This window comes from Dasypus novemcinctus, chromosome 15 (genome assembly GCF_030445035.2).
Source record: "Dasypus novemcinctus isolate mDasNov1 chromosome 15, mDasNov1.1.hap2, whole genome shotgun sequence".
Classification (NCBI taxonomy): Eukaryota; Metazoa; Chordata; class Mammalia; order Cingulata; family Dasypodidae; genus Dasypus; species Dasypus novemcinctus.
The window spans coordinates 92,764,329-92,889,515 of record NC_080687.1 but is presented as its reverse complement, the minus strand read 5'-3'; the positions used below and the strand labels follow the sequence as shown (position 1 = coordinate 92,889,515).

At 50.0% G+C, this 125,187-nt stretch overlaps 1 protein-coding gene across 1 annotated transcript; it reads left to right on the top strand.

Annotated features, from left to right (window-relative positions):
- The first annotated feature begins 7,154 nt into the window (after positions 1–7,154).
- SIAH3 (siah E3 ubiquitin protein ligase family member 3) lies at positions 7,155–83,044 on the top strand. The gene is made up of 2 exons (XM_058276657.1): positions 7,155–7,394; positions 77,173–83,044. The coding sequence occupies exons 1-2, from the start codon at positions 7,260–7,262 to the stop codon at positions 77,833–77,835; spliced, it is 798 nt and encodes a 265-aa protein (XP_058132640.1). The 5' UTR covers positions 7,155–7,259; the 3' UTR covers positions 77,836–83,044.
- Positions 83,045–125,187: the final 42,143 nt, after the last annotated feature.

Here is a 125,187-nt window from a genome sequence, read left to right as displayed (position 1 = left end):
CGGCTCTCCTTATGGGGTGCACTCCTTGCACGTGGGGGCTCCCCTGCGCGGGGGACACCCCTGCGTGGCAGGGCACTCCTTGCGCGCATCAGCACTGCGCATGGGCCAGCTCCACACGGGTCGAGGAGGCCCGGGGTTTGAACCGCAGACCTCCCATGTGGTAGACGGATGCCCTAACCACTGGGCCAAGTCTGCCACCTAGACCATATATTTTTTAACCCACTCTGACAATCTTTGTCTTTTAGTTGAATTTTTCAGGTTATTTATGTTTAGTGCAATTATTTATACATGTTTAGGTGCTGTCTATTGTCACATTTTTTCCATTTCAAAGTTCTTTTTTTCCCCTTTATTAGAGAAGTTGTGGGTTTACAGAACAATCAGGCATGAAATGCAGGATTCCTGTACATCATACCACCACCTTATATTACTGTTACAATTGATGGTAGCACATTTTTATAAATATACTATTAATTAAAGTCCATGGTTCAAGTTAGGTTTCATTGTTTGTGTTGTGTAGTTCCATGGGATGCTATCTTGTTTTAATTTGTAGTTCTTTGATTTCTAGTTCTGTCAAACAATTTTTACTTACATATCAGTCTTTTCATTTCTTTTTCTGCATACTATGTTTATAGTCTTTGTTTATTTTTTCTATACAAGTTTACTTCTTTAAAATGCATAAGCAAGAATTATTCATTAGGAATATTAATCTTTTGTAATAATGGTTGCAAATATTGCCCTTAATATTTTGCTTTCTTTTAAATTTCATTTATTTTGGACAATTATTTTGACATACAGGAGTTTAACATTTTATGTAGTCAACTATTTTCCTTTGTTATTACTTAGTAGGTTATTGTTTGTTTGTTTTAGGAGGTACCAGGGATTGAACCCAGGACCTTGTATATGAGAAGCAGTCACTCAACGACTTGAGCTACATCTGCTCCCAAGTAGTTTTTTTGCTGTATATTTGTAAAGTGCTTCATTATTCCAGAATTCAATGATGTGTTCATTCACATGTTATTTTAGTATTATTTGGGGGCATATATCTCACATACAGAAAAGGGCACATATCGTAAGTTCTGATGAATTTTTATGAAGTGGACCCTGGTTAACTGAGTCTTGTCTCCCAAGGAAAACATTCCTTAACCCCTGTCCTGTGGGTATGAACCTATAGTGTAATGAAAAACGTGGCTGGTCTTTGAACTCAGTTCTGGGGGAAACAACCTTTGAAGTTTGGGGACAGGAGTGTCTCTAGTTCTTCCTGGTTGTCCCAGGACCATGCCTGATAGCTCATATGTTAACAAAACGACAGGGTAGGACTAACCAAGCATGCCTGAAGGGTGGGGCCGGCCCACCCCAGAAAGACCAACCAGGAGACTAGGGGGGGCGGAGCTTTGAGTCACAGCATATCAGCGCCCCCTGCAGCAGCAAGGCTGCAGATGGGGCTAACTATGTGGACATCTCTTCTACCAATCATGTCTCATAATGAGGCCCCCTATAAACTCGGGATGGTGGAAGCCCTGGAAGCTGCCACATCGCTGCTGTGGTGGGAGTGTGGTGCGTTCTGACCACCTGGAAAGGACATGGGAGCTTGCGTTTGAGGTCCTCCCAGATCTCACTTTATGCATCTCTTATTTTGGCTTCTTTTTTTGTAGGCTATTGTGCCTTATTTACTATAATAAAACTATAATCATAAGTTTAGTGCTGTCAGTGAATTCTGTGCCATTCTAGCAAATTATTGAGCTCACGGGCGGGGTGGGAACCCCCAAATTTGTAGCCAATTGGTCATAAGTCCTGGGCCCCCAAACTTGAAACTGGTAACTGAAGGACAGAAGGTTGCCCTTGACCTCTGGAGTCTGGCCTAACTCTGGGTAGTGAGAGTCAGAATTGGATTGACTGAGGGACTGGGCAGTTTGCTAATTAAACTTTTTGTAGTTTTACTATCCCTTGTAGAACCCACTTGCAAATAATATCTTTTGAAGATACTATTATCAGCTAAGGTGTGGCCAAACTGAATCTGGGAGGTTCTTCATCTGCATTACTGGAAACTTTATGAAGAGATGCCAGAAGTCTTATAAAAGATTCAGGAGGATACCAGGGAAGGGCATTGTCATGGGACAGGAGGCAGAGATACAAAAGAAGTACCCCAAGAATTGTGGCAATCCAGCACCAAAATGTTACAGATTTCAGGGAAGAAGCACAGCTTGGCTGGTGCCTTGATTTTGGCATTCTAGACTCCCAAACTGTGAGCCAATAAATGTCTGTTTAAGTCAACACATTGTGTGATATTTGTCATAGCAGCATTGGCAAACTAAGACAGACACCCTCATAAAACTAGAGCACACATCAAGACACAGAACATTACCAGCTTTTTGGAAGGCCACCTTTTGTCACTTCTACCACAAACCCTTGCCAAGGTTACCCTCTTCGGATTTCCCACACCACATATTTGCTTTTCTACATTTTTGTAGAAAAATGGAATCATGCAATATGTAGTCTCTAACTCAAAATTTTATCTGTGAGATTTATCCATGTTGTTGCTTTGTAACTTGTAGCAACACTTTGTTCTCTTTTACTGCTACATGGTATTCAACAAAGGGAGAAACAATAACATAATTTATCCATTTTATTGCTGAGAGATGTTTAGGTTGTTTCCAGTTTTTAATTAAATGAATATGCTGCTAAGAACATTCTAGTGCATGTCTTTTGGTGAGTTTGTGCTCACATTGGGTACCTGAGTGCAATTAGTGAGTCATAGTATATATTTAGCTTTAGTAACAGTTTTCCAAAGTAGTTTCCAGCAGTGTCTGAGGGTTTTGGTTGTTCCACATCTTCACCAGCACTTCATATTGACTCAGACATATATTCATATATATATATATATATATATATATATATATATATATATAATGTTTTATATAGGGTTCCCATATACTCTATTATTAACACCTTGCCTTGGAGCATTTGTTACAATTAATGAATGCACATTTTTATAATTGTACTTTTAACTATAGTCATGGTTTACCTTAGAGTTCACTGTGTTGTACTGTCCCATGGATTTTTTAACAAAATTTTATTTTAATAACACGTACATTCACAACATTGTGCTACCATCACCACCATCCGTTACCAAAACTTTTTCATCATTCCAAATAGGAACTCTGCACAATTTAAGCATTAATGCCTTATTCCCTATACCCATTCCATCCCCTGGTAACCTATATTCTAGATTCTGACTCTATGAATTTGCTTATTCTTATTATTTCATCTCAGTGCAAGAATACAATATTTATCCTTTTTTATCTGGCTTATTTCACTCAACAGGATGTCTTCAAGGTTCATCCATGTTGTCACATGTATCAGAACTTCATTCCTTTTTAGGGCCAAATAATACTTCATTGTGTATATATCTACATTGTGCTCATATATTCACTGGTTGATGGACACTTGGGTTGCTTCCACCTTTGGCTATTGTGAATAATGCCATTATAATATTAGTGTGAAAATATCTGTCCAAATTCCTACTTTCAAAACCTTTCAGTATATATCTACAAGGGGGATTGCCAAGTCGCATGGTAATTCTATACTTAACTTTCTGAGGAACTAACGGTCTTGCACAGTGACTGCACCGTTCTACATTCCCACCAACAATGCACCAGGGTTCCTACTTCCCCATGTCTTTTTCAACATTTAAAATTTTCCATTGGGAAACGGACTTTGGCCCAGTGGTTAGGGCGTCCGTCTACCATATGGGAGGTCCGAGGTTCAAACCCCGGGCCTCCTCGACCCGTGTGGAGCTGGCCATGCGCAGCGCTGATGCGCGCAAGGAGTGCCGTGCCACGCAAGGGTGTCCCCCGCGTGGGGGAGCCCCACGCGCAAGGAGTGCGCCCGTGAGGAGAGCCGCCCAGCATGAAAAGAAAGTGCAGCCTGCCCAGGAATGGCGCCGCCCACACTTCCCGTGCCGCTGACTACAACAGAAGCGGACAAAGAAACAAGACGCAGCAAATAGACACCAAGAACAGACAACCAGGGGAGGGGGGGAAATTAAATAAATAAATAAATCTTTAAAAAAAAAAAAATTTTCCATTTTTTAATAGTAGCCATTGGTATGAAATGGTGTCACATTGTGGTTTTTGATTTGCATTTCCCTAACTGCTAATGACCTTGAGCAATGACATATGTTTTTGATAAGATGGTAATGATGATAATAATAATGACTTCTCTTCCCTACAGTTATTATAATAACCAGTCATTGGGCTGATCATTTTACCTACATTGCTTATTTAAACTTTAAATTACCTTTTAAGACAGTTATTGTCTTCATTTTACAGATAACCAACATAAACATCAGTGAGGTTAAGTAAATTGCCAAAGTAACTGTAAGCAGCAGTGTAGGTTTGAACTCAGATTTGTCTAATTCTGAATCCCAGGCCCTTTCTAGTACAGATTAACACAGATAAACGCTTCTGCAGAGCTGAAGTGGAAGCCCTAAGCCCCAGGGTACATTTTACCATTGCAGAGGGGCCAGCTTAGTAGTAAGAGGAGGACATGGCTCTAAAGCTCTCCCTGAAGGCTAGCTTGCGTCACCCTACTTAGGGACATTGAGCATGATTATGTTATTCAGGCCAGTTCCAAATATGATTTGGATGATTTTCCAAGGACTGACTCTGATCACAGATGGGAGTGCTTCATGTTTGAAAATAGAGTGACATAAACCAGTTTTTGGATAGAAAGTTAGAGCAACGAGCCAAGCCTGGGGCCAGAGGAAAGCATGCAAAGAGCAGGTCTGGGCCACTGTTCTCAGGGCTGGCGAGGGCTGCTCTCCATCACCCCCAGCCCTCACCTGCCCAGGTCCAGTCGCTAGATAATACTGCCCACACCTCATTTTTTAGGACCAGAGCTGAGTCAAACCCCCTCTGACCATGCCTTGCCTGCTTGCCCCAGGAGGTAGAGTGGTATCACGGGTGGGGGGAGCACAAATATTTCATGGTGCAGGAAGGAGATTCATACTGCCAAATCATGCCCATTCCACCAAAGATAGTCAGTATAGAAATCAAGGACTGATAGACTACTTGGAATCACACTCTAGGCTGGGAACTTTCCATTATGTCACCTCAATCTTTACAATGGCCCTGAGAGATAAATATTTCTATTATCCCCATGTTACAGGTGTGGAAACTGAGCGTCAGTGGGGTTAGGAAACTTGAGATAACACAGAGGGAGGAAAAATCCCTCCATAATAGTTTTATTGTAACAAAGAATGGGGAAGTTTGAATCTTCCTGAATTCTGGATTGTATCTTTAAGGAATCTATGGGAATATATGCTCACTTTTGTTAGAAAAAAAAGTAAGGCACACAAAAGAAGACTGAACGTTTTTCTGTTGTCGAACTGTTGAAAGCATATTCTGGAAAATGAAAACTTTAGGAAGCAGATTCCAGTATTCTAGGCCAGCAGCCCTTATTTATAAACCGTGTAATGAGTGGATTCAAGGACTCAAATCCTATAAATACACCATCTTGATGAGGTTCTAAGCAGCTCAAATGCTGTCATATTCCAGATTTTTTGTTTTATTTCTGTTTTTGCCAGTGCAATCATTTTAGAAAACACAATTTCCTGGCTTATTTGTCCCTTAAAACACAGGTTTGGTTTTAAATTCCAGTTAAAATGAACACCTGCTCTCTGTTCTGGCTTCAGTAAACCTGTGTGTTTTTCTGTGTGTTATTTGGTTTACTAGGACTCAGGTGTGCCGGGGGTGTGTTTGCACACGTTACAATTGAGAACCTTCAGGAAGGAGCAATGGGCTCACTCAGTGCAGTTAATGCACAGGCTGACCCAAACCTGTGGCTACCAATGAACCAAGAAACTTGGGACTTCCTGAAATAACTGCCCTGGCCTGACACTGCAGCATGACAGCACTTGACCTGGCCAGGCTTTGGATCTGCGCTGAGTTCTAAACAGAGAAACAACCAAAAACAGAGGGGGACACACAACACATTCCTGCTCCCCTGCTTTCATCACAAAACGAAACTGAGCTATCAGAGCTCATCTCCAGAAACCCGAACCCTTCCCTGTCCCCGCCTGGGAGTGTTTCTTCAAGGTCCGGCCGGGGGTCTCAGTGCCCCAGCCAACTCCGTTTGGGGTCCGGGGGCTGAGTGTGAGGATGCCCTGTGCCTGGGAGAGCCCCCAAAATGTGCTGCTAGCAATCGCAGAGGCAAGTGAGTGATGTGGCATGCGCGCTCTTAATCTGTTTTACTGTCGCCAGAGATCTGGGTGGTTAATTAGCAATTTGCTGCCCACCAATATGCAAATGAGTGACAAGCTAAGGCCCTCTGCACCTGTAATTATTTTGCTGATTTACAAGCCACTTTCCTGTCTGTGTAGGTTTTTCTGTGTGTGCACAGCATGCATCAGGGATTTCATTATTTTTAGAAGCATTCTCTGTGCATTTTTATGCTTTGATACTTTCAGGCTTAATAATTATAGTATGTTGTATATGTGTGTGTATATATATATATAATTTTCCCCCCCTTAACTCCAAACGCATCTGTCAGGGTTTCTTTTCTTTTATAAAGAGTGGAGAGTAAAGATGTATCAAGGGGATGCAATCCAAATTGCAGAGAGAATCAAGCGCAAGATTGAAAGATACACATTGCTGCCGCCGCCAAATTAGTCTTTGGAATCAGAGAGTCTCGCGATCTTTGATTTTCTCCCAAGCCGCCCTGGCGAGCTGAGCCACGGTCTGCGTTATCCATCTGCCTACTTAGGGGCAGGGTGTTTTACTATTGGGCGGTTTAAACGCTTTACTTTTTTTTTTTTTTTTTGTGCCAGGGCTTCAAGAAAGGCTCTCCTGTGAAATTAAGTCAATTAATAAATGGAGACACATTAAGCAATCCATTTTGTCAGCCTCTCTGCCCGGCATTATGTATGGTCGGCTGTAATCACAAGATAAATGCAATGTGCTGATCCGGGGTAATGTTCAATAATACATTCTCCGCCAGGCTCAATTCATCAGGGAGTTTCGGGAGGGGAGGCGTTTGTTATTGGCTGTCTCTGCACCTCAAGGATAACATTTCTGTCCTTTCGATTGGCCGCCTCACTGCTGCAAGATTCCAACCGTCTTATTTGGATGATGACTGTGAAGGCACGCTAAGCCGGGCTGGAGAGGAGAGTGTCAGCGGCTGCGCGCCTTCCGGAGCCCGAGCACCTGCAGCCCCCCCCCCCGGCGGCGTTCCTGGGCCAACCACCCTCCCCGAAAGTTGGGATGCTTTTCTTCACCCAGTGCTTTGGGGCTGTGTTAGATCTCATTCACCTCCGGTTTCAGCACTACAAGGCTAGACGGGTTTTCTCTGCGGCCGGGCAACTTGTCTGCGTCGTAAACCCCACGCACAACCTGAAGGTGAGCTGCTCCCATTCATCTCAGCCCGGCGCGGCCGGGGGGCCAGCGCGCGCGCCGCGGGCGACCGGGACCCCCGGGGGCGCGGGGGCGCCTTGCCAGGACCTCGGCGCTCTCTCCCCGCCTCGGGGGCTTGCTGCTGATGGTGGCAGGGTTTTGTTTCCCTGGCCGCCAGGAAACCCCGGCGTGAGGGTCTCGTTTCTCTCCCCCAAGCTTTCGGCCGTGGAGTGGGAGGGGGTCGCGCGCGTCCCCCTCGCCCTTTTCCAAAGATTTGCGGACAAGTATTCCGGAGGCGGATTTGAAAAGTTACCGAAATCGCAGTCTGGAGAGGCAGGCAGCCGCGTGGATTCGGGAAGCGGCTTCTGGCTCGTCTCAAGTTGCTGCAGAGGGCTGAGGGCCAGACCTGAGCCGGGACGCGGCTGGGACGGGCGCGCGTCCTTGTCCCCGGAGTTGGCGCCTGTGTGTGCGGGAGTTTGTCGCGCCTCCTCGCGGCCGGCCAGGCGCGAGGTGCGCCCCCTGCGCGGAGGAAAGGGGAGGACGGATTGGCTTGAATCGTGCAGGCACGAAGCCACCTCCTGGCGCCGGGCTGCCCGCGGGCCGCGGCGCTCGGCGTCTGGCGCCCTCCGCATTGTGCCTTCGGGCCAAGCCCTTTACGGGCACGGCCCAAACAGGGGGTCCCGGCGCACGGCTGCACACCACAGCCCAGGCGATGAGGGAAAAGAAACGAGGGGCCGCCGGCTGGGGCGCGGGGAGCGGGGGCGGTCAGAGGGGCGCAGCTGAACTCCCCAAACGTGCAGCTCGGCCGCTTGGGCCGGCCCTGAAAGGAAGGTGGGCTCCTCGGGAGCTGTGCTTTGGGGGTTGTGTTTCTGTCTTCACTCCAGCAGAGGGCGGAGTGGGGGGTGCGGGCGCCTGCAGGGTGAGTGCGGGACCCATCCCGGAGGGGGGCGCCGTCTGCTGGGCAGGGGGAGCGCGGAGCTCCCTGCTGTCGCCACTTCATAAAGTCTTGGGAGCCAGGCTCTCCTGGGCTGGAGCCCTGCAGGTCAGTGGTGATGGGTGCCCCCCCCCCACCCCCAGGATTTCCTGGAAGGCCCCGGGGCTGGATGCCAAGGCCAGTCCTGGGGGAAGGGGCAGTGGAAAGCTCTGGGGATGCTCGGAAGCTCCAGCCCTGGAAACCGACGTCCGGGGGTACCCAACCTCTGACGGAGGCCATCTCACCCGAGCGCTCTCATGCTCCCCCACCCCCGCCCCCGCCCGTTCATTCCACTGTTTCTTTTTTCCTTCATGGCTTAGTTTTTTAAAAATGAGAACTCTCGACCCGTCGTCCTCAGCAAAGCGAAGTGAACGGTATACATATTAAAATACGATTCTAATTCCATCGTATGGTCACTTTTCAGACCTCATTCAGACTCCCATTATTTTGTCACTTTATATTAGCGGCAAGAAATTTTGTTTACTCCCGTTTTGCATTTTTAATACTTTAAAAATGGCTTAAGAGACTTGGCGTTTCCGAAGTTTGAGTCTGTACTGTTCATGGACTGAAGCTGACGGCGGGGGAGATGGGTTTGCTGAGGGGTGGAAAAGGGTCTGTGCGTCTTGTCCAGGGCCGCCTGCCTGGACAGGGACCTGGCGTCCTGACCCTGGAGCTCAGAGTCACGGCCGGAAGCCCTGACGCCCCCTCTGGTTTGTGTGACCTTGACTCTGAGCCTTCCCTTCCTCCCCTTCAAAACGGACATGGGAATGTCTGTCCTGCCGCCTCCATGGCTCTGTGAGAATGAAAAGAGGTCCCCGAGGAGATGTGATTTAGAGTGCTTGCCTCCAAAATACTGCCCGTGACTGCAGGCGCCTGTGCTGGAGGATTCTGCACGGAACTTCTGAAGTTGTCACTTCAAGCCTTCAGCCCCATAGAAATCAGGTATCAGGAGCACAGAAGCGGGCAGTGTGTGCGTTGACAGGTGCTTCAACGGGGCCCACCTTGTCACAGGCGCGCTCCTTTGGCTTTTCACTTCCCACAAAACACCCCTTGGGGATTCGGTTTAGACGAGCACCACTGCAGGTATACAAAGCAAACTGGGGGCACGAAAGCTGGCAGGACGTGCAGCAGGGCGGATCCTCACGGAGCATGTTAAAGGAAGTCCAGGCTGGAGACCCCCGCAGCCCAGCTGCCTCTGGGGAGGTCTCTGCCTGCAGCAAGCCCTCACCCAGAGGCCATGGCCCCCCAGGTAAGTGTTACCTGCTTCTCACACCTGAGGGTGAACAGCCCGTGGGGGGGCATTGGATGGAACAATTCTGTAGAAGCACCACTGCTCCGCTGCTGAGAGGCGCACAAAGCCTCAGAAGAAAAGTGCCCCTTCCCTCCATAAACAGACCACAGAAATATGCCCGTGATGCGCCCAGGGGTGACAAGCCTTCTCTTCTGTTAAAGGACAGGAAATAAACCTGTGGAAATGTTAACCCAGAGAGCTATGGATCTGTGGCGTGTCCCCACACTTTGAGTGACGGGCTGGTACATGAAATGGTGACCAAGGACACAGGGACATCAACCTGGCTTTCCATTTTCCAGGTTGTACGTAGCTACAGAGAGGGCTGGGAAGCCCGTGTGCTCCTGTGTGGAAGCGTTTTTGCACGTTGTCCTTTCCTTGAGAAAGCGAACAGCCTTTTAGGACCTGGGACAAGTGCTGAGTTATCATTAAAATTCACTTCCTGGGCAGAGAAAATCGTGCATTTACCATGCTTCTATAGGTCACCCACCTTCCTTCTCAATTTCGTCACGGCGATCACTCAGGAACCCGGGATCCCCTTTAAGCAAGTGGGTGCCTTTCTTTCTAAATGAGAGGCAAAAGCAGACCTGGGCTGCTTAAAACCATGACACCTTTTTTTTCAGGAAGGTACCAGGGGGTTGAACTCAGGACCTCGTACATGGGAAGCAGGCATTCAACCACCGAGCTACATCCGCTCCTACCAGTACACTTCTTCAGAGGGGCATTTAGAGTAGCTGGGCCTTTCAGGGAGCACCAGGCAGAAGGGTCCACAGTGGAGCCCTCTCCCTGGAGTGCAAAAGAGACTGTATTTCCATGTCCCTCTGGCTGTCCGCTCCCTGCGGAGAGGTCTGCTTTGCACAGCCAAAAAAAAAAAATGAGCTTTATTTTTTGAATGGTACCGCCGGTCGCTTCTCCTTCCCACCCGTGAAAAAGGGCGCCACCCGGGAGTCAGCTCTGGGCTCCTTCATTCCCAGGGGTTACTGCAAGGTGGCCGAGCCACCTGCGGGCTGGCAGGGGGAGCTCCAGTCCTGGGTCCCTGCGCCCAAGCCTCTCCTAGGGCAGGGTCTGCAGCCTGCGCCGGAGCCCCTCGAAGAGCAGCGCCAGTGCCTGCCAAGCGGGTGGTGGCTGAGCCGAGGCAGGGGGACGGCTTCCTGCTGCAGACCGCGGCCCTTTTAAACAAGGCTCTGAAACAAGATAGCAAAATGCTTCCTGGCCATCTGCCCGCAAGGGAAAGTCCCCCACTGTCACCTCCAGCCGGGGCTCTCCTTGGCTTCCAGGCCTGGAGGGGTCCACTGGGATCCTCCAGCTCTTCTTTATTGTAACACATTAACCTTGGGTTCACACATACACGAGATGGGGGGTGTGTACTGGGTGATGTGGCAAAGAGGGGTGCGGATGGAGGAGAGGAAGAGGGATCACCAAGGGGAGGAGGGGGTGGGGGAGGAGAGGTGCTCAGCAAGCAAGGGCAAGCAGCATCTTTTTCCATTGACGGGCTGAGCTTTGGAGACCCGGGCCACCCCAGGGCTTCCTCCGTCCCCCTGGGCTAGTGCTGCTCAAGAGTCTGGTTTGAGAGAGATTTAGAGATGGCCTTTGGAGCATCCCACGCCCCATATCCCTCTTAAAGAGGTTGAAGGCTTCCGACAGGGCGGTTCCAAAGCTAGCGCGCGGGCTACTCAGCCCTGAGTTCTTTGGAGGGGTCCAGTCCTCCCTCCGGAAAAGCCCCCTTCAGCTGCCCAGCCTGTGCGCCTCTGCACTGCTCCCCAGCATCTTCGAGTGTGCTTGGGAAGGAGAGAAGGGCGGGGGACCCCGGGCTGGCGAGGCGGCCCCCAAGAGCTGCCCTCTGAAGTCCTCCCGGCCCTGCCGTCTCTGGACTGTCCCCGTGCCCCAGAGCCCCAGGCAGCCATGAGGCTTTTTCTGAGTGAACGGTGATTGCAAATGCGGCTCGGGAGCCACGTCTCCGTCACCGGGAGGCCCGCTGCCCCGGCAGTCATTTGGTTAGCTGTGTGCTGCGGCCCACTGAGCGGGGAGAGGGCCGAGCTGGCGGCGGCGAGGACCTAAGCCGATTACCTCCCTCCTCATTTATCCCGCGGCCCCTCCAAAGCACGTTTTGCAGAATTCCCTTCACCCTGGTCCCTCAAGCTGCAGGGACTCTTTTTTGTCCTTCTGGAGGGTAGAGGTGGGGATTTAGAAAATAGACCCTGGAAGCTTTTTTGAAATCCACAGAGAGGTCAGTGTTTATTTGGATGGCTTCCCTAGGGAGAGATGGATATTTTCCCCCTAGCAATCAACCCTAAGAAAAAAAAGAATGACTGACTACTGTGAAGGTATTCTTTACCCTCAGCAAAGTCATCTTGACCAGACTGCTCTGCTCCCCAAAGGAGGGAGAGTGACCTGCTTAGACGTGAATGGCACATGGGGTGGACCCAGAGAGTGGAGGGCCCGGGGCTCCGTGGCTCGGGGTCCGCCGGGGGGAAGTCAGGAACGGGGAGTTAAACCTTCTTGATTTACAGATGAGGAAACAGGGGCCCGAGAGGCTAAGGGACTTTTTCAAAGTTGACGGAGGAGTGGAATTGGGGCCCGAAGTTTGGACTCCTCAAGGCCACACGGTGTCCCCTCCATTGCCCCCAGACCGCCTCTGGAATTAGCCCAAGCGAAATGGCCCTTGTTCGGGTACCTGCTGCGGGACTAGAATGTGCAGGGGCCACCCTGTCCCCCAGGGCCCCCCACCCGCCGGGCCAGCAGCACGGCCCCAGAGGGCGACGCCATACACCCTAACATCCCCTCCACTTCCCCAGGCCCACGCTTTCTCTACACATCACAGAATCTGATCAACTCCCTTTATTCTCCCACCCCCTCTTTCCTTTTCAAAATCCCCCCCTTTTAAAAAAAGAAGTGCAATCACTATGAACGCACGCACATGGTGTTTTAAAAATCAAGTGATGAAGAGCCATTGAACGATAAACACGTGCAGTCAAAAGCACCAGGCCTTATCATTTGCCCTGGCTGCATATTTTATCAACCTCAGAGAGCCATAGAGGGCGAAGGGCAGCGGGGGGCCAGGGAGAAAAGCAGGAGCTTCGGGGGAGACAGCCCTGGGTTCGAATCCAGGCTGTGCCGCCCCACCGGTGCGCTGACTTTCAGCAAATGGCTCTTACCCTCTTTCAGGCCCCATTTCTTCCTCAATAAAAGAAGTGAAACGAACGTCCACCTCGGAGGGTGTCTGTAGGGGTTAGAGGAGCTCGTGTCAGTCCACAGCAGCGGCTGCGAATCCCCACTCCACCGCGTGGAAGCAGCGCTCGGAAGCGCTTCGTGACCCACCTCCCGCCAACCCACCCCAGGCTCCCGCGCCTGGGTCTCCCTCCCGCAAGCCTCAGCGCCTGCTGCTCCCTGGTATGGGCGAATGGCCCTTGGCCTGGAAGAGAATTGCGAGTAGAACAATTTCTTGCCTATGTCAAAGTCAGATTGTATCCATCAAGTCTCGCTTCCAAGGAGGCACATGGAGATGCAAGGGGAGACGGGCAGGGTCTTGGGAATGCCCTTATGGGGGGGCGTGGGCCGTAGGGCGGGGGTCGCCTGCCATTCACAGACCTCGTCGTGCAGATAAACCTTTCTCCACCCTCATGACTTATGCGCAGCTTCTCTCCATTAGCAGCCGCTGAGTAAGGGGTGCGGGGCGTCGGGTTCACAGCCTGGTGGCAGGAGGGTCCGCGACACCCCTGAGAGATTCGCCAGGCGGGCAGAGGGAGGGAGGCACGGACTGCGACTGGACGTTTTCTCTCCGTCCTCCAGTTCTTTCCACCCCGAGGAAGCAGCTTCCCTCTGAGCAAGGCCGGGTGAGGTGGGGCTGGGGTTCCCTGGAGGCTGCAGCCCCCGGGAGGACAAGAGCACCAGGGCTCTGACCTTGCCAAGCCCAGAGGGACTTCAGAGAAGTGAAAAGGCCCTGAGCTGGGCCCGCGGCTGGGGCTCCCCGCATGCCAGCCCGAGGCCCTAGACACGGTGGTGATGCTCAGGTGCCTCCTGTTTGATCCCGAGGAGTCTCTGACCCGCAGGGACAGGCTGCAAAGACTTGTGATGGCCCCTAATGGCCCCACACTGGGAGGAAAAATGGGGGTGGACCAGACCCCCTCTCCCCAACCCGGTGTTTGACCAACCATGCCTGCCCCAGGAAGGGGAAAGCGAGGAGGAGCAGCCCAGGGGAGACAGACAGATGTGAATTTGAACCCGGTGTTGTCGCTTGGGCAATGGCTTTGACTCCCCGAGCCTCGTTTCTTCTCTTAAACAATGGCTGTTCTGAACTTCCATGATAGCATAATAATAATGTATAATAATAGGATGCATATAAAGTGCTTAGCAGAGTGCCTGGCGCCTTGGAAACCCTCCGTAAATGGACACTACTGTTCTTATTATCAAGGTGGGTCTCTTACAGGTGTTACCTGGCAGGCTCTGACCCAGACCTTTTGCCCAATTTTATGGGTAACCAAACTTCTGTGTAAACCGGATGTTGGGGTAGAGAGGGAAGGTGAAGAAGTAAAAGGACCTACCCAAAGAAGGGCCAAGATTAGGAACCACTGTGTTTCAAACTTAGAGAACCAGAGCGATGTTCTAGTGCAAGGTGCAGGGCTGACAATGGGGCATGAATGGAGCAGGCTACTTGCCCAAGGTCACGGCTAATGGGGCAGAGTTGAGTCTAGCACTAGCACTCCTGGCTCTGCATTCCAGCTCAAGGTAACGGCTAATGGGGCGGAGTTGAGTCTAGCACCCCTGGTTCTGCATTCCAGGCCAAGGTCGCAGCTAATGGGGGAGAGTTGAGTCCAGCACTATCACTCCTGGTCTGCATTCCAGCTCAAGGTCACAGCTAATGGGGTGGAGTTGAGTCTAGCACCCTGTCTCTGCATGCCACTCTACTCTACCTTCTGGTCTACCACACTGCCTGGGATGTGGCTTTGGTGAAGGACGCTGCCTCTCTAATTTGCAGTTCTGGATGTCTTCCCAGAGGCCTTTGTCCTCAGAACCTTGCCAAAGTATAAATCAGCCGAGCGGCAGTAGGGCGTTCAAAGGCACACGCTCCTTGGTTGTCTAGTGCTGGCACAAATGTATCATGAGGGATGGGGTTTAGCTCAAATGAAGTCGCCAAGCCGTGCAGCCATCCCCCCAGGCTTTCCACTACCAGGGTGGGTCTTGTTCTACTCCATAAGGCTACATTTTCACCTTGACCGTGGGCCCGGGATGAAAGCACCATTAGAAAACAGATCTGAGACCCGCCTCGTTTTCAGCAAGGGAGCGGGATCCTTGTGGATAAGTTCAAATTGTGGTCTAAGTGGAAATGTCAATTTTCCATGCAAGATGCTGTCTCTCTTACTTTCTTGTTCCTTTCATGTATATTTAATCACGGGTGGTGACTAGGAGGGAGCTCCTAGCTGCTGGGCTGTCTCCAGCCACGGCACCCGGAACTCACAGGGTGAGCAGTGGCCTGTGGAAGGGGCAGGGTTGGCCCCACCCCCCACCAGGAGGACCGGCGGGGGGGTGGGGGGGGTGGATCCTCTATGGAAGGAAGGTCCACGATGTGGACCCTGCGTGGAGAGGGGCAAGCTTGGCGTTGGGAAGGTACCCGAGAGCTGGGACCAGCGCCAGATCAATAATGCAGATCTTACAAAAGAGTGGCGGTGAGTCCAGCCACCTGCCAGGCTTTGTAGCCAGACACTGGGGCACCTCAGCTCTTACTCCCACCACTGCGCCAAGGATTGCTGAGAAGTCTGAGGCGAGGGGCCGCTGGCAACCTCAGCTTCCTGTTCCGTAAATCGGCGGTGTATTGCGATGTTATTATATTAGGTCCAACCAGGTCCCCTGCCCTGAAACTCCAAGACAATAGTTTTTGCTCTGGTTGGTTATGCAGGCAATAATAATAAAATGATGGCAGCAACTACAGAATGGTTAACATTTGTTGAGGGCACGCTACGTCCAGGCACTGTGTGTTTAATTCTCCCTGGGAAGCGGAGTGTTATCCCATTATCGCGGTGTCGTGGGCATGATTAACAGCACTGAATCCTACATTTGAAGGTGGTTAAAAGGGGAACTTTTTTAGGTTGTATATGCATTACTAGAATAAAATTTTAAAAAAGAAAGCATAGGGCTATAGAGCATCAACGGTGAGCTCTAACGTAAACCACACACTGTAGTTAAGAGCACGATTCTAATGATATTCTCTCATCAATTGTAACAAATGTACCACAATAATGTCAGGTGTTAATAACAGGGGAGTATGCAGGGGAAAAAAATCCTGGGCTTTTCGACTCTTCTTGATATATAAACTCTTAGAGTTCTCCTTTCACAACAAACAACTGAGACTATTTGCTTGGCCACAGGACTAATACTGGGCATATCAGATTTCACTGGAAACATCCCTGTGGGAGCCTGTCTTATTCAGTCCTGTGTGCGTCTACGTCACACGTGCACAGACACTCCCGCCTTTGCTGTGCAATTCTGGGAGGCGTACTCCATGTTTCCGGGTGGAATTGAGCGCCTGCGGACCTTATCAGTGACTTGGTCCTCTTTTTTCTACTTCCTGGAATCACCTTCCAAATAAACGACTGCACCCAAGCCCTGGCCTCAGATTTTGCTACGGGAGAACTCAAATTAAGACACTGTATGTGTGTGTGTAATTTTGTATTAGCTAACGTCTATTGAGCACTTATCCAGTGCAAGCTCAGTGCTAAGTAATTTATCTGAATTACCTCCATCCCCCCAGTTTACAAAGCAGGAAGCTGAGGCACAGAGAGCTAAAGTAACTTGTCCAAGGACACTTGGTCACGGAATTGGTTCTGCAGAAGCTTCTCCAAAAGACCAAAAAGTCTGACCCTCTAAATCCAGGCTCGATAAAATCATGATCTGCATACAATATTTCATGATATACTGACAACTTTACCCTACTTTCCCACTCAAAAATTATCCTGCAGAAAAGGCAGTTTATGCACCATGACCGTCTTTTAAAAATGGGTGACCTGGTTTAACAAATGGGCAAGATGTCTAAAATTAGGACTGACCTCCAAATGTGGGAGGCAGGATTATCTCCTCAATATCCGACTCGCTTCTCGGTGACGGTGGGTGCTAGGCGACCACATCAGAAATGCAAAATACTCTCTAAGCACTAGGACAGCCATAAATGGGCCGCCTTTTCCCTGAAAACAAGAAATTTTAAAAGATAGAAGTCTTTTAGTAGAAAGCAAAATATCCTGGAAGGGAACGGGACTCTGTAAGAGACTCGCAGGCCTTTGAAATTTCCTTCCTCATTAGGAGCCATCCCAGATCCCTAAATTTTTTTTTTTTAAATCTTGGAGGGAAGAAACGTCAGTGATCGTTTTCTACCTGATTTAACTCAGCCTCTACCTTGACTGTTGGCAAACTTTCCCTAACACCCTTTTAGACATGCTCTGTTATGAAAACTAGTGTGGGAAGGCCTCAGGGAGGTGAACTTCTCCAGGAGGAAAGGAGAGGGACGTGTGAGCGGGGGTCCAGGGCGGAAGCCGGGGGGGGGGGGGGGCGAGGGGCTGCCCTAAGACCGAGCAGCGGGCCAGCAACCCAGCCCGGCGCTGTGCCGGGGAGGCCCGCGCTAAACCTCCTCCCCAAGCTTCTCGGGGAAAGGAGGCGGAAGGGGAGAAGGGCACAGGCTCCACGTGCGCGGCTCGGGGCCGGGGTGCCTGCGGCGCGGGCGGCGGCGTGGGCGGGGCGCGGCGCTGAGTCGGCGCTGTCCGTGCGTCCGTCCGCCCGCTGCCCCCGCGCCTGCGCCCCCCCGCGGGCGGGCGGCCGAGGAGCACGCCCGGAAGCCGCCTGCTGGCCCCCGAAGCGGCGCATTGTTCCGGGTCATTAAGTACTCGCCAGCCGGCCGTCCCGGGAGCAGGCGTCACCCGCGCATCCGCTCTCCAAGGAGAGAGAGAAACCGAGGCAGAGGCACCTCCAGCCGCTCGCCGCGGCTCCAGAGCCCGAGCTCTCCTCGGCACTCCGGGCTCGGCTCACTTCGCGCCCTCGAGGCAGTTAGCCTCGGCTTCTCCCCCCGCCGAGGGGAAGGGGGCGCTTGCCGTCTGCCTCCCGCCGCCGGGGGGCAGGGGTGGGTTTTGACCAGGAGCTCAGCTGCGTACGTGCTGCCTCTTCTCGGAAGGGGTTCCAGGCAATCTACCCCGAAGGACGGACGGAGGAGGCGAATAAAATGGAAACAAAGCGGAGAATGCACGTGGATTGATTGTAAGAGCTTAACCCGTTATTGTGGGCGACGGGCATTTGGTAGAAAAGTGAGTCCACAGGTGTGTTTTAAGCACCTCTAAATGTACTAGAAAGATCATGGAGTCTGGACTCAGATGTGGCTTCAAATTTAGTTCTGATACTCAAATCTGTGTGTCCCTCGCAAGTTACTTCACCATCCTGAGCTGCATTTTCCTCGTCTGTGGAATGGGTATAATAAGACATATACAGTTAGGGAAAGTTTAATTGTGACAGATAGATGTGAAAATATCCAGGGTGAGGCACATATGAACATTGAGTTCTTTTTGCCTCCCCTCCCCTCTCCCTGCTCTCTCTTCCTTCCTCTTCCTTCCATTTTTTTTTTTTTAAAGATTTATTTATTTTTATTTATTTAATTCCCCTCCCCTCCCCCGGTTGTCTGTTTTCTGTGTCTATTTGCTGCGTCTTGTTTCTTTGTCCGCTTCTGTTGTCGTCAGCGGCACGGGAAGTGTGGGCGGCACCATTCCTCGGCAGGCTGCTCCCTCCTTCGCGCTGGGTGGCTCTCCTTATGGGTGCACTCCTTGCGCGTGGGGCTCTCCTACGCGGGGGACACCCCTGCGTGGCAGGGCACTCCTTGCACGCATCAGCACCGCACATGGGCCAGCTCCACACGGGTCAAGGAGGCCCGGGGCTTGAACCGCGGACCTCCCATGTGGTAGACGGACGCCCTAACCACTGGGCCAAAGTCCGTTTCCCCCATTTTTTAAAATAAGGAAGTCTCCAGGAAACATCGGAATAGTGTGTTAGATGGTAATCTGTACAAATGAGACAGAATTTGCAATGATGAAAGGAAGAGTCGTGTCCTGCAGGGAGGGGCCACATTTTCAAGATGGGGAACGACTCAGTTAACTTATCCAAAGTCACCCGGGGAGTCTTGTAAATTCTCTGGGCCCTGTTTTCATTATCTGTGGGTGGAATTAATAAGACTGGTCCCCTCAGAAGCCCCAGGACTTGGGAACAGAAAAGAGCATGCTGAGAGGAGGCTTTTCCCCGGGAAGCCCAGAAGCCCAGAAGCCCGAGGCCTGGGCCACTACCCGGCGGGCCAGGGCAGCACAAGTCCACGGGCAGGATGGGTGGGCAGTCCAGAAGGCTCAGAACGGGGAACCCGCCGCCCACCTGCCTGGGGCAGGCTGGGGCAGCAGAGGGCTGCCCGCTCACCATGGACCCAGCAGGAAATCCAACTGGCCGATGCGATTCTCTTGACTCTCAGAGGCCGCTTGGGTTTGTCCAGGCAGGATGTGGTGTCCGGAAAGCGGCCGCCAGGAAGGATCCCAGGCCACCGGCGGACATCAGCTACCGCTGGCAGCACGGCGGGGGACAGGCCGTGGCCACCAGTGCCTGCCGTCCCCTGGGAAGATTTCCGGAGAAGGCCTTTAGGCAGAGCGGCCTCCCTTCTGCCTCCGTGGTCCGGGCCGATGCCCACCGCCGCCCCCCCCCACCCCTCCACCGCCCGTGTCCCGTGTGTGTCTGCGGCCGTCAGCCCCACGGTGCTCCAGGGCTCCAGCTCCCCAGCCTAGCGCAAGGGCCGGGGCACAGCAGGGGCTTGGGACAGGAAGAGCAAGGCAAGGCCCTCGTCCTGGAGGCAGTGCTGTCAAGACAGGGAAAGGGTCGGGCCACCCCTCGGGCCCAGGTAGAAACGTGGAATTGGGATGGGGGACAGTCAGGAGCCCAGGCCAGGGCCAGCGGGCAGCCCGTCCTGGGGAGAAGGCCCAATGGCGCCTTGATGTGGACATTTTTCTCAGCTGCATAACCATGAGCTTGTTAGCCAGTCAGTCCCCATTGTAAGCGCCAACCCATTGCTTTTTTTTTTTTTAAAGATTTATTTATTTATTTATTTCCCCCCCTCCCCCGGTTGTCTGTTCTCTGTGTCTTTTTGCTGCATCTTGTTTCTTTGTCCGCTTCTGTTGTCGTCAGCGGCACGGGAAGTGTGGGCAGCGCCATTCCTGGGCAGGCTGCTCTTTCTTTTCGCGCTGGGCGGCTTTCCTCACGGGCGCACTCTTTGCGCGTGGGGCTCCCCTACGCGGGGGACACCCCTGCGTGGCACGGCACTCCTTGCGCGCATCAGCGCTGCGCATGGGCCAGCTCCACACGGGTCAAGGAGGCCCGGGGTTTGAACCGCGGACCTCCCATGCAGTAGACGGACGCCCTAACCACTGGGCCAAAGTCTGTTTCCCCTGCTTTTTTTTTTTTTAAGATTTATTTTTTATTTATTTCCCTCCCCTTCCTCACCTCTCCCAGTTGTCTGCTCTCTGTGTCCACTTGTATTCTTGTCAGTGGCACCAGGAATCTTGTCTCGTTTTCATTGCGTCATCTTGTTGTGTCAGCTCTCTGTGAGGGCGGCGCCATTCCTGGGCAGGCTGCACTTTCTTTTCACGCTGGGCGGCTCTCCTTACGGGGTGCACTCCTGGAGCATGGGGCTCCCCTATGTGGGGGACACCCTTGCATGGCACTCCTTGCGCGCATCAGCACTGCGCATGGCCAGCTCCACACGGGTCAAGGAGGCCCGGGGTTTGAACCGCGGACCTCCCATGTGGCAGGTGGATGCCCTAACCACTGGGCCAAGTCCACTTCCCTACCCATTTCTGGTAGATTGCTTTCGGCAGCCTAGCAGACGAAAACACCTGCTTTCCAACAAACACTCATAAAGCCCTCACTATGTGCCAGGCACACTGTTCCAATGACCAATGTTAACTCCTTTAAGTCTGAAGATAATCCTTTGAAGTAGAGTTATTATTAGGGCTAATTTACACATGTGAGAAACAGAGAGGGTAAGCCAAGTGCCCAAGGCCTCACAGCAGTGAGGGGTTGGTGGTCGCAAAGACTCTTGTGCAGCCACTACCACATGATCTCTCCTAAGAGAAGGTCTGTATTTAGGTAAATGCACAAGAAGCTAAGGGGGATCCCACAGACACCCCCAGGATTCCCTGGGCTTGGGGTGACAGCCATCGCAAGGACATGTCTGCCCACGGGGGGCCCTGGCCTCCAGGGAGAACCGCCCTGCAGCCCGGGGTGCACCACTGCCTCTTCCCACTGTTTTTCTTGTACGTCTTCTGTCTCAGAGCGTGGGGACTTCTGATTTTCAGGGGGGTTGGACCCGGGGGATGTTCTCTTCTCTGAAAAAGCAGAGGGGGCCCCAGGGAGCCCTGCCGGGGCCGGTAAACAGGCCGGTGTAATCACGTGGCCTTCACAATTGGACAGTCTTCTCTTCCCCCTGATAGAGATAAATGTTGATAACTCAATGATGATGAAAACATTGTAAAGTGCCAAGCCCAGCATGTTTAGTGACAAAAGCCAGGAATAATTGCGGCAGCCTTGCTGCTAAGAAAACCCGTCGTTGCGGCCAAAATGATCCTAGTAAGAAATTGGCATTTGGGGATTAATTGTTTAGAATGTAATGACTGCTACAACCCAAACTAATGAGAACAGAAGGCGGCTTCCCATTTGAATTTCGGGAGTGAAATGAAACAGGCTTTGCCAGACCGGCTGGTACAGAAAAAAGAGAATGGAAAGGATTTTTTCTTTCTTCTTTTTTCTTTTGACCTCAGTATGGGTTGGGTGAAAAAAATAAGAAAGCATTTTGCAAGAAACGCTTCCGAAAAGACAAGCCAAAAATCTGTGCAGATGCCTCCGGAAAACTCTTGACTGATGGTGAGGAGCCCGGCGGAGCACTTTGGTGAGCCTGTGAGCAGGTTTGGGGGCAGCGAGGGCACGGCCGGGTTGTCACCGTGTTTGGAAAAGGGAGAGTGTGCCAGCTCTGGGCCTGGACTCGGGTCGGCCCTGCCGCCTACCGGCTGTGACCTTCAGCAGGTCATTCCCTGCTTCGGAGCCTGTCGCCTCCTGTACCACAGGAACGGAGAGCCGTGCTCCCCTCGCCAACTACCAGGGCTTATCGTGAGGTGCAAAATCTCTGGCCAAGTGCTCTGCCATCTCGACACCACAACGTGGGTGGAAAGTATTATTTGGAGTAATTACCTCCAGTCCCATCCTTTTATTCGTTTGCTTATTAGCCCTGCCTTGTTCTAAAAAGATCTGAAGGCAACTTGCCTGTTTTTGTGTCCTTTTTGGTGGTTGTTTTACGCAGCACCAAGTAGAACCGTCACGGCCAGGGGTGGCTCAGTACCAGGAAAAGGTTTGCTCTGTCCCACAGGACTGTCTCCTGGTGGCCTCAGGCAGGGAGCTTGAAGGGGGCCCGAGGGAGCCAAAGGGGTCCTGGCAAGTCACCCCTGAGCCATGCCCTTGCCGGACGCCGGCCGTCAAGACCTGCAGGTGCTGCGGGTGAGGGATAACGGCGGGGAGCGGGGAGAGCAGAAGGGGCGCTCGTTGTTCCGCCCGCTCAGGCGCCAGCTCGCACTTGCTTCCCGCGGGTCTGCGGTGGGCTGCGATGCCGTGCCCTGGGGGTTCGCGGGACCTCAGGAGATGCCAGCGTGGCCCGCACCTCGTCAAGAGGTTCCAAATGCCACCTCGGCTGCCCAGTTCTTCCCCTACCTGCGCCCTCGCCTTCTCGCTGGAGTTGGTGATGGGGTTCCAACAGGATCCCCTGAATTCCTGCTGCTGCCTGGAGAGCAGCCTCCCAGCCGTGCGCCCGGGAATCGAGGATGCCCGAGTGGCCGGCGTCGGGGGTCTGGGTTGGTTCTGGGGGTGGGGGTGGGGCTTAGAGGATGCTCTCAGGATAAAGGCCAGACCTGGAGCAGGGCTGCAGCGGGGCGCCCCAGGGGCTCCCCGAGCCAGCGTGCTCCCTCCCCACCCCTCCCCGCTCAGGCCCTGTCAGGGCCCCCCGTGGTGACCGCCCCATTCTCGGCTCTCAAAGACCAGGCACCTCTTCCTCTGCGCTGCACGATGGTCGGTCTTATGAAGGACGTCCCCATGAGGCATGATCGCCGTGGGGACAGGAACCGCTTCTGCTGGCTCTCTCCACGGCCCGGAGCAGACCCTCAAGAAATGGCAACCCATGAGTGAGGGAGCTGCACCACCCCCCTTCCCGGGCTCCCCGCCGCCGTCCCTGCCCCATCACCATCACGCGTAGCGCTCGGGACTGCGAGACACGCGCCCGGCTCATTAGCACGCAAGCCGCTCCAGAGGGGACATTTTCTGCCCTGCCCACTGCAGGAGACCCCAAAGAGAAGCGACTGGCAAGCAGTGGGGATGCAATAAATACTCATTCAACGACGAATAAACAGACCTTCATGAACTCCTGCCCGGATTATCTTCCACCCAATTTCACTGTCCCCAAATGGGGACAGAGTCAATATAAACAAAAGTCTCCATTTGTCCTCGTCCCACTTCTGCTTTGACCCTTCAGCTCCTCGCCCGATGCCGATGGTGAGTCGGTGCTTCGGGGGCGCCTGCGCCGGCCCCTCTCGTGCCTGCTCGGCGCTGGGCCGGCCTCCGTGCGGGCTCGCTCTGTCCCCAGCGGGCACCGTGACATCCGCACGGCCCAGCCGCCGCCTCCCAGGTCAAGACCGAGAGCGGTCTCTCCGTCCGGCGAGGACCGCCCCGTGCTCCAGGCCTGCTGAGCTGTCGCCCTGTCTCAGGAGCCCTCTGCCTGGGCACATTTATTTCTATCACGACACAAAACTCACAGCCAGCCTCACGCCCCCACGCGACCCGAGGCCGCGGCCCGTGGCCCGGCACGCGCGGGCGCTCAGGGAGGACGGCCTCACCACACCCGCCCTCGCCCCTGCAGACCCCCTCAGAGCCGGGCAAGGGGCCTCCCTCCCGGGCACGACCCGCGGCCCCCGGCGGCCCTCTTGGGGCCATGCCCCCTCCTGTGGGGTCAGGAATCCTTGATGCCCTGGAACGCCCCGTCTGGAGCGTGGACTTTTGCTTCTAGAAGGCTCTGCGGGTGCTGGTGCGTGTCTCCGGCAGGCTCCGGGGTAGCATACCCCAGGTGGAAGGGCCTTGGGGCCTCCTTCCGTGGGCAGGCTGGCACGGCCACGCACATTCACGCGGGGCCTTTCTGGCTGGGGATGGGGCCAGAGATGGGGAGACAGGGCGGTGGGCCACCGGTGGGGTTCTGGGGTTCCGAGGCATCGCAGAGCTCCAGGCGCAGCCCTGGCTCCCCTATCTGTGGAGACGTCCCCGTGTGGAGCTGGGAGGAGGACGTGGGATTTTATGTAACCGTCTCCTGGCTCCGTGGGCAAGTCCTCGTCTTCGTTTGCCTGAGCTGCGATCACACACGCCACAAAACAACTTTGACTTCATAACAGGAGTTTATTGCCTCGCGGTTTTGCGGCTCAAACAAGCCCATAGCCTACATGTTGGCAAGACTCATGCGGCCCTGCAGGCTGGCAGGCTCTTCCCGGCGCCCCTGGCTCTCCCGTCACACGCGCTGGCTGCTCCTTCCCCCTGCTCTTCCGATTTCCTCAACCCCGGGCCCCTGCCGTGCCCTCCCCTTTATGGGTGATCCCGAAGAGGCTCACCTGCTCCCACCCGCCACACTGTACCAAAGGGTCCTGCGGGCGCCAGGTGCGCCCACCCACAGGGCTGCGGGTGAGATTGGGAGCATGTGTTTGTGGGGGCGCCTCGTTCAACCCGCCACAGTCCTACACCCTGGACGGTGGTCCTTGCCCGCCCCCCCATTTGACTCTGGCCTGGGTCTCACAAATCTTAGGCAGGCAGGGACCTCACGGCCGTGGCACAGGGCTTGTGGGAGAGTGTCCCCCATCCTTGAGAGCAAACGCCTCTGGAAAGACAAGACAATCGCTACCCTAAGTAGAGACTCATCAGCAGGCCTGAGAGAGAAGCACCTCTTGATCTTCTCTGTGGAAGACATGCAGGAGGGGAAACCAGCAGATGCGAATGCCTGGAACTGGTGGAGGGAGCTGTCAGAAGGCTGGCTGCCTTGGGGTGGGGGATTGAGGGGATGGGCACTGACCAGGAAGGGGCATGAGAGAACCTTCTCGAAGAGTTCAATTTCTTGACCTGGGAGGTGGCCACTGAGTCCTGCGTAGGTTAAAACTCAGCAGGTCACACGCCTGAGATGAAAGGCAAGCAGGTTTTGGAGGAGGGCGGTTTGGGCTGGGCAGCTCTAAGCCCTTAGGCGAATTTCTTAGCCTCCCTCAACCTCAGTTTACTCTCCTGCAAAGTGGGAAAGAGAGAACACTTACCTGATAGCCTTTTGGTAAAGATGAGATGAGTAAGTATTCAGCTAGAGTACGCCTGAATTATTACGTCATGTTATTAGCTACATAAGCTATTGTTTATTAAGATGCTTTGAAAGTCCGAAAGGCATGGGGTTTTTTTAAGGTGCAGTTTTTCTTAATGCAAAAAATGAGTTGTTCTGTCCTAACTCCTCCTCCCTTCTCACTCATCTGTGAGTAACGCCATTTTCACTCACTGAATTGTTTTAAGCGGCACCTGGGTCTAGACAGCGACTTTCCTGCAGGGTCAGCAGATCCGCCTTCCCAGCCGCAGCACGAGGCAGCCGGAACGGGCCGGGAGGAGCACCGGAGCAGGCTGCTGAAAGCAGCTCGTTGAAAAAGCCTCCCTGGCCCGTGGTGGGCTTCACCCCCTGCCCCCGAAAGGGGCGTGGCCGGGGCTGCTCCCTTCCTGCTGCTAACGTCCCAGCCCTAGTCTAATCCACGTGGGAGCGCACGGGCCCGGCAGAGATTTTTGACTGTTCTTATATTCGGTAAGCTGGGACGGCAGTTTTGGGCTTCACAGAACATTCGATGGGCCCTCCTGGTTATACTGCTGTTTCGTAAGATAACTAATTCTCTTATTCCCCAAATGCAACTTCCAAAGGGAAGAGTCATGAGAGCTTTCAGAGGGGCCCTCGCTCATTCAGCAGACCTTTAGCTGGGGACCACAGCGGGCCCGTGGGAGGAAATAAAGTAGTCACGGCCCTCTTGGAGCTTACCTGGATGAGGTGTTCTGCTCAGCCACGGAGACGCCCGTGAGCCAGGTGCTGTGGCGTAGTCTGCTTCTTTTTAAAACAAGGACAGTTTTTTAAAAAGATATTTTAATTTTACTTTACCTCCCCCCCAGCCCCCCAAATGGTTCTCTCGTCTGTCTGCTCACTGTTTGCTCGCCTTCTCCAGGAGGCACCAGGAACCGAACCTGGGACTCCCACATGGGAGGTGAGGGCCCAACGGCCTGAGCCACAATGCTCCCTGTGGGCTGTAGTGTCTGCCGGCTTGTGGCATCTGCTCGTTTAGGCACCTGCTCATTGCTGCGGGGTGCGGTGCCTGCTTGTCTTCTTTAGGAGGCACCAGGACCCGAACCTGGGACCTCCCATGTGGTAGGCGGGCGCCCAGCAGCCTGAGCCACATCCACTTCCCCGTGCTCTGCTTTGGGTCCCTCCCCTGGTCCTCCCAGGACCAGCAGTCACTGGATCTTCTCATTTTATTGATGAGAACCTGAGGTAGAGAGAGACTAAGAAATGGCCCCAAATCACAAAGTCCACAGTGGAGGCAGGACAAGCCAGATGATTTGCAGGTCTTGGTGAGACAGGGAAATGTGGGGTACCTTGTTAAGATTCTAAGCGTTTCAAGGTAGTGACAGCAGAACATCAAATCCAGTGCTGTGTCTTCTTAAACACGGGACCTGGGCAGTCACGTGAAGCTGGCCTTGACCGGGGGACGGGGGGGAGGGGGGGTGCTACAGAGAACTAGAGAAGCAGGGAGAAGGCGGGACTAATTTTTGCTGGAAAGTCTGTTAAAATGAAAGCTTTATTGATAGAGGTGACGGTGGGATGGAATGGGAATTCTACTTTGGTTTCCTAGACATTGGGCACAAGGCTGCCCTGGTGACGGTTTGACCAAATGAACCAGAGCAAGATGTAGTCAGAAGCTTAAGTATCTCCTGAAATCTGTGGGGCACTGAGCCTCTCCTGAAAACAAGCTGCCACTACAGACGTTGGAGAGGAATCCAGACCCGGGGCTCATTCTCTGCTTTCCAGAACGTTTCCAACCAGCTGGTACCATCCCAATCCCTCTGAGAATCCTGTGACCTTGTGGGCCAGCTCCAGGCCTGACACGGACATGTGTGTATAGTTCCATATGAGTTAGAAATAAGTTCAGTTGCAAACAATGGAATAATCGAGGAGCAGTGGCTTAAATATATACACGTTTGTTTTTCACACAAAGCAAAGTCTAGCAATAGATAGTTTGTATCATTAGTTCAAGGGCTCACAATGTCAGCACTGGCATCTCTGCAATTCTCCTGACCTTTCCCTCAGGCTGCAAGATGCTTGCTGCAGCTCCAGCTATCCCGGCTACATCCAAGGCAAAAGAATATTGAAGGGGAAAGAGTGACACTGTTCTCTTTTATCAGAAGGGCAAAGCTTTCTCAGAAACCCCTCCGCACCCCCGAAAAAGGCAGCCCTTAAATTTCCCTGATGAGAACCGGGTCACACAGACACCCAGAACTTCCAAGAGGGGCTGGGAACGCAAGGAGCACTACTGTGATCCACTCAGACCTGGGCGTGGCCACAAAGCGGCCGTGAACCAAATCCAAGTACTATGAGCCAGGACAAAAGCAGGAACGGGTACCAGGGAGGCAAATAAGAGTGCCGGCTACTCTCACAGAATGAACTAGCCCCTGAGCTCACCCCAGGCCACATGTACGTCTTCCAGGGACAGTTCTAGGTGATCCTGAGGTCATGGTTGGCCCGGGGTATCTCGCATTCCAGGAATGCAGGGCGCTGCCGCCTCTGCACCCGCTGCTGCTGCCCACATCACCTCGTGCCTGGGCGTCAGGATACTTACAATTTACACAGCAGGTTTAGGTCTTTCTGGACTTGTCTTCCCTCTCCTGCTGGACTCCTGGAGGACAAATGCAGGTCTCAGCTGGGGGAATTGTCTTGAATGCTATCCACTCTGCTAGGACCTATAATCAAGCTACAATTCCATTAATGTGCGATAAGGACGTCACGCGCACATGAAAAGTGGGCGAATAGAAAGTATAGCATACCTGTGATAACTTAGCCTGGAGAGTCAAGGGGGGGAGGATTTGCAGAGAAGACAATTGATACGTTGATTCATTGATTTAAATATTTCTTGACTGCCTCCATATTGGTTTCCTAGGGTTACCAAAACAAATCACCACAAGTCTGGTGGATTAAACCAACAGACATTTACTGTGGCCCAGGTCTGTAGACCAGAGTCCAAAATCAAGGTGTTGGCCAGGCCATGCTCCCACCAAAGATCCAGGGAAGAATGCTTCCTGGCCTCTTCCAGCTGCCGGCAGGCCAGGTGCTTCTTGGCTTGTGGCTACGTCACTCCCACGTCTTTGTCTGTCGTCACATAGCCTTCTCTGCTGTGCGCCTGTGCCTTCTCCTCTTGTCCCCTCATAAGGACACTCGGCACAGAGCGTTCTGTTCGTGTAAATGTAGGGCTGTTTGTGTAAATGTAGCTGTTGTGACAAACAGAGAGCAAATTGAAATAGAAGGGAAACCCAGTGCCTGAAGGTAGGTCCTACCCGCCTGCGGTGGGAATGCTCAGTGCAATTTCTCTGCTCGCTTCATTGCAGCTCCCAGTGTGACCCATGCACAGCCAGGTCAGGGCACACAATCCATTTAAAGGTGGAGGATATCAGAGTCTTTAAAGTCCCTGGGCCAGGGGAAGCGGTTGTGGATCAAGTGATTGGGCTCCCGTCTACCATTTGGGAGGTCCAGGGTTCGATTCCCCAGGCCTCCTGGTGAGGGCAAGCTGGCCCACACAGTGAACTGGCCAGAGCGGAGAGCTGGCGCAGCAAGATGATGCAACAAAAAGTGACAGAAGAGAGACAATAAGGAAAGGTGCTGGCGTGACCTCGTTGAGTCAACCGCAGCGAATCTCACAGCCCGGAGTCGGGGCCCAGATATCCATCCTTCTCCACCTGACTCGCCCAAGCGGGTTTCTAGCAGTGCCCAGCCAGCTGGCATTAAGCCAATCCATATCATTTCTTCACACCCATGTCTGGTTACCATTTATTACAAACACACCGTTCTCTCCATTTGTTTCCATTCTATTCATGGTCATCTTGTTTATAACATTTGGGTTTTTTTCTCAATTCATTATCATTTTAATTATCATCCACATGGTTACAAGTTTTGGGGATTCAAGATCATTGATATTTCAATACAAAACAGGGCCCACCCCGATAATGCAGGAGGAGCCCCCTTCCCCACGATGCCCGAGGGGGTGTCTGGGGGTGGGGACGCTCACCATTCACCACCACAACCCGCCAAGCCCTGTCGCAGGCTCGCTCTGCGGCTGTAGCCGGGAGGCTCTAACAAGCCCCCTGATCTCCTGAGGCTCACGGGTAGTCCATCACGTCAATAACCCAACGATGCTAAGTGCTTCCCAGGGATGTCAAACAAGCTTGAAGGCTGGGATGGCGCAGCAACGCCTCCTCTAACCAAGTGCTCTGCGAGGTCAAGCGTGAGTGCAGAGAACCTTCTGGAACCATGCAAGGCTGGGGCCGGGGCAGGCCTTCCCGCAGAGGCGTGCCAGGAAACCAGGACGGGGGAGTGGGGTGGTGGGGGCCGCAGGGAGGGGGCGCCACCCCGCGCAGGTGGGGCCTTGGGGGCCAGGGTTTGGCCGGCACGCTTGGTGTGAGAGCCTTTCAGGGAAAGCGGAGTCTTAGGGGGCGAGTCCCCGGGCGTGAGCGGCCCCGCGGGGCGCGGCGTGGCGAGGCTGGCTGCGGGGGCGCGGGAAGGAGCCGTGCGCCCGGGGCGTGCGCGCTGCGGGGCTCTGGGCCTCCCGCGGGGCGCGCGGGCGCTGAGTGCGCGAATGACTGCGCCTCCGCCCCGAGCAGAGCGGCGAGGGGGAAACCCGGGGCGGCCCCGGGTGGGCTGCCTGCTCAGTGATCTCTTGCGCACCGAGATGTCTCGAGGAAGACCCTCGCTGACTTCTTCAATTTCCCCCTCCCCTTACCTTCAGCGGGAACGGGAGCAGGGAGAAGTGGGTAATCTGCAGGACTAATTGACAAAGGTGGGAAAAGGTAAATTAAGATTTAACACCTTGCGGGGAGCGGGGCCCTGGCTTTGATGAAATCCACGTCCCTTCCGGTATTTTATGGCGAGGGGAGCTCAAGTGCGGAAGCCGCAAGCTGAACCTCCACCCCCCTCCCCCACGCCTTTTCTCTATAATCTACATTCCCATTTATTAGTGTGATGCTCCCCAAGTGGAGATAATGATTTAAAAGCTCTAATTTTGTTACATTCTGAAGCCTGTCTGCCATCAAGGCTGATTGTAATGAGATTTGGGAAGGAGCTAGGCTCTTAGCCGAGGTCAATTCATCTTTGGGAGAAAGTGCTACCATCAAAACGCCCAGGAATTATTAGCACTTAGAGGAAAGCTGAAGAGACCTATTAATGCAAGGTGCCCAGGGAGTCCTGGAGCGTGAGGTGCAATTATATTTCTTATTTATTTCACCCCTGCTTCCTATTTGAGGGTGAAGAAAAGATGGGTAGGTAAGATCGCCTGCATATCAATAAATATTTATTAAGCGCCTATACCACTGTCATAGCCTTGCAGCTCGGCGTGCTGGGTCAGCCCACGTACCTTACTTCACTTCTCAGCACCGGCTGGGAGACGGTGGACGAGGGCCTGCCTGTTTGCTTTTGTTTTCTTCTTTTAGTAAACGACAGTTTGAGGCTCAGTGAGGTCAAGCGGTAGAACCAGGAGTTGAACTTGGATTTTCTATTTCCAGGTCCACTGTTCTGGCAAACAGGGCACGCTCCTTCTTTCTGGGCTAGGCTCCGTGAAACGTGGTTTGGGGTGGGGTGGGGGCGGCCAAAGGCATTTAGTCCAGGCCCCTTTTCTAACTGGTTCTCAACTCTGCCTGCAGGTTAGACTCTTGTAGAACGCTTTAAAAAAAGAATACTGAGGCTTGAGTCCCACCCCCCAGGACTGTTTCAATTGGACTGAGATTGGATACAAATCCTTGGCACTTGGAAAATTATGGGAGGGAAAGAGAAGAATATGGGAAGTGACAAATGGTGGTCTGGAAGGCCGTGGTTATTGTTTCATATTGGTATTAATAGCAAAGCTTCACCGATAGCGGCAATGTGCCAGCGGACGGCCTCCTCACACTTAATCCTAGCAACAGCCTTCGATCGCAGGGGACATCCCTGCTCCGTTTAGGGGACGTAATGGGGCATAGAGGGACAAATAGAGGGCTTGGAATGGAAGGGAACTGACCTCGAAACCAAGAAGCCTGGTTTCTGCTCATGTGATTTCACAGTTTCCTAGTTTGTAAAATGGGGATGTGATAATTGCCCTGCTGTGAAGATCAAATGGACTAAGGCACAGAGTTGAACTTTCTAGGGTCTACCGTGTAGGCTACTAAAACATCGTCCCAGTGGTACTACAGACGAGAGAATTAAGGCCACAGCCTTTAAGCTCTTTCCCTAAGGTCTCAGGTCACACAGCCAAGGCCTTTGGGGGGGACAGACGCTTCTTTTGATACAGTCAGCCTCACTTCCCGGAGGTGTGTGGGATGAAACCACCAGCGTAACACAGTGATGGTACCAGTTTGGCCCTGAAAGATATTCTGTGTCTGTTGACCCCTGCCTTCAATGCTGGATGGAGAGACGGGGGACAGGCTTGTGTGTGTGTGTTGGTGTCTATGCTTAGCAAAAGTTTTGAGACCAAGGTGTTTCAAGTGCTTGGTAGAATCCCAGAATAGAACCAGCTCTCTCTGGTGAGAGTTTACATTCAGATAATTAGAGAAATTTTAAAGCTGGAAGGCATGTCAGTTGTAGGTTTCACAAAAGAAAAGAATATTGGAGAAACTCCAGATGTGGAACGAGAGGTAAGGTTTCTGAAATCGTGACTATAACAAGATATGCCTGGGAAAGTAGGGCAGGCTCGCCTGGCCCAGAGCCGGTGTGAGCTTCAGCTGAAATAACAGACGGTGCTTTATGCACCCCCAACCAGCAGCGCTCAGCTCTGGCTGCGTATGAGAATCACCCGGGGACCTTTTCCAAACGGCCTGGCGCGGGCCTTCACCCCAGACCAAGTAAGTCCACACTCAGGGTGGGGCCGGCAGTGGGTTTTATACAAGTCCCCCAGGCGATTGGATGGGAGGAGGGAAACCATCCTGGAGCGCATGGTGGGGCGCATCCCAGCCGGACTTGGCCCAGTGGTTAGGGGCGTCCGCCTACCACATGGGAGGTCCATGGTTCAAACCCCGGGCCTCCCTGACCCGTGTGCAGCTGGCCCATGTGCAGTGCTGATGCGCACAAAGTGTGCTGTGCCACGCAGGGGTGTCCCCGCGTAGCGCAAGGAGTGCTCCCCGTAAGGAGAGCCGCCCAGCACGAAAGGAAGTGCAGCCTGCCCAGGAATAGCGCCACACACATGGAGAGCTGACACAAGAGACACAACAAAAAGAAACACAGATTCCTGGTGCCGCTGTTAAGGATGGAAGTGGTCACAGAAGAGCACACAGCGAATGGACACAGAGAGCAGACAGTTGGGGGAAAGGGGGGAAGGGGAGAGGGAAAAAAAAAAAGACCCAACAGCTGGCCTGTTCCCCAGTGAGGCTGCTCTTGATGCCCCAGAACCGGGGTGCTGGAGAGGAAAGGGAAGCTGGCGAGGGGGGGTGCAGTGGAGAGGGGAGGCACGTGGCGGCTCAAGCATCCCCTGGAATTACCTTGCACCATCACCTTGGGCTGGCCCCCCACTCCGTATGCTGAGGCCTGGGGCAAATGGAAGCCCCCAGACCCCAGGACTGCATGCTTCAAGTTATAAATTAAGTGCACAAATCCTTAAACCAAATAGGCTCTATTCTCCCACCTGGACCGGCATAGCCTTATCACAACCTGGCAGGCAGGCCAAGTTCAAATGTGCGGTTCCTGGATTTCTCCACCAGAATGTAGCAGTGTGGGCATAGTGGCGCTGGCCTGCATGGGGGGCAGGGAAATGTATTCTAGTTTCCTACATCACAACCCCTAGTCCAATCTGGGCTCTTTTGCTAAGGAAGTTGGGGAAGGTGGATGCTGAGTGGTCCCTGGTGGTCTCTGCTCTGCCAGGGTCCATCCCCCAGGGTTTAGTTAAAGGATCGCCTCCACCAAGAAGCCCTCTGTGCATGCACAGGCTCAGTTCTGTGCCTGCATCTTTGACCTTTCAGTGCCCTCTTCACCAGTGCCATGCAAAAGAGGGTTTTCTTGTTCATGTCAACATGAGAATATGAATCCTTAGGTGACAAGGGCTGTGCTTTATTCATTTCTGTATCCCTAGCACCTTAGCATAGTGCCTGGCACGTCACCAAAGGAAGTAAGCATTTTTTTGCAGGAAGGGCTGGCTTATTGTTGTAGGCTGTTGTAGGCTAATAACGGTTCCCAAAGGCATCACATCCTAATCCCTGGAGCCTATGCGTGTTACCTGCTGTTGTAGAGTCTTTGTGAGGATGATTAAATTAAGGGTCTTGATCCCTGGATCTTATAAGTGTTACTTGCTATTGCAGAGTCTTTGTGGGTGTGATTAAATTAAGGGTCTTGAGGGGGAGCAGATGTGGCTCAAGCAGTTGAGTTCCTGCCTCCCACATGGGAGGTTCTGGATTTGGTTTCTGGTGCCTCCTGAAGAAGACAGGCAAACAACGAGCAGACATCAAGCAAAAAAAAAAAAGCAGACACTGAGCAAAAACAATGAGCAGAGAACAGGAAAAAAAAAAACAGTGAAGAAGACAGTAAGCAAACAACGAGCAGACAGCAAGCAAAAACAAAAAATGGAGCAGGGAGTGGATGTGGGTCAAACAGTTGGGCCTCCCACGTGGGAGGTCCCAGGTTCAGTTCCCGGTGCCTCCTAAGAAGAAACAAGCAGACAATAAGGGAAAACAAACAAACAAAAACAGCAAGCAAACAGACAAGGGAGCCATCTGGAGAGGGGGAATTAAGGATCTTGAGATGGGGGAGATTATCCTAAATGCCACCACATATGTCCTTATAAGAAGGAGGCAGAGGGAGATTAGACGACACAGACTCTGAGAGGAGAAGGCAGTTGAAGATGAAGCAGAGATTTGAAGGTGCTGGTCTTGGGGATTGGAGTGAGACAGCCACAATCCAAGGGACACGTGGAGCCTCCAGATGCTGGAAGACGGAAGGAATGGCTTGCCCACTAAACCCCCAAGGGAGTGCCACCACGCAGATGCATCGATTTCAGCCCAGTGATAGTTATTTGGGATTTCTGGCCTACAGAATCAGGAGAAAATAAATTACTGTGCTTTCAAGCACCAAGTTTATGACGTTTATGTTGCAGCAGACTTTGGGAACTAATACACTTTACCTCTTAAAATGTCAGTATTTAAACAAATTATGTGTATAAACACAACAAATATGTTTAGGTGTCTTAGTTTGGGTTCTCCCAGAAGCAGATCCTGAGATAGGACATGAACACAAGTAATTTACTTGGAGGCGATCCCAGGAAACATTGGTAGGTGAGTGTATTAGTCAGCCAAAGTGGTGCTGAGGCAAAATACCAGAAATCTGCTGGGCATTATAAAGGGTATTTATTTGGGGTAGGAGCTTATAGTTATCAGGCCATAAAGTGTTAGTTACTTCCCTTACCAGTCTGTTTCCACATGTTGGAGCAAGATGGCTGCTGACGTCTGCAAGGGTTCAGGCTTTCTGGGTTCCTCTGGGCTCAGCTCCTTTGTTTCCTCCACAAGGTCTTCTGTATTCTGTAGACTATCAGGTGAACAGCTCTGTCTCTCTTTCCCTGGGACTCCAGCTTAAGACTTCAGCATCAAACTCCAACATCAGAAAAACTCTGGTTTTTTTTGTTCTTTGCTGTGCCTTTTATGCCCTAATAAATGCTGTGCCCTAATCATAACTCAATCATGCCCAAGTACAGATCAGATTGCAAGCATAATCCAATATTTCTTTTTGAAATTCATCAATAATATTAAACTGCTACAGTGAGTAAGGATGTGAGGCACGGAGGGACAGAAGCCCTACAAGGAACACATGTGAGCAAGTAAACATTGTAGGTGACTGGGGATCTGGGAGATGATGCAGATCACACCTCACAGTTGTCATGAATGAGGAATCTGGGTATTTTTACCTCCAAATTCTGCTCATCATTTGTTCAGAGTAGCTCTTGGAGCAGAGAGTTGTAGACACTTGCAGTAGCATGGGATCAGCACTCTGGGAATGGTGCGTGCCAAGGGAACACAAGTGGGGCACCTGCAGTACCTGCTTGAATAGGTATAGCAAACAGGTGTAGCACATTAACAGGTGGCACCATGGTTGAGTGTGTGGTCTGGGCAGTCTGGAATGAGTTGCTCCCTGGTACATCATGGGAACACAGGCTCAGGCACAACAGAGACAGTAAGTGACTGCCTTATTACTAACACAGCACAAAGGACCCAAAAGAGCAGGGGAAGAGATTCCCACCATGGCCAATCTCCCAAGAGGCCAACTGCTCAGGTCAGGGTCAGTGGATGGCAGCTCTGCATGCTCCACTTTGCATCACAGGTGAGGGATACTTGGGCTGCCCGAGCGTTGGGTGTTTATACACCCTTGGGGGTGGGGACCCTGCCAATGAGCAAAGAGCATGCATCAAGCAGCCTTTGCATCCTAGCAAGCATCCGGGGCGGTTGAGATTTAACATCTGCCACGAGCTGCTGGAGAAATGGAAACATACTGAACACCTGCACATAAGCCAGCAAGAGGGGAAAGGAAGGGGGTTGGCAAGGGTAGAAGACTGTCACTGAGTGTGTCTGTTACCTCCCCAGCAGGATCTGACGCACCTCAGATCATATTCTCATCTCTAAAATGGGATTGTTGGGAGGGTAAAAATATATATAAACATATATGTATGAAATTGTTTGCAATCTTCCAGACACTATTTTAAGTATTTTAAATAAATTAACTCATTTATTCTCTGCCTCAATACTAAAAGGCAGGTGGCATTTTGAGTCCTGTGTCAGCCATGAGGAAATGAAGGCACTAGGAGTCGGAAGCTGAGATGGGCTGGATCTCAGGTGTGTTGAGGTATCTAAGGCAAATTCCTAACCATTAGGTAATGAAATAATGTCATTAACTGGTTGGTAATAAGCGCTCAATATACTAGTATGATCGTTACCAGTAACATCACTCCCTTGCCCACAGATAGTGGTTCCAGTAGACATTCCTGCCATCCTCACCTGTACCGTCTTCTGGAGCCACGCTGGAGTGGCCATGCCAGAGCAGGTGAGAAGCAGTTAAATGCCACCGAACCTCTTGCTGAGCACAGGTGAGGCCAGCGAGCGCCTGCGCTCGTTGAGGCGAGGCAGGTGATGAAGATGAGCCGGGCGCTCGGTTCCTGCTTTACCTGGAGGAGTCGTAATTATGGCTGGCCACCCCCAAGGGCTGTCGTGGGGAGGGCTCTGTTGACATTTACATTCAGACGCGTGTCATCCTTCCAGGGTTTTGAACCTGCCTGTTCTAAATTATAACAAGACTCCTAAACAAGACCCGTGCACATCATTTTCCAGTTGGCATGTTAGTGGAAAAGAGTGGTTGTCCATGCCCTCTTCTTTTGCTGGGATATTGACATGTGTCCCTGGCTGAGCCTCCTTCTGTTGTCTCAATCCAGCCAGGAGGAAAAGCCAGCAGGGACGGAGGCACCAGGTTGCCAGCACCAGGGACCGCTGTCCACTGTGGGCCGTGGGGATGGGGGAGAGGTGTCCCCGGGACAGTGGCACAGAATACAGCCCAGACTGCAGCTTCGACTCTGGCTCCTTCTGGAGCTGCCTGGGCTCCAGTCCTGTCTCTCCTCTGCCGCCCACGGGAACCTGAGCGACCCGGCAAAGGTTCTCTGTGCCTCAGTTTTTCCTTCTCTAGAGCAGGGGCGGCGGTGATGCCTCCTGCGCGGCTTGACCGTGGGGCCTGGCTCCGCGAAGGTGTGACAGGAGAAGCATCTGCTGTCATTTTTATGATAAGGCTTCCCATACTGCCACGTCCCCTTAATGGCTTCTGTCAGTTGTGTGGCAGATGGAGAAACTGAGTCTCAGGAAGTTAATTGACTTGTGTAGCCTCTAGAGTCTCATTGCAGGCTCGGGCAAGCGTGGGACTCTGTTTTTCCCTTTTTGCCAAGCCTCTCACATCGTAGCATCAACACCTGCCATCATCAGGAAGCACCAGAATGTGTCTTTCTGGTGGATAAGATACAACTCCTATAAATGGATCAGGTAACGCCGAGGCACCTAGGTTTATCTGGAAATATGGAATGCATCAGTATAGCCCATGTCCAGCAAGTACCTACGGTTGTTGAATTCTAATTTACTGGCTTTTTGGGCACATAAACTCATGACTTTCGGGTAGCCACGAAGGCCCCGAGCAGTGTGGGTTGTGGGATGGGATGGGGATCTGGGCTGGGGAGAGGGAAGGAAGCTTACAGCTGGCCCGCCCATCCCCTTCGCATGTGTTACCTCCCGACCAGGGAACCCACCCCTCTTGTTTCTCTTTGCTGGCCCAACTGTTGCTCATCCTCCCAGAGGCACCTCTTGGGGAGCCTTCCCGTATCCTGAGACTGTGCTGGCAGTCCTAACAGCTTCCCGGCACCCAGCACCCGCCCCGTGCCATAGCACTCGTCCCGCGTGCTGTGTCCATTCACTTTCCCACTGAATGGTCAGCTCCTTGGGGACATCTTGAATGGATGGGTGAATGAATGAAGGAACGAAGGACCCTGTAAGGCCCGCAGGGGTGCTCGTCTGCGCAGGCCCGGGCAGCGGGGCTTTGCACAGGGCCCCAGGAGCCATGCTCGCTGGCGTCCCTGCGCAGCTCCCGAGCTTCTCCTTGTGCCCTTGAGGCCATGGAAGTTTCTTTGCCACGCTGCTGCTCGCCAGGTCTCGATTTCAGCTGCTTGGAAGCCTCAGGGCACAAACGAGCAGCGTGCTGGGTGTGGCTTTGTCCCCAGTAGCGCTGGTTGCTGAGCTGGACGGGTGCAGAGAGGAAAGCGGGCTGCCCGGATGGGAGCCCAGGAGGCAGGCTGGGCCTCAGGGCGCTGCCTGCCTTCTGCTCCTGCGAAGAGAGAACGCATCCTTACACTTCCAGCCCAGGAAGGGCGCGGCCCCTCTATTTACCGCCTGCACTTGAGCCTGTGGAGCAACCCCAAGCTTTCCCTAATCGTGTGCACCTGTTTGGGGTCATTTGCAAAGGCATTGGTGCCACGGGTGCATCAGAAAGTCCTAGGGAATTCCTGTTTACTCACTTTGGACATGCCAGCCTTGTTCTCAGTACTCAGCGAAAGCTTCCTCACCTGGCTGCTGTTTGGGGGTATGTGCACGTGTGTGTGCATGTGTGTTTGTGTATGTGGGTGTATGTGTGTATAAGAATGTGTTTTGTTGATATGTGTGTTTGTGTGTACGTGTATGTATGGGTCTAATTTGCTACAGGGCTGTCAACACAAAGTACCAGAAACGGGTTGGCTTTTATACTGGAAATTTTATTTAGGGTAAAAACTTACAGTTTCAAGGCCCAAAGTGCCCAAATCAAGGAATCAGCAGAGATGTTTACTCACCAAAGTCAGCTCCCAGTGGGCCCGGGGCTGCCCTGTGGAGATCGGGCATCGGGCCCCGGGTCTGCCCCATGGAGATTAGGCATTGGGCCCGGGGTCTACCCCTGGTGATCAGGCATCGGGCCTGGGATCTGCCCGGGGCGATCAGGCATCGGGCCTGGGGCCTGCCCCGTGGAGATTGGGCATCAGGCCCGGGGTCCACCTCTGGTGATCAAGCATTGGGCCCGGGGTCCACCCCTGGTGATCAGGCATTGGGCCTGGGGTCCACCCCTGGCGACTGGGCATCGGGCAGGGCTCGTCCCCTCGGTCTGAGCCGCTCCGTGGGCCCAGCCCCCAGGGGCCCCTCCCTGACTCTGCGCTCTGCTAATCCCAGACCCCCGGACCTCTCTCTGCTGCTCAGGGCTTCTGTCCTTGAGCTCAGCTGTGGGCAGACCTGGAGTCCTCTCTCTCCTTTTTCTTTCTCTCAGGTGGGAGGGGAAAATGGCATCTTGCCTGCTCTGTGCATCTCTCTGTCTCTGTACGAGGGTGGAGCCCCAACCTGCCTCAGCTCACTGATATAGTCCAGTCCTACAGGAATGTTTAGGGACGTCGACTTTTTCTTTTTTGGGAGTCATAAAATGACTTCAAACTGTCACAGTGTTTAAGTATGCATATGTATATGTATATGTGTGCTTCTGTGTATATGTGTATGTGTGTACATGTGTGTATGTGTATAGGGTATGCATGTGCATGTATGTATACGTACATGTATGTGTATGGGGTGTGCATGTGTGTGTATGAGCCTGTGTACATGTGTATATTTACACATATATATGCATTTGCATGCACCCATATAAGGGACAGAAAAGCACGGCATTAATAAAACTGTACCGTAGGCGCCTGCTGAGCCTCTGCCACGATGACGATCGTTATAATCATTATGATATTAGCTACCCGCTGTTCGAGAATGAATGTCAGGGCAAAGTGACTTGACTCCTTGGGGGAAGCTCTTTAGCAGGTACTGATTTTAACTTCCGTCGGGTGAAAAGAAACAGGGGTTGAACTAGGCATCTGGCTCCCTCCTGCCCGTGGGCCTGCGGGGCGCCACGACCTCCGCGACCCCGTTTCCTCTGCCCCGAAAACGAGCTCTCGGGCCTGCCTGTCCCCTCTTCTGAGGACAAAACGAGACCCTGTGTGTGAGCGCCCGTGAGAGCCGGGAGCTTGGGGCACGGTGCCGAGCTCGGCGGTGGTTATGGACCCCCGGGCCCAGTCCTGCCCCCGCGGGGGGATGCGCCGGCAGCTGCCCCCGGCGTGACCAGCGCGGCCTCCAGGCGCGCCTGGCGCGTTTCTCCTCCAGCCGCCGCGGCGCTGGGCGGCGTCCTGACGAGGGGGCGCAGGGGGCGCAGGGGTGCAGGGGGTGCAGGGGGCGCAGGGGTGCAGGGGGCGCAGGGGGCGCAGGGGGCGCGGGGGCACGGGGGTGCAGGGGGCGCAGGGGTGCAGGGGGCGCAGGGGGCGCAGGGGGCGCGGGGGCGCGGGGGTGCAGGGGGCGCAGGGGTGCAGGGGGCGCAGGGGGCGCAGGGGTGCAGGGGGCGCAGGGGGCGCAGGGGTGCAGGGGTGCAGGGGGCGCAGGGGTGCAGGGGGCGCAGGGGGCGCAGGGGCGCAGGGGGCGCAGGGGTGCAGGGGGCGCAGGGGGCGCAGGGGTGCAGGGGGCGCAGGGGGCGCGCGGCGCTCGGCGCGGGAGCGCGCACGGCACGGCCGGTCCCGCCGCTTGCGTTCTCCGGGCGCGGAAACGTCTTCCCTAGTGGCCCTCCGCGCCTCCCTCAGTAGCGGTTAATGCACGTGTGAGAAATCGAGGCGAGGACGGCCGATTCCAGGAGAGGCCGGGGAGCACTTCGGCAGAGAAAGTGGAGCGGGGCGAGAGCTGTTACCGCTGTCCCTCCTGCAGCGCCGAGACGCCGACGCGGTTTCCTGAGGGACAGACGGGAAGGGTCCCCAACGATGGTTCACGTAGAGGGCTTTAAGCCTCCTTCCCCCGCACGTCCTATGGCTGTCAACAAACCCTAGGCGTCGAGTTTTCAAAGTCGAGGAAGACTGAGAACATTCTGTTTCTTTCGGGAAATACTCGCTGCCCGCATCGTGACCGCAGGGTTCATTACCTACAACCCCAAGTAGTCCTGCCTCACTGGTTCAAGACTCATCACCAGTCGCCAGCATCACCAGCATCACCACCACCAACAGCTTGGCAAGCACCGCCTGCCAGGCAGGGTGCTAAGGTTTTGCATAAATCTCTCTTTTTAATTCCTGAAATCACCCAATGATAGAAGTTTTACTCTTATCCTCATTTTACAGATGAAGCTCAGAGAGGTTAAGGAACATTTCCCAGGTCACGCAGCTGAACCAGGCAAGACTCCAACCCAGGTCTCTGTCTCCAAAACTCGTGCTCTTAGCCTTTTCCCTGTTTTGCCTCTTGCTGGCATCCAGAACATCTCTCAGTCGTATTCCTGTGGAAGCTGACCACGACGGTATGGATGGGCAAGCTGTGCCTTCTCTTGCTTTCCGACTCTGTGCCTGAGCTTGGAAAGTCTGTCCCGGGCCCTTTCGGGTGCTGTGTATGCAGACCCTCCCTGCCTCTCACTAACAGGTCCGTGGGTGCTTGCTGCTTCCCATATCCAGAGTTGCCTGTAACTGGCTTGGCCTGACGACGCGCAGCCAGATTTCAGCTGTCAAATTTGTTCAGAACAAGCGTTTTTGTAGACAGCAGTTCTAGCCCCCCGGCCATCACTGCACTGTAGCATCGTAGTCTTTTCCTAAGGTTTGCCTCTGACTCCTAGCTCGGGAGTGGAGAGGCCCCCCAGCCCGGGGCAAATGCACTCGGCTGAAAATCCAGTCCTACGTTGGTCCTTGTCACAGCGTTTTTCCATTTGCAGAGGGTGATTTGCTTCGATTCAGGACCCATCAATATCCCCACGTCTGAACCACCAAACACCAGCTGCTTGTAGCAGAGCTTGAAAAATGCCTCCTGGATTTTAAGTATCCGGAGCGGTTTGCAGCAGCACTATATCAACCCAGCAACACAGGCCGCGATCGAGATGGATGCGAGCTCCTGGTGCCAACTATTCCTCAGCCAGGCGTGGCGTGAAAGCTGTCGCCGGTGCTGAGCGCAGGCTCTTCCGTCCCCGCCTCCCCTCCGCTGGAAGGTGTGAGGCACCCCCGAGGATTCTGGCATCTCTTGGGGGAGGGAGGGGAGGTCAGTTCCCCGGGAGGCTCTGGAATCTTGCCTTTGAGGTGCTGTGGTCACAGCCAAGGGCTTCTCGCACTCTCCGTGTGGACTGCATCTTCAGCTGGCTGCCCCAGCACTCAGGCTGGTTGAAGAACGTCAGGGACTGTGGGCTCCTTCCGAGCTCGAGCAGGAACCCTGGGCAGACAGACGGCCCTGGGTCTGCAGTTCTGAATGGAAGGGTTTCGTTTGGGTTTCGATCTCAACGTTATTTGAGATCGAGCGTTTACCTTTCTAGTGACAAAAGGAGGACATCCGCTGTACAGAGCGCTTGTAAAAGATAGAAAAGCACCGTGAGAAAAATTGCCTATAATCCCACCCAGAGAAAATCGCATTAATATTCTGACGTTTGTGCTTCTGGTAGTATTTTTCTATTTTTAATGCCTTATGTTGGCTTGTAGTTTTTACAAGAACCACACTAAATAGCATTATGCATAGACAGTTCTACCTTACGCCTTTTAAAAGCGATTTATCTATCGTAAACGTTTTACAAGGTCGGTCTGAAGGTAAGGCCTTGTTCGCAACCCAGTGTTCCCTGCTCTGAGTTTCGGCCTCCCCAGCCACTCTTTAGCCTTTGTGGCGCCGCCCCAGTGTGGCGCTGATACTTCGGGCTGAAGCTTTCCTTGCAGTAGAGGAACAGCTGACTGTCTGTCCTCAGGGGCCATGCCTGGCAGTTTCTCCACAGGCACCCCCCCTCATAGTAGCCATGCATGAGCCACCTGGGGTCATTGTTATGGCACCAGAGATTCAAATTCCCCCATCTATAGGCACGAAAAGACCTGTGTAGTCCTGGCCATGATTTCCAAACCATGTTCTATAAATTGCCGATGTTGCCTTAAGCATGGAAAGAAAATTAGGGAGCCCATTTAAAAGCCTCACTTCTATGGACCCCCCAAGTTCCCCATTGCCCCCCTCCCTGACTCTCAGCAGCTCAGCTCCTTCCCCTAAGGCAGCAGCCACTGAAAGGTCAGGGGTCATGCGGGCAGCCTTGGGATTTATGGGTACTTCAGGATGCCTTGACCCTTGTCCACCTCTTTTATGAGATCAGGCCAGGCAGGGGGCATCAATATTGTTACAACAGGACTGGAAGCCCACCGGGTGGCCACACGGCCAGCCCTGAAGCCTTCAGCCGAGGCCGCCCGGCCCCAGAGGCTCCCTGCTCAACCAAGCTCCTTCAGATGCAAAATGGGCATAAATCTTAAACATATGCATAATTTCAGATGTGCAATAAATGTGCTGTTGTTTCCCTCTATAATGGAACTCAATTTATAGGCCGAGTTCCCATTCCAGCAAGTGGTGGAAAATCAGTCTTAAACAAGTGGAGGTTCCTTACATACACCAGAGTTGAGTCCAAGTTTTGAGGAGTGTAAAAAGTGATCTTCTGGTAGAAGTTTAACAATTGAGTCTCCAGGGAGGAAAGTATGCATTTCTATCTATATTGATGTCTTTCTGTCAATCTATCAATCTGTCTGTCTGTCTCTCTGTCTAATCGATCCATCTTATCTATCTATACATCAGTGCTAGAAATTTTACTTACATAAAGGACATGTTACATAAAGTTTACAAATAATAAGTACAATATGCTTTATTTTAAAATCCGTGTAGCCTCACAGAAGGCTTTCATTGGTTTTGCTGAACTCTTGTATCCCTAGTCAGCTTATGGGTGCAATTCAGCCATCATTTGACAAAATCAAACTATGATGGCTATCTAGTTCAGCATTGATGAATACGTGTGATTTCCACATGAAGGTTGGTTGGTATTTTATTTTATGTTAACAAGGTAAAAGTGAAACAACAAAGGAAAATGTCAGATGATGACTTGTTCGTCAATGATCTGTGAATGAATTCTCTGCTGAATTGGATCATAGATTTAGAATACGAGGAGAATATTTCCTCGGTTTTTTTTGTGCTATTTAACACAGAGTTAATAGCTGTATACATGATACACCTTTAAGTTTAATTTGCCTTTTTAACATTTTCTCCATCACTTTCTTCTGTCTATGCTAGGCAATCAACAAAACAGGAAATCAAGCCGTAATTCATAGCTTTTGCCAATTTCTGTAGTGTAAATACTCACACCGTGGCTAATTTCAAGCTTTCCAAGCGACATCATTGTAAATGAGGTTGGGAAGAGATGCTTACCATTAAGTAGCGTATCCCCAGACAAGCACAATAAATGTAAATAACCTCAAGAGCATATATCATGGTAAAATTTAGTAAAATATGTGGTCTATTAACTTTAATAAAAATAAAAAATATTTTTTAAAAATTTAAAATATTTAAGAAATGAGTTTTGAGTAGTTATTACCTTTGTGTTTAATATATCTAATGATAAGGTTAGAGCATTTACTTTTTTTATTTTTTATTTTTTTAACTTTTAAAATTTAATTACCTTTTTAAAAAAGATACATAGATCACAAAAAGATATTACATTAAAAAATATAAGAGGTTCCCATATACCCCACACCCCACCCCACCCCACTCCTCCCACATCAACAACCTCTTTCGTCATTGTGGCACATTCATTGCATTTGGTGAATACATTTTGGAGCACTGCTGTACTGCATGGATTATAGTTGACATTGCAGTTTACCCTCTCCCCCAGTACATTCAGTGGGTTATGGCAGGGTATATAATGTCCAGCATCTGTCCCTCCCTTGGAGTTTAGGACAATTCCAAGTCCCAAAAATGCCCCCACATCATAGCTCTACTTCCTCTCCCTTCCCTCAGCAACTACCATGGCCACTGTCTCCACATCAATAATACAATTTCTTCCATTGCTAGAGTCACAATAGTTCTATAGTAGAATAGCAGTAAATTCACTCTAATCCATATTTTATTCCTCCATCCTGTGGACCCTGGGATGGTGATCTCCACTCCACCTCTAAATCGAGAGGGGGCTTAGATCCCACAAGGTTGATGGATGTGATTCTCCTGCTTGTAGTTGTAGGCACTCTTGGTTCCCTGGTGCTGTGGTTGACCATCTTCACCTCCCTGTTGGCTGACCTGGGTAAGCCAACAAACCAGAGAGTAGGAGTTGCAACTCTGCTGAGGCTCAGTGTCCAGCTGGCACATGGCCAGTCCAGAGATTCAAGTCTCTTGAGTATATACCAATCCCAGTGAATTTAGAAAATTGTACAATCTAAAATATAAACCATAATGTAAACCAAAATAGAACCATATTTGGTAGCTATATTTCAATATCTGTACACCAGCTGCAGCAAATATAACATGAACATGTAAAAAGATCATTGCTGGTGAAGGGGGAAAAGGGTTCGATCCTGGATATATGGGAGTCCCCTATGTTGATTTTGTGACTTCACTGTGACCTAAAACTTTTTTGAAAACAAAATTAAAAATTAAAAAAAGAAGATGTAGACACTGAGGAAAGAATGAAAGAAATTGCCTTGCCACTTTACATACAGGGCAACACCTATTACAGTGATGAAAGGCAAAATGCCAAAAACAAAGTTTTATGATATTTTTCATTTTTTAATACACCAATTTATTCTATATTTTATTTCAGTTTTTCTAAATTAGTATGTATTCTATTTCTAATCATTAAACCTATCATTACTATTTCATTTTCCTACTAATTGAATCTGGCAATATATTAGGCTTCATTTTTGAAGAAGTTTTGGACCACAGAGGGGTTCGACTATGGCAGGGGAGGAACACTGGTGTGGGGTGTTATTGATGGGGGACACAAACATAATTGGGAGGGAGTTCTCTAGGGCATGTATATAGGGTATATAAAAATGCTTGGATATTTGTTGGGTATTTTCTTAGTAGTTACACTTACAGACAACTGAGGGAGTGCTGAGTTCCTAGACAGGGAAGCTCTGTTATGTTCCCCAATGAAACAACAAAAATCCCCCAAGTGCAAGGGCAAAGACCAGTGAAGACGGATCGTCCAATGATGAACCCTTGATACTGATGACTGTGTTTATGAACCTGTGTACCTGAAATTTCAGCTAGGCCTAGAGCTGCAGGGTGCCTAAGAGTTACCTCCTGAGAGCCTCCATGGTGCTCAAATGTGACCACTCTCTAAGCCAAACTCAGCATGTAAATGCATTACATTCCCCCAGGGTGGGACATGATTCCTGGGGATGAGCCTCCCTGGCACCAAGGGATTACTACCAATCACCAGCTGGTGATGCAACTAGAAAAAGACCTTGAATAAAAGGGAGATAATGGTAAAGGACAAATGAGTTTATATGTCTAGGAGTCTTCAAAAAAGTCAGGAGGTCATCAGAGGGGTCACACTCATGCACGTCTCAGCAGGATCCCAGAGAGAGCCAAAGTAGATGCAATCCCAGGTACTGGTGCTCCTGAGGGCTACGGAGACATACAGGTTCTACAGTCATGGCAGATGGCTCTGGAGTTCAGTGCCTTGTCAGTGGGCCCTAGAGCATTTAATTTTAATAATGATTGCGTTTAACAATCACCTCACAAAATTCCTGAAAATTTAACAATTGACTCTCATGCATTATGCACCCCGGAGACTATTTGCTGTCAGTGACTGGATTTAGTGGGCATTCTTTCTAGCGAATGTCATCTACCCAGACTGACATCCCCTACGAGTGCCTGCTATTATTTGGTCTCTGGTCACTAGTCCAAGCAGGTCGTTGCTATGTCCTGACTTTACATACTCACTAAGTCTGCACTGGGTCTATCAGCCATCCTTTAGCTAACTTCCATGCATCCCAGGATGAGTTATGAGCATTCTGCTTACCCTTGACCTGCCGGGGCAACAGGAAACTCCACGGGGCTGACTCAGTCCCTTCCTGCCTGGACAGACCATGTAGCTCTTTTTCCATGACTGCCCACCCGACTGTGCTGCTCTCCAAGACCAATCAACATGGCATCCTTTGGCTTCTTCCTGGTTGCTCCTGGATTTTGCAGTCCTTTCCGTGGTGTGTATTAGTTTGCTAAGGCTGCTGATGCAAAATGCCAGAAATGGGTTGGCTTTTATAATGGGAAATTTATTGGGGTAAATGCTTATAATTCTGAGGCTGTGAAAACGTCCAAATCAAGGCATCATCAGAGATGCTTTCTCAACAAAGGCTGGCTGCTAGTCAGATCCTGGGCTCCTGCCAGGTGACAAGGAAAAGATGTCGGCTCTCCGTTTGGGTCCCTGCCTCCTTCTCCAAGCCACTTTCTCCTGGAGCTCAGTGGTGGGTGATGAAGCACATGGCAGTGCTCATCTCTTCAGCTTTGAGCGGTTCTGTGGGCCTACCTTCTCGGAGCTTCTTTGTCTTTCTGTGACTGCAGGCAATCCTCTCTGTCATGTGTCAAGGTCAAAATGGCAGCTTCCTTTCTCTGTGTCTCTTCTCTCTTGCTAGATAAGACCAGCAGAGGGCAGAAACCCAACCTACACCTCACTGATGTAGTCAAATCAAAAGCCCTAAAACAATCTAATCATGTGATCTAACCAAAGGCTGAATTTAATGCAAACAAAGAGACCCCCACCCACAGAAATGGATCCGGTCAAGAACGTAATCTTCTCTGGCTTTCACAAAATTCAAACTGTTACAAGGTGTATATCATCCCTGACCCCTCAGGACTTGGCCTCTAGCTAAATCTCTTGCCTTTTCTGGTGTTGCAAACCATTTCTAGTCTCTGGGGTGGGAAAGTCTAGCTCTGAGAACTCTGGCAATTATCCAGATCTTCTGTCTTATGCCTGCAGCTATGCTTCTGAAACACAAAAGAAAAGCAATTGACCCTCTTGCTCTGTGTTGCAGACCTAACTTTCACTAGAGGAGGGGAGCTAAGGATAGATGAGCAGGCCACTTAAAAAGCATCAGTTAATATTTCAAAATGCTGTCCAACTATAGTAGGGGGAATGAGAAGAGAGCTGTGAAAGGGTGAATGAGCTTGCAGGCTGCCTAGGTGTCCCCAGACAGTGGTGAGCCATAGGGAGGGGGACGGGGTACTTGGAAAACAAACTCTCCTTAAGATGCTTTCTCCTTCTTACTACTTGACACTATCCTGCCCATTCTGTGAAAACTTAAAATGCTTTTATTCAAGGCCCCATTTTACATTCCCACCAGCAGTGTATGAGGATTCCAATTCCTCCAAAATGCTCGCCAACACTTGCCATCATCTGTCTTTTGGATTGTAGCCATCCTAGTGTGAAGCAATATCACACTGCAATTTTGATTTGCATTTCCTTAGTGACAGTTACATTGGGCATCTTTTCATGTGCCTGTTGGTTATTAGCATAACTTCTTTGGAGAAATGTATATTCAAATCATTTGCCCATTTCTTCATTGGATTTTTTTTTTCAAGCTGTTAAGTCCCAAGTGTTCTTTATATGTTCTGGATACAAGTCCCTTATCAGATAAATAATTTGTGGCTTATATTTTCATTTTCTTGATGGTTCCCCTTGAAGCACTATTTAGTCTTTTATTTTTTATTTTTTTGGTAGCTCATTTTTATTTTCCGTATTAAGAAACATTCAAACCCCAAACAAAACAAGTGGGTCCTGTGGCCACGGGAACAAATTTATCCCCAATAATAAAGTGGCGACTATTCTAGAAATCAATACTCTAGGGAAAGATGCACTGCCTAAGAGGGGGACACGAAGTTAAACTTCAGTCCCTTTTCCCTGGCCGAGGTTTAGTGAAAAGCTGCACGGTCCACAGCAGCAGGAAAAGCTGGGCAGTACAGGCTTGTTCTGGAAAGTTGGAGTTGGCAGTCAGTCGGACACCAGGATGTGCCAGACGCTGTGAGTGCCTTCTGAACTGTCCCTGGGGCTGGGTATTTGGCACTAGGGGCCAGCGGCACCTCTGTATCCACGGGGAGAGGAGAGGCAGGACGAGTGGCAGCCTGAGCAGTCAGCTATCCTCCGCCTTGACTGTCGCTCCTGCTCACAGAGACTAGGTGGACCTCAGCGTCTTCATAAACGCTGAGGAGTTTTTATTAAGAATTATGTAAAATCCGATCCAATGTCTTTTCAACACCAAGGATGATAACTATGAAATTATTCTTTTTGATCTATTTATATGCACGGTCGTATTAAGAGCTTTCCAAATATTGCGTCGGCCTTGCCTTCCTGATAGGAACTTTTTCTAGCCAAGGGCTATTATTCTTTCAATGTGCTGTTGCTGTTGTTACCGTTCTATTTAGAATTTTATATCAATATTCCTAAGTGGGGATTAATTTTCTTTTTGTGTTTCTGTCATTAAGTTTTATTATTACTATTATGACGGTTTTCTAAAAATAAGATATCTTTTTGCCCTGCTGCCCAATTTAAATAGGATTAGGATCATCTGTTTTGTAAAGATTTGGTAGAACTTACTTGTGAAAACTTCTGGGCCTTGTGGTTGCACCTTGGAAAGACGGTGAGAGAGGAGCTGGTGCCCATTAGCAACTGATGCATTTAGATGTTCTACCTCTACTGAGATCAGTTTTGCTATTCATATTTTCTAGAGAAAGTATACATGTATTTGCGTAGATTTAAGTGAAACAATCATATATCATACATAACTTCTACAAATTTCCCCTGCATCTGTGCTTATTTCCTGATTCTCACCTCACACTTTTGCAGTGTCATTTCATAATGCTTCAGGCTGCTCTTCTGGGAGAAGGAGAATCCCCCCTCCTCCCACCCCCCAAGTCCCACCTCGGCACATCAGCCCTTGTGGAACTACTTAAATGTGACACAGAGAGTTAGACCCTGCTCCACCCAACCCAGATTCTCCAACCAGGACACCCAGTTCGTGCTTTCCCTAATCAATAGCGTTTTTCCTCTCCCTCTTGTTGCTTTCCCTTTGAATGATCCGCTGAACAAACATGTAGCATCAAGACCTGGCAAGTAAGTTATTACTAATGTCTAATAAGGCCTGTGGTTAGTTAAGAGCATTGTACCCATGTTAATATCCTGATTACGATAACTGCATGACAGTTATATAAGATGTTAGCTTTAGGGTAAATTGGATTATGATACATGAGAAATCTCTATGTTTTTTTGCAACTTGTCTGTAAGTCTAAAATTAGTCCAAATTTTTAAAAAACTGTAAAAGCCATCTGATATATGTACACAAAACTTGAAGGTACAAATGTACAGGGTTAAGAGAGAATATTTACCGTGTTAGAAGATTCTTGGCTTTATAAAAATAAATTGATTTTTTATTAACATGAATGTCTAGAGTTCATGGAGAGGTAGAAGCAAGAGGATGTGAGTGTATTTTGTTTTATTTATTTTATTTTAATTTTTAAAAACCTATCTTCAAATATTTTCCTCTTTTAAAAAAAGATTTATTTATTTCTCTCCCCACTCCCCCACCCCCCATTGTCTGCTCTCTGTGTCCATTTGCTGCATGTTCTTCTGTATCTCCTTGTATTCTCATTAGGCTTCCAGAGTGGGAGAGAGGTGATCATTCTCCTATGCCACCTCAGCTCCCTGATCTGCTGCATCTCTTATTGTCTCTCCTCTGTGTCTCTTGTTGCATCATCGTCTTGCTGGGCCAGCTCTCTGTGTCAGCCGGCACTCCTGTGTGGGGGCATTCCTGCGCAGGAGGCACTCCTGCATGGGCCGGCACCCCCGTGTGGGCCGACACTCTGCATGGACCAGCTCGCTGCACGGGCCAGCTTGCCTTCACCAGGAGGCCCTGGGCATGGAAACCTGGACCTCCTGTATGGTAGATGGGAGCCCAACTGCTTGAGCTCACACTCTTGTGGGGACTGACAAGTCTGAATTCTGTAGAACAGGCCCGAGGCTGGGAATTCAGGTAAGAGTGATGCTGAAGACTGGATTCCTCGGGCTGGAAACTCAGGAAGGAATGGCGAGTGTGGTCTTGAGGCAGAATTCCCTTGGATCCCTTGAACCCTCAGTTCTCACTCTCCAGACGTCCCAGTGATTGGACAAGGCCCACCCACGTTTCTGAAGGCCGCTGTAGACACTAACCCCATCTATGAAGTAGCTGCACAGCAACACTAGGCCAACATTTGACCAAGCAACTGGGGTCCAGAACCTGGCGAAGTTGGCGTGTAAAATTAACCCTCATACTCCTTTCATAGATATCAATACTAAAACATTTATAGTAATAATGAACTCACGTGAATAATATAGAAAATGATTCTAGTTTTTTCAAATGTGATCTATAAAATTACTCTATTAGTAACGTTCTACCACAGTTTACTTTTTAAGGAACCCATCTGTTTCCCAATGGCTACTCTGTGTCTAAATGAAAGAGCTGGATGCGCCTCTGATAAAAAGAAGCATTGTGTGACTGCTGCTAACCTTTTATCTCTCCTCACATCTCACCCCACCTACCTGGCAATTTTTTCAAAGAAACTTGTTTATACTGCCCTCTTTCCCTGCTCCCGTAAAGCCTTTCCTGGCCCATCAACTCCTCAGGCAAGGCCTAACCTCCTCAGCAGGCAGGTGGACCCAGGGGCCTCCTCTACGTTTCTCATCACCTCCGCCCCTTGCCCGCTCAGGCCTGCTGAGCTTCTGGTAGCTTCCCACACCGCTGACCGGCACATTTCCTGTGTGTAGGCACACTGGTCCCTTGGTCTTTCTCTCCCCAAAACCCATCCTTGTTCAGGATAATCCCCACCCGCCCTTCAGGGCCCAGCTCAGGCACCGTCTCTTCCCAGAGACTTCCCTCCGCCCGATTTCTTTTACAGTACCCCGGGGTTCCTTCCCTCTCAGCACTGAGCACACACACGAACTATTGTCTGTTTACCTGCCTGGACCCCCATTGGACTATTCACTCTTTAGGGGACAGGGACTGGATCTTATTTGTCATTTTATTGTCGGGATCGATCACAGTTCCTGGCATAGGGAAGATGGCTGATAAAGTTTGATGAATGAGTGGAACTAAAATCTGTCCACTCCAGTTTAAGGCATATCAACAGATACTACTTCATTGCCTGTTCTGTACCCACTGGTGAGCAGAGTTCTCGGAGCAAGACAAAGAGTTGTAGAAAATGCAGCCCTCGTGCTCCAACTGCTTAGAAGATGAAGTTGCTCCTGAGCACACACGACTGAACAGGCTTTATGGTCCATGGCCACTTTAATCGAGAACTCCTCGTTCCACCTTTGGTAGCTTGCCTAATGCATATTAATTTGGGATGCCAACATGCTGAATCCAGATTTGGAGCCAGCTCCCATGAAGCTCACCGCACAGCCTCTGCTCTCTGTGTTAGCATACTACTTTATCCCAGAACATCCCTCCTGCCCGCCCCAAGACATGCCCCATGACTCTTCATGACCGCAGGTGGCGCTTCTGTGTCTGCGACTCCCAATACTTCTGCTGTGTATCATCCTAATCATCCAGAAGCATCCCCAAACTCTACTTTTTCTCCAGACACCCCAAGCCCCACAAGAAGAGTTAACTCAGCTGCTCCTTCCCTGCCTCACCCCACCTTTCTCCATGTAATCTCAGCATCTCTAGCATGCAGTCAGGCCCCGGGGACAAAAAAGAAAACAAAACAAAACTGGGACTCTACTCACCCAGCCGCTTTGTTGAATTTTCTTCCTCTTTGCAATAACCTTCTGGTTGATTCTCTTGCATAATGTCCCGATCTCTATGAAGAGCAGTTTTCTCTCCTGATCCCTGATCTTCCAGGGCATTGAGCATGGACAGGCAGACTCTCCATCAAAACTCAGCCTTGCTGTGGGAGTGGGTGTCGCTCAGTGGTTAAGCGCCTGCTTCACAGGTACAAGGTCCTGGGTTCAATCCCCTGAAGGTTCTCATTTGCCGACCCAGACCAGTGCCTGCGAACGTAAGGAATAGTAGAACGTAAGGAAATGTCACTGGCTGGAGAACAAATGCACCTGACCTTCTGTATATTCAGGATTACATGAGATGCTGGGTATAAAAACACTTTTAGAAATGCTGAAGTGGTCAGTCGAGGCAGTAGTTCTTGACTCATGGGGTGGCATCGGAATGAAGAATGTAATATGTATGAAAGGCTCTATTCGCCCACATTTTCATTGTCATGCTTCACCACTAGTATTAGAAGGCGTACCATATTTAGGGCAGCCTATGTAGTATGGTCATCTACCTAACATATGGAACCCAACAAAAGTGCTTCAAAACCCTTCCACGATTCCAGCCTCCACCTTGCTTTCAAAGCTCTCGGTAATCTCGTTGCACCTTTCCAGCCCAGCCTTCATTCTCGTTATTTGCTGGACTCTTCCTGGTCCGTGGAAAGACCAGCTCCCAAGCATGCTCGGGATGTTCCCATCCCTCCACCCCCCAGATCTCCTCTATGGTTTCTGGCTCATTTCAAGGGTCACCACATGCACAGCCTTTTCCTACAACTCAAGCCAGTTGGCTGTGAAAGGAACATGGCTGCATGACTCGACAGAGTTTTACGTGGTTGCCCGTAGCCTGGAGCTTCTTAACTAGTCTGTGCGCGCCTCGAAGGCCAGCACGGCACTGTCTGTGACGGGGCCCATGCCCAGCTGGCACCGCGTCCAGCACATTCCAGCTGCTCTCCAGGCATAGGCTGACGGATAAAAGACCCTGGGAGGAAGGGCCTGGCGCCTAAAATCAGAAGTGGACCAGGCAGAGCTCTGCCCTTCTCAAGGGTTGGCTGTGGAGCCCAGGGGTCTTCTCTTTCTCTCCCCGTCCCCCGGGAACGTGGCGCCAGGAGAGGTCACCCACAAAGACGATGCTCTGTCTCATTACGGATTCAATCCCCGTGGAAGCCCTTGCCGGGCCCTTAATTTCTTGTGTTAAAACAACAAACGAGGTGACCCCAGCACAATCTCTAATAGGTAGCATGGGTCAACAATTATTCATTTGTACTAGTGCTTTTCGCATGACGGGCTGAAATGAAAATTTGTCCTCTTCCTGGTAAGAGCTATAAATTAGTTTTATGCCACTGTTAAAGCCAGAGGCAAAAAGGGAGGGGGGGGGCGGGGAGGGATGGGGAGTGGGGAGGGTCAGTGAATAAGGCCTGGGCTGTTCCCAACAACAAAGCAAACTACATGGACCCTGCCAACGAGGGAGGAGAGGAAGGATCAGTGAGATGGCGCCTGAAAAGAAACCGACACAGAGCCTCTAAGATAAGGCAGGGGACGCTTTGAAGCTATGAACTGAATTTTCTTTTCTTTTTTATCCCCAATCTCTACAGTTTCACTGAATGAATGAACAAACAAATGAATGATTGAATGCCTGCAGCAATTGTCTCTTCTAGCCAAATAGCAAATGAAACAAATTCTTCCACATCCAGATGAGTTTTCCTTGAGTTCTCCAAGGTGTACTGCAGAGCCCATAGAAATGGTAGTTTTTATGCACATTTTTTGACATGTATTGCTCTACAAGATGTTAAGCGGAAAAGACGCTTACAAGACTATATATTTAATATTTAGGTGTTTATGTTTATTCCAGCCTTGAAACATGTTTGCAAGCCTATACACCAAAATGCTAACAGTGGTGCGATCAGCCTGGTGGCATTCTCAGTGTTTTCTATTCTCTTCTTTAGACTATGCAGAATTTTCTAAAATTCTTGTAATGAGAATACATTATCTTCTAATCAGAAAAAAGTAAGTGCAAAAAACAACAACCCGCCCTCTGCCCATAGTTACCTCTACTAGAAAAAGAGCACAGTGGTGCAGATAATCTAGGAGATGAAAGAAATCACCCATGCTTGACTGGAATATGCTACATATTCGGCAGAAGATTTATCTTCCTAATTATGCCTTGCTCTTTACTCAATATTAGGATTCGTTTTCGTTCCCTGAGCTCCCCTGCCAACTAATGAGCTGAGCCGGATGGCAGGGAAAAGTCAGCCTGGAACGAAATCATTGTTGCAAGCCGTGCGCCTGTGGACAATTGAAATCACTGCTCTCGCTGAGGGGCAGGAAGCACGGGCCTGGCTCTCTGCTCCGCCGGCGGAGTCCCCAGGCTCAGAGCAGCCCTGAGCCCTGGGCAAGTCATTCATTCTCTCTGTGACCCAGTTGCTTCTCTGTCTACCGTTGGTGACAGTGGTCCCCGCCTCCCAGAGCCAACGCGAGGATTAAATGAGATGCATGTACGCTAGGAACTCGACAGGTGTGAAAGAGCCATCACAGACAGGAGCCCTCCGTATTGCTGGGATCCGTAGACTCGCGAATTCACCTTTTCGCTTATCCTGCTCCTGGCGCTTTCCCGGGCGCTGCAGGCATACGCATGCGCAGAGGGGAGGATAAAGAATTCTAGCTCAAGTCGACCAAGGCTGGTTCAGTGTTAGCTAATTCCGTGTTATCTGGGGTTTTACAGGACACAACTACCCGGAAGAACAAGAAGCAACTGTGTGTTCCTAGCGCGCCTTTTGTGGTTTTTGCATTCATATAGCACTTTCATCCAAACGAACCTCACCATTTAAAGCACATTTTTACACATTTCCGGAAGGCAGGCATATAACATCCTATTTGTTATACAACCATCATTGAGATCTGGAAAAGCGATGGAAATTGCCCTTGGTTATCTAAGGAGGGGAAGACCTGGCCAATCACAGGTCTCCATGACGTCACGTGCTCCTGCCCCATCAGACTGTTGCGCCCAGCCGGCCGTGCCTCAGTTCCCTTTCTTAGCCAGCACAGAAAAGTTTGTCTCATTCTGAGGCCGGCCCACAAAGACTTGTGGACAAAGATAAGCAAGGACTTTGTTACTATGCAGTGCTTTGCCAAGATGGTGTGCTGTGTGAATGCAGAGTTCTAGTAAACAGGGGGAAAGCTTGGCCCCTGTCCATTCCTTGTCTTAAGGCTGATATCTTGGCAGGGCTGGCATGGAGGACGTGCCATTTCTGTGTTTTGTGGGGGAGGGTTCAGTGCCATTATCATCTTATCCTCCTTCGGAATTATTTTTTTAAATTAAATTAATGAAAGAATTTTTTTTTTTTTGGCAGTGGCGGGATGGGGGGAGGGAACGGGAGGGAGATAAAGTCCTTTCAAATTCTGCTTCCTTTAACTATAATTTATACGTAAATCAACTACTTTCAAGACCACTTAGGGTGGATTCTGGCTTCTTCCTCACCTGCCCCCCCCCAAAGGCAACTGAGCCAAAGTCCACCTTCTCCCCATTTTATCCTCCCCTCCTCTCCCAGGGGGTATATAAATCAAGAGAGAAAAAAGTGGAAAGGACAGGGAAATTTGTACTCAGACCTCACTGAGAACCTGAGCTGGTCATTCTCCTACAAATCCGTCCTGAGCCCTGAAAGCATTTCCTCCCATACTGGAAAAATAATCTGCAAGGACAGGGACCATGTTTGCTTTGCTCACCATCTCATCTCCAGTCCCTCCCACGGTCCTCAGCACAGAGCAAATGTTCAAAACGTGTTTGTTGGATGAATGCAAGAATGAATGAATTCACTGTGGAACAGCACAGGGTGGCATTCGCGGCGGCTGCAGAAGTGCCTGATGTGTGTTTGTTTATGTATTACTATTTAAAACTCAAATGAGGACGCTACCTTTAAATTCTGAACATGAAAACCCAATTAAACTAAATAGTAGGAAATTACAGGCAACCATAAAAAATGGAGAATTTATTAATTACAGCTACTACGGCTCTCGCCTACAAAATGAATTTAAATACTGTGGAAAGAAAGAAGATAAACCAACTTCCCAGGCTGTGCTCAAAAATGCCTTCGCAGCTCTGCTCTCCCTCTGCTCCTCCTGGAGGGTGCTCCTGTTACCAGCGCCCTCCACCTCAGCGCGGAGACTCTGGGTGACCAATGAGTCAGGAAGGTGACCTTACAGAAGAGCGCAGCCTCCCTGCCTCCTTTAAGAAGGTGGCAAGGGAACCTGCTGAGATTTGAGGTTGTTACAGAATCAGCTAGAGAGGAATGTGTGAGGTCATTGAGAACTTTCTGGTTGTGTCCTAAAGCGATGCTAGGGCTTTGGAGAAGGAGAGAGGGCCATCCACCATGAGGCAGGGGGCAAGGAAGAGCTGGCCTAGCCCTCCCTTTTCAAAACATGGTCTGTGCCGCAACGACTTGGGCATCCCCTGGGAGCTGGCTGGAAATGCAGAATCTCAGCCCCAGCCCGACCTGCCAAATCAGAATATGCCTTTCACCAGATGCCCAGGGGACTTGTGTGCAGGTGGCATGGTGTTTGAGGAAGGCTGGTCTAAGCCGTTCTCAGCGGAGCAGCGAAGGAAGGGTGTTGCTGCTTATGAAACTGCGAGGGAAGTTAGGAGAGGCTCAGGCAGGCACAGGGCATCAAGGTCAGGGCTGCGGACCAGCCAGAGCGTAGCGTGTGCCCTGCGCCACCCTTAAGCCTGGGGACGGCAGGGGGTGGAAACCAGCCGAGCTCCCTGCGGGGTCCCCGAGGCCACCCGAGCCGCCAGCGTTTTGCAGGCTGGAGCAGTGCTAGCCTGGACGTGACCGAGCTAGAGCCTGGCGACCGAACTTCCTTTCCTTGGGAGCAGTTGGAGAATTTAGAACTCGCACAGCGGGATGTGAACAAAACAGGACAAATACTGAAATGTAGTCACGGCGACTGCTGCAAAGAAAGACATTTATGGGACAATTCGAATCACCCCGGAGTGGATTTGGCTAATTAGCTTAGCGGACACTAATAAACGTGTTCCTTAGAGAGTCCCAGGGACTGTAATAACTCAGAGGTGACTATCGGATGAATGAGTTATTAGGGACTGGTCAGACGGCTGACCTCCAAGCCCAGGGGGAGGAAATCCTCCCTTCCACCTCCCCACGCCTTCCCCCTCGAGCCTGAGGTTTTTAATTTAACATGCACCCAGCTCTTGGCAAAGATGTAGAGTCAATAAAACACCTGCCCGCCCCTCGCCTGGGGCTTTACGGGGCGCCCCGCTGCTTTGCGTGGCTGCGCTGCCCCTCGGGTCGGGGTGAGGAGGGCCGCGCTGGAGAAAGGAGGAGCCCTTCTCCGTGGGCATCTGCCTCGGAGCCACGCGGTGGCGCCGTCTAGTCTCCGAGGGGCCTTCACCCCTAGGACCAGAAACCAGGCCTGCTCCGCTCCAGGCGCTTCTGCGAGGCCTTCCGGCGACTTCCAGGTCCCGGGTCTCCCTGCAGGTGTCACCCGCGACCCTGCCCTTCTGGGCCTGTGGCCCTAAATCAACGTCTCGCTCGGCCCTGGCTCCTGGAGACCTGTCCCACTGTGACCCTCGGCCCGACTTCCAGCCCCCTCAGCTGTCAGCCTCACAGGCAGCCAGGGGCAAGGGAGCAAGTGGGCGAAGGAGAGAGGATACCTGCTGGCTTCTGCCTTAGCCCCAGACACCGCCATTAGCCAGGCGTCTGAGACAATGGCCGCTCGCGCTCTCCTCTCTCTTGCTCTCTCGCTGGCTGTCTCCCTCCCTCGCTCTCCCCCCCCTTCCCTCTCCCTCTCTCCCCCTCTCCCTCTCTCTCTCCCTCTCTCTCCCTCTCACTCTCTTTCTCTATCGCTCTTTCTCTATTGCTCTCTTTCTCTCTCCCTCTCTCTCTTGCTCTCTCTCTCCTTCCCTCTCTCGCTCTCTCTCTCCCTCCTCTCTCTTTCTCTTGCTCTCTCATTTTGTACCAGGCCAGACCCCGCCCTTGTCCTGTCTTCGAGCCAACCCACAGTCAGCTGGGCTTGCTTCTGCTTCCTTTTGCTCGGCATCGGCCAATTAGGCCGTTCCAAGGTGGCCCCGGGATCAAGGTGACAGCGAGGGAGCGCTGGTCTGGTCTGCTGGTCTGATCGCAGGCACCTCCCCAGGTCCTGACAGACGCCCTGGACCTGGGGGGTGTCTGAGCAGCCGCCGCTGGGGGGGTCACCAGGTCAGCCGCCGGGGCTGAGGCTTGCTGTCTCAGGGAGAGCGAGGTCGCCTGGCCCTCGGGTCCCTTTCACGTACGAGGAAGCGCCCGCTGTAAGGTTATGTAAGGTTACCTGGGTGCGGGATCTGCACTCTTTCCCTAGGGTGGCTGCGGGGCTTCTGCAGCGGGCGCAGGGCTCCCCTCTGAAGTGGGTGTTCAGGAGGGTCAGGGGGCTGGCAGGAGGGCTGGGGAGTGGCTCTCCCTGAGGCACCCGTGGTGGTGGCATTGCCGGTTTTAAAACCCTCCGCAGCAGGAGGGCAGCGGGTCACCAAGACTGTGCCGTCCACCTGCCCAGGAGGACCTGGAAAGTCGGCGTTAAAACCAGGGCGCAAAATCGACTTCTGGGTAAAGGAAGTGGTGACGGCCTCTTGCCGCCCTCTCAACACCACACTCTCTGCACCGTGAGCTCGAGCCCAAAAGACACCGCGGAGGCCAGGTCCACGTGCCGGAAACTCCTGCCACTTCAAAAATGATTTTCATAGCATAAAAAAAAAAAATATCCCCCTTTGCAGGCCTGTCCAGGCTAAAACGTGGAGAGTGTCGGTCTGCCCTTCCCTTTCCCAGGCCTCGGGTGGGGACCGCGGCCTAGCGCCAGGCCTCCGACTTGGTAGATGCGCGCTGGGAGCTGCTCCCTCGTGGGGCCGCTCCCCCCTCCCTCTCCTGGACAGCCCCCAGCCCTGGGTCCGTGGGGTCGGCTGGCACCTTTGAGTCGTCCTGGTTAAGGTGCTAGCAGTGGCTGAAGTGCAGCCTTTCTACTTGGTCCTCTCTAAGGTGGAAAAGTTTAAGACCCAAAGGAAGTTATCCATTCAGTCAGAGAGAAGAAAAATTAGTTGACAGACAATGCTCTAGAGATACAGCAGTGAACATGGCCAAGCTCCTGTTCCCCAGAAATGTCACTGCAGTGGGGAAGACAGATAGGACACAAATAAATATATAACCTAGTCTATGGAGGTACTACAATATATACTGTAATCCTATGGTATCGATAAACGCTATGGAGAGGAATAAACAGGGGAAGAGGGTGGCGAAGTGTTTTTTTAAATAGGCAAAGGAAACAGACTCAGAGCGGAGGTAACTGCAGAGCAGAGCAGCGAGGGAGTGAGCCGTGTGGATGTCTGTTAGTATTTCAGGCAGAGCAAACAGGCAGTGCAAAGGCCCTGTGGCAGGCGTGTACTTGAAGTTCAAGGACAGCGACAGGCCAATGTGCTTAGAGCAGAGTGAGCGGGCAGGAAGAGCAGGTGACAGGAAGGTGAGGCCAGGGAGTTAGCTGGGGGCTAGAGCTTGTTGCTTCTTGCTGGCCATGATGGGGACTTTGGGTTTCAAACTGAGTGTGCAGGAACACCAACAGGCTGCGTAGTGAGAAGAGCCGCGGTCTGCCTGTGGGCAAGGAGGGGCACAGGACAGCCAGTGTCTTGGTTTCCTCGAGCTGTCGGAACAAATGCCCACCACATGGGTGTCTTAAAACAACAGAAATGCGTCTTCTTACAGTCGAGGAGGAGCTCGAAGGATCTGAACTCCGCAGGCTCTAGGGGAGGGTCCTTCCAGCCTCTTCCGGCTTCCGGGGCTCCAGTGTTCCTCGGCTGCGCCCCTCCAGCCGCTGCCTCCGCCTCCACGTGCCCCTCTTCCCTGCGTGTCCATCTCCACACGGCCTTCTCATCTGCTCTGTGCTGCGTCTTCTCCTCTGTCTCCTCGAAGGACACTTGTCCTGGCATGTAGGACCCCCTAGAGAACCTCATCTCAAGACCCGTCATCGGTGATAGCTGTAAAGACATCTGTATCTGATATCTGTAAAGACCTTATTTCTGGGCATGGACATGTTTTGGGGGAGCCACCTTTCAGCCCACTACAACCAGTTAGGAGGCCAGCCTGGTAGCTCAGAGACGTGCCGAGGGTGATGTGCACCCAGGCAGTGGCAGCGAGTTGGTGAGAAGTGGGTGGCAGGGCAGCGGGAGGAGCCATTCCTTCATCCTCTCCACAAACACCTCCCGAGCATCTGGCACGTTCAGGCGCTGTGCTGGCACTGGGGGTACGGCAGGGAGGAAAGAGACGGATGCTCGACCCCTGGGGCTCCCGTCACGCTCCAGCAGGACACCAGGCGTTGAGGAAGTGTGCTGCTTGTTAGAAAGGAACGTGCAACGGACAGACCTGGTCTCATGGAGTGGGGAACCCTGGGAGCATGAATACAACTGGGCCGAGCCAGAGGGGGCTCCCGGGGGCGAGGGTGGACAGAGCGGGCAGTTCTGGCAGAGAGGGCAGTGTCGACGTGCCCTTGGTCACCTTGTCTTTTTTTTTAATGAGGTATCGGAGATGGAACCTAGGACCTTGTACATGGGAAGCAGGTGCTCCGCCACTGAGCTACATCTGCTCCCCAGTGAGAGTTGTGGGTTTTTGTTTGTTTGTTTGCTTTTAGGAGGTACTGGGGATCCAACCCTGGACCTCGAGCATAGGAGGCAGGTGCTCAGTCACTGAGCTACCTCCACTCCCCATGGTTACCAAGTCTTTGAAGAACAGAGGAACAAAGACAGCATGTTGCTTGTGACAGCATGACCATCAGATTGCCCCGGAGCACCCGAGACGCGTCTTGGCCACCGTGACCCTGCGGTGCATCTGCTTCTGAAGCGCGCTCGGGCGTATGTACCATTTCTAGTGACCCGCTCCCTCTCTAAGGTCTCGACACGATGCATCATGCTGGCCTCCGTGGACATGCAACCGTGTTTCCACAATCTGAGGTTGTGCGGACCGGCTTGAGCGGTCCTCCCAGCACCACCTCCCTCGTGCTGTCCCCCCAGTCCTCAAGTCGTCCCCCAGGGCTGCTCAGAGTTAATAGGTACCAGGTAATGCAAGGTGAAACTTCACGCTGTGCCCCAGGCTCTGGGTTTCACCTGCCAGCTGTAGCAGTAAAAGCCTGAGCCCTGCGAAAGCTGCTTTTAGCATAGTCTTTCACCTGCAAGATCCATAGAACTCATTAGCATGCTCAAAACCTGGCAGAGGAAATGCAGAGCTGGAGAACAATGGGGCAGAGCAGCCTTCCCCGCGTGGCTGGACCCAGGCCTGCCCCTAAGACTTGCAGGGCCCAAGGCCAAGGCCCAAATGGAGGCCGTCCACCGTATGTCTAAACCCTTAAGGGTATAAACCAAGGCAACAGACTCTTCTAATATCTCCTGCTTTTGTAATTCTACCTTCGCAGTGACCTGGGCGGCCCTGCCCCCAGCCAGCCACCGGGCGCACTTTCCTGCTCACCCAGCTTCATCCTCACTGAGTCGGGCTTCAGGCAAAGGCAAGTGGCCACCCCAGCCCACGCATCCAAGCTCTGTCCACGCCTTCCAAAACTAGGCACGTCTTGTCCACACCTCATGTCTAATGGTCGGCCCTCTGGAGGATGGATTCCAGAAACCACCTGTGCAAGATGTACAGCAGGTTCAGGGTCATTTGGGTAGGGACTTCCAGGGTTCCAGATGTCTGGAGCACGGTCTAGAGGGGCAGGCTGCGGGGATGGCCCATCAGCGCCTCATGTCGGGGGAAGGATGTAGCCGGGGGAAGGCCAAGAATCTTTGATTGGCTTGAAGTTGCCCTCAGGTGATGGTTTCTAGGAAATGAATACGGGAGTGGGAGCTCCAGCCTTTTTGCTCATTGGTTTTGCTGAGGTTGCAGGTGGGGAAAGTGCATCTGGTTCAGTCTAGGAGGAGGACACACCTCCTGGCTTGATCCAGCAGTTCATCCTCCCCAAACACTTGTGAAAAGCAATTTGCTATAAATAAAGAGCATGCCTGAGGCTTTTAATAATCTCGGTAAAAAGCAAAAGCAAACGAAGTGCCTCTCTGGCATGCGAGGTTTCTTCCACAAAGCTTTCGTTTTACTTCCCATGATGGCAGCTGTGCAAACGTCAGCACCCCGTGCTGGTCGGGGCCGAGTCTCGGTTCTGGGTCCCTTCACAGGCACTTTCAGGACACCTTCCTGGTGAGCTCACAGCTGTGTGCTTATGTGGACACACACATGCTTGCATTTCTACAGCACCTGAGAAGGAACATGTATTACTTCCTATAGCTGCTGTAACAACTTACTCTAAGCAACATGGCTTAAAACCACAGACATGTCTTCTCTTACAGTTCTGGAGGCCAGAGTCTGAAATCAAGGCATCAGGCAGGGCCAGACTCTTCAGCAGGCTCTAGGGGAGAACCTTTCCTTGCCTCTTCCAACTTCTGGTGGCCCCAAGTTTCCTTGTAGCTGCATCACTCCAGCCTCTGCTCCATCTTCAGGTGGCCTTCTCCATGTGTCTCTTCTCTGTGGGTCTCAAATCACCTTCTTCTAAGGTCACTGGATTTAGGGCCCACTCTGCTAACCAGGATGAGCTCATGTTGAGATCCTTAACTTAATTACATCTGCAAAGATCCTTTTTCCAAATAATGTCATCCACAGGCACTGGGGGTTAAGACATTGACATATCATTTTGGGGACCACCTTTCAACCACTCCAGAAGGGCAGAAGGTGAGAGGCTCTGATAGAAGACAATGGAGTTCCTCTGATGTATCATTCTTTCAATCAAGCAATAAGTATTTATTGAGCACCTGCTGAATACAAGCACTGAACTGGCATTGGGTAAACAAAACACAAATGACTTCCAGTGCATTTGAAGAGAGATGCCCATGAACTAACTGAAATGAGCAATGAATTGTATGGGTGGATCTTTACTGTGGCATGACTTCCCAGGTCAGGGAAGGAGGTGACACCCTGTCTTCCAGAAGCTAGTTTTCCCCCACAGTCACCATTGATTCAGACACACCTGAACAGTACAGAGGACAAAAACCATCATTATTCTCACATGTAACATTTTTTAAAATAATTTTTTAAAAAGATTTATTTATTTACTTCTCTCCCCTTCCCCTCCCCCCCCACGCTGGTTGTCTATTCTCTGTGTCTATTTGCTGCGTCTTCTTTGTCTGCTTCTGTTGTTGTCAGCGGCACGGGAATCTGTGTTTCTTTTTGTAGTGTCATCTTGTTGTGTCAGCTCTCTATGTGTGTGGCGCCATTCCTGGGCAGGCTGCACTTTCTTTCGTGCTGGGCAGCTCTCCTTACAGGGCGCGCTCCTTGCGCGTGGGGCTCCCCTACACGTGGGACACCCCTGCGTGGCACCGCACTCCTTGCACGCATCAGCACTGCTCATGGGCCAGCTCCACATGGATCAAGGAGGCCCAGGGTTTGAACCGCGGACCTCCCATGTGGTAGGCAGATGCCCTAACCAGTGGGCCAAGTCCGCCGCCTCACATGTGAAATTGTTACTAATGCATCTCCCAATGCTACAAACATTCATTGAGCATCTTCTGCATACCGGACAATGTGCTTGATAGTGGGGACACGTGAACGATGAGTCCCTGTCCCAAAGGTGAGCAACAGGCAGGAAAATATTCATGTATAAATCACCCCTGATGCTGGTTAGCAGAGGACTAAGATCTGGAAACTAAAGAAGTTTCCAAGGGAGCTCAAGTCTTTAGACTCAGAGTCATTCTTTTTGTTCTCAGGGTCATCCATGTGGCCAGGGGCTGTGTTTATGAGAGGAAAAGCTTGGACAGGAGGTTTTGGGGACCTTAGGACCAACATCTTTAGGGACCCCTGTCTTACTTTACTTTCACAGATACCACACCCTGGTTAGCTCAACAGCAGGGATCTGTGGGCTTATGGTTTGGAAGGCTAGATGTCCAAAATCAAGGCATCAGAAAGGTGATGCTTTCTCCCCAAGGTCTGTGGTGTTCTGGTGCTGGCTTGTCACAATTCTCGGGGTTCCTTGGCTCGTTCTGCCTCCCATCACATGGCACACTGTCTCTCTCCTTGTGTCGACTCTTCTGGTTTCTGCTGGCTTCTGGGTGCTGGCTCTTTCCTCTGTGTAACACTGTGAAGCTTTTTGTGAACCCCAGAAAAGATCATGTTCTTGAAGCTCATCCTTTCCTGTGGGCTGGGACCCTTTGGATTGGATTCAGTTGGGGGCCTTTGATTGGGTTACATCAGTGGGACATGACTTGGGCCTTCGGCCTCTTACTGGAGTCCTTTATAACTGGAGGATGGAAAGCAGAGACACAAGAGAACAAGGGTAGAGATGGAGAGAAGGAATCCTGGAGCTCAGAGAGGAACCTAGGAGAGAGGAAGCCACAGATGGAGCAACCAGAAGCTGAAAGTGATGAGGCCCAGAGAAGGGGGGAGAGACAAGCCATATGCCTCATCTCCCACATCTGAGCTCAGGGAGAAAGTGAGCCTGGAATAGAAGCCTGGGGTAGAGACCCAGCCTGGAGAGTCATCACTGTGCCTTACCGCATGGAAGGAACCCAGGATCGCATGCCGTGACCTTCACTGAGACGGCAGCTCTGATGATGCCTAGATCTGGACATTTTCACACCCTCAGAACTGTGAGCTTTGAACCCAATAAACCCCCGTTATAAAAGCCAGCCCATTTCTGGTATATTACATTGGCAGCTTTTAGCAAACTAAAACACTCTGGATTTCTCCAATTTCTGGCTTCCAGTTTCTTCTCTTTGCAAGGTCTCTAGTCATATGGATTAAAACCTATCCTCATTGGGTTGGCTACACCTTAACTAAAAATAACATTGTCAAAAGGCCCTTTTAATAACAGGCCCACACCCCCAGTGGCTAGGATGAAGAACATGTGTTTGTTAGGGTACAGATTTAATCTCCATAACTCCTTTCGCTATTTCTTACCCAAGGGCCTTGGTTTAAAATTTTTTTGTCCACCAAAGTTGTCATTTGATTCATTTGAAAATAATATCTCATTTCCCTCTTTCCTAATTAGCCAAGAAGTTCAAGACTCAAGGCTTCTGCAATGCGTGCTAGCCAATGTTGCCACACACAATTACATCATTTTGATCACCAGTAACGAAACTTCATGTTCTGCAACCTATAGATTGGTAGTTGTGAGTAAATGTATGATTTCATTGCTTTTTAAAATATCGAAAATACTGAAGTTGGCAGTTAGTGGTGAACAGGGAATACGTAGCTGACCTATGCAGGAATTCCCTCCTCGCCTCGGCCTCCTCAGCAGCGTTTCTAACTCAGTGAGCTGGCCTAGCCAGGCATCGGGGAATGAAGTACTTTTGATTTGTGCAGGACAGAAGGGAGGAGGTGGTCTTGTGTGAGTCCCCAATCACTGGATGAAAACTTCTCCCTTCAATCCTGGCTGTCCCCCACCCCGGGTTCCTGCCTTCTCCTTTCTCTCCCTCTTTCCTAAGTCTCCTTCCGAGGAATCTTGGTCCCAAATGTCCCATCACCAATTCCTTCCTGTGGCTGAAGTTATTATACCATCCACTGCCCCCCACTCTTCTCCCCCCCGCCCCCCCCCAACACAAATCACTGAGAGGGATGGATTCACAACCAAGAGGCAGGGCCTCAGTGCGCCTTTGATAGCGAGAACTGAGTCAGTGAAGCTAAAGGGCAGCACATGGCCAGTGTGGGGCTCATAAATGTTGGACAAACTGGGCCTGATTTGTGGTGTTGGCTAGTTTCCACGGTTTCAGTACTCCGCAGGGGACTGGTTGTAAGCTCCTCACATGACACGAATGAACGCAGAAGGGGAAGAAGTAGGCGCTCTTGTGAGCTGGTGTGAGCTGGCACTAAGCACCCCACTGAAAGGCTTATATAGAATGGTCTCCATCCACTTAAATCTCAAAACAGAAAAAGACAAGGTACTAAAATAGTCCTTCACGAAGAATTTTATCAAGTGTTGGCAAAGTCCCTAACAATGATCGGTGTTTATTTGCTGAGCTAACACCTCTTTTGGAGCGGGATAAAAATCACAGGACTGAAAACATCATGGACTTGAGTGAAGACAGAACCTTAGAGATCACCTGCTCTGACCTCCTCGTTTTACAGCCGAGGAAAGGAGAATCAGAGGTGATGTGGAGACCATCGGTGGCAGATGGGATCCTAACTCAGATCACCTGCCCTGACGCCGGTGGTCTTTCAGGTGTATCAAATTAATAATAGTGGTCTATGCCTATGTCAGTTTGCCATGTGTTTTTTCTTGTACTCTCGTTTGCTCCTCCTAAGCGGGCTTTATTTTTCATACTTTAGATATGATGAACCAAGTCTCAGAAAATGCAAGTGTTTTGCCCAAAAGTGCGCCTTCAGGCAAAACCTTCACTCACGCTATTACTAGGAAGACTATACAATTTACCATCCAGACAACTCTGAGGGTGAAGGGGGCATTGGTGGTAACTCTGCAGCCCATCCCTCGTGGGGGTAGTTGAGAACAGGCGTTCTGGAGCCTCATTACCGGGTTCGCCATAACTCTGGAGGCTCACCTCTGGGGTCCACCCCTCAGCTGTGGGGTCTTACTACTGGGGATCCCCCCTCAACTCTAGAGTCTTGTTACTGGGTTCACCTCTGCTCTGGAGCCGCACGACTGCAGTCCACCCCTCAGCTCTGGAGTCTCACTTCTGGAGTTCACCTCCCAGCTCTAGAGTCTTAGCACCAGGGTTCATCTCTCAGCTCCCTCCTCTTCTTCTCTTCTAAGCCTCAGTTTTCTAATCAGTAAAATAAAATAGCAATAGTTATCATTTATATAATTATGTATTTGTAGTTATATATCCAAAACTGATAAATAATAATGACTTACCTCACAGAGTGATCAGTAGTGTATAAAGCTCTAAGCCTATGGAAAAGAAACGCCCGTCGTTATTCTCATCGGAACTGCTGTTTCCTTATGTCACCCCTTGAAGGAAGATAATTGAGTGCCTCATGGACCCCTCAGCCCAGAATCTCTGGCTCCCCACCTCCTGAGCTCAGGGCGCTACTTAAAGTGAATTTGCCATTCCCAAATCTTCGGTAGCCCCCTGAAAGTTTGAGATGAGTGAGGATGAACTACTCCCGTATCCTCACCACCCAGTTTGGCCCCTGCTTACAGACACTCGTTAGCCAGACACCTGGTCCATGCATTTGATGAAGCCCCAGTTTTCTGTCCTTTTACCTGCTCTGGCACGGTCTTCTAGAAGGATTTACTCAAATCTGATGCAATGCTATCTCACAGGCAGGACCCCTTTCCCTCGCAGATGGCCTCGGGCCACCAGAAGTCCTTGATGCAGCAGCCACGCACCGGAATATTTAGGCAACGAAAATCAGGAGCCAGCCCTAAAGTGAGGAGCTCTGAGATATTTTAGTCACTTTTCATAGATTGAAAACCACTCATTTCATGAGTAAGAGTCCATTTCTAGCATCTGTTGTACTGATTAACAGGCCCCTAATTTCACCAATGAAAACCCATTGTGGAGATGTTAATTAGCAGCACCTGGTGGGGATCATAAGTACAGATAATAACCGAGGCGATCATAAATCATTGTCTCTAATGTGTGGCCTTTTGGGAAAAAAGTTATGTGACCACCTTGAAGTGTGAATTCCTGATTTAATTCCCTGCAATACAGCTTAAAAATGATACACATTGCAGAGACCGGGTGTAACTCAGTGGTTGAGCCCTTGTTTCCCATGTACAAGGTCCTGAGTTTAATCCCCAGAACCTCCTAAAAATACACACACACACACACACACACATCCCATTCTCTACACTAGGCTGTTATAGACGAAATTACAGATATTATCCTGCTGAGCACACGAAGATCTTATCCATCCGAGAATAACTAAGAACTGAATCTGGTCTGGGGGAAAAAGGATCTTGAGATACATTTGCTATTTAAGATGTTCTATCCCTGATATAAGCCTCATCCTTGTTTTCTATCTCAATTTAACTTACTCCATAACTGTTTGGAAACATTCCAGAGTCCTCTTGGGCTTTGTCTGCATGAGCACAGTCATGCCAAGGTTTTGAGGAAAGACACATAGAGAGCCAGGACTTTCCAGGAAAATGGAATGGAGAATAATCAACCAAAAAGTCCTTCCCAGAATCTGAATTTTTTATTTTTTTTAAGGATATAGATCACACAAAATCTTACATTAAAAAGTATAAGAGGTTCCCATATTCCCCCCTCCCTACAACCCCCACTCCTCCCACATTGACAACTTCTTTCATTAGTGTGGTACATTCATTGCATTTGATGAGTGCATTTTGGAGCACTGCTACACAGCATGGATTAGAATTTATGTCATAGTTTACACTCTCTCCCAGTCCATTCAGTGGGTTATGGCAGGATATATAATGTCCTGCATCTGCCCCTGCAGTATCATTAAGGACAACTCCAAGTCCCGAAAATGTCCCAATATCACACCTCTATTTCCCTCTCCCTGCCTCCAGCAACTCCCATGGCCACTGTCTCCACATCAATGATACAGTTTCTTTCATTGCAAGAGTCACAATAATTCTATAGTAGAATACCAGTAAGTCCACTCTAGTCCATATTTTATTCCTCCATCCTGTGGACCCTGGGATGGTGATGTCCACTCCACCTCTAAATCCAGAGGGGGCTTAGATCCCACATGGCTGATGGATGGGCTTCTCCTGCTTGCAGTTGTGGACTCTCTCGGTTCCTTCATGTGGTGGTTGACCATCCTCACCTCCTTGTTAGCTGACCTGGATAAGTCCAACGAACTGGAGAGTAGGTGTTGCAACTCTGCTGAGGCTTAGGACCCAGCAGGCACATGGAAAGTCCAGAGATTCAAATCTCCTGAGTATACACCAACCCCAACACCAACCACAGATTCAGTAAAAGTGACAGAAGAGGCTTGTGTAGAGAAGTCACATCTGAGATCAACTCCAACACACTCAGGAGCACAAATTCCAAAGTAGGGCCCACTGGCAAGGCACTGAACTCCAGAGCCACCTGCCATGACCCTAAGACCTGGGTGTCTCTGGAGCCTTCAGGAGCACCACTGCCTGGAATTGTATCTACTTTGGTTGCCTCTGAGATCCTGCTGAGACATGCATGAGCACAACCCCTCTGATGACCTCCTGACTCATTTTGAAGTCTCTTAGTCATATAAACTCATTTGTCTTTACCATTTCCCCCTTTTATCCAGGGTCTTTTTCTAGTTGTATCACCAGCTGGTGATTGGTAGTAATCCCTTCGTGCCAGGGAGTCATGTTCCATGCTGGGGGGAAGGTAACGCATTTACCTGCTGAGTTTGGCTTAGAGAGTGGCCACATTTGAGCAACATGGAAGCTCTCAGGAGGTAACTCTTATGCACCCTGCAGCTCTAGACCTAGTTGGAATTTCAAGCACACAGGCTCATAAGCATAGTCATCAGTATCAAGGGCTCATCCTTGGACAATCCTTCTTCACTGGTCTTTGCCCTTGCACTTGGGGGACTGTTGCTGTTCCAATGGGGTATGCAACAGAGCTCCCCAGAATGGAAACTCAGCACTCCCTCAGTTGTGATATGAAACTCTACCCATTATGTCAATACCCAACAAATATCTGAACATATCTATATACCCTATATGCATGCCTAGGCAAACTCCCTCCCATGTAATCCCCATCAGTGACACCCCACACCAATGCCCCTCCCCTGCCATAGTTGGACCCCTCTGTGATCCAAAATTTCTTCAAATTGAAGCCTAAAATATTGCCAAATCCAATTAATAGGAAAATGAAATAGTAATGATAGGTTTAAAGATTAGAAATAAAATACATAATAATTTAGAAAATCTAAAAGAAAGTAAAAAATAAATTGGGGTATTAAAAAAATGAAAAATATTATAAAAAATTTTTTTTGATGTTTTGGCTTCCATCACTGTAATAGGTGCTGACCTGTATGTACAATGGCAAGGCAATCTCTTCCATTTCTTCCTCAGTGTCTATATCTTTTTTTTTTTTTATGTCTTCAAAAAAGTTTTAAGTCACAGTCAAGTCACATATAGAATATAGGGGACTCCCATATACCCAACATCAAACCCTTTTCCCCCTTCCCCAGCAATGATCTTTTTACATGTGGATGTTACATTTGCTACAACTGATGTACAGATATTGAAACATAGCTACTAATTTTTGAAACACTACAAAGTGGGATCAGGAGGCAATTGCAATTATCCTCCCTCCTTAGCAGACCTGACTCCCAACTGGGTCCAGGATTTGACTTTATCCCAATATGCTGACAAAGGACCCTGACATATCCACGCCCCCATTTCTTCCCTTTGTGTAAAATGCATTAGCATCCTGCCTTTCCCACTTGGTCCAGTCCTGAAAACCTCAGCTAGCTGGTACTCACACGTGAGGCCATGAGCAAACTCAGAGTCAATGCCTATCCTTTAGAATTGAGTACAAAATCCTCCTACCCTTGAAATGCATTTGCCTGGGAACATTCGAGAGAAAAGCAATCCTTGAAGTGAGTTTGCCGGACCAGAGAGCAGTCCCTGAAGAAGGGGTCATGCGATATTTCCAAGGGCAGTTTCCTTCGGAGGCCAGGATTTGGAAAGATAGCTATTAGCAACCATGAGAGTGTGGCTGATCAAATTAAGGAATGAGTTTTTAAATTCAATGACACCCTCAGTGGAAATGGCCTCACTAATGCTTGGGGAAAGAATTCTGCCCAGTCTATAAAACCTTACATGTCTAAACCCAATTTCGCACATTATTCTAAAGGTTAATTCATGATCTCTCTTCCAAATGGGAAGTTAAAGACAGCCAATTGAAGGAGGCATCCGCTTTCTGACGGAGGGGTTTATCAGGGTGCACGAGTTCATTAGTTTTAATTAGTGTAATCGCTAATGTTGCATTAACAGTTTAGTGAAGGAAAGTAATTATTCACACATCCGCTGCATGAGATGGGAGGATGACAATTCATTTTCCAGAACGATTAGCATTTTCCAATTTAAAAAAAAATCCCTTTTCCCTGCCAGCAGTAGCCTGGTGACCTCGCTCACCCAAGGATCGTTTAAATGAAGCGTTCTTCACCTCAGAAGCAGCAGCAGGCAGAAATGAGTTAGGAAGGTGGTGTTTAGTCTAAGCACCTTCACTGGGCGCGACAAGTGCACAGGTCTTGGCGAGTTTATAATGTCCTGCTTTATTTGCACAGTCATTCACTAGGGTCTCATTGGATTATATTCTGATGCTTTGTTACCTGGAAGCAATGAAAAACCAAAAAAAAAAAAAAAAAGGCCAGTGGAGGATAGAATCAGAACAGGACGAAGGAAGCATCTGGACGGAATGACCCTTGGCTGGGTCCAATAGTTTGGCAAGCGCGGGTTCCCTCTGCTCACCCCATCCCGCACTCAATAGACAGCACTGCAGAGCCGGAGGCCGCGGGAGCTCCCTGGAGCGTGAAGTGGAACGTCTTGTGCATTGCTTAGAAAGTCCTGACAAGGTCCTGGTGCACTGGCTACCATCTCAAGCTGCAAGACTTTCACAGTTTTTTTTTTTAAAGATTTATTTTTTAAATTTATTTCTCTCCCCTTCCCCCCGCCCCAGTTGTCTGTTCCCTGTGTCCATTTGCTGTGTGTTCTTCTTTGTCCGCTTCTGTTGTCAGCGGCATGGGAATCTGTGTTTATTTTTGTTGTGTCATCTTGTTGTGTCAGCTCTCCGTGTGTGCGATGCCATCCTGGGCAGGCTGCACTTTCCTTCGTGCTGGGAGGCTTTCCTTACTGTGTACACTCCTTGGGTGGGAGAGGGACACTCCTGCGTGGGAGGGCACTCCTTGCGTGCATCAGCACTGCGCGTGGGCCAGCTCCACACGGGTCAAGGAGGCCCGGGGTTTGAACCGCGGACCTCCCATGTGGTAGACGGACGCCCTAACCACTGGGCCAAGTCCGCTTCCCAAGATTTTCACAGTTTGACCCAACCACCACATCCCACATTCTCCGCACCCAAATCCCCTCCATCCCCATTGCATTCTCCATCTACAGCCACTTGGAACTTCTTGTCACATCCCATGTTCTTTCCCATGCCGTGCCTTTGAACCTGCCTTCTCTCGGTTGACAAGCTCCCCACCTGTTTGGTCAACCCCAGGGAACTCACCCTTCACATCTCACCCAGTGCCCTTTGTCCCGTCCCGCTGGCTAGAATAGCCACCTCTCTTTGTGCTCGCAGATCCCCAAGTACACACGGCCTTTCTGCCTTGGATGAGAAAGTCGACGCAGTCCTAGTGAGCTACGAGGCGCCCCTTGTACTCGCCAGGGGAGGGCTACATTTTTGTTGAGCAGCTTTAGTGAATGGTGGGTGCTGAGCTGTATCCATCACCCCCTTTCTCAGCCCCATCAAAGCTCAGCCTGCGACACCAGTCTTTTCAGACCAGTGGACGTATCACAGAGGAGGGGACTGAGACATTACCTACGGGTGGGCGTTCCCTCTTCCCCTTTGTCCTCTCCCAGCACCATTTCCCAAGTTTGCTGAGCCCTGTTGAGTGCATTTCCCAGGCTCCCTGGCTGGCAGGTTTCTGGAAGGGTTCAGCCAGCGGGAGGCACTGGGAGGAGATTGGAGGGGGGCAGGAAAGAGAGGACAAGGGATGTCTTTCCCCCTCCCGGCTTTGACTTCACATCTCCGATATTAGTTGCAGAGAGCAGGGGTGAGAAGATGGAAGATGGATCTGGAGGAGGGCGGGTGGAGAGTAACCCGCCCAGTGGCCATTTCTGCAGTGGGAATTTCAGGATGTTCTGTCGTCACTGGTCAGTGTTGGGACAGGAAGCCCAGGGCCAAGGCAACGTGGGGTTCTCCCCACTTTTATGGTGGCCCGTGTTCAACCCACATGGGGAGGTCTGTTGGCTGTGGGCGTGGGGCGTGGGCAGACATGGACTTCTAAACAGAAATCCCACCTAGCTAGAAATGCCCGCTTGATCGACACTTGCTGTAGCCGTTAAAGCCATTTCACAGGCATGATTTCTTTCGCTTCCCTAACAACCTTTTGAGATCAATATTTTGCTGATGAGGAAATTGGCTTAATCAAGGCTGCTGGACAAGAGAACAAGGGGGGAGACTGGAGTCTGTCGATATTAGCCAGGATTTGCCAGTCTCTATCGGCCTCCCTCCAGCCTCCATCCCTGATGAGCTGTGTGACTTTGGGCCAGTGCCTCAGCCACCCTGGTCTCAGTCTGGTCTACAAGACAAGCGTCAGGTGTTCCTCTCGTGGTTGTTGGCAAGACAATGTGGGCTTAGGGGGATGCTTCTCGGTGTTCGGGGCCTGGCACCAGAGGCCAAGGCGGTCCTGGTAGGCCCAGCAGAAGAGGACGAGGGCTCCCGGGTCTGCAGGTGGGGCAGGGGTGCTGGGGGCAGGGCCCTCAAGCCTGGCGGTGGCGCATGTCAGCCCTGGGCTTCTCGTGCACCCAACGGAGAGCTGGAGCACCCCCCTCCCAATGACTAAGGCGGGGGGTGGGGGGGTGGGCGGAGCCAGATTTATTCTGTTTACTTTTTTTAAAGTAAGGAAACGGATCTTTTCTGGAAAAAATTAAATGAGATCATTATAGGAAAAAGACCTCTTTCCACAGTGCCTAACACTTAATAGCAGTTCCGTAGGTGCAGGTTCCCTTGTCCCATCTAACCCTAAAGGGCAGGTCGGCCTCGTCCCTAGCAGGATTCTGGGACAGTCTGTCCCTTCATGGGTGGAGACAGCCTGTGCCCCTTGGGACAGGGGGTCTGGTGGAGGTGCAGGCTAGGGCTGAGCAGGTGCCCAGTAGCTGCCATCCAGGGGCAAGGCAGAAGCTACCGGAAGGGCCCTGTCGCTCACACCCAGGTGGACCACGTTGGAAAGACGTCGGGAGGGAGAGTGGGAGGGACACAGCAGCAGAGCTGGTCTGGCCCCTGCCTGCCTCCGAGAACACCATCTCCACCCAGCACACCGTGTGTGCATGTGGGTGTGTGCATGGGCATGTGTGACATGCCGGTGTGTGCCTGTGTGTGCCTGCGTGCCTGCCTGTGTGTGCATTTGCGTGTGTGTTCGTGCATGTGTACATGTTTGAATGTGTGCATTTGTGCATGTCTGTGTGTTTGCATGTGTGTGTTTGTGTGTACTTTTGTATATGTGTGTTGGCATGTGTGGGTATTTGAATGTGTGCCTTTGTGTGCATTTGCATGTGTGCATTCGTGTGCTTGCATGCATGTGTTTGCTCATGTGCATTTCTGTGTGCTTGCATGTGTGTGTATAGGTTTGCACATGTGTTTGCATACATTTGTATTTTCATGTGTGTGTTCCTGTGCATTTGTGTGTGCTTACCTGCATGCCTTTGCATGTGTGTATTTGTGTGTGCTTGCGTATGTGCATTTGCATGTGTGCATTTGCGCACGTGTCCTGCAGGCCCTAAAGAAAAGGGAGCTAGCTGGTCGGGCCTCTGCTGTTAGCCCCACTCTGACAGCAGGAGGAGAGGAACTCTGGCAGCCAGGTGGCGCGTGTGAATGACGGAGCCTGCCGCTGGCTTCTCTACCTGGACGAGGAGGGAGGGCATAAAGGCACCTGAAATACAGAAAGGTCTGGAGACGGAGGGCAGAAAGGGGCCTCTCCACCTGGGGAGCCCAGAAACCTGCTGCCCGGCAAGGGCCTTGTGCCTGCTGAGCCTCGCCGAGCTGCCGCCCCGAGCTGCCACCCGGCCTGTGTTAAGCAGGCTAATTAAAGAAAAGAGAAAGTCCCAGAACCAGGAAGAGAGCGACGTGGGGTCGCCGTGGGGAAGGGGATGCCGAGGGTTCCAGGGGCAGGAGGTGAGAAAATGAATCCCAGTCTCTCACTTACCAGCTTCGTAACCTCAGGCAAGTGACAACAGAAGCCTGTGCCTTCAGTGGCAAATTAGGAATGTCAGTCCTTATGGCACAGGGGTCCCTTGTCAACGCCGTCATTCCTGACATGTGACTTCACACCTGTCGAGCCCACATCAGGAGGGGCAGCATCTGCTCTGGCCGCGGCTGTGTCCCACTTAGCGGGTACTCCACAAATGCTCATGGACGCCTGGCCAGCGGGTGCCCCTCCCTGCACCTGGGGTTTTGAGGGCACAGGGGAACAAAAGGTGGAGGGATTCCCGCTCGTGGCGAGCCCCTAGGAAGCTCCTTGGGGGCAGGGAGCCTGAGACAGGGGAGATGGATGCTGGTGGCAACATCCCAGGGAGTATCAGGGGGCTCTCTCTGGCGACCGTGGTCCAGCTGTGCACAGCCGATTAGATCTCTGCCAGGTGCCTTGGCACCCAAGAGATGGGCACCAAGGTCACACAATGCCGAAAGGACAGCCGGGCCCTTGCTGCAATTTTGTTCTAAAAATATTAAGAAGACCGATAAAATGGAAATAAAGGAAACCACCAACGTTCATTGCTTGCATGAAAAAATCAACTGTATCAAAAAAGCAGTATGTCGTCCACATGATTTTTTGTTCCTTATGAGCGATGGCCTTCCAAATGCATACTTGTTGTCTTAGCTTGCCAGAGCTGCTATGACAAATACCACAAACTGGTTTGGGCTTAATGACGGGAATTTCTCCTCTCCTGGGTTCAGAGGCTGGAAGGTTGGCTTCCTGCTGGGGCTGGGAGCGTCTGGCTCCTGCTGCCAGCAATCCATCGGGTTCTATGGCTCTTCTCTCCCTCTGTCCCATGATGATGGCCTTTCATTTCTGGCTTCTGTGACTTCCAAGTTCTCTTTCTCTGTTTTTTATTAGTCCTTTTGTGTCTGATTTATTTCACTCAACACAACGTCTTTTTTTTTTAAGATTTATTTTGTTTTATTTATTTCTCTCCCATTCCCCCCAAAACCCCCCCCACCCCCCCACCCCCGCTTTGAGTCTGCTCTCTGTGTCCATTCACTGTGTGTTCTTCTGTGTCTGCTTGCATTCTCGGCCACACCGGGAATCTGTGTCTCTTTTTCTGTTGCATCATCTTGCTGTGTCAGCTTTCTGTGTGTGTGGCGCCACTCCTGGGCCAGCTGCACTTTTTTTCCACTCAGGGTGGCTCAATGCAGGGCGCACTCCTTGCGCATGAGGCTCCCCTACATGGGAGACACCCCTGCATGGCACGGCATTCCTTGCGCGTGGCACCGCTGTGCGTGGGCCAGCTCACCACACGGCAAGGAGGCCCTGGGCTCGAACCCTGGGCCTCCTATATGGTTAGCGGATGCTCTATCAGTTGAGCCACATCCACTTCCCCCAAGTTCTCTCTCCTTTTTAAAAAAGATTTATTTATTTTTATTTCTTTCCCCTTCCGCCCCCCTCACCCCAGTTGTCTGTTCTCTGTGTCTATTTGCTGCATGTTCTTCTTTGTCCGCCTCTGTTGTTGTCATTGGCTCGGGAATCTGTTTTTCTTTTTGTTGCGTCATCTTGTTGTATCAGCTCTCCGTGTGTGCAGTGCCACTCCTGGCCAGGCTGAATTTTCTTTCATGCTGGGCACACTCACTGCGAGTGGGGCTCCCCTACGCGGGGGACACCCCTGCGTGGCAGGGCACTCCTTGCGCGCATCAGCACTGCGCATGGGCCAGCTCCACACGGGTCAGAGAGGCCCAGGGTTTGAACCATGGACCTCCCATGTGGTAGGCGGACGCCCTAACCACTGGGCCAAGCCGCTTCCCACCTCACCCCCTGCCCCAAGTTCTCTTTATAAGGCCTCCAGTACGGGGTTTAAGGCCTACCCTGGTTCAGGCCACCAAGCCTCAGCTAAAAAGAGCATCTTCAGAGGGTCCTGGTTCCTAGGGGCTCACCCCCCAGGGACCCAGGTGAAGAGGATGCACCTGTCTGTTGGGGTCCCTCAGTCACGCCCTCTCAAACCTGCCTGTTTCCTTGAGTATCTCATTAAAGCATCAGAAAAGCATAACGACTGCATTGTCTTGAACTGACTTCTCAGAATCTTAACCCCACCCTCGCCCCCAGCACCCAGCGAGCCGCTCCTTCGCTTGGGAAAGGAAACGTTCCCCCCCGCTAGACACCAGGGCCATCTCCCCAGGGGGCCTGACCCGGGTCCCACTAACGCTCTCCTCTCTGCCTTGCAGTATGTGTCGAACCGGCGAGCCCCGGCCCCCAGCGCCCCGGAGCCCGCGAGCTGCCACGCGCACCACCACGCCCGGCCCCCGCGCCGCCACCACCCCCCGCCCCGCCAGCACGCGCGCCCCCTGCGCCTGCACCACCAGGAGGCGGGGCGGCGCCCTGCGCAGGGGGCGCCCTGCCTGTGCCCGCTCTTCTCCTGCCCGTGGGAGGGCCACCTGGAGGTGGTGGTGCCCCACCTGCGGCAGAGCCACAGGGTCGACATCCTCCAGGGCGCCGAGATCGTCTTCCTGGCCACGGACATGCACCTGCCCGCGCCGGCCGACTGGATCATCTTGCATTCCTGCCTCGGCCACCACTTCCTGCTGGTGCTCCGGAAGCAGGAGAGGCACGAGGGCCACCCCCAGTTCTTCGCCACCATGATGCTGGTCGGGACCCCCACCCAGGCCAACTGCTTCACCTACCGCCTGGAGCTCACCGGGAACCAGCGGCGCCTCAAGTGGGAGGCCACGCCCCGCTCGGTGCTGGAGTGCGTGGACTCGGTCATCACCGCCGGGGACTGCCTGGTCCTCAGCACCTCGCTGGCCCAGCTCTTCTCCGACAACGGCAGCCTTGCCATCGGAATCGCCATCACTGCCGCCAAGGTCCACGCCGCCGAGGTCGAGATGTGAGGCGCGGAGCCCCCGGGACCTCGCCCCCCAAACCCACCCCGCCGCCCGGAGGCTCTCCCGCGCGCCCACGGGGCTGCCGCGGCTGGGACTCCAGACTCCTTTTTATTGTCGCTCCTTTCTGTTGTATTTTAATTCACTTTTCCCCCCTCAGGTATTTTGTGGCGTTTCGTATTGTCTGTCATGGGGCTTCGCCTTATGTAAACATCCTGTGATTCGAGATCTTGGCGTGATGTCTCTTCTGGTTCCTTGGCATAGTTTTATGAAACTCTGTAAAGATTCTACCAGAATTGTTCTTTCCCATCGCCACCAATTCCCTTCTCCCCTGCTCCCAAAATGAGCAAAAGCCACCAAGACTGAAAAGCAGTTTGTTGGGGCCCAAGGGGGACGTGATGTCCAAACAATTTCTCCCTCTTGTTTTCAGAGCCAACTAAATCCAGAATGTGTGATGGCAGCAGGTCAGGAGGGGAAGAGATACAAAATAGTTTAGACCAGCCAGACACAACTCTGGCAACCTCCCAGGACCCTCAGGTCTAAAGCTAAGCTGCTTTGGAAATGGCGGGGCAGGGGTCTGGGCTGGTCTCGCACAAGAAGTCCTCATTTTGTCAACCGTCAAGATCGCATTTGGCCGATTCCCCTGGGAATGTTCTCAACCGGTGCCATCTTGTCCTGCCCAGGCATCAAAGTCCTCAAGTTTTTGGTGCTTTCTTGAAAATCCCAATGCCCTCTGATGAGAAGGGGATGGACAAGACATGGGGGGAGAGAAGCGGAGAAAACCAGAAGCATAAAATTAATCTCCCACCTCTGGGAGAGTGTTCTCTTCTCCAAGAGTTTTAGGGTCAAGTTGCAAAATCCATCAATTATTGTCCTAGGGTGGAGTGCTTTTAAACCATGCAAAGAACCCGCTTTGTCCTCGAGACTTCATACACCAGAACCACAACTGAGCATCAAGTTCTGAGGACCCCATTCAGCCCATAGACATTGGTCAAGTATCCAGTACCCTGTTGTAGCCTGAACAACGGGGGAGCGAAAATCACAACCCTTCTCCTTGGGCTGATTTCTCTGGTCTGGCTGTCGGAACAATTTGTCAGCGTCCCCTATGTAAAAGTCTCTCACCCATTTGAAGAAGGTAAGCAAGTTCAGTCCATTTTGTCTTTCCTTCTTGTATGTGGAAGAGCTTTAGGCCTTTCTGGTAGGACCCCCTCCCCTTGCTGTTTTATTTTTTATTTTTTGCTCCTCCTCTAGCTGCTCTCCAGCCACCTCCAAATCAGACACAGCCAATTGGAGGCAAGCAGGCCTTTCGCCAACTGGACGTCACCCTCTGTAGCCCTCTGGCTCACCGCGCCATCCACGCCGGATCGCGGCAGGCTTCCAAGGGAGTCCTTAATTCCAGGCAGACCGCCCTGGCGGCCGTCAGCAATCTCAACTCCGCCCAAAATATTTCATCCCGAAACACCGTTCCCCCAACAACTGGGGACTTCTCCAGCCGCCTTCGCTGCCGCCTCACACCCGGAGCACAGAAGGGCTGGGCCGCTCATAGAAGCCTTAATAGCTCGGGTCCTTCTGGCCACAGTAACCCCTGCGACTAGGTGCATGAGGCTTTGTTCTGTGAAAGCCACAAGAATGGGAATGGACGTCAGAGCCCAGATTGAGGACAAGGCCAGGCTCGGAAGTCCAGACGACGGGTTGTAGCCCGCTTGCTCTTAGCACCATCTGCACCTCTTACCAGGGCTCCAGCCAGCCCATTGAAACCACATGGACAGCACAGGAACAGCTGAGGACTGGCTGGTCAGTGCTGGCAGAGCCTGGCCTACTGACCTCTTACGTGGTAGGATCGACCTTTCGTACAACCTACAACCTCCTTGGCTCTAAATCTGATACCTCTGGGAGCCACGGTTCCTCCTCTGGTTTCTGAGACTCAACTGCTCTGAACAAATTCGTGTAGCCTCACAGGTGCACCAGAGAGAGAAACAAAGCAAACCTCAATAAGAATATAATTCATTAACTCTCACCGGGTCTTAGCAGTCCCGCACAAATCGCCTTTGCCTTCTTGTGCCAAGTTAACGGAGTCCAACTGGGAGTATTCTGCAGTTTATTGATGTTGCCTACAAGACTGTATTAAGAATAAGGGATTCCAGGTATGGACCTGTGTTTTTGGTTCCTTGGAGCAAAAGAGGACTTATATGGTAGGAAATGGGTCATTTTCATTCCCCTAAGGGGCTCCCGCAAAGGCCTTTCCCTCCATAGCCACGTGTGACTATTCGAAGGGAAAGAGTGAACTCAAAACAATGAATGGGGAATAGAAAATTATAAAGAGTCATGTTGTGCTGAGTTTTATAGTTCACAAAGGGCTCTCTCATTTGTGTTTCAGGTTAATCCTCATTGCTAGCATCAGTAGACTGAAAACTAGATGTCCAGAGATACTGAATGACTTTCCCAATGGCACACACCAAGTGGTTGGGGCCATGACTAGAACCCAGAGCCACTCTCTGCCAGATAGGTGTTCTGGAAGTAAGAACGCTGATCCAGACCTTCAGCATGTCCACATCTCACCTGTGGACTGTGGGCCTGAGAAGCCACTGGACCTCCATCCTGGGATGTTTGAGGTTTTGCAGGGAGAGACGGATGTGGACTGGCTTTTACAGGCATCTCTGCTGGAAGAACTGGTCAACCCGGAAGCACGTGGGACTGTGGGAAGTGGGTAGTCCTCTTTCTGGACCCTTCTGCCCACTCCCAGGCTTCTCCCTCTTAGATTCCCAGGAGTCCCTGGGCAGAGCCCTGGGATCTGCCTGCCTCAGGGACAAGGTGCTAGAATTCTTGACTCACCCTCTAAGGAGTGTTTGCATTTTAAAAGAAGGCCTAGAGAGATAGCGACAGCTTAACACCAAGACAAGAGTTGCCAAAACTTGAACCTCAGGCATCTGTGAGAAAGATTTGCTCAGGAGGTGTGGAGAGAGGCCCTTACTCCCCTTGAGACTGAGCCTACATCAATAGCTGGTGCTGAAAGGGAGGTCGGGCCATGCGAAGAAGGTCGTCTCTAACAATCCATCTCTGTTTGAACATGGACCTGGCATAGACCCCCATCACTGCCTGTGGCTGCTGAGCAAATTTTAGAAATGGATTAGGATAGTAATAATATTAGAATTCATAGCTACCACTTATTGAGAGCATATTATGTGATCCAGTAGGCTGAGTACTTTGAATGTATAGCCTCCTTCAGTCCCCATAACAACAGGATGACATGGAAACTATTACTGTACAGATGAGGAACGTAAGCTAACAGAGGTCAAACAACTTACTTAAGGTCACATAGCTAGCAAGTGGCAGAGTGGGCTTGGAATCTAACACATCTGGTTCCATGCCATCTGCTCTGTCATTTCTATGACTTCTTGGATCCACAACTCAAAAGAACCCAGTCCCAAAGTATACATGGCATAGTGGCCTTTTAGTACCATTGTCGGGGTCCAGCTTTTGCCCTTTTCCTCCCTCTATTTCCAGCCCAAGATGCAGTTGTGCACAAGAGTTGGTTTGTAGGCCAGCCATATAATTTTTAGGAATTTTGCAAGCTGATTGTTCAACCTAGCCACTGTTAAAAATTAAATTCCATAAACTTACAGTTAAATAAATTATATTATAGCAAGAGAAATACTCAAAACTCATCACTTCCTAATGATTTTGCTACTTTTCTTATTTTCCGTGCTTTTGAGATTATTTGCCCTTATCATGTCTGCCTGGTGAGCATACTATACGATGGTGTGCTACAGCGCATCTCCCAGCTCCACGTTCAGTGTAGCGTCTTGGTGACGGCTTGATTTCAGCCACAGTGGTATTGACACCAGGGGAAATGGAAAATGCCACAGACCAAGGTTTTTCCTCCCCCTCCCCCACCCCCAGAGAGCCAGCTGTTAAATGTTGACCAGCACACCGCTGTTGGGATAGGGCTTACTGCAGGAGAAGAGAGGGGTCTTTGGAAGGAGAAGCAAGATCCCAGTGGCCACGCAGGCATGGCGCCAAGCCAGACACACAGCCGAAGTAGTGGGAAAGCACAGACTCTTCTGGAGAAGAGACTCTGAGCTCCTGAGCAGCTTTAAGAGTGCCCACGTATATACTCTCTTCTCCAGACCCCTCCCAATTGCTGTTGGTGTGGAAAGTTCCATCTGATGGCTTTCACGGGAAAATCACGGCTCCATCAGGTCAGCCTATTGGCAGTCCCAACCCAAAAAGGCAGACCAGTGCTCCAAAACTGGAACCTCCTGCTACTTGTCCTCCCCGGTGCCCGCACCCACCACTTCCTTATAGCACATGAAGGCTGAAGTCTAATCTAAAGAAAAATTTGACTTTGGAAGCAGAGATGGGCAATATCCAACATCTGAGAAGGGCACAATGGGCATTAGTTTTGAACATCACATAAAATGTGTTGCCACAAAAGTGGGACCTTGCCATAATGGGAAGGGAGCCTGGCGCCTCACTTTCCTGATTAGGCTGCTTCATTTCACTGTGTTCACCACCCGTAGCCTTCCCCGCTCAACACTCACCCCTTCTTTCAATCAAGAATATGGTGCCCACAATTGTGAAAGTCACTGGAACCTCTCCAAAGGCAAGAGTGAATCGGTTATTCTGACCCTTGTGGTAAGGGATGGGAAAGGAGAGGCAGAAGAGAAATTTACTGATGCTTCTGCTTGGAGCCAACCCTGGTGCAATGGGAAGGGATTCATGAACTGGACATAAAAAGTTATGCTTTGATTAAAGGTCTGTTACAAATGACACCAAGGGTGGAGTCTCTAGTACTTTGTTAGACCATCCAGTTATTTATTCTGGAGATTTCCTTCAAGAGTTGGCGCCTTCTCTGTTGTGCTAACCTGGAGAATGGCCGGCTCAGAAAAGCTTCACTGAAGAGAGATCTGTTATAGATAAGCATCGATTCCCCGCCCCACATCATTTTGTCACATGATTTACCTACATGGGTGAAAGTTTGTTTCCTGCAATATTGTCTGAAAAATATTTCACCTTGGGTACTATACTATAAATACTTCCCTCCTTTTTTTAAAACCTTTCTTTAGAGTATTGAGGTAAGAAAGAAAAGGAAATTAAAAGGGATTTTACTTATCCTGAATTGGTGTATGTATAGTTTTCTAGGATTTCTTATGATGTTAAAGACAACAAGAAGCAGCAAACATACAATACTACTTTATCTTTACCCTGTCGCCTATGGAAAATCATTAAATTGCATTTGATACTCTTTCCTTGAACCCTTTGGAGTTTGTTGTGGTTGTGGTGGTGGTTGTGTTTTTCCCCCACAGGCTACAGTGCAACCCGAGGGAATAGAAAAGAAACGCTACAAGGGAAAGCGCAATTATCTGAAATTCACCAGCTGCCACATTTGACCTATGTTTCATGATCTTCTTTCCCTTTCCATTTTTGCCTCCATCTTCAAGTCACAGTTGGATGGAGGTGAGGAGGAAAGTGTTACCCCGGCTGAACAAAAGCCCTGGCATCTAATCTGCCCCCGGTTCTTATTTCAGCAGTTGGCGCTGCCCTGAGAAGAGGGAACAAAGCTTCCCTCGAGAGATTGTAAAGAAAGGACGGTGAGCACAGCCCCCTCTGCCACCCCCCAACATCCTTATCTTGGCTCTCCTCTGCCACTGCCTGACAAATGTCCCTGAAATTTACTTCTGGGCCTATCAGATCAGTTGTCAAGGAAGCCTTCATGGTTTAATTCTTTAATTTCAGGCCACTGTTAGTTACTCACAAGATCAGTATTGAGCAAGAGTTCTAATCCTATTGCCTGTCAATTCATCTTAACCTCAATTTTCTTTCCTACCTCCTGATTCCCTGAACCTGTTTCCTGCTCTCACAAAGGCGTACAGAAAGTGCCTTGAAGTGATCTGAGTGATCAAAACCGACCGCCTGGCCACAGTGAATATCCAGGAGCCAGGTGACTTCTCAAGCCCTGTTCCCTCTTGGGAGTATCCTATACCCCCTCCGTGTCCCAGATATTACTCGTGCCCTCGAAATACCCTCAAAAACCGGCAGAACCATTGCTCAGTGCTGGAGAGAGTCTCCGCTGAAAGCTGGGCGAAATTGGCCTGCCTGGAATTCAGCAGCAGGAGGAGATGCCCAGCCCAGATCCCGGGATGTGAGATTTTGGTTCTCAAACGCGCACGTGCTTAAGAACGATCTGGAGAACTTGATTTCTGGGCTCTAGAATCAGAGATCCTGAATCAGAATGTCTGGAGTTGAGCCCAGGATCCTGAATTTTAACATTTGCCCCCAGGGGATTCTGCTGGAGGTATTTTGGCTGATCATTTGTTTCTCAAATCCAGAGAGGAAAACCCTAGAAAGCCTGGTGAGAAAAAGGGGCAACCGAAAACAAAGGAGCAACCAAAAGACCCTGAAGAAGAAAGCCAGGCTTCTGCAAGAAGGAATGTCAGTTACGTTCTGATGGAAGAACTCCGTGGAGTACAGACAGGTTAGCGGTGGGGCACTAGGCAGGAGTCTCCTCTAGCCCAGTGTTAGAGGCACCTCTATTCTTTGCATCTTTGGGGGATGAGGAGGAGGCAGAGGCGTGAGAGGAGGCTGCGTGGACAGATCCAGATGCTGGAGCTTGTCAGCCGCTGTTCCAGCCATGACTGACAGGCCAGTGTGCACTGGTCCCCAAGGTGGGGTGTCACGTGGTCATAGCCCCACAGCCTGATCCTGCTGAAGTGACTGCATAAATCTTCCTTGTGAGCACAGAAGGGGATCATCCTGTAAATCCCTGCCCAGTTGTGATGGTAATTCACATTTCAGTCTCTGCCTCCAGCCCTGACAGGGAGTTACCTGGCAAATCCCTGGGCAGCCATTTATTCATCCTGCAAATCTCCCGTGACCTGCCTGATCGGGGTCAGCCGTTCAGGGCCCTCTGTGGGGAAAGTGAGATACAGGTCACTCTCCCTGGCAGCTCAGAGCTAAGCCCCCTCTCAAGGCTTGCCAGGGGTGAGAGGAAAGGCAGCCCCTGAGCTAGCTCCTCATTAGCCTGGAGGCAGAGGAGATACACCCTGCCCGCGCTCTGCAAGGTGGCCCGCGGGAGAAACATCTATGAAATATCAAAGTCGGGGCTCCGACGAACATTCAGCTGGGAGGCCATTGAATCTTCCATTCTCTCTGTCTCTTCCTGGAATCCAATTTAATTTCCATTACTGCACAGAAGATGGGCAGTTCTTCATTTTAGATCCTGTTTTACAGACAATTCTGGGAATCTCAGATTTTATAAAATAGAATGCCATCAAACAGACAGAAAATCAAGCCTCTTGACACACGGAAGTGCTTTCCTATCAGTAAAGGGTAAGACTACTGTCCCCATGACCCTGCTTCCCACAATGACAGTTCTGTTCCAATCAGCAAAACCCAGGGAAGTTCTCCTGACAGGCCTTGTCCATTCCCAGAGCATCTTCCCAAGCCCAGGAAAGGTGCTCTTTAGGAAATGAGAATATGGGAACAGATGTGGCTCAAGCAGTTGAGCCACATGGGAGGTCCTGAGGCCCCAGGTTCAGTTCCCAGTGTCTCCTAAAAACAAAACAAACAGCAAGCAAACAAATGAAAAAAACAACAACTCAGCAGCTGATGTTGCTAAGTGCCAGCTTCCCACATATGAGGTCCTGGGTTCAATACCAAAAGAAAAAAAAAAAAAAAAGAAAGAAAAGAAAAGGAGAATAAATCACCTAGTCTCATTGTGGTTAGTTTAGTGGAGAGACCACATCCTGAAGCTAGGGAATGAGTTCTGGAGGGAGAGAGGACAGATAACAGCATTGCCTAAAAAGTACAGGATACCCAGTTCAATTTGAATTTCAGCTAAATGACAAAAAATTTCAGCATAAGTATATCCCATGCAATATTTGGGACATACTTTTAAAAAAGTATTTGTTGTTTATCTGCAATTCAAATCTGATAGATATGCTGGGTCTTTAGTTACTAAATCTGGCAAGCCTAGAAGAGACAAGGTCGTAAAGAGCATTCAGTTTATGGTAGGCACAGGTTTTCATATCAAGCCTCAGGAGGGAGGGTCCCCTCTTGCTGGCTCTGCCCCTGATCTGGGGAGCCAAGGGCTTGTGGCCAATCCTGTCTGGCCACAGGGTGATGGGGCTATTTTCCCTGGGCCCTCAACCATATACATGGTGTGCTGTTCTCTAGGTGAACTCAGGTGAGAAGGAACTTGTCTCCCCAAAGCTGGATGGCTTCAGGATCCAGAGACTTGAACAGTATGGGCACTTGGCAGAGGGAAACCATGGCAATTTAGAAAGCTCTCTCGAGTCCTCACACACCACTTGAAGAGCATTTCAGGACAGGATGACCGGGTTCCTTTGGGTGACAAACATTAGTGAACACCTCTTGGACGTGGGACATGTTGGAGGGTCTAAAGGGAAGAGAAGAGCTGGCCCCTGCCCTCCAGCAACTCCTCAGTCCACTAGAGGACACTAAACAAACGTACCTAAATCAGCATCCGGGAAATAACTGTCAAGAGGTCAAGCATTTCCTAAGCAGCTATCTGGCAACAACTTGTAGGATGGCTTACTTTTTCCCCGTGGATTTAGTCGGTAAGGAGACAAAGAGCCCGAATGGATACAGTCATCGAAAAATTGTAAATAAACTTTGCAGGTTCCCTTAGCCCCAGTTCACATAGGATGACACAATGAAGGCCAGATGTCTGTGCCCACAGTGAAGGCACATTACAAGAGGGGTACCCTGAGATGAGAAGACTCTGATTTTATATGGAGTTGCTGCAAATATGTCCCTTGGGAAAGAGTTTATTTTTATTACCCTGGAGAACTTGTAAATAATGTCCAAGACTATCAGCCTATTTTATCCACTAGAATGCAGTTCAACACACTTTTCCTGTAAAGGGTCAGATAATATTCTAAGTTTTGAAGATCATGTGGTCACGATCACAACTATTCAATTCTCTCACATAGTGTGAAAGCATCCATAGACAATACATAAATGAATGAATAAGGCTGCATTTCAATAAAATTTCATTTACAAAAACAGACAGGGGGCGGATTTGCCACACGGCTATGATTCACCAGCTCCTGCACTGGAATCCACAGAAGCCAACTTTCAAATAGATGCAACAGAATGACCAGTGGTTGGAGAAGGTAGAAGGGATTCATTCAATGGGGAAGAAAGTTGCGGGAAGTACCAAGTAATGAAAAGAGTACTTGAATAAGAGAATGCCTGGAGTCCAGTCCCAGCACTGCCCCAACTAGCTGCGATACATTGAGTGGTTCATTTAACCTCTTTGGGTTTGGACTGGATAAATGAGGGGGCTGGACTAGGTGATTCCTAGAGTCTTTTATCACTCTAAACTTCCATAGTTGTATAGGAGCTCAGTAGAGTAACATCTGGGATTAGCCAAACTGCGAAGTTCAGGGCACACTCCCCCAGATCGCCCAGTCTGCCCGTATTAGTCGGGGTTCTCCAGGGAAACAGAACCAGCATAGATAATGTAGACATTATGTGATTCATTGTGGGGATTGGCTCACACAACTGTGGGGATGAGCAAGTCCAAATACCATAGGGCAGGAGGGAACTCCAGTGAAGGCTTTTGATGAGTTCCCCAGGAGAAGCAGGCTGGCGGAAGTAGAGATGGAAATCCTCCTGACTGCTGAACTCATCACTCATCCTCTTTAAGGTCTTCAGCTGATTGGATGAGACTTCTGTCATTGTTGAAGGCAATCTCCTCCTCCTCGGTTGGTTGAAAATGTAATGAGCTACAGATGCAATCAACTTACTGAAATGTCTTCATAGTAACAATCAGGCCAGTGCTTGCTTGACCAAACAATTGGACACCATGACCCAGCCAAGCTGACATGTGAACTTAACTATCACGCTGTGCAAGACTTCTATCCCCAGCTGCAGAGATTTGGGGTCCAACTACGAAGTTAGAGGGGAGAGTCCACACAAAACCACCCTCACTTCTGACACCAATTGCAAGTTTGTGGGTTTCCCAAAACTATGCAAAGCTTCAATAATTACACTCACAGAATTTATTGAAAACTTTATACATATGGCTACATTTATTATTAGGAAAGGATACAAGTAAGGACCAACCAAAGGAAGAGATGCAAAGAGTGGGGTCTGGGAGGATCCAAACATGAAGCTTCCAGTTGTCCTTTCCCTGTGGAGTCATGGACGATGTTATCTCTTCTGGGACAAGATATGCCTAGCAGGGCAGTTTATGTGAGATTCAAAGGCCCGAGTTTCCATTAAGGATCCATTAGGGAGTCATGACTAATTGCTTAATTACTCACATGATTGATATCAGTCTTTTTTTTTTAAGATTTATTTATTTATTTCTCTCCCCTTCCCCACTCCTCCACCCCGGTTGTCTGTTCTCTGTGTCTAATTGCTGTGTCTTCTTTGTCTGCTTCTGTTGTTGTCAGCAGCACGGGAATCTGTATTTCTTTTTGTTGTGTCATCTTGTTGTGTCAGCTCTCCGTGTGTGCGGCAACATTCCTGGGCAGGCTGCACTTTCTTTCATGCTGGGCGGCTCTCCTTACAGGTGCACTCCTTGCGCGTGGGGCTCCCCTATGTAGGGGACACCCCTGCATGGCAGGGCACTCCTTGCATCAGCACTGCGCATGGGCCAGCTCCACACGGGTCAAGGAGGCCCGGGGTTTGAACCGCGGACCTCCCATGTGGTAGGTGGACGCCCTAACCACTGGGCCAAGTCTGCCGCCTGATCTCAGTCTTTAGGTCCACTTGCACCACATGACCCAAAGTTCCCACCCTGAATACCATGGTTGATCTTTCTGGCATGGTCAGCCCCTTCCCTAAGACCATCAGTGGTATCTGGCCCCATCCTGAGTCATCTCATTAGGATAAACTGCCAGGTTTCTTCAGAGGGGCCCACCGTAAATAACAAGGCGTTGTCATCACTCAGGAATCCAAAAGGTTTAGGGTTACCTCCCTGGACCCAGGACAAAGGACAAAACTCTCTTTGGGCCAGGTCAAATTCCTCACTACACAGGTAACTATAAATTATGAAGTCATTTTCAGCTTTCTTCCAAATTAATTCAGCATCTTATCAGAATATAATCTATGGATTCACCTGCAAAACTCTAGAAGTTGAGCCGGACCCCTAGAGCTTTTCTCATGGGATAACTGCTGGTTCCCTGAAATAAATGATAGGGACTTTGAGTGTGATGGTCAATGGCCTGCCCCTAACCCCAGTATTAAGGCTTCATCCTGATGAGAGGGAGCTCATTGATGCGTAGTCCTGCAAGGAACTCACCCCAAGGCAGAAGACAGTCAAACCACAAGGGCTTTGTCTTGGTAAATCCAGTTCCTCCTAAGAAAGGAAGACTTTGGTATGTGACACGAGGTGGTGCCACTCATATCTTCTTGCCCAGCCTTCGCAAGTTGCTCTAAGTTTTCTGGACAGGGGAAACTGTACCTGAGAAGAGTTTTAATCTCCTAAGGACAGATCATGTGAAAAAGGCTGAAAGAACAATAATTTTTGGAGGAAAGTCTCCCTTTTTAGGTGGCAGTAGAGCACGGGCTGGGAAGAGAGCTCCAAATGAAGGCAGGGGAAGCAGTAGAGCCTAGAGACAGACAAGAGCTGTGGTGGACTGAGTGATGTCCCCCAGCAAAGCCTGTTCTTCATCTTAGTCGTATGTGTGTGGCCTCATTGCAAATGGGGTCTTCTGAAGATGTTATCTGGAGTTAAGGTGTGGCCCCACTGAATGAGGGTGGACTTTAATCAGTATCACTGCAGTCCTTTGTGAGTGAAACAAATGCATACCCCATTGGTCAAAGAAAGTCACAGGAAGGAGCCAGAAGCCGAAATCAGCAGAAACCAAAAGGGTATACACAAGGAGAGGGAGAACTTCACATGACAGGAGGCAGAGCTGCAAGCAGAGGAACCCCAGGGATCATGGCGAGCCTGCACCAGAATGCTGCAGACTCCCATGAGAAAGCAGTGTCTTGCTGACAGCTTGATTCGGGGCTTCTTGCCAGCTGTGTTAGTCAGGGTTCTCTTGCTTGACTTCAATTGCTTGGCACAATTACCTGGCCAAGCTGACACATTAGCCTGTCACACCTCCAAAACAGTGAACCAATAAACGTCTCTTTTTTAAGACAGCCCCTTGTGTGGTATTTGTCATAGCGCTCTGGCAAACCAAGACAACAGCCTTTCAAGAGAATGGCAATTGTTAAGGAGAAGCTCTTCAGCCTATCTGAATTATGTACCCAGAGTTGTGCAGTATACAACCTGAAGAGCTGTGCATGGTAGACCATAGCGTGAGTCTCCCAGGACCCACAGGAAAGGGAAGGTATCACTGGGCAGGGATATCAGCGGCTGGGCAACAAAATCCACTTTGGCTGATTTAATCAGAAACTATATTAGGTTATTCACAGGAGGGCCAGAGAACCACACAGTCAGAGACACGGCCCAGGTACATACAGCACAGAACTCTTCTAGCAGGAATACCATGGCTGCTGCTGGCTGCTGCTTGGCACCTGGGGCAGGGAGGACTGGATGTCAGGAACTCTGCCCCAGCTGCCCCGGAAAAGCCAGATGTCCCTGCCACCATGTTTGCCAGAACTTCAAATCCCTAAGTCCTAGCAGGAATCCTAAGTGCAAGGAGGCCCGGGGAACTTGGGTCTGAGCTCCATAGTTTAGGGAGACCAACTAAAAGACGACTGGAATCTGTGCTCAGTGAGGCAACCTACATTATCCACTGCCATCGAGAATGAGAGACTTGGAGTTTCAAGAAGAAATCGATCATTGGTGTGGGGTATCAGTGATGTGAGATACATGGGAAGAAGTTCACCTGGGCATGCATATAAGGTGTATAAATACGTTCAAATGTTCATGGGGCATTGCCACAGTGGGTAGAGATCCATACAACAACCGAAAATATATTGAATTCCCATCCTGAGGAGGTCTGCCACAATCTCTACTGGAACAGCAACCATCCCCCAAGTACAGGGACAATGACTAGTAAAAAAGGATGGTCCATTGATGAGCCCTTCATATAGATAACTATGCTTATGAGCCTTTTGCTCTTGAAATGGCAACTTAGCTTAGAGCTGCAGGGTGCCTAAGAGTTACCTCCTGAGAGACTCCATGGTGCTCAAATGTGGCCACTCTCTAAGCCAAACTCAGCATGTAAATGTGTTGCCTTTCCCCAGAGTGGGACATGACTCCTGGGAATGAGTCTTCTTGGCACCAAGGGATTACCACCAAGCACCGGCTGGTGATGCAACTGGAAAAAGACCTTGAATAAAAGGGGGAAAAGGTAAAGACAAATGAGTTTATATGGCTAAGAGACTTCAAAGTGAGTTGGGAGGCCATCAGAAAGGTAACGCTTTTGTATGTCTCAACAGGATCTCATAGACAGCCAAAGTAGAAACTACCCCCAATAGTGGGGCTCCCGAGGGCTCCAGAGACACCCAGGTCCTACAGTCATGGCAGATAGCTCCGGAGTTTGGTATCTTGCCAGTGGGCCCTACTTTGGAGTTTGTGCTCGCAAGTGTGACAGAGTTGGTCTTAGATATGACTTCTCTACACAGGCCTCTTCTGTCTCTATTATTTGAATCTATAGTTTGCACTGGAGTTGGTAGGTATATGTCCAAGAGACTTGAATCTCTGGGCTGTCCATGTGCCAGCTGGGCCCTGAGCCTCAGCAGAGTTGCAACACCTACTCTCCAGTTCACTGGACTCACCCAGGACAACTAGCAAGGAGGTAAGGACGGACAACCACCATACCACGCAACCAAGAAAGTCCACAACTGCAAGCAAGAGTGTCCCATCCATCAACCACAGGGATCGAAGCCCTCTCTCAATTAAAGGTGGAGTGGGCATCACCATCCCAGAATCCTCAGGATTGGGGAATAGAAAATGGGCTAGGGGGAATTTACTGGTCTTCTACTATAGACTTATTGGGATTCTAGCAGTAGAAGAAATTATATCCTTGATGTGGAGGCAGTGGCCACTGGAGGTGCTGAAGTCAGGGAGAAGGAAAAAGAGGTGTAATATGGGGGCATTTTCAGAACTTGGAATTGTCCTGAATGACATTGCAACAACAGATACAGGCCATGATCTATCCTGCCATAGCCTATAGAATTGGGTATAATCTACAATGTCAACGATAATCCATGCTTCGTGGCAATGCTCCAAAACGTGTTCATCAATTGCCATGAACGTACCACACTAATGAAAGAAATTGTTAATGTGGGAAAGGTGGGGGGTGTGGGGCATATGGAGATGCTTTATAATTTTTTATGTAACATTTTATTTAATCTAAGTATCTTTTAAAAATAAAAAATATATTTAAAAAATAAAGCCTATATTTCCTCATTAATAAAATAAGAATGGTATAATTCCAAAAAAAAAAAAAAAAGAAAAGAAATTGAGGATGGGGATGTTAGAGATGTCTTCCCCTGGGTCATCATCTGACTTCTTGACTGTCCCCATGGCTGGTGCAGGCTGGAGAACAGTGGTTGACTAAACCTGAAATAAGAAGCGTCAAAACCCTTTCAAGAAACAGCATCTTACCCACAGACCTGCTCCCCAAATGGTGAACTGAATCACATGCTAAGTGCCACATATACTATTTATGATTAAAGAATCCCATGGCGAATCTTTTCGTAAAAGGAAGAGCTGTCTTCCTATGTTTCTTCCACATAAAACTGGATTTAATATATTGAGCTTTCTTAAATCAAAGTATACCATCCCACTGGAGACTTTTAAAAGAACGGAATATCACAAATCTCATGCCAGGAGATAATAAAATGGCACAGTTTTGACGTAACAGGCATGACATGACTGCAAAAGGAAACTGGCAACTGTCAGTGCCATCGTTACACCCCCCACCTCCCAAAGTCAGAGCTGGAACTCATCGCTTGGACGTGGAGGGAGAGACCTGTGTGTTCCTAAAGTCTGACCATGGAAGCTTGGTAGCTGAGGTCCACGAAGCATCAACTGGGATGCAGATTGTGGTCCACCTCCCGTGTGTGCTGTAAATACTCACCCAGGGGCTGGATGAGAGGAGCACGTATTTAACGGACTCATCCAAAGCAGCACGCAGAAGGCAAGTAACACCTCACATCACCCCCAGTGTGCAAAGCAGAAAGGGGCGCTGGGTGCCCGTTCCAGCTCCCACTCTTATTTTTTCATTATTATTATTATTATCTATATGTATTCTTTATTTTGGCCCAGAGAACTGGAGACCCAGAGCTGCACATTACGAAAGATTTCTCTGCCCGCTCACTCAAATCGCAGCTGATAATGGAGACTGGTTCTCGTTAATAGATTCATGTACTCCTTCCCCGGTGCCTTGTCAAACAAGGGCCCCATCAAAGCCCTAAGAGAGGAGTGGCTCCCACGCACATCTCCTAAGGCCGCCAAGGGGAGGGGGCTTGTTTATTGCACCGTCTGCAGCAGAATCAAATTATTTATGGGCCATTTAGATGCAAATGGCTCATTCATTTAGCAAACATGCTGCATATGCAGACAATTTAGCCAAACAATGGATCTATAGGACATCCCAGCTAATCTTCCAATATCAACTGTGCCTTTTCAAAGGGGATTTGGATTTGCTCTGACTTGATCAAACTTGACAAGTAATTTCTACCTAATGTTCAGACTAGCCTCTTCTCTCCTCACCATCTGTAGGTGAGAAATCCTATTTTCTGGTAGTGACAAGGTAATTCCAAGGGCTACAGATGCAGGTTAAGGAAGAGGAGATTTTGCGCCCATGACTATGAAGCCACAGCAAATAACACCACTCAAAGAGATCTATTTTGTTTGGTTGCTTCCAAGTTACAAAACGTTGTCATACACCACACACCCCATCCCCCAACCCATTTGTGCTTCCTGAGCTGTTGCAGGCGGGGAGGCTGTGAAGAAATCTAAGTCGCCTTTGTACAAAGAGTGTTTTCTCACACGCGCCCAGCAGACTGCCTGAGTCCCTGCCCGGGGAATTGTAAAAGAGCCACTGCTGTTCTAACGACTCTCGGAATCAATGAAAACCATATTAGGGAAAAAGACACCAAATTTGAAATCTCAGCTGGTCCTGGAGTTTGTTATCAAAATGCCAGTTTGATTCAGTTGTAGTAAACAATTGGGTGAATGGGAAAAAGGCAATGTAATAAGCACAGCAGGTTGGAGACATGCGATGGAATTAGATGAATTTTTCGACCCCAGGCTGGAGGAGGTGAGGGGCGGAGGGGCTGTGCTTCCTTGGAGTGAGCTCCAAAGGTCAGTCTCTAAGTATTCTAATGTCACGATTAAAACCAGGGTTTCCGTCCTAGTGCCACACAGGCGACCTTTTTAAAAAAATCACATTTTTCATTTTCCACATACCAACAGAGAAATGAGACTTATGATCTCCTATCCATTACCTCCACAAGGAAACTTAATCCAGCAGAAGCTTCTGCTGCCCTCTCCAGTGATGAGTACAAGCGGGTGCCTGGCCTGGCCATTAGAATACAATAAGTAAACACCCAAAGCCTTCTTAAAAAGGTTCTCTCCCATTTTACTGGAAGACTAACAAGGCTTAGATACAACTGACAGTAAGTGTCAAAGATTTGTGAACATTGAACTAGGTGACATACATTTCTTAAGAAAAACATATATGTACCATAGATATGTTTATTATTAATTCCACAAATGGTTTTGAATGTGAGTGTCTTAGTTTGCCGGAGCTGCTATGACAAACACCACATAATAGGTTGGCTTTACAACAGGAATGTCTTGACTTCTGGTTTGGAAGGCTACAAGGTCAAAATCAAGGTGTCATCAAGATGATGCTTTCTCCCCAAAGTCCGTCGCTTTCTGCCATCCACGAGGTTGTTCAGCTTGTATCTCCACCTCCCGTCACAGGGCCATCTCCCTCTCTCTCTACAATGCTCTTCCTTTTCCACTGCCTTCTCCCTTCTTCCATGTGGCCTCTTCTGATGTGTCATCCCATCTCTTCTGCTTCTAAAGCCCTCCATTAATGTGGATTAAAGCCCACCACAATTCAGTGGGGCCACAGCTTAACTAATAACTAAACTCATACCCAAAGGAATACGGATTAAGATTAAAAACATGTCTTTGTTGGGAACACGATTCAACATACCACAGTTGACCATGGTATCATTCTGTAAGTTCTAAGTAGAACTCATGTCAAATGAATTGCAACTCATCCTCATTCACCCTTTCCTCTATTTATCCATCCACCTCTACACACACTGTATCCACACTGCTTCCCCATTTCCCACTCTTAAAATCTGCTAATTCTATTTCTTTGTCCTCTAATGCCTTATTGCCAAATTCAGGGGCCTCTTAGTCTGTTTTACCAGAACTCTTTGCCACACTGATATTGTGGATGCTCATAGATTTCCAGGAGATTCCTAAGCACTACATGAAGAGGGCCACTAGGAACCTCAGCATCAACCTACTTAGATTGCCATACAAAATATCCCTCATTATATCACTTTGTATTTGCAGTTGCTGATCTCACAGTGATTTATTTTAGCATCAGTGAAACTATCTGACTACTTCTTCTTGAAATGCATATCACTTTATTGTAAATTCCTTTTCCGGTTTCTCCTTTGTATTATACCTGGTGTATTCTAATTTCTAACATTTTGAGAGCAGGTAAATAACATTATTTATAAACTTCATTTCATGCAGAGTTGATAAATACTGTCCTCTTTTATAGCTTGTATTTAATCTTTCCTTTCCAGGCTCACTGCTACTTTCCAAAATCTTGCTTAGACATTGTAATTATCACCCTCCTGGTTCCTAAATCTCTAGCTTCTTGCCTCTTCAAACCACCCTTTACACTGTCAGAAAAATTATCATCATCTCTCTCAGGCCAGATCACATCATTCCCCTCCTCAGAGTCTCCAGGGGGCCCTCCTGGTCCCAGATCGATTCTAACTTGTGTGGCATGTAAACCCACCACAGTGGGCCCCAAAGACTTTTCAAGCCGCGCCCCTCCCAGTGTCTGAACCCCCGTCCTGTGAATGTGAATTTATCTGCCCATAGATCTCTGGAGATGTTACTCACTGAGACGAGGCCAAGCAGGGCCGGGGGGGGCCCTAACCCAACGCGTGTCCTTCGAAGGAGAGGAGATGTGGACACAGACAGCCAGGTGCTGGGGGCAGATCGAGTGACGCCCCCACAAGCCAAGGAAGCCGTGGATCACCCACCGCCCTCTAGGAGCCAGAAGGAGCATGGAGGGGCTTCTCCCCTTTAAGGGAAGCAGTTGTGGCTCAAGCAGCTGGGTGCTCACCTGCCACATGGGAGGTCCCAGGTTCGGTTCCTGGTGCCTCTGAAGAAGACGAGCAGGACAGCAAGCTGACACAATGAGGTGGTGCGGCGAGCTAATGCAAAAAGATGATGCAATGGAGAGACACAACAAGGAAACACGAAAGACACAACAAAGCGGGGAGCAGAGTTGGCTCAAGGGATTGAGCGCTTCCCTCCCACATGGGAGGTCCCAGGTTCAGGTCCCGGTGCCTCCTAAAAGGAAGACAAGCAGACGATGAACAGACACGGAGAGCAGACAGCAAGCGCAAACAACGGAGCGGGTGGGGTGGGGGAACAAATAACTAAAATAAAATTTAAAAAAGAAAGAAAGAAGTACGGCCCTGCCAACCTTTTGGTTTCAGACCTCCAGCCTGCCAAACCCGGAGACAGTCAGTTTCCATTGGTTAAGCTGACGGGTCTGCGGCATTTGTCACAGCAGACGCCTCAGGTTCCCTTACTGCAGTGTGTTTACTCCTCTGGACCTTTGTATATGCTATTCCCGCTGCTCGGACTCCCTTCCCCACCTAAAAACAATGCTGGCCTGCAAGCTCATGCCAGGGTGCCCGCTTAGCGAAAGCTTCCCTGCACCCGCATTCCCCCAAGGGCTTTACTTAAACCTGTTGGAGCCCCCAGCTTATGGGCAGTTCCCCCCACCCCCTACTGAGGCACATGTCCCCCAAGCCAGGGTCATCTCGTTTATTTTTGCATCTCCCTCGGGTACCTAGCTCACTGCACACAGTGGGCGCTCAAGCAATGCTTATGAATGGAACTGAAACAGCAAATCCTGCTAGAGTTCAAAATATTTCTGGAGGAAGAGATTGGTGGGTGAGACCGAGGGAGAAGATGGAGCCCCTACCTGCACAGTCCATTAAGGGAGCTAAATCCAGCGCCCAGGGCTCCTGCGGGAAAGGCCTCAGGCATCGCCACGCAATTATTTTAGTTGAAATTAAAAGAGCACATCAATAAAACAATGAGAAATAAATGCAGCCCTTTCTCCAAAGGCCCTGTGCGATGCCAGCTCGGCTTTCAGAGCTGCGTGCCTGAGCTCCGCACCCTCCCCATTCCCTCCCTACCACCCCCCCTCCACCGTCTCCAACCCGGAAGCCCCTCCCCAGGAACTGTTGGAGTTGGGGTGACTCTGCCACCTGTTCTTCCAGCTAGGAACGGGCCCCCCTGCTCGCTCAGCGGCGCGCTTGGGCCAGGGCACATATGGGGGAACCGATATCCTAATAGAAAAAAATTATTTTTGAAAAGAAATGAAAATTCTTCTTAATATTACTACAAATTAACTTCTAGGTCTTAAAAAATCAAGATGAAACATATACCAAAAACAATTCAAATTCTGCCTTTCGGAAGGTATTTCTTGGACCTGAAAATAAATATAATAAACCTAAGCATCATGATGATTTACAATTCCACAATGAAAAAATAAAGTCTACCCAACGCTCGCAGCGGCACCGTGGAGTCCGGCGTGCAGCCCTGCCCTTCGTCCCTGCGTGGGGCTCCAGGGCGCCTATCCCCGAGCTGCGTGCCCCCCGCTTACTTCCCCTTTCCGCTCTCTGGGCTCTTCCACTGGGGCCCCCTGAGCTGGTCCTCCTTTCTCCGTGGTCCTCATTTCACCCCAGCTCTCCTTCCCTCTCTGTTCTCCTGCCACTCTGACCATCTCCCATGCCCTGGGCTGGCCCCGCACCCGCTGTCTTCTCCGTGTGTAATTCAAGGAGACCTTGCCTGGCACCTCCAGTCAAAGCCTGCGCTGAGTTAAAGCTCCCTGCTTCGGAACCCTGGTCACACCTGTGATGCCGGCTTGCGTGTTCGACTCCCCAGACTCACCAGGGTACCCCCAGGGCCCAGCCTGGGGGGTCTGGCACACAACAGAAAATCAATCACCATCTGCCGAGTGGAAATGAGCTGCTGCTCCATCAGCTTGCTTGCTGCCATTGAATGCTCACTGCAGCCATTTAATAGAGTTATGAACTCCAGAAAGAGATACTGGGTTATGTTTGTAATCTGGTCGGTATCTGAGCCTGATTAAGTTATGATTAGGGCTTTGATTGAGCCACGTCATTAGGGCATTGAGTCCCCACCCCTTGGTGGGTGGGGAGTCATGGATAAAAGGCATGGCAAAGGACAGGAATAAGGGTTTTTGCTATTGGAGCTTTGATGTTGGAGTTTGATGCTGAAGCCTTAAGCTGGAGCCCTGGGACGTAAGCTCACAGAGGAAAGAGGAGCAAGCCCAGGAAAAGAGGAACCCTGAGCCCAGGAAGAAGCAAGACCCTGGAAGAGAGGAACCCAGGAAGCCTGACTCTTCATAGCTGTCAGCAGCCATCTTGCTCCAACACGTGGAAATAGACTTTGGTGAGGGAAGTAACTTGTGCTTTATAGCCTAGTATCTGTAAGCTTCTACCCCAAATAAATACCCTTTATAAAAACCAACCAATTTCTGGTATTTTGCATCAGCACCCCTTTGGCTGACTAATATATTCACCATGGGCCAGACAGAGCTCCAAAATTGTTGGGAAGGGAGGCATCATGCAAGAAAATGGGCAAAATCTCACTGTCAAGGGACCTTGGTTCCCATAGGAGGACACAGATTTTAAAACACAAAAACAGATGAAAAGGAAAGTGATCACTTCTGATGCTGATGCTTGCAGGAAAGATAAAGCCCGCCCTCTCTTCATTAACATGTTCCGAAAGATCCAGCCAAAGTTACAGAAGATCCAGCAACTGCCTTTAAGCCCATGATCACCCAATACCTAAACAAAAGTAGGGTGAGGTCAGTAAGAGAGAAGCAAGACTGACGGGCTTTGGGTTGACCGTGGGGCACTTGCACCTTCCCTCGTGGGGCACCGCCTCTGTGTCTCTGTCACAGCTCCGTCGCTGTTCCTCTTCGATTCCAGTTATCCCCAAATGGCTCCAATTCCATCCATGAACTGGCAGGCAGGGACCATCCTTTGATGCTGTCTCCTACTCAGCACCAGCATACTGCACAATGTAGGAGCTCAGTGAGCACCTGTTGCTTTTGATAAAACTGGATGTTAAAGCCAATGTGCAGAAGATTAAGTCCAGGGAAGCAAAGTGAGTGAGGGGCAACTCGACTAAAAAGGTAACTTCACGTGAGTCTCCTCTTGGCCTTTCTCAGAGTAGACACTGGGGCCCTGCTGGTTGATTCCAGGGTTGGCTGGCGTGACTTTGGTCCAAGCTCCTATTCTGCTGTCACTCAGCTCTCCTAGCTCATGAGTTCACTGTGACCCCTCTCCATGCCTAACCCCAGACCCACCACCTGCTGTGGGCTGTGGTAGTCAGAGACCATGTTCCCCAGAAAATCATGTTCTTAAGTCAGGTCCATTCCTGTGGGAGTGAACCTGTTGTGGGGGGGCCCTTTGGTTAGGGTACTTGAGAATGGCATGACCCAGGGTGGGTCCTAATCCTCTTACGGAAGCCTTTATAAGCGGAATGAACATGAAGACACAGCAAGGCAAAAGCATGGGAGCTGAGAGGAAGCCACTGAAGCCAGAAGCTGCAAGCCGCAAAGTCCAGAAGGGAAGGGAGAGACCAGCGGGTGCTGCCGTGTGACAGGAGCCCAGGAGCAGCAGCCGGTCTTTGGGGAGAAAGCATCACCTTGATTTGAAAGCATGCCTTGATTTGGACATTTCCACAGCCTTGGAACTGTAAGCTTCTGAGTTAGTACATCCCCATTGTGAAAGCCAACCCTTTCTGGAGCACTGCTTTTCGGCAGCCCAGGAGACTAAAATCACAGATTAACAACCTCCTCCGGGTGGGGTTCCCAAGGATCTGCCTCCTTCTACCCCTGCAGTTTTGGGAACGCTGCAGCCACTGCGGAAACTGGCAAATCTGGTCCCACACCAGCTGCCCCCATTCATGCTCGAGCCGGAGCAAACCTGGTGAACAGGGGACATCCACAAAGTGAAGCAAGGCGGTGCCTCTCGAGAGCGGAGGCTAGAGGGCGAGTCACTTCCCAAAAGTGCAGTGTCACGTTGTCCTATTCCTCTGCCTGATTCATGGGGAGGTTGTTGGAGAAGAAAAGAAAGAGAAAAAGCATCCATCGTTAGCTCTCAAAGAGGGCAGTCAGTACTGTTTTAATGCTAAAGCTTTAAAAAGTACATATGGGGTTTGGATTTGTGAGATATGAATACGATTAAGAATTTTCTCTCTTCTTCATTTTTTTAAATCAATAAAGAGAACTTGACCATGCCATTTAACTAATCTGTGTTGGTCTGTGTATTTTTCTGAACACTAGAGGAACAACTGAGTTATAGCTGGAATTAGAAGAGATTGAAGTGCCTGGACAGAACTTTTTAAGAGTAATGTTTCCATAACTTGTTGAGTTGCTTTTTTCTGTTTGTTTGTTTTTTGAATTTGAAATAAAGTTAATTAAAAATAGAGGGTAGGGACGCCATCATTGGGATGGGTGAGAGGTGAATTCGGGCATTGGAGATAGCAGAGGGAATTATGCCAGATCGGTGTCCCCCAAACTTTAGTCTTGTCAGAGGCTTGTTCTGAGTCGGTGGGGCAGGCTGGGGTCGGAGGGTCTGTATTTCTAACAGGCTCCGAGGGGATGCCTGGGCCTGCGGGGTCTCAGAGGAACCATCACAAAACAAAGAGCAAGTGACTTCCAGGGTCTCTTCCTAGGACGAGCCTGCGGTGCCCCGGGCTGGATTTAGGGGGCCCACACTGACGCGAAGCCGCTGGGAAGGAAGCACCGCCAGCCACGGGCCTGCACCCAGAGGGTGGCTGAGGACGCGCCCGCAGGGCAGCGCAGGGCTGCCGCCACCCAGCCAGCCGGGGCAAGGCGCTGCCCCTGCAGCACAGCGCGGGGAGCGGTGCTCCCACCCGGGGAGCACGTCCGTCAGAGCGGCTGCCTCCGCTTCCCCGCAGAGCAGAAGCCGAGGGGTCCTGGTGGGTTATGTCCACCCTAGCTGACTATGGATCTTTTCTTTACTCCCCCAGGGTCCACTCTCTCTTGTTGGTGTGGAAAGCCTGGCCATGACCGAGTGTGATCGGGACAGCCTGATTTCTGGAGTCGTGGCATATAATTGTCACTGGGCCACGGAGGCGTCATTCTCCAAGCACGGTTCCCATTCCTGGTGGTGCCTCACCCTCCCGGGGCGCAGCTAGCCGTCGGGGTGAAACCGGAATCGATTGCGCTGGTGTCTTTAAAAGTTAAGGGAAACCTACTCTTGGCAGTGTTTCCATGTTTCAGGAAAATCATGTGATAATTTATTGGTTATCAGCTGGGCCTAAGGGAGAATGTGTAGGTTTCAGAAATTCTCAGTTACGATTGGATAACAGTGGCTCAAACAAGTTTTTTCGTGTCTCATGTAAACAAACAGTCCAGATCTGATAGGGTGGTTTCAAGATCACTGGGGCCGTACATGCCTTCTGCCTGGTTGTTCTGTCCTCCTAACACAAAGCTTCCACTCCATAGTCCAGTATGTCTACTCACACTCCAGTCATCACATCCACGTTCCAAGCAACAGGAAAGAGAAAGAAAAGGAGAGGGAGACAGGGACGTCCTCTCCCTTAATTTTACTTCCCAGAAGTTGCACACACAGCGTCTATTTGCATTGTGTTGGTCAGAACTTAGCCACGTGGCTATGCCAACCTGCAAAGGAAGTTGGAAAATAGTCTTTATTCTCGATGGCCATATGTCCAGAAAATCAGGCGAGTCTAGCAGTGTAGAACAAGGAGAGAACGGGTTTGCAAGATGACAGCCTCTGTCACACTAACATTGAATCATCGCTTATTGTGAGCCAAGCATTGTGCTTGGTGCTTTATGTGAAAAGCTCTACCTGCCGGGTGAGGACTCTTACTATTCCCATTTTACATTCGAGGAAGCTGAGGCTTAGGGAAAGTTAAGGAATTTGCCCAGCGTCATGCAGCTTGAAATGGCCAAGTTCGATCTGAACCTCTAAGCTGACTCCAGAGGTTTGCCACAGCCAGGTGATTGGAATTTAAACGAAGCCTGCCCCTTCCAGCCTTGGTTCCCTTGAATGTGCTGTAAGTGCTTGATCACAGTGTCTATTATTGTTATCATCATTATTACTATTAAATGGAAACGTCACATGATTGGGCCCATGGGGGAGGATACCAGTGGGAATTAGAAAACGGGAGGAGGAAAAAGAGGGTCACGGGGACACTGCTGAATCTCCTGGCCTGAATGAAACCTCTGTCCCTGAAAAGCCCTGAATCAGGAAGCATTGTTCCTGTCCTCTTGCCCTGACAAAGTCACTTCCCCTCATCAGAAACTCAATAGGGAAACAACTTGTGGGGAAAAAGCTGAGCTCAACGGCAGAGCCAACATTTTCATCACGTCTCTTTGAGGGATGGGACACATTGACTGATGAGAGCGAGGACCAGAGAGACACTGCTGGGTGGCTGGTCAGCTCGTGCAGGGCAGGGCAAGGCCCTGGAGTGCAGGTGGCAGTGGACTAGAGAAGACCTGCAAGCTGGCACAGGGCCAGGGCTAGGGTGAGGTGAGGTAGGTGCTTGGGCACAAAATTTAAGGGAATACCAAAAATTCAGTAACCAAGATCAATAATATTTTGATGCAATATTTTTGAAAGAACAAAATTAATGTAGAGAATCGTGGGAAGATGGAAGAGTAGGAGGAGCCAGGAATCAGAAGTTTCACCAGAACAGCTGTTAAACAGCCAGGAACAGTCTATATCAACTCTTTCAAAACTCCAGAGTTGAGTAGGACACTGTGCAGCAACCAGGAAAGAGGAGTAGGAGAGGCTGGTAAGTTATGCTAAATTCCAGTCAATTGCTGTCAAGATGCAGCAGTTACTGGAGCCTAGTCCTCCACCCTTGTGGCAAGCAGCACTGGGATCCAGCCCCTGGTATTGCTTGTTGGTGCCAGAGAGGGACATAAAAATCCAATTCCCTAGTATCCAGGAGGGGTGAGGTGTGGGCAGGTGGCTGATCACTGCTTTTGCTTTGTTACTTTGGATAGCTGGGGCCTGGCTCTGAGGGTGGCCATTGTTCCAACAAAGGAAGCAAAGGTGACCTAAAGATGGGATTCTCTCTCAGTGCTGCAGAGGACAGTTGAAGGGCTGCGTTAGCTGGGCAGGGGCCTAGTCAAGAAAGCTTGGTTTTGAGTTAGGAAAGTTTCTGGGCCCTCTCGTCCCCTCGCCAGGGGAGCTTAGAGCCAGCATTCCCTTTGTGGGTCCCTGGCTTTGCTTTGGGTGGAAATACTGACTTGGGAAATTCCTCTCTGATGTGTTCCCCCACCACCACCATTCACAGAATTTGCCCTCCAGGCAAAAGCATCTTGAGACCATGAAAGCAGAATAAGAAACAGTTGAGGTGGGCTGCCTGGGGGAAAGTTCAGTCTGCCTTTAAGTCCTGCAGTGGAAGGCACAGGAGAGGGAGAAAACCTGTTTCCTGGGAAGGTGAGGGGACATTTAAACTCCTATTAACAGAGCAACACTTAAAGCCATGAGCAAGCACAAGCCTAGCATAAGGCACAGGCCCAGAAATGACAAGAAGGAGCCTGCACTTTGTGCTCCCCTTGGACTGGCCTTCTTGATAGGAGGGCTGAACTCTGACAGAGAACACCAGCCAATGCAAAGCCAATTTGGAAAGGCAGTGGAAGGTGTTTTTTGCTTAGATTTGCTTGGATTTGGTGGCCCCTGACACTCAAGAAAACTTCTGTCAAGTCACCAGCTGTTTACAAAGTTAAGAAACAGACATCTCAGGGCAAATCCCAGAGTTCACATTTTTAAATATTTAAGTGTTCAGTGCGCAAAAATAGATTAGAAGACAAATAAGGGGAAATGGACGTGGCCCAGTGGTTAGGGTGTCCGTCTACCACATGGGAGGTCCACGGTTCAAACCCCAGGCCTCCTTGACCTGTGTGGAGCTGGCCATGCGCAGTGCTGATGCGCACAAGGAGTGCCCTGCCACGCAGGGGTGTCCCCCACGTAGGGGAGCCCCACGTGCAAGGAGTGCACCCCGTAAGGAGAGCCATAAGGAGAGCCGCCCAGCGTGAAAGAAAGTGCAGCCTGCCCAGGAATGGCGCCGCCCACACTTCCCGTGCCGCTGACGACAACAGAAGCAGACAAAGAAACAAGATGCAGCAAAAAGACACAGAGAACAGACAACCGGGGGAGGGGGAGAATTAAATAAATAAATAAATCTTAAAAAAAAAAAAAAAGAAGATAAATAGGGAATGATGGTCCATCTCAAGGAAGAGGCTAAAAATCCAGAAAACATTAATGAAGAAGAGGAGACTGTAGATATAACGAAGACTTTGAAAAAATGTCATCAATATGCTCAAGGAGATGAGGGAAAATACAGAGAAATAACTGAAGGATACCAGGAAAAACAATGAATGAAAAATATGAAAATCTCAATAAAGAGATAGCATTTTTTAAACAAAGGACCAGACAGAACTTCTGGAGTTTAAGATAACAGCAACTGAAATCAAAAATTCCCAGGAGGGTTTCAACAGTAGACTGGAGCTGGCAGAAGAAAGAATTGGTGAACTCAAAGTCAGTCCAATTGCAATGAGTCAGGTCGAGGGACAGAAAGAAAAAAGAACTATAAAAAGCAAAAATAGCCTAAGAGACCTCTGGGATACCATCAAGCAAAGGAATATACACATTACAGGAGTCCTAGAAGAAAGAGAGAAAGGGGCACAAGAAATACTCAAAGAAATGATGACAGAAAACTTCCCAAACTTAGGAAAAGATTATGAACATCCAAGACATCCAGAGAACACCAAACAGGATAAACAGAACTGGAGAACAGGATGGCACCCAGAGCCAGGGTGCACATGGGCTGCAGCGCTGGAGTACCAGGCGTGGGAGAAATCACCCACATCTGGGAGGAGTCTCCCAAGTATTCCAAACTACAACCCCCGCCCGGCTAAGCAGGTGTCCCCTACCCAGATGCGGGACCGAGGCACAGGGGTACAGAGCTGTGGGTGCAGAGCCAGGAGTGGAGTTTCCTGAGCCTTGCTGAGACGGAAACAGCTGACCACATAACTGCCAGTTCCAGAATGTTCGGAGGGTGCCAAATCCTGCGCGAGAGGGACCCCGTGAACCACTCCTGTAGGGGATGGAAGGAGAAACCAGCATCACTCAGAGACCTTGGTGGAAGATTCAAGGCCTCCTCAATTCAAACTGCAAATCCAGACCTCCATCTCGCCCCTCAGTGAAAAGGCAAGATTAACCCAAACCCAGCCCCGATAGTTCCATCTTTTTACATGTAAAATTTCAGGCATCCCCCTGGAGACCCCAAGCCGGGCACTACTGCTGCTCTCACCCTCACTGGAAAACGATGATAAGAAAGTACACATTGCTGCTTGTGTACTAACCTGAATAGCCCAGCAGCCTGCTCGGTGCTCCCTGGCCCTCCAGCCATTCAAAAACACACCCGCGTGGCTGAAAAAGGATGATCGATGGGGGTCCTGGTCAGTCCCTGGTATCACCGCATTTTTCATTATACTAAAGCAATAGCATATGCATTTGGGGTAACCATTAGGTCCAGAAATCCTTCAGACTCCTGAGGGCTACAAATTTGAATGCCTGTCTTCGGAGACATGGAGACAGCCGGCTTCCTCTGCCCGCAACTGAATCGCTCAACCTCTCCAGAGAGGGACCAGCAGCGCGAACACAGCCTGGCGAGGCTGTCGCTGCCGCCCTTTGGTTCTAAACCATTTTACATCCAGCACCTGCGGTGTCTTGGGAGCCTCTGGGTGCCTGAGGCACAGGGGAGGAGGAGGAGGTGGGGTGGAGGGGAGGGGCTGGGGGCCTCCCTGCAGGGCTGGAGGATGCGGAAAGACCCAGGCACTGCCTCCCTGGCACCCAAACTGGTCATGGGGTGCAGGGAGCCAGGAAGCCATAGCTGCCGTGCCCCCGAAGAAACTGCAAAGAGGAGAGGCGCAGCAGATTCCCATCCATCAGATGACAGCTCAGGGACTCGAGGAACCCTAAGGCTGAATCCACTCACTTCCAGGCGTTTTCCTAGAATTTCTGCAAAGACTGCTTTTATGGGGGCTGTATGTAGAGTTCCTGAGGAATGACAGTGGGACAGTGAGTACAGAACCGTGTCAGAATGCTCACTTTAGCTCAGTCTTCTACAGTCCTTTTTTTTTTTTTTTCCCCATGAACTGCATAAAGGCATTAAAACACTCCGGGGCTGTCAAAATAGTGGACAACATTAGTGGAAATATAATAGAATGATACGCTTTTAAAAGTATCAGATTTAACACGCTCAGGAACGTCATAAATGAATTTTTAATGAGAAGTCAGCTTGCAATAATTCCACAAGTAATGATTATCCTCATTCCAAAAACCATTTGAATAACTTTGTCACGACAGTGATGCATGTAGTTAGCAGAGGCATCTACTGTAAAATGTGTCCTCGGAGAGGCCAGCATGGTTATTTTTCCATAAAGAGTGGCAGAGTTGGTAACTGTTGTAGCTAAGGCCTTACACAAAGGAATATATTTTTAAAAAATGGGTTCCTGGTTGGGGATAAAATTACACATGCACTTACAGGTATAACAAAGAGGCTGCTTCTGGCAAATGCAAAGAACATTTTCACAATGCAGGATACAGCAGATGATATTCTCTCCTTTTTCTTGGATTAAACAAGCTCCGGGCTCTGGTTCTCACTCAAGCTGCAGAGAATGTTCAGCCCAGAAACAAACCAGGAGCCCCTTGAAAAGGTGTGTGGGTCTCTGAGCCAGAAAGAGAGGCGACGCCGCAGGGTGGAGTAGAAAAGGAGGGGAGGAGGAATAAATTGCTGCCAGAAATATGTCTGGGAGCCCCTGGACCTAATCCCCAGGGCCTGTGGATTTCACCTGGGGAGGGGCGAGCAACAGAATTGAAGGGGCTTCTGCTTGGCTAGCCATCTCTGCTACTTGGTGATTTACTGATTCACTCAGAATTCAGGAGTCTTTATTTTGACCACCTACCTCTGTCACACTCTTTACTCTAATGAAACAGAAAACAAGAAACATGGTTTACATCTATTTTCTGAGGACTGCATTGGAGCGTATTCATCCAGTATTGATATGCATTTCTCGTTGATAATGAAGGAATGAAAGTAAACCCTTCCGGGTGACAGATGTGGCTCAAAGAGTTGAGCACCCACTTCCCATATGGGAGGTCCTGGGTTTGGTCTCCGGTGCCTCCTTAAAAAAAAAAAAAGCACAAAAACACAAGCAACAAGCAAACAAATGAAAAGAAAAAGCTCAGGGGAACGGATGGGGCTCAGTGGTTGAGCGCCGGCTTCCCACACACGAGGTCTAGTCTCCAATCCCCAGCCCTGGCGCTGAAACCTTTGATTGGACTCTCTCGTTCCAGCTTTTGTTGCATTTGGGAGCTGTACTTTGAAAAGTCGAGCCACTTACAACTTAATAACATGACATCATCAGCTACCCTGATATCATACTACCTCTCCTTGAAACGTCTATGTGTCAGAGCTCTTTATTCATTTACTAACCCCCCTAAATGTGAACTACGTGCTGATATATTTTAACTATGATTCTTTGAAAGGGAGTGATTTAAATTTATGGAAATGTAAACTGTTTCTTGGGCTCCATGTAGCCCGCCGTTTCCATTGCCGTGATAATTCCGCTACAGTTCCTAACATGCCAGACCTGGCAAGGTCTCGGCAGGCTGGTCCTTCCCTGACTACCTGTTTCCAGGAGACCGACTTCTTGAGCAACTGTCCACACGGAGGTTTTTCGTTTACCAAGGATGAAGAAATGCATTTGCCCAAGGCCACAGGTTAACAAGTGGAGCTGCTAGAACTTGAACCTGATCTGCCTGACTCCACAATCGATTCTCTTTCCTTTTTCCTTGTGGAGAACAGGCCAGGATCAACCAGGTTTGGGTTCAGGCTTTTTCCACAATCAGTCAAGCTGAGGAGTAGTGGCAGGTCTCTTACTTCCTCTGCTCCGATCAATCAAGAGTCGGATGAAAATTTCCTGTTTGGTGCAGAGCTGTGTCTTACACACACCATAAATAGTACAGACAAAATGAAACGATTCTCGGGCACGAAGGGCGAGACGAAGGCCCATGAGCCCCAGTTTTGCACCCATAATCAGTTGGTGGTACCTAAAATACATCTTTTCCCTTTCATCCTTTGAAATCACGGTTTCATTCAACCCTTTAAATCACTGCAAATAAAAGCTGCCCTGAAGACTCGTCTCATGCCAGCTCAGCAGCATCACAGTAGCAATGCTGGGACCTGGCAGGGGGGTGGGAGATGACGGAGGGAAGGAAGCAGAGAAAAATGGATGGCGCAGTCAATGGAAATCAGGAGAACAACCAGCTAAATTGAGTGCTTTCTAATCTAATGCATTTAAGTCAGATGCAATAAAGCTTGGCACCAATCGCTGCTCACTGTGCTGCAGAGAACGCAAGTGATTCTGATTCATATATGGGGCACTTTCTACAATCCTCCTTCTTAGAGTTATTCGGACTGAGACATGCAGAGGTCATTTAATGCTATTTGCCAACTGTTGCCTGTTCTTTTCCCTTCTGAACACATATTCGAATGGCATACCTTGTCCTCTGTGACTAATGGGGCCATCTGAGCAGTTCACATCCAGGCAAAACCTTCCATCGTAAGTGCAAGAACTTCCAGCATGTTCTTTTCCTCTGGCATGGCAACTTCCAACTTCAAGGTGGTGGCTGTGCCCTCATCCTGGGTCCCAGAGGGATTGCTATGAGCAGACGCCTCTTGGGAGCCTAGGACAGGCATGGAACATGTGTAAAGAAAATAAACCTTTGTGGTGTTAAGCCTCCTGGGACTTGGGAGGTTTTGTTACTGCAGTATAACCCAGCCCATCCTGACTGATGCAGCAACCAAGCTTTAAAACCAGGAACAAGCCAGGAGTTCAGAGACTGTAGGCAGCCTTTGCAGGTGTCACCTTTGAGGAATTGTGGTTACTTGAGATTTTGGGTGTCCTATGAAGACCCCTATTTTTGCAATGTGAACATCGTAAAGGCCTTCTGAAAACCTTTTGGGCTGAAGGGCCAGCTGGAGGGTCTATGCCTCAGCTCCAAATAGAAATACCCGACAGACCTCAATACAGTCCAAAAAATTAGTAAGAAACTGGGGCAAAGATGCTGCTATCCTTCCAACTGCACTCCCTTCCTAGCGAGGTGGTAATTAAGAGCATACATTAGCGCTAGACAGCTCGGGTCAAATCCAGCTCTGTCATATATCAGGAGCATGCCCATGACCCAATCACTTACTCTCCCTTGGTGTTTTCATCTACGATAAGGGCAGCCTAATAAGAACACCTCGCAGGGTTGTTGAAAGCAATAAATGAATAAATGAAAGGGCTTGGCATATAGTAGGCTGGCATAAGTAACAGCTATCAATGCTGTTAGTGTATTATAGATATTATTATTGGTCCATTTTCCCATTCATCAGTGAACATCCCTTTTTATTAGATAAATCTGATACAGACTCTCTTCTAAAGGATTGTCCCTTCATTTTTTTTTATTTCCACTTTTTCTTTGTCCTTTTATTTTTTTAATATTACATTCAAAAAATATGAGGTCCCCATATACCCCCCACTCCCCTCATCCCAGTCCTCTGCCCATAACAACAACCTCCTCCAACATCATGAGACATTCATTGCACTTGGTGAATACATCTCTGAGCACCGCTGCACCTCATGGTCAATGGTCCACACCATAGCCCACACTCTCCCACGTTCCACCCAGTGGGCCATGTGTCCCTTCATTTTTAAGTGAAAATACACATTTTAAACGGATTTTTTTCTAGTTGCAGAGAATTTGGTTGCCACTGTGCGGTGATGGTTCGGGTAGCCACATCTTGGCAGACTTCACTGTAAAGCACCGTGCTGACCACCGCGGCATACATGCTTTGGGTTCCCCTCTTCTATGGCCCAGGAAGTCACCAAGTGACTATTTTTTCTTGGCTCCTGACACCATCATATTAAGAGCTCTCTCTGCTGCCCAGTATTCACAGTGCTGTAGAACACTTGAGACGTTCGGATCTTTTGAGATAGAGACTTGATTTCCGGCTTCTGCTTGGACTCCGTGCTCCACTGTGTTTGTGGATTGGCCCGTGGACTTGAAGACTGCAGGAACGTCCCAGGGCATGCCGAAGGCATCGGGACATTTTTCAAGTCCCATTTGGCCCCTCTTGACTTTCCAAGTATCTGCGTCCCAGGCATCCAATACACGCTGCTGGAGTTCCCAGAGCTGAGTGGGAACCACGAACCCTGTGCACTGGGAGAGCGTCAAGCTCCCCTCGCAAGCCCTCCAGCTGCTCTCGGAGGCACGAGGGCTGCACGAGGGTGCACGGTGCACTCAAGGCACGCGCCCCGGCAGGTGGGCGCCATGTGAGGCAATTTGGCTGTTAATCGCACTCAACGCCACCAGTTTTGGTCCCTCGCCCAAATGAGAGTTTGCTGCAAGGAGTAAGGTGAAAAAGGAAGAAAATTAATTAACCTTTATTTCCTCCCTGGAATGTCCGGGACAGCTCTGTTTATTTATTTTTAAAGTTAGGTTTATTGGAGCAAAGATTATCTACAATAACGCTCTTTGGAGGTGCACAGTTTTCTAAGCTTTGGCAAACTACACAGACCACCTCTGCTGTTTTGTGTGCAAAGATTCAGAAATTTCCTCCCCAGGGGTCCTCGTGGGGGTGCTGGGGAATCCACTTGGGGCCACAAACGCATCTCTGGCCCCCGACTTCTGGGCTTGCCTTCTCACCCTGCAATCCCTCAGACAAGTTATTTTTTAAAAACCCGCTACAAGCACCTACAAATAAAGGGCATGTCAGTCCTCTTGGGTCCCGAGAGACTGAAATTGCACCTGTGGTTTTTAAAGGTGGATGGACCCCAGAAGATTACGTTCTTGTTAATCCGTTCCTGGGGGTGGGCACCTTTTGTAGGTGGGCCCTTTAGATTAGGTGACCCAGGGTGGGTCTCCGTCCTCTCACTGGAGTCCTTCATAAACAGGATGAATTCAGAGGAACAGAGAGAAAGCCGGGGAAGCAGGAAGCTTAAAATGATGAGACCTGAGGAGAAGGGGGAGCCCGGCAGATGCGGCCAGGTGCCTGGCCATGTGACAGAGGAGTGCGGGACCGCCCGCAGCCCGTCTTCAGAGAGAAAGCCTCGCCTGATGGTGCCGTGATCTGGATGTTTCGCTCAGCCTCAGAACTGTAAGCTTGCAAGCAAATAAATCCCCATCGTAGAGGCCAACCCCATCTCTCATATTACTTTCGGCAGCACACTGAAACACCGTCCTTCCAAGGATAGGCCAAAAGGCATCTTTGTGAAGCCTTCCCCGATCGTCTCGTTAGATTTAAGTTCTCCTCTCGCCATCCTTGTCCACAGGTCGTTATTCCTCTCATATGACGTGGCTTTTCATTCTGCTTCATTTTGGAGTTCGTTTTCCTTTCAGGATCCCCAGTGATAGAAGGTCCTTGAGGACATAAAGAATCACGTCTGTCCAATGAGTTGAGAGTAGAAGTGATACATGTCAGTCTCTTCCAGTGTGAGTATTTAACTACTGGAGTGAGACCCTAGAAATGCATGTCCAGTACGGCAACCACTTGCCACGTGTGGTTGCTGAACGGGGGAAATATGATTAGTTCAACCTGAGATGTGCCATCAGTGTAAAATACACATGGCATTTCAAAAGCTTAGTACCAAAAAAAGTATATATAAGAGCTCATCACTCGTTTTTTTAATATTGATTACACGTTCAAATAAGTTTGGGTTACATAAAAGACATTATTAAAATTAATTTTAATATTAATTTTATTACTTTTTTAACATGGTTACTAGAAAATTTGAACTTACATATACATGGCTTATATTTCTGCTGGACAGTGCTTACCTAGAACCTTTTTTCCATTTGCTATGGGCACTGGCAATGTATCAGATAAGGTCAAGTCTGCTAGCGAGGGTTCTGGGGTGAGGATGGTAGTGATGTTGAGAGAGTCCCCAGTTATGCTCAAAGGATATGCAACTTAAGCAAGAAATAAGCCTTTTATTAGTCTAAGCAACTGAGAGTTGGGCTTCTTTGTTACTGCAGCATAATCCAGCCTATGCTAACTGAAACAAGAAGGACAAAGACACTAAGAGCCAATCCAGATGGACAAGGTATACAGGAGGAAAGGGACACAAAAGACTAGCTAATCCCTCCGGCACAGTCTTGCCTATGATGATTACTCTGTGCATGGGTGGACACACACAATCGTGTGCACACACGCACGCATGCACACACACAGCTGCTCGTTTCATGTGGAGGAGGAGCCAGGGCATGAAACACTCTTTCCCTCCAGCAACACTCAAGGTCCACGTGAAATGAGGCCACGAGGAGCTCGTGAAGGACCTGGCAGGCAAGGGGAGCTGACGTTTTTAGCTTGGTTCACAGCTCCTGCTCAGGCTGATTTGTTCTCGCCTCATTTCTGCCCATGGAACACTCTGAAATTTCATCGTTAGAGCTGACCGCTGCCGTGATGCCTCATTCAATCCCCATCCTTGATTTATTTAGGACTTGTGGCGATAGTGCAGAACAGTAATCTTAGGAATGACTAGTCAGCCAGGATTCTGTAAAAGCGCACAATCCAGGTAACAACTGGTCTTCAACAAACACTGGAGAAAGGGGCTAATAAGAGTCCATCTGCAAGGGAGATGTGGGTGGTGTCTGTGAAGAAGTATTTGCCAAGAATCAGAAACCTAGACTCTTCTGCTGGCCACCTATCATGGTTCCCTAGTTTCCTGCTTTGATTGGGGTGATTTGGCTGCAAGTAACAGTATCTTTAATTAATGATGGTTTAAAATAGAGATTTATCTTTCTCGCAGAATGCAAAGTTCGGAAGTTGTCAATTCAGCAACGTCACTCGGGACCCGGGCTTCACTTATCTTTCCTTCACCCTCTTGAGCAGATTGCCATGTTGCCTCATGGTACTAAGATGGTGACTTCAGCTCCAGCCATCACATCCACATTCCAGAGAGGAAGAAGGCAAGGGGAGGAGCTAGCTTCAGGCCCATTCCTGTGGTAGGAAGAGTGCAGGTGCTGCCCTGGTTCTCACACTTGGGGAATGGGCATACTTTGTGGGGGAGAGGTACAGGTGAGATGCACCTGCACTCCTCCAGAATACACAGACCTTGGCTCAGGACTTCATCAGCTGGGAAGAAGGGGCACCTGTTTGAATTTGTTCTGCCCAAAGGGGTTTCCTTCTTGCCATTTGCACAAAAGCTCTTTATGCCAGTGGCCTCAGGCTTAGCTGCCTTGGTTGAAAGGCGTGTGCTCCAAATCCTCCCAGGGATGCCCTATCCAGCTGTAACGGCCACTTTTATCAGGGAAAGTGACCAACAGGTTGGAAAACAGTGCCTGAAATGTCCGCGTGTACAGCCCACGATGGGCCAGCCCCGTCTCTCCCGGCACCCTCACCCCCGCCCCTTCCCAGCACCAGCAGGCTCCTACATGTCTTCCTGGCAGCCCACTGACCACTCATCTTAGCCTCTAAGGACAAAGCCTCCTGCTCCTGCGAGCACCTGCTGTCCAAAGGCTGCTGTGCGTGCAAAAAAGGCTATTCGCAGACCCCGGGCCCTTCAGCAGCTCGGCCTGACACCCAGGCAGCTCTCCCGAGGCAGGGAAGCCGGCCGCGCTCCTGCGCTCCGCTGCTTGCCCCCGGCCCTTGGGGCAGGGGCTTCTCGCAGCACGCCTGCCGCCCGGAGGGCCACGGGGCCGGTGCAGCACAGACAACTCTCACAGGTGGCAGCCCTGCCTGGGAAAATTGCCCGAAAGCAAAAAGAGCTGGTGCTCATTCAGTGATCATTTCTCATCAGCTGAGATGTGTTTTGTTTTGGTTTTTTTTTTTTTTGGAGGGAATTCGGGAACTATAATTATTATTGATCTCTTTGACAGCAATCCGAGAACGCTTTCGTGCGCCCTCTGAGCAGTAGGGCCAGAAATAGATCCAGTGTCTTTCTCGGCCAATCATGGCTTCTTCTGGCTCTAAATGGATTTTATAGCTGACTTGCCATTTCAAGAGAAAAAAAAACTAAACTTCTGTCTAGTGAGTGTGGGTGTCCTGATCCGTTCACTGTCATTATTTACGGAGCACCCACTGGGGCCTGAGCCCCGACGAGTCTGTCTTACCTGACTTTCAACAGATGGAAGTTAATGCGAAATTTATTTACAGAATAAAATTAAATTGCAGCTGCATCTTAATGCACAATTTACATAATCAGCTTTGTTCTGAACTGAAGAGTGTTTTCAATAGCACTGGGGACCTTTCAGTTGCAGCTGCCTCCAAGCGACAGCCACTGAGAATGGAGATTAAACAATTTCCTAAAGCCAGAAGTCTTGATGAGAATTCATTATCCCATCCCGGAGACCTCATAATTTCTCCAGACACCAGCACAGGATTGGAGATCCGTGCTTGTTTCTTGCCATCGTTCGGTATCGAAAGAGAGATTCGGTTTGCATTTGGAAACCATTTCGATCGTGGAGAATCTCCATGTCCACCCCCAGCTCCGTGGAGGTAGGACATTTCTCTTTGTCTGACTCTTCTCTCTACACACAGGCCAAGGGGTTGTCAACGTGCCACCTGCTGTCCATGGCGGCCCCGGAGGGAGCCTGGCTGGTGAGGAAAGGTGCTGGGCTTCCTGGGCACATAGACTGGACGACAGGAGAGGAAACCCTAGAGGATTTCGGGTCAGAACCTCAGGAAGGAAGAGGCAGGAAATGTTCCAGTGGGGAGGCGGGGCGGGCTAGCAACACCGGATCCTCAATAAAAAATCTCACCTCCTCATCGTGACGCCAGTCCCAGGCAGGTCATTGAACAAATCCCTTCGCCCTTCCAGGCACTCTGATCTGGACCAGCTCCTTGGTGAGGAGCATTGCTCCTGAAGGCAGTCAACAAGAAACATCTGGAAGCGCAAGCTTTCCAAGTTTGCCTGGTTTAATCCTCCCTAAGCCATCAAGACTATCATAGCCACCCCTTTCACAGATGCGAAAACCGAGCCTTGGGGAAGTTAAATGATTAGCCCAAAGTCCCCCAACTAACTAAATGGATCAACCAGGATTTGAACCCCATCTCTTTGGCTCCACAACAAAAAGGACTTGCTTATCCACGATGCTATGCAGTCTCCCAGAGCAAACTGCACCTGCGGCTCTGTGAGAGCTATGGGTTTCCCATTTATTAATATTAATAAAAATAAGAGAATGCTTAAAATGAGACCTCCATGCTCCAGGGACTTATTTGCTAAGCTTGGGTCTTCCATTGGGCCAACCCATGAAATCCTTAAAGAGAATGATGATTTAAAGTATGGATTTACTCATTAATTTATTCATTACAAAATGGCTCGTTCCAAAGTCAGATACAGTTAAGATACAGAGAGGTTAAATCCAGACTCCTTGGGGATCTCTGCAAATTTGGGATTTTGTGACTTCAGCTGGTTGACTAAAGAACTCCAACCTTAATAGTTTGCTCCTAAAATCCCTTGAGATCATCAGAGACAACCCAGTGTAACAGGGGAAACATTCGACTGGGAGTTTGGGTCTGTAGGCAGTACCGCTCATTAGGCAGGCGCTCTTCTGCTCATGGTGGGAAAATGGTTCTCAGCATACGGTTCAACCTTTAAATGCCCAAGTCCGTTCCTTCACAGACACCCACATTTGCTCTGGGATGGTCCGGGGACAGGTAGATGAAGGCAGGAAGGTGGTCACATTTCCCTTTGGTGTCCAGCACACGAGCCCAAAGGATAAAGACGAGGCAAAATAATAAGGAGCAAACTCAACCCGTGCTCCCTCCCTTCTCACCTGGGGTGACCCCTCAGGGGCCACTGGTGGCCCAAGGTCTCCCACCAAACACCAGCCCATCTTTTACCCTAAAGTGACCCTGAGGTCGGCTGCAGCCACGTCCCCTTCCTGGAGGTCCTGCTCTCGGCCTTGGACTAATGGTGGTAAATGTTCAGAGGACCCCTCTTAGATGTATTTAACTTTTTAACAGGGTCCCTCTAGAGGGACAGTACTTAAAGTTTAGTTTGGGGTTGTTTTTTTTTAAGGAGGTAGTGGGAATTGAACCCAGGACCTTGTACATGCGAAGCAGGTGCTCAGTCACTGAGCTACACCCATCCCCCAGTTATTAAATGATTTTACATTTCAGGCCAAGACCACAAGTTAGGAGATGGATAACTTCTACAGTGGGTTGGGTGGTGGCCTCCTAGGCCTGTGCCCATTCTGACCCAGATTGTGACCTTGTTTGGAAAAAGGGTGTGTGTAGATGTGATGAAGCTGAGGATTTCGAGATGAGCTTAAATCCAATGACTGGTGCCCTTAGAAGAGAAAGGAAGAAGGCAAGTTGAGACACACCGAGAAGGCCACGTGAAGATGGAACTGATGGAACAGAGGCTGGAATGAGGCACCTCCCAGGAAGGCCTGGGGCCACCAGAAGCTGGAAGAGGCAAGGAAAGTTTCCCCTCCAGAGCCTGTAGAGGAGCTCTGCCTGACACCTGGATTTCAGACTCACCTCCGGAACTATGAGAGAAGAAATGCCTGTGGCCATAAGCCGCCAAGTCTGGGGTGAAGTGTTTTAGCAGTCTCAGGAAACTAAGACAACCTTGGGGAGAAGAGAAGACCAAACACTCCAGGCTGCCTTCTTCACGCACAGAGGAAAGCAGTGGGCCGCCCCTGCCCCCGAATGGCTTCTCAGAAGAGGGATGATAGTGCCTGATTTGGAAACCGCCTCTGGTTGGCAGAAGTTTCTAGAAACGTCTCTTCAAATGTCCACCTCTTCGTGCTTATTCACAGGAGGCTTGCTGCCTCATGAGACAAGTCACTGAAGCTGGCTCAAACCAGTTCTAGTCACGACACACCAGGCCTCCATTTTAGGGCCAAGCATAGTTGCTACGGAGCATGCTCCTTTCAGCCCTGCCTTTCTAAAAATGGACTGGCCTACGTCGACTGACCCCGCGTCTCACTAGGCCACTCACCCACCTTCCCAAAAGCAGTTGGCCTGCGGCACCTCACCCCGGGGTTAGCCTCTCCCTTTAGCCCACCCTCCCCAGACAGTACAAAACCCCAGCACCCAGTGAGTTCAGGGAGACTGATCTGAGGGCACCTCCAGTCTCCTTGCTGGCCGACCGCACAATAAAGTCTTCCTTTCCTCGAAACCCTGGTGAGGCAGTATCGGCTTCTGCGCGCATCAGACAAACGGACCCCCTGGTGGTGTCGGTTCTGTTGTGGTCTCAGAGAGCTGCCTGTTTCCCAGGTGTCAGTCTGGTGCCCCCAACCTGCCCAACACACCACAATGGAAAGGAAGTGGGGAATGTGGTGGGTTTGATATTATTGATAAATTCCAAAAAAGAAATACTGGATTTTGTTTGTAAACTGATCTTTTCCTCTGGGCATATCAGAGTTTATTGGATTCATAGGTTTATTTGATTAAGTAATTATGTAAACCTCCAGTAGGGCGTTGAGTCCCCACCCCTTGGTGGATGGAGACTCACAGATAAAAAGGCATGGCAAAGGATAGAGCTGAGCGTTTTTCATGTTGGAGTTTTGGTGTTGGAGTTTGATGCTGAAGCCTTAAGCTGGAACCCCAGGAAGAAAGGAATCCTGAACCCAAAGAGAAGCAAGACCCTGGAAGGGAGGAGCCCAGGAAGCCTGAACCCTCGCAGACACCGGCAGCCATCTTGCTCCAACATGTGAAAACAGTCTTTGGTGAGGGAAGTAACTTGTGCTTTATAGCCTGGTATCTGTAAGCTCCTATCCCAAATAAATACCCTTTATAAAAACCAACCAATTTATGGTATTTTGCATCAGAGCCTCTTTTGGCTAACTAATACAGGGAGAAATGGCCAGTATTCCTAAGGCCCCAAATGAGGAGAGTGGGACATGAGGAAAACTCAAAGGAATTCCATCTAGAGTGCCAGGACCTGCTTGAACGAGAATGTCACAATGTCCTAAAATATTGGAGAAAGGTTTAACATAACAAAAGGAATAATGGAATAAAGAAATAAATGGAATTAAAATGAGAAAAGAAATACTTAGACACATACGTGACTGCAAGAACTAAAAATTAGTCTACAAAATGATTTCTACAGGTAGATGACAGGAAGGCTTGTCACTCAGAACAGTTAAATTGGTCTGCAGGATACACCCAGGAGAACTGAAATATATCAGCCAGGCTATTATTCACATAATTCACAGGGGAAGAAAAAGACTCTTAAGGAGTACAACAGTTCTCTTGTCTGAAAAATCTGCACCTGATCTTTGAGTGGATTAAATTTGCCTTGTGTTAAGGATTGATTGTGCCTCTCTCCACCCCCTACCCAAGGATATATTCAGGTCCTAACCCCCGGTCCCATGAATGCAAACTTACTTGGAAACAGGATCTTTGAAGATGTTATTGGTTAAGACGAGGCCAACCTGGAGAAGAGTAGGCCCTAATCCAATATGACTAGTGTCCTTGTAAGAAGAAGAAATTGGGACCCAGTAGCAGTCAGAGACAGAGAGGTGGCTGTGTAACAAAAGCAGAGATTGAGTGATGTCCTGGATTGCTGGCAAACTACCTCCAGAATCCAACCAATATCAGATGGAGCACAGCCCTGCCCACATTTTGATTTCAGACTTCTTGCCTCCAGAGCTTTGAAACAAGCAATATCTGTTGCTTTAAGCCACCCAGTTTGTGATATCTTGTTAGAGCAGCCCTAAACTAAACACCTAATAATTGTGCAATAGTATACTTCTTTGTCTGTGCACACACAGGTTTTATTATTTTTTTAAAGTATATTTTTATTTATTTTTAAAAGAGATAACATAAAATGTTACATAAAAAAATATAAGGGATTCCCATATGCCCTACTCCCCACACCTCCCATCCTTCCCCACATTAACAACTTCTTTCATTAGTGTGGTGCATTCATTGCAACTGATGAACACATTTTAGAGCATTGCCACTAAGCATGGAGTAAAGTTTACATTGTATTTTTTTTTCAAAGATTTGTTTATTTATTTATTTCTCTCCCTTCCCCACGCCCCAGTTGTCTGTTCTCTGTGTCTATTGGCTGCGTGTTCTTCTTTGTCCGCTTCTGTTGTTGTCAGTGGCGCAGGAATCTGTGTCTCTTTTTGTTGCGTCATCTTGCTGTGTCAGCTCTCCATGTGTGTGCAGCACCATTCCTGGGAAGGCTGCACTTTCTTTCGCGCTGGGCGGCTCTCCTTACGGGGTGCACTCCTTGTGCATGGGGCTCCCCTACGCGGGGACACCCCTATGTGGCACGGCACTCCTTGCGCACATCAGCGCTGTGCGTGGGCCAGCTCCACTGGGGTCAAGGAAGCCCGGGGTTTGAACCGCGGACCTCCCATGTGGTAGATGGATGCCCTAGCCACTGGGCCAAGTCCACTTCCCTTCATTGTATTTTACACTGTCTCCCACTCCATTCTGTAGGTTATGGCTATATATATATATATAATGGCCCATATCTGTCATTGCAATGTCACTCAGGACAATTCCAAGTCCTGAAAATGCCTCTATATTACATCGCTTTGACCGTCTCCCTGACTTCAGCACCTCCAGCGACCACTGTCTCCACATCAATGGTATAATTTCTTCCATTGCTAGAATAATGATACGTCTATAGTAGAAGTCTACTTAAGTCCGTATTTTATTCCCCAATCCTGAGGATTCTGGGATGGTGATGCCCACTCCACCTCTAATTGAGAGGGGGCTTTGATCCCATATGGCTGATGGATGAGACTCTCTTATTTGCTGTTGTAGACTCTCTCGGTTCCTTGGTATGGCAGTTGTCCATCCTTAACTCCTTGTTAGTTGTCCTGGGTGAGTCCATTGAACTGGAGAGTAGGTTTGCAACTCCTCTGAGGCTCAGGGCCCAGCTGGCATATAGACAGCCCAGAGATTCGAGTCTCTTGAACATATACCTACCAACTCCAGCACCAACCAAAAGACACAGGTTTAAATGTATTCAACTTTCTTAGGGGTACCGATCTGGTGTTAGAAAAACATCCTCCACCATCAGTACAATCAAGTAACCGTACAGACTCCAAGGTCTCACTTCTGTAAACCAGGGGTCCTGTCGTCCCAACTCCTTAGGGAGAGCATGCAGCTAGGAGTCCCGCAGCTTTGGTTCCTCCAGCCAGCACACCCGCCCACCAGGGTGGACTCTTCCAAGGGCCGCGGTGTTGCTTGGATGAGCTCATTCGTGCAGAGCGACCTGCCCAGCCTCCTCTGGCCACAGCTCACCTGGCAAAGGAGGAGGCTGATGAGGAGCTCTGATACTTCCAGGAGCCATGCCCCAGACCCGTCCTCTAGATACAGCGTGGTCAGAGAATGTGCTTTGCCATACCAATAAACTGCATTTTACCTGCGTTTTGCACAAGCTCCTTTTCTGGGATGAGCCGTTGTCATCAGCAAATAAGTGTCATCTCCAATTTCTATGTGCTGGATCCTCTGTGAGTAGCATGATGGGAGACAGATTTTTAAAAAGGAAGTAGCCTTTGGGGACTTTCTACTGTAACTTGTCTGTCTCTATAAGAAGGGTGGAAAAAACCGGGAGCATGCCATTTCATCCCTTTCTCCACATACAGCCTCAGCCTGTCTTGAACTCCTCTCACCCTCGGCCCTAGCAACTGGGCTCAGCCACACCAGCCTTGCCCCTGCCCCAGGGCCTTTGAATGTGCCTTTCCCCCTGCCTGGAAAACTCAATCCCTGCTCCTCACACAGCAGCACCTCCTCTTCCTTCAGCTCTCAGCCCGGACGTCTCACGGAGGCCTCCCGATCCTGTCTAAAACCATCTTATACGCCCTCCAGCCCAGCCTCTCCTTTTACTTGACTCCTAGAATTCGGGGCTGAGCTCGCCATGCTTATATGATTACTCATTTGTTGTCTTTCTCCCCTACTAGAATATGAACTCCACATCTGCCTTATGCCACCATGAATCCCCAGAACCTACAACAGAGCCTGGAACACAGCTAGGGGTTCAGTAAAACTTTGGTAAATTATTGAGTAACTGGGTCAGGGCCAGCCCATCGGCAGACACTTCCTGAGCCTGCTGCTTTCAGAGCATTCCTTTCAGTCAGCCCCTCTTCTGCGTCTCCTAAATATGTTGCATTTCCTTTTTCTTGAATAAACATATTTAGACTTGACCCTAGCTCTTGATGAATGACAGCTTAATCCAGCTATGCATACCTTCACTAAAATGGCGACCAATACGGAGAGAGCACCAATAAAGAGCCAAGGGCAGTCTCGGTCGTGTCCACGGACACGGAAAAAGCAGAACTTGGGAAGCATGGGGTTAGAAAGGGTTCAAGGTCATTTTCCCCCTGGAGCCCCTCATGATATTTCTTGTCCTTGTGTCACATTCCACTTGCCCAAGACGTTTTTTTCACTACTTTGTTTTGTGCCAGTTCTGAAATTAGTGAATGTTGGAGATTGACTAGCGAGTTTCCGCATTAGCAAACCCCGGGAGCCCCCGAAATCCGTCAGATGAGTTGGGCTGTGATAATCACATCTTCCTTTGCTAGTGCTGTCAGGATGTATGGCGTCTGGCAGATGGCACGCAGACGTGCTTTCTGATCATTCCCTCCTACAGTGCATGGCAGTGAAAGCTAATACTCCCCCACCAAGAGGGTCTCTTCATTCAAAGTCACTGCTTTAACTGTTCTACCCTATTTCTTCCTCAAATCTCCAGCAACACTGCTTCCTTCTCCCTGACCATTTTTTGCCAAGAGTGGTCAGTGAAGTCAAGAGGTTCCTAAAGATGGTACCCTCTGGGGAAGAGGATGTGGCTCAAGTGGTTGAGCACCAGCTTCCCACATAGGAGGTTCCAGGTTCAATCCCTGGTCTGGGAACCTAAAAAAAAAGAAGATGGTATCCTCTGAAAATCATCTCTGAAGACATCTGACAGCAGTGCCTGGCTTGAAGACTTCTATAGTTTTTGAGCTCCAACAAACAGCCCTGTCCTGACAATCAGATTTCTAACAGGAGCACATTCCCCACACTTAATTGTTTGTGTGCGTGCACAACTGTTTTCAAGATCCACTTGTGAGATCTTTGCAAGGAGGCTTGATTTTTACCTGTGGCAATGCCACTTTCCAAGCTTGACTCTGTACCTGTCTCTTTGTACATATGTACTATTGGAGATCATCATTCTATACCAAACACCGATCTACAGGTGCTAACAACTAAAATAGCCCTAAATCCTTAGGACCATAGTGCATCTTAAGGCTCAGATGGTGTCCCTTCTAATACTAATTCTTGCTTCTCCATATCTCTGCTTGGGATGACATTTTCTTTCTCATCTGCTACTCTTGAAAACAATAAAGGCTGCTAAGATTTGGAGAATAATATCGAACTATATCTGTCCTTGATGGTCTTGACTTGATTCTATTGACATTCTCATTCCAGTATTCTGGGTCTAACTCCCCATGATCCAGTGCCGATGGGCAATGTCAATCAGATGCCATTAGTAAAGGACAGGACCACGCTGAGTCTTTAGGGAAAGTGCCAGCAGGCAGGTGAGCCTCCTGTCCTCCACATTTTCCCCTTGAGCTCCTTGTTCACTTGGGCTCCTGCTTTGCCAGGTCCTACTGGGCACAAGGGGCTTTTAGATGGTTAACTTTGTGCTCAAGAAACTCTCAGGCTGGGAGGAGGGGTAGGTGCATAAGCAAAGTACTTCCTGGTAGTATGTGAATGATCAGATACGAGAATGTTCCTAGAGCAGGGGCAGGGAGGAGCATAAAAGATGGCCCTTGGCTTAAACTCGAGTTTCCAGGAAAGCTTTCTGAAAGAGATGATTCTTGAATTGAGTCACAGAGGATAGATAAGAGTTGCAAGATATGAAAGAATTTGAAGAATGTTCCAGATACAGAGGACTGCAGGGGCAAAGAATGCTCTATCACAAAAGGGCGGAAGGCCCTTTCAGACTCCCTGTACAAGGCAGGAAGCAGTAGGAGGTAACTGTAGTTTCCTAGGCTAGTCCAGCAAATGCCGTGAAATGGTTCAGCATGGACAACGGGATTTTATTAGCTTACAGGTTTGAAGCCAGGAAAATGTCCAAATCAAGGCATCATCAAGGCAGTGCTTTCTCCCTGAAAACCAGCTGCTGGCGATCCTGGACTGCTCTGCCACATGGCAAGGCACAGAGCAGGATCTACTGGTGTCTCCCTTCTCCTCTGGGTTGTTGCCTTTGGCTTCTTGCTTCCATGGCTTCCTCTTTCTGTGTCTGAATTTCGCTCTCTTTTAAGGGACGTCAGTAATAGGATTAAGATCAATCCTGATGGAGGCGGGTCACACCTTAACTGAAGCAGCCTCATCAAAGTGGTTAGGGCGTCCGCCTACCACATGGGAGGTCCGTGGTTCAAACCCCAGGCCTCCTTGACCCGTGTGGAGCTGGCCCATGCACAGTGCTGATGCACGCAAGGAGTGCCCTGCCACACAGGGGTGTCCCCATATAGGGGAGCCGCACGCACAAGGAGTGTGCCCGTAAGGAGAGCCACCCAGCGTGAAAGAAAGTGCAGCCTGCCCAGGAATGGCGCCACACACATGGAGAGCTGACACAGCAAGATGATGCAACAAAGAGAGACACAGATTCCCATGCCGATGACAACAACAGAAGCGGACAAAGAAGACACAGCAAATGGACACGGAGAACAGACAACCGGGGTGGGGGGAGAAGGGGAGAGGAATAAATAAATACTAAAAAAAAAAAAAGTCTTACTTAAAATGGGTCCACCCCCATGGGAATGGATTAGACGTAAGAACCTGGTTTTTGAGGTATATACAGCTTCAAACCACCACAGAGCTGGAGTGGGGGAGAGAAGAGTGGTCTGAGCAGGCTGGATTTTATTCCACAGTTTTTTCATGTCATGGCACTTGTATAAAATGGGACCTCGGTGGAATATGGGGTTAAGTAAAAGAGGCTGCTCCCTGTCTAGCTGTCCTATAAGCTATAGGGATCAGCTTTCCTGTATACCTATAAATCAATCCAGCTCAAGGGTTGGGAAGGTCTGATGAAAGAAATAGGGAAATGTTGAAAGCTTTAAGGAGGGTTATGACATAGTTGGAGCTGACTTATTTTGTTTTGTTTTGTTTGTTTTGAGGTACCAGGTCAGGGGCTGAAACCCGGACCTCCCGTGTGGGAAGCAAGCGCTCAACCGCTTGAGCCACATCCGCTCCCCAGAGTTGTCTTTTAAATTACTAACTCAGGTTGCAGTGTAGAAAATGAATTTACTTAGGAATTTACCACAATCGTTTGGGAAAGAGCTGAACTGGCTCCAATGAAGAGAAAGGGACAAGCTCCAGACACAATGAGGTAAAACTGACCAAACTGAGATGTATGACCTGTGGGCACAGGGGAGAAAACAGTGCCTGGGGCTCCGGCTTCTGGCTTGAGCGCTGCACGAACAAATGAACGGACAAATCCATAAATCGATTTTATCCAAAAGACGAAGAGCTTTCCCCACTTATCAACTAGGGATTGCATTGTTGTTGCTAACACTTCCTACTTCAGACGAGCAAAGAAGTACTGAAGACTTTGATCCCCTCTTTCCTTCCCCAAGGTCCTAACTGAACGCCAGAACCACCACCCGTCAGGAGACACAACTTGAAGGAGGGGGGAGGGGTTTTCTGGTGAGGGCCTGAAGCCACCTGCTCCTCCTTCGGGACCGCCTTGCCATCTGCCAGGTCTCCAGGTGACAAGGGCCTGCCTCTTCTTCCCAAGACTTCAGGCTTCAGGATGGTGGTGGTTCTCAGTTCTTTCAAACAACCTTGCGAATAAAGACGCCGAGCCACGTGGGCAAAATTTGTTACTTCCCAGCACACGAGGAAGCACCTTTCTGCAGACTTCTACATCACTGCAGCTTTCCATTGCACTAGCAGTGCTGTCAGTGCTTCCCGGAGCTGCAAAACAGGCCAGAGAGCCCCACCAGTCCTTGCTCTGAGTGCAGCAGACCCGACTAAAGTGAGCGCCCCGTGCGGCCGGCAGGCCTGCCCGCTAACTGCACTAGCCAATTCTGGGTGCGCCAGGGAGTGAGCCAAAATTCTGCTACTGTAAAACACACTCGTGAGACGTGCCG

Coding starts and splice junctions, on each gene's coding strand:
- SIAH3 (XM_058276657.1), top strand. CDS start 7,260: ATGCTTTTCTTCACCCAGTGCTTTGGGGCTGTGTTAGATCTCATTCAC. Junction 7,395..77,172: donor ACCCCACGCACAACCTGAAG/GTGAGCTGCTCC, acceptor TCTGCCTTGCAG/TATGTGTCGAACCGGCGAGC.